The sequence below is a fragment of the Hyla sarda genome, chromosome 5 (assembly GCF_029499605.1).
Source record: "Hyla sarda isolate aHylSar1 chromosome 5, aHylSar1.hap1, whole genome shotgun sequence".
Taxonomy (NCBI): Eukaryota; Metazoa; Chordata; class Amphibia; order Anura; family Hylidae; genus Hyla; species Hyla sarda.
The window spans coordinates 224454035-224598213 of NC_079193.1; the positions used below are offsets into that span (position 1 = coordinate 224454035).

Here is a 144179-nt window from a genome sequence, read left to right on the forward strand (position 1 = left end):
AGATCAGGACCCAGTCAAGGCAGTTCCTTGACAAACGGGTTCTGTTGACCCACTTCCAGAAGCCTCTGGCGCTCAGGGACTGCCCAGGTCGGGATCTGAGGGTGGGGTTGTATCTTTTGAACATGAAAAGGATCCCCCAGAAGTTTTGGGACTTGGCCTGGCGCTGCTTTCAGGGGAAGCTATATGTAAGGGACAACCTGAAGTGTAGGAACTCTGATGACCGGGGATGTCCCCGAGAAGAGTGCGGGGACACGCTGGAAAGCATGGACCACTTCCTGCTTCATTGTCCCTTTAATATAGGGGTTTACAACCGGGTGGGCGCTTCCATCGGCTGGAGTCAACTTGCCGGCCTTACCTATCCGGAGTGGGCTTATGGGGCATTCAGGTCCCTGGGTGGCCGAGACCGGGGCACTTTATTCTTAGTTAGCTTAGTGGTTAGGTACTACACGTGGAGTGCACGGTGTTTAGTGTCGACCCAACAGAAAATCCTCTCCAAGGTGGAGGTCTGTAGGAATATCACCGGTGACCTTGGGAAGATCAGGTCTTTGGAATATGGCAGTCTTGGTACCAGTAGGGCTTCTCTCCTATGGAGAGGTTTTTCTTTTGATGTGCCCTAGGTACTAGGCCCTTAAGGTGAAGTATCTTATTTTGGCCAGGGATAGTGTATATATCTTAGGGTGAGTATAGGGTCAGTTTCATGAAGGGATAGTGATAGGGTTAGAGGTTGATAGGGAGAGGAATTAATTTTATCAGGATTGCCATCCTTCTTCCTGGTGGGGGGCTATGCATGTCACCGTAGCCTTTTGTTTTGTTTTCTATGGATGGATTGTAAAGGGCTTGCAGGCAACCAAACTTGAGCCTTGTGGTTTTGGTGTATTGTACTGTTAATATTGCTTGTTGTAGAGTATGTAAATATTGTTTTGTATATATATTGTTCTGTTTACATTAGGTGGGTAGGGGTGTATTTTAGGTTGGGTGGGGGGTTTTCGGGGGGTGGTGGTGGTCTGTACCCAGGACTGGACTGTTGCAGTGGGTACTATTTTGGGGGTCTGGTATGGGTCAGGACAAAAACTGTGACCTATGGACTCTGACCCATGTCCAGAGGGGGTGGTGGGTGATGGGATAGTTTAGTATAGGTAGTTTTTCTGTGTTATTGAGTTGTTTGTTATGTATATTCTGTATAGTTTTATGTATACACCTTTTTTTTTGTATTATTTTTTAATATTTTATTACATTTTTTTTATTTTTTGTAATATTTTGTAATTTATTTATTTATTTATTTTTTTATTTAATTTTTATTTTTTTTATTTTTTTATTTATTTATTTATTTTTTTATTTTTTTATTTGTATAATGTCATAATTATTTGGGAGAGAAAGGCAGTCGGACCAGTTTTCAGTTATTATAGTATAGTGTTAAGAGTACACTATATTTATGTTTGTGTTTATGTTTGTGTCCCAGGGTGGATTAGTTTTTGTTTGTGGGTATATGTATGTGTGTGTGTGGTGGGGGTAGGGGAGGTTAAAAAAAAACATAAAAAAAAAAGGGTGTGTGTATATATATATATATACGTCCAAGGAGGAAGACAGCACTAGTCCCTGCTCTTATGCCCGTGACCATCCGGATAACCAGTCCAGATATAGAACATCCAATTGGTATAGGTTACAGCAAAAAGTATGCAGACTCCCAATTTCAAAAAGGCTGTGGTCTTTATTTAGGTCATCAGCAATGCAACGTTTCGGCTATAGGGTAGCCTTTGTCAAGCATGAATACAAAGTGAATAAAGTGCATATATATAGATCTCTAAAACAATCTGATTGGCACAACATCAGGTGCAAATGTTCACAATTAAACATAGTTACCACCCATAGAGTTTTTCATTGGTTAATAAAAACATGTGACCATGTTGTCATGGTAATCAACAAGTAAACAAATGTGAAAAGTGTTATAAGCATATATAAAGTGTATATTCTCATATTCCCTTAAAAGTGTTGGGCTCAGATGAAACTAACCAAAGTACGGATGCTGACCTATATCCCCGATCCTGCCAAACAGCGTCTTATTATATACCAGCCTCTCGAGCATGTAAATTCCATTTGTACACAGACCTATTGCACCTGCGTGTATCCCTGTACACCACTCCTCCTTTGTTTAATTGGCTACATGCTGCCCTTACCCTTTTCGATCTAGTTTTCACTATTGCGCATGCGTCGGATCGCCGCGCAAGTGCATTGCTATCTAGTTCTCTGTCCGTGCGTGTCAATCATAGACCTCCGCTACAGACAACGGAGAAGTTGTGCGCAGGCGTGGGAGCCGACAGACGAGGGCTGGAAAAATCCATCACCCGTCCGCGATCCCCGCGGCCGCGCACTAAATCTAAGATATGAATGCTAATAAAAAATGGGGGAAGGTGCATGTGCATAAAATATAATTTAATGTCATAACTGTGCTTACATGAGGCTGGTGGACCAACAAACCACTGTTTGTATACCAATATTTACTACAAGTATAATTTATTGACATAGGAGTTTATTAATATTAATCCATATATAAAGCAGTAATTTAACATAGGGATTAGGTCAATGCATCCAGGAATCCATCATCTGAGCCATAAAGTGAAATAGTGACGAGTATCTAAAAACAAATAGAAAAACAGAGTACCATTATAAAATTGTAATAATCCCACTGAGCAGGTGTAGAATAGAAGAGAAAGAAGTAGAAGACTAAGGAAAAGAAGGAAAAGAAAAGGAGGGTAAAGAGGGAAAAGAAAAAGGGGGAAAAAAAGAGGGGGGGGGGAGAAAAAACAGGGGACAAAGAAAAAAAGGGGGACAAAAAGGAAAGAAAGAAAAAGGGGGGGGGGGAAAGAAGGGGAGGGAAAGGTGGGAGGAAAATGAAAAAAAGGGGGGGGGGGAGGAAATGGGGAGAGAGAAAAAGGAACGAAAAAAAAAGAAAAAATGAGAGAAAATACATAAAAAAGGGGGGGGGGGAAGGGGAGGAAAGGGGAAGGGGGGAAAAAGGGGGAAAAAGGAAGGTGGGGGGGAGGGGGGAGGGGAGGGGGGGGGAAGAAGGGGAGGGGGGGAAGGGGAAGGGAAGAAGGAGGGAGGGGAGAGGAAATCTAGAGTGTGGAAAATTAAAACTAAACTCAAAAAACAAAAAGAAAGGAAAAAGAAAACAATAAAGAAAAAATTATATAATGATGAATACAGTAAAGTCCACGAAAAAGAAGGGGATAAGCAGTCCAAAATATATAATTACATGCACGGTTTCAGATTAAAATCTACATTCAATCCTCTTGGATACAATGTTCCCAACCTGTGAATCCATCTGAGTTCTTTTTGTCTTAATACTTTTTCTCTATCACCTCCCAACCTCATCGGGGGCACATGATCTATTACCCTGAATCTAAGTTGGCTTATGTTGTGCCCAGCTTCAAGAAAGTGTTTGGGTAATGGTAAGTCAGTTTTATGGGTCCTAATGGATGATTTATGTCCATTCAGCCTAATTCTTATTTCATTAGTAGTCTCACCTACATAATACAGGCCGCAAGGGCACTGTATCATGTAGATGACAAAACTGGAACGGCAAGTATATCTTCCGTTGATCTTAATTGGCTGACCTGTATGTGGGTGGCTAAAGGTATCGCCCTTTAAAAGGCTGTTACAATGACTACACCCCAAACATGGGAAATTACCTGGTCTAAGGGGTGCCAATACTGTTTGACCCTGTTTGCTTTTCATGCTCCCCACATCTGACCTAGTAAGTCTATCTTTGAAGCTCCTTCCCTTTCTGTAGGCCATAACTGGAAAATCTTGTATATCGGTGGTCTTCCTTATTAGATCCCAGTTTTTTCGTATAATTTTCGCAATCCCTTGACTATTGGTGCTGTATGTACTCACAAAAGGTATCCTATTAGAGGATCTCTTAAGTTTAGTGGTGAGTAAGGAGGCCCTATCCACAGTATCCAATCTCGCTCTATGATGTTTAAGTAGAGACTGTGGATATCCCCTTCTTTTAAATTTCTCATCCATCTCTCCAAGACGTTTGTCCAACTGTTCTGGACTCGAGACTATCCGTTTCACTCTTAGCATCTGACTCCATGGTAAGGATTTTAACATTGGTTTGGGATGGAAGCTATCGTATGTCAATATGCTATTCCGATCTGTCTGTTTGGAATATAAATCCACGGATAGTCTCGAGTCCGTCAGCTGTACCTGTGTGTCAAGAAATTGTATACACCTATCCGAGTATACCATGGTGAACTGCAACTCTGGATAAATCCCATTGAGTTCATCCAGGAACTGTTGTAACTGTACAGAGTCCCCACTCCAAACCACAAAGGTATCATCAATATATCTAAACCAACAGTGGACAAATCGAAACCACTGCGAGGCATAGATATATTGATCTTCGAATTGTGTCATAAAGACGTTCGCGTAGGTGGGCGCTACATTGGAACCCAGGGCAGCATGTAGCAAATTAAACAAAGGAGGAGTGGTGTACAGGGATACACGCAGGCGCAATAGGTCTGTGTACAAACGGAATTTACATGCTCGAGAGGCTGGTATATAATAAGACGCTGTTTGGCAGGATCGGGGATATAGGTCAGCATCCGTACTTTGGTTAGTTTCATCTGAGCCCAACACTTTTAAGGGAATATGAGAATATGCACTTTATATATGCTTATAACACTTTTCACATTTGTTTACTTGTTGATTACCATGACAACATGGTCACATGTTTTTATTAACCAATGAAAAACTCTATGGGTGGTAACTATGTTTAATTGTGAACATTTGCACCTGATGTTGTGCCAATCAGATTGTTTTAGAGATCTATATATATGCACTTTATTCACTTTGTATTCATGCTTGACAAAGGCTACCCTATAGCCGAAACGTTGCATTGCTGATGACCTAAATAAAGACCACAGCCTTTTTGAAATTGGGAGTCTGCATACTTTTTGCTGTGACCTATACCAATTGGATGATATATATATATATATATATATATATGTGTGTGTGTATGTGTGTATGTATATATGTATGTATGTATGTGTATGTGTGTGTGTATGTGTATGCATATATATATATATATATGTATGTGTGTATGTGTATATGTGTATATATGTATATATATATATGTATATATGTATATATATATATATATGTATAAAAAAAAAAAATATATATATATATATATATATATATTTTGTTATCCAAGTTGGATTATTTTTGTTACGGCAGCTAGCCATATTTTTGTTTTGTTATTGGGGGGGGGGGGAGCAGTGTGGTTATGTTTCCTAGTTTGGATATTTTTAGTTTTTGATCCCAGCGTGGAAAGCTTTATTTATGTTCATTATGTGTGTGTGTGTGTGTGTGTTGGACTATAGTAGGTAATGATTTATTTATTCATTTATTTTTGGTTTATCTGGGCTGGCCGGTTAGGAAGGTTTAAGTTGTTATTTTGAGACGGATAGTTTGTTTTTATGTTCAGTTTTGTTAATTTTGTTACAGTGAAATGAACTTGTTTTATGTTTTGTAAAGTTTTGTACTTTTATAATAAAAAAGAGTGTCAGCACAGAGCACATCCTGTAGTCCAGAGGAGTTCAGTGTGAACAGTGTGTGGGTGTGTCCCTGTTTGAGCTCCACAGACTTGCAGCAGAGAAGAGGAGAGCAGGTGTTTCATCAAGCCTTTCCCAGGAGTGTTGCAGGTTCCTTGGGAAGGCTTTCCTGCATGGACCGCCTGGCTTCTACCTCTCGTTCCCTGCTGGCTGGTGGGGGAAGAAAGTGTCTACAGCTGGTTCCAAGGTCGGGTGAGACGTTCCAGCAGGGCCCGCAGAAATGTGGAGCCCGCTCCCCTGTCCAAAGCGGAAGGATGCAAGGCTATTGGCAACAGCAGTGGACCTTCTGCTACTCCAGAACCACAGCAGGGTCCAAGAGAGTCCCTGGAAACCTATGGGTCACGGATCCAGGTCAAGATGGTGGAATACAAGGAGCTGGGCAGAAGACTTCAGAGCCTGAGGGAAGAACTGAAGTTCACACGTTACCAGGCTGAACGTGCCTCAGGAGGAAAGAGGCAGAAGTTTTCTGCTCAGGCACAGGCACTGAAAATATAGGTGGCTGAGGTGGAGGAGGCCAGAAAGAACATTGCTGGGGGTGCAGGGTTCTTTAAAGAAAAGTTGTATAATGAAGACAGGTTTAAAGTGGGGCAAGCAGGTGCAGAAAGCCATGAAGACAGCAGTGAGTAGGATGATGGAGGGGAGGAAGGTGATGGAGAGTCAGGTAAAGGTGAAGTTGTGGAAAGTGAGGGGGATGTCATCCCTAGTGCAAGTAACCCCCAGCCCTCACAAGATAGCTACCCTGAGCCATATCAGGTGGCGCTACCTTCTAGTGATGGTAAGGATAGCAGTGAAGAGGACCTGGCCAGTGGGGGTTTGCTGAGAGCCATCGTACAGCAGGAGTCACCTACCCACTTGGATTATTTCACCTTCGGTGAGGATATGGGCAAAGATGATTTGGTGAAGAAAAGGAAGAAAAAGAAACAAAGTTTAAGAAACAGTGTCCTTTGTGTTTCATCCTTTCCAGCAGTCTGGGCCAGCTGCAAAGCTGGTACAGGCTGCTGGGTCCCCCAGACTGCCAGACCCTGTTTCTATAGTGGAACGGGGCCAGCATGGGGGGTACAACAGATGGCTGCGGACGCAATAGATGGGAAGCCCACCCATCCTGTCAGTAGGGAAGGGCAGGATGGGCTCATGGTGGGCAGCTCTGGCGCTGCAGGACCGCCCCAGGGTGGCGGGGGACGTGTCCGAGCACTAGAGGCAAGTTATGCTGCCGTGTGCTCAGGGGGCGGTTCCCGGCATTGCAGGACACTCCACTGTGAGTGGGGGGGGGGAGTGTCCGGGCACCGGTGGTAGAGAGTGGTGGGTCCAAGTGCTCGGGGGGAGGTCCTCCAAGTACTATATGTTCTGTGGAGCCCGTGCGGATGGGGAAAACTGGCTCTGCATGTCAGAGAGTGTGGGTGGAGCTGGGGTGCGCCCGATGGGGCAGCTCCAGACTCCAGAAGGGACATCGCCCATGGAGGAGGAGCCGTTAGCGTCAATCCCAGCTGCAGCTAAGCCAGCAAAGAACATTTTAAAACCATCTATACTACAAGTCCCCGTCAGCCCAGAATCTATTAGGCAGGAAAAGAGTGTAGTAGTGTTGTGGATGAGAGGAATGCATTTGGGAGTGTAAGTGGAGTGAATGATAGTGGGAGTAGTAGTGGTAATAGTGGAAGGTCTGGTAAGGATGGGAATAAAGATGGGAGTAGTGGTGTGAGTGGTGGTGCTGATGGTTCTGGGTCTGGTCCGGCTGTCCCCTGGTAGTGACTGCTCCTAGGAGCTATGCTAATGTCACTGCTGGGGGTTTGGGGGGTCCCCGTCTCCATCCGGCTCTGGAGGCCACTTGCAACAGCGCCTCCTGGAGGCTCTGCGTAGGGGCGACAGGTCGATCCAAGTAGAGGGGAGGGGTGAGGTCGACCTATCTTTCTGGATAGAGAGGCACGGTTTGGGGGCTTACCGAGAGCGGAATGGGGAGGTGGTCTGGTCCCTCCAGACACCTGGGCAGGACAATAACCGTAGGAATGTGGTCTGTCTGATTTGGAGGGGCGACGATGCGTGTCCACCTCGTGCAAAAGTGGTTGAGCTCCTCCTTCAGATGGAATTTAGGGCAAGTGACATCTTTGCCCTGATTCACCCCTACGGTTTGTCTGGGTTTGATGTCAGTTTCGTTCGGCCAGAGGGTCTCTAACTCTTCTGGTGAACCTACGAAGTGGCAAAGAACGAGCCCGGCTGGCGGGATTTCCCCGTAAAGGCAATTTTCCGTCAGAACTCGGCCAAGAAAGTGACCGTTTTGACCCGTAACGAGTCACTTTCTTGTTATGACATCATGACCTGGCTCGGACGGTATGGGGATGTGACGGACATGCCCAAGAAAAACTTGGATGAGCACGGATCTGGTCCGGGGCCTGGACGTTTTCCGTCAAACTCAAGCGTTCAGGGAGTACGGTTGCCCACATTCCGTCAGCCGCCTTCCTTGGATGTGATAGGATCCAGGTCTTCTACCAGGGGCAACCTAAGGTCTGTCACAGGTGTGGCAGCCCCACCCACTTTAGCACAGCCTGTACTGTGCAGGTCTGCACTTTGTGTGGTGGGGTGGGTCATCTGGCCACATCCTGTCGGCAGATCCGGTGCCACCTATGTGGTGTCCTCGGACACCCTTTCAGCAGTTGTCCTACGGCCTTCGCCCATGCAGCGACCACTCCAGCTGAGGAGAGCTGTGAAGTTGCCTCGGCTGGGGAGGCTACGGGCAGGGATGGGGCGCAACAGGGCTAGTGAGGAGGAAAAAGGGCCCTGCCAAACTGAGGCGGGAGGAAAATCGTAGAAGGAGTAGGGAGCTGGAGAGTGCCCAGGTGGCGGGGGTAGCGTCAGTCCCTGCTCCTGAAGCTGGCCCTGTGACTGCTGAAGCCCTGGAGGAGAATGTGCTGGATGAGGAGATCAGGAGACTTCACAGAGAGGATGGCAATATGGCCAACCCTTCCGATTCCTCCCACTATGAAAGTCTGGATGAGGAGAGTGGGGTGAGGCCCAAAAAGAAAGTTAAGGGCAAAAGGAAAGGGAGAAAGAAGAGGTCAGAGCCCTCTGAAGCTCCTGGTACTATGGGCCAGGTCCAAAGCGGAAGCCTGGCTGCCCCCCTCTGATTGACCTGTCAAACCGGTACCTCGTCCTCGATACCATCTCCTCCCCCTCCTTGGATGGGGAAGGTGAGGGCGAGGTGCCTAGGGAGAAAGAGCCTCTTGGGGGAACTGGGCCCTGTCCTGTCGAGGCACCTTCCTCGGAGGGCAGGGCTAGACCGGGGCCGGACGGAGACAGGGACCTTATGGACCAATTGCAGTCTAAAAAAAGGTCCAAGAGTGGTCCTGCCCTCTCATTGTCTTCGGGGATGAGGGGGTTAAAAAGAAGGGTAAATAAAAGTAAAGGGTGTGGCCGTCTAATTTAATCACCCTGTATGGCAGCACTCACTCCATTGACGCTGGCATCTATTAATTGTGCCAGCATAAAGTCTGATACGGCTAGATTTGCAGCCTTTGATTTTCTCGACCACGTTGAAGCCGACATTTTCTTTTTACAGGAGACCAGGTTGTCAGATCTAGCCTCTCTGGTAAAAGGCAGAAGGGAGTAGAGGCGCAGTCCCTCCCTGTTACGCCGAGCGCTCCGGGTCCCCGCTCCTCCCCGGAGCGCTCGCTACTCTCCTCTCACTGCAGCGCTCCGGTCGGTTCCACGGACCCGGGGCGCTGCGATACCGCCTCTGGCCGGGATGCGATTCGCGATGCGGGTAGCGCCCGCTCGCGATGCGCACCCCGGCTCCCGTACCTGACTCGCTCTCCGTCAGTTCTGTCCCGGCGCGCGCGGCCCCGCTCCCTAGGGCGCGCGCGCGCCGGGTCTTTGCGATTTAAAGGGCCACTGCGCCGCTGATTGGCGCAGTGGTTCCAATTAGTGTTTACACCTGTGCACTTCCCTATATCACCTCACTTCCCCTTCACTCCCTCGCCGGATCTTGTTGCCTTAGTGCCAGTGAAAGCGTTTCCTTGTGTGTTCCTAGCCTGTGTTCCAGACCTCCTGCCGTTGCCCCTGACTACGATCCTTGCTGCCTGCCCCGACCTTCTGCTACGTCCGACCTTGCTTCTGTCTACTCCCTTGTACCGCGCCTATCTTCAGCAGCCAGAGAGGTTGAGCCGTTGCTAGGGGATACGACCTGGTCACTACCGCCGCAGCAAGACCATCCCGCTTTGCGGCGGGCTCTGGTGAAAACCAGTAGTGACTTAGAACCGATCCTCTAGCACGGTCCACGCCAATCCCTCTCTGGCACAGAGGATCCACTACCTGCCAGCCGGCATCGTGACAGTAGATCCGGCCATGGATCCCGCTGAAGTTCCTCTGCCAGTTGTCGCTGACCTCACCACGGTGGTCGCCCAGCAGTCACAACAGATTGCGCAACAAGGCCAACAGCTGTCTCAACTGACTGTTATGCTACAACAGTTACTACCACAGCTCCAGCAACCATCTCCTCCGCCAGCTCCTGTACCTCCTCCGCAGCGAGTGGCCGCTTCCGGACTACGACTATCCTTGCCGGATAAATTTGATGGGGACTCTAAGCTTTGCCGTGGCTTCCTTTCCCAATGTTCATTACACTTGGAGATGATGTCGGACCAGTTCCCCACTGAAAGGTCTAAGGTGGCTTTCGTAGTCAGCCTGCTGTCTGGAAAAGCCCTAGCTTGGGCCACACCGCTCTGGGACCGCAATGACCCCGTCACTGCCTCTGTACACTCCTTCTTCTCGGAAATTCGAAGTGTCTTTGAGGAACCTGCCCGAGCCTCTTCTGCTGAGACTGCCCTGTTGAACCTGGTCCAGGGTAATTCTTCCGTTGGCGAGTATGCCGTACAATTCCGTACTCTTGCTTCTGAATTATCCTGGAACAATGAGGCCCTCTGCGCGACCTTTAAAAAAGGCCTATCCAGCAACATTAAAGATGTTCTGGCCGCACGAGAAATGCCTGCTAATCTTCATGAACTTATTCACCTAGCCACTCGCATTGACATGCGTTTTTCCGAAAGGCGTCAGGAGCTCCGCCAAGATATGGACTCTGTTCGCACGAGGCGTTTCTTCTCCTCGGCTCCTCTCTCCTCTGGTTCCCTGCAATCTGTTCCTGTGCCTCCCGCCGTGGAGGCTATGCAGGTCGACCGGTCTCGCCTGACATCTCAAGAGAGGACACGACGCCGCATGGAGAACCTCTGCCTGTACTGTGCTAGTACCGAACACTTCCTGAGGGATTGTCCTATCCGCCCTCCCCGCCTGGAAAGACGTACCCTGACTCCGCACAAAGGTGAGACAATCCTTGATGTCCACTCTGCTTCTCCACGTCTTACTGTGCCTGTGCGGATGTCTGCCTCTGCCTTCTCCTTCTCTTCTGTGGCCTTCTTAGACTCTGGATCTGCAGGAAATTTTATTTTGGCCTCTCTCGTCAACAGGTTCAACATCCCAGTGACCAGTCTCACCAGACCCCTTTACATCAATTGTATAAACAATGAAAGATTGGACTGTTCCATACGTTTCCGCACGGAGCCCCTTCTAATGAGCATCGGATCTCATCACGAGAGGATTGAACTTTTGGTCCTCCCCAATTGCACCTCGGAAATTCTCCTTGGACTTCCCTGGCTTCAACTTCATTCCCCAACCCTGGATTGGTCCACTGGGGAGATCAAGAGTTGGGGGCCCTCTTGTTCCAAGGACTGTCTAAAACCAGTTCCCAGTAACCCTTGCCGTAACTCTGTGCTTCCTCCAGTAACCGGTCTCCCTAAGGCCTATATGGACTTCGCGGATGTTTTCTGCAAAAAACAAGCGGAGACTCTACCTCCTCACAGGCCTTATGATTGTCCTATCGACCTCCTCCCGGGCACTACTCCACCCCGGGGCAGAATTTATCCTCTTTCTGCCCCAGAGACTCTTGCCATGTCTGAATACGTCCAGGAGAATCTAAAAAAGGGCTTTATCCGTAAATCCTCCTCTCCTGCCGGAGCCGGATTTTTCTTTGTGTCCAAAAAAGATGGCTCTCTACGTCCTTGCATTGACTACCGCGGACTTAATAAAATCACGGTTAAGAACCGCTACCCCCTACCCCTCATCTCTGAACTCTTTGATCGCCTCCAAGGTGCCCACATCTTTACTAAATTGGACTTAAGAGGCGCCTATAACCTCATCCGCATCAGAGAGGGGGATGAGTGGAAAACAGCATTTAACACCAGAGATGGACACTTTGAGTATCTGGTCATGCCCTTTGGCCTGTGCAACGCCCCTGCTGTCTTCCAAGACTTTGTTAATGAAATTTTTCGTGATCTGTTATACTCCTGTGTTGTTGTATATCTTGATGATATCCTAATTTTTTCGGCCAATCTAGAAGAACACCGCCAGCATGTCCGTATGGTTCTTCAGAGACTTCGTGACAATCAACTCTATGCTAAAATTGAGAAATGTCTGTTTGAATGCCAATCTCTTCCTTTTCTAGGATACTTGGTCTCTGGCCAGGGACTACAAATGGATCCAGATAAACTCTCTGCCGTCTTAGATTGGCCACGCCCCTCCGGACTCCGTGCCATCCAACGTTTTTTGGGGTTCGCCAATTATTACAGGCAATTTATTCCACATTTTTCTACCATTGTGGCTCCTATTGTGGCTTTAACCAAAAAAAATGCCGATCCCAAGTCTTGGCCTCCTCAAGCGGAAGACGCCTTTAAACGACTCAAGTCCGCCTTCTCTTCGGCTCCCGTGCTCTCCAGACCTGACCCATCTAAACCCTTCCTATTGGAGGTTGATGCCTCCTCAGTGGGAGCTGGAGCTGTCCTTCTACAAAAAAACTCTTCCGGGCATGCTGTTACTTGTGGGTTTTTTTCTAGGACCTTCTCTCCGGCGGAGAGGAACTACTCCATCGGGGATCGAGAGCTTCTAGCCATTAAATTAGCACTTGAGGAATGGAGGCATCTGCTGGAGGGATCAAGATTTCCAGTTATTATTTACACCGATCACAAGAACCTCTCATACCTCGAGTCTGCCCAACGGCTGAATCCTCGTCAGGCCAGGTGGTCTCTGTTCTTTGCCCGATTTAATTTTGAAATTCACTTTCGGCCTGCTGATAAGAACATTAGGGCCGATGCTCTCTCTCGTTCCTCAGATGCTTCTGAAATTGAACTCTCTCCTCAACACATCATTCCTCCTGACTGCCTGATTTCCACTTCTCCAGCCTCCATCAGGCAAACTCCACCAGGAAAGACCTTTGTTTCTCCACGCCAACGCCTCGGAATCCTCAAATGGGGTCACTCCTCCCATCTCGCAGGTCATGCGGGCATCAAGAAATCTGTGCAACTCATCTCTCGCTTCTATTGGTGGCCGACTCTAGAGACTGATGTGGTGGACTTTGTGCGAGCCTGCACTATCTGTGCCCGGGATAAGACTCCTCGCCAGAAGCCCGCTGGTTTTCTTCTTCCTCTGCCTGTTCCCGAACAACCTTGGTCTCTGATTGGTATGGATTTTATTACTGACTTACCCCCATCCCATGGCAACACTGTTATTTGGGTGGTCGTTGATCGATTCTCCAAAATGGCACATTTCATCCCTCTTCCTGGTCTTCCTTCAGCGCCTCAGTTGGCTAAACAATTTTTTGTACACATTTTTCGTCTTCACGGGTTGCCTACGCAGATCGTCTCGGATAGAGGCGTCCAATTTGTGTCTAAATTCTGGAGGGCTCTCTGTAAACAACTCAAGATTAAATTAAATTTTTCTTCTGCATACCATCCTCAATCCAATGGACAAGTAGAAAGAATTAACCAGATCTTGGGTGACTATTTACGACATTTTGTTTCCTCCCGCCAGGATGACTGGGCAGATCTTCTACCTTGGGCCGAATTCTCGTATAATTTCAGAATCTCTGAATCTTCCTCCAAATCCCCGTTTTTCGTGGTGTACGGCCGTCACCCTCTTCCCCCCCTCCCTACCCCCTTGCCCTCTGGTCTGCCCGCTGTGGATGAAATTTCTCGTGATCTCTCCATCATATGGAGAGAGACCCAAAATTCTCTCTTACAGGCTTCTTCACGCATGAAGAGATTCGCGGATAAGAAAAGAAGAGCTCCTCCCATTTTTTCCCCTGGAGACAAGGTATGGCTCTCCGCCAAATATGTCCGCTTCCGTGTCCCTAGCTATAAGTTGGGACCACGCTATCTTGGTCCTTTCAAGATTTTGCGCCAGATTAATCCTGTCTCTTACAAACTTCTTCTTCCTCCTTCTCTTCGTATTCCTAATGCCTTTCATGTTTCTCTTCTTAAACCACTTATCATTAACCGTTTCTCTCCCAAATCTGTTCCCCCCACTCCTGTCTCCGGCTCCTCGGACATCTTCTCCGTCAAAGAAATTTTAGCATCTAAAAAGGTCAGAGGGAAAACCTTCTTTTTAGTGGATTGGGAGGGTTGTGGTCCAGAAGAGAGGTCCTGGGAACCTGAGGACAATATCCTGGACAAAAGTCTGGTCCTCAGGTTCTCAGGCTCCAAGAAGAGGGGGAGACCCAAGGGGGGGGGTACTGTTACGCCGAGCGCTCCGGGTCCCCGCTCCTCCCCGGAGCGCTCGCTACTCTCCTCTCACTGCAGCGCTCCGGTCGGTTCCACGGACCCGGGGCGCTGCGATACCGCCTCTGGCCGGGATGCGATTCGCGATGCGGGTAGCGCCCGCTCGCGATGCGCACCCCGGCTCCCGTACCTGACTCGCTCTCCGTCAGTTCTGTCCCGGCGCGCGCGGCCCCGCTCCCTAGGGCGCGCGCGCGCCGGGTCTTTGCGATTTAAAGGGCCACTGCGCCGCTGATTGGCGCAGTGGTTCCAATTAGTGTTTACACCTGTGCACTTCCCTATATCACCTCACTTCCCCTTCACTCCCTCGCCGGATCTTGTTGCCTTAGTGCCAGTGAAAGCGTTTCCTTGTGTGTTCCTAGCCTGTGTTCCAGACCTCCTGCCGTTGCCCCTGACTACGATCCTTGCTGCCTGCCCCGACCTTCTGCTACGTCCGACCTTGCTTCTGTCTACTCCCTTGTACCGCGCCTATCTTCAGCAGCCAGAGAGGTTGAGCCGTTGCTAGGGGATACGACCTGGTCACTACCGCCGCAGCAAGACCATCCCGCTTTGCGGCGGGCTCTGGTGAAAACCAGTAGTGACTTAGAACCGATCCTCTAGCACGGTCCACGCCAATCCCTCTCTGGCACAGAGGATCCACTACCTGCCAGCCGGCATCGTGACACTCCCACTGGACTCTTGTGGCTGAGCCGTATAGTGGGATACGAGAAGAGAGGAGGTTGATGTGGTGATGTCGGAGGTAGACCGCTACTCGGAGGCATCCGGGTCTAAGATCAACCGGGATAAGTGTGAGAGTCTCTGGCTGGGTTTGATCTCCTGGACACCCTTCCAGGGCCCCAAGAATCAGGAAAAATGTTTTAGGCATCACATTCGGCCAGGATGATTATCCCACCAAAAACTGGTGTGGTAAGCTCCAGGATGCCACTCAGAGGGTGGACCAGTGGAAGGGTTGGTCTATGACCCTCAGAAAAAGGGTACACCTGATCAAATCGTACCTGCTCCCCTTGTTTATGTATCTGGGCGGTGTATGTATCTTGCCAGAGGCTTACTATACTAGGATCTACAGCCTGTTTTTCCAACTGTTATGGGGGAACAGGATGAACCTAGTCAAGAGGGAGGTTACGTACCACACAAGGAGACTAGGGGGTTTATCTATGGTAAACCCGGTGGTGTTCTTTACGAACACCTTCTTGAAGTCAACATCGCAAACCTCTGGAATGAGAGGTACTCCCCTGCAGGGAATGGTTTCGGCCTTTCTTCCAGGAATGGGAGAGAGGAGGGCGAGTGAAGGACCTCCGTACGCCCCATGGATATCTTCCGGCTTACCCTACCCCGACACTGAAGGCGATACGTCGGAGGGGTCAGGGAGTGTGGGAGATCAGGACCCAGTCAAGGCAGTTCCTTGACAAACGGGTTCTGTTGACCCACTTCCAGAAGCCTCTGGCGCTCAGGGACTGCCCAGGCCGGGATCTGAGGGTAGGGTTGTACCTTTTAAACATGAAAAGGATCCCCCAGAAGTTTTGCGACTTGGCCTGGCACTGCTTTCAGGGGAAGCTATATGTAAGGGACAACCTGAAGTGCAGGAACTCTGATGACCGGGGATGTCCCCGAGAAGAGTGTGGGGACACGCTGGAAAGCATGGACCACTTCCTGCTTCATTGTCCCTTTAATATAGGGGTCTACAACCGGGTGGGTGCTTCCATCGGCTTGAGTAAGCTTGCCGGCCTTACCTATCAGGAGTAGGCTTATGGGGCATTCAGGACCCTGGGTGGCCAAGATCGGGCACTTTATTCGGAGTTAGCTTAGTGGTTAGGTACTACACGTGGAATGCACAGTGTTTAGTATCGACCCAACAGAAAGTCCTCTTCGAAGTGGAAGTCTGCAGGAATATCACCGGTGACCTCGGGAAGATCAGGTCTTTGGAGTATGGCAGTCTTGGTACCAGTAGGGCTTCTCTCCTATGGAGAGGTTTGATGTGCCCTAGGTACTAGGCCCTTAAGGTAAAGTACCTTAATTTTGGCCAGGCATAATGTATGTATGTTAGGGTGAGTTTAGGGTCAGCGATAGGGTTAAAGGGATAGCGATAGGGTTAGAGGTTGATAGGGAAAGGTATTTAAATTTAATGTTATCAGGATTGCCATCCTTCTTCCTGGTGGGGGGCTATGCATGTCACCTTAGCCTTTTGTTTTGTTTTCTGTGGCTAGATTGTGAAGGGCTTGCAGGCAACCAAACTTGGGCCTTGTGGGGTTTTTGGTGTATTGTATTGCTGATATTGTTTTGTTGTATGTATTGTTCTGTATATATTGTTTTGTTTATAATTAGGTGGGTAGGGGTGTATTTTAGGTTGGCTGGGGGTTTTGGGGGGTGGCGGTGGTCTGGAATGGGTCAGTTATGGACAAAATGTGGACAAACTGTGTTTTATGGACTTTGACCCATGACCAGAGGGTGTGGTGGGTGATGGGATAGTTTAGTGTAGGATGTTATTTTTGTTATATAGTTATATTGTTATATAGGTCGTTATGCATAAGTTGTGTGTTTTTTTTAAACTTTTAAATTTATTTTTTTAGCAATGTTATGGTTTTAAATGGGCAGTCGGACCAGTTTTCTGTTGTTTTCCAGTTTACCAAGTTGGAGGGAGTCATTTTTAGTTACATTTCTCTGTAGTATATCTGTAGTATACAGCAGATGATAAGTTCTGTAAGGGTTAATATTTTTAAATAGAAGTGATTTACAAATCTGTTTAACTTTCTGGCACCAGTTGGTTTGAAAACATTTATTTCCACCGGAGTTCCCCTTTAAGGCTCAACTATTTGTCCTAAAATCTATTTCTTTCATGAAAATGACTGAAGCTTTCACACTCTTCATATTTCGTTTTTTTGTATAAATTAACAATAATAATGTTTCAGCTCTTGCAGAGATTATGTCATCCAGTAGATGGCAGTGAATGATTTATAGTTTACAGAAACAAATAGCTAAACTAAATTGTTAACAGCATAAAAAAAATCTGATTCAGCGTACATTCACATGTACAGAATCTGCTGCATATTTTCTGCTGCTGATTTTGCCACCTACTGACTTCAGTGAGTAGCAAAATCAGTTGGAGAAAATATGCAGCAAAATATGCAGCAAATCCTGCACATGTAGAAGAGTCACTAGGATCTGTACTCCACAGGAGAAGGAATATGGTGGCAGGAAGCTAGGCTAGCTCCGCCCCCTTCCCTCCACCTCGTGCACCACGCCATGTTGCTGTACTGCGGGACCCGGTGAGAGCTGAGCCCCGAGAACAAGATATCCCCTCCTGGTTTAACCTCAGGTCTGGACCCCTGGAAGAGCGCCCCGGAGAGATGGGAAGCCGGATGTTTACAGCGTAAGAGGTCTTACTGGCAGATGGATATAGACGGAATGGAAGACCATAGCAATGACAATGTAATATATATTATATACAGGGGGGTACCCTTGGCGGTAGTGACCATAACTGTATAAGGCACCGGGACAATTTAAATAGAAGGTAAAGCAGAGGCCTGTTGATGAGCATTACGCAATATGAATAGAGGATATACGCTGTAAACATCCGGTGCTGTGCCTTTTCATTCATAAAATTCCCCTGCCGTGGCCGTTTACACACTGACGCCGTAAGCCCTTCATTCACAAATTTTTGGTACCACGATATCATCAATGCAAACTCAACACAACGCAATTTACATATTTCTAGTAATTCTATTACACTTGCAGGTGTCCTTCTATATAATTTTTAGTATATCTTTTATTGAACAGATATGTGAATCCGAGTAAAGCCTGAAAGTTCTACATACTGTCCGGGAGAATTTCACTCAATTACATCAGGGTCAAATAACGTAATTAGTCACTTTACTATATAGTGTTTTTAAAAATTAAGGAATGTTTAAACATTCGTTTTTATGTATTCTTAGTATTTTATGTATGACATTTTTTCCATGATACTCTCTCTTTATATTGTCTATTAATGTGTACATTTATTGTGCCGAAAAATCACGCCCCCTTTTTATTGGCGCTTCTTTTTGTATAAATATATATATATATATATATAAATATATATATATATAAGCTATGAACCTATTATGATACACATCTGCAACTGAAAAAGGGTAGGAATATAATCGAAATGTGTCTTGCTTATGGATGTACATGTAGACTGTCTTTTATAATAAAGCACAGTTTGCTAACCAAGATACTCATCCTTGCTCTTCATGGGATAGTGCCATTTTGGAGTTTTTTTTCCTGCTTTCTTTATTTTCTATAAACGCGGGGCCACGGCGGGTCTAACAACGTCCGGGACCCGTGGCCCGTGGTGCCACGTGCTATTAACCCTTTAGATGCAGTGTTCAAAGTTGATCGCTGCGTCTAAAGTGAAAGTAAACTACCCTCGGCTAGCTCAGTGGGCTGTTCGGGACCACTGCGGCATCCCGAACAGCTGGAGGACATGTGGAGGGTCCCCTACCTTCCACCTGTGTGTCTGATCGCCGAATGACTGCTCTGTGCCTGAGTTCCAGGCATGAGCAGTCAAGAGGCAGAATCATTGATCAATGTTATCCTGTGGGATAACAATGATCAATGTAAAAGATCAGTGTGTGCAGAGTTATAGCCCCCAATGTGGTCTATAACATTGCAAAAAAAAAGTGAAAAAAAAAAAAAGTTAAGAAAGGTCATTTAACCCCTTCCCTAATAAAAGTAAGAATCACCCCCATTTTCCCATTAAAAAAAAAAAAACTGTGTAGATAAAAATAAACATATGTGGTATTGCCGTGTGTGTAAATGTCCGAATTATAAAAATATATCATTAATTAAACTGCCCGGTCAATGGTGTACGCGCAAAAAAATTCAAAAGTCCAAAATTGTGTATTTTTGGTCCCTTTTTTTATCATGAAGAAGTGAATAAAAAGCGATCAAAAAGTTCAATCAATAAAAAAAATAAAACTTCAGATTATGGCACAAAAAATGAGCCCTCATACTGTCTCGTATGCAGAAAAAAAAAAAAGTTATAGGGGTCAGAAGATGACAATTTTAAACGTATACATTTTCCTGCATGTAGTTATGATTTTTTCCAGAAGTACGACAAAATCCAACCTATATAAGTAGGGCATCATTTTAATCGTATGGACCTACAGAATAAAGATAAGGTGTCATTTTTACCGAAAAATGTACTGCGTAGAAACGGAAGCCCCCAAAAGTTACAAAATGGTGTTTTTTCTTAAATTTTATTGCACAATGATTTTTTTTTTCTGTTTCGCCGTAGATTTTTGGGTAAAAGTATTGATGACATTGCAAAGTAGAATTGGTGGCGCAAAAAATAAGCCATCATATGGATTTTTAGGTGCAAAACTGAAAGACTTATGATTTTTTAAAGGTAAGGAGGAAAAAACGAAAGTGCAAAACGGAAAAACCCTGGGTCGTTAAAGGGTTAAGATCTGATCACTGATATCTTCAATCTATTGATTACCCCATCTGACCTCTACACTATCCTACACCCATATATGCTCAAGTAAGAATCTTATCTAAGGAGATCACTCTCACCTCCCATGTGGCAGGTTATCTGGTCCCAGGCAGCCAAACATTTGTTTTATAAAGAGAACCAGTATAAATTGTAGTTACATTGGTACGACACTCTTAAGATACTATATCAGTAGCTCCCACACTGGAGATGGGGAGAGGAAGTCGGCATATTTCCAATATTTTCTGGAACTGTTGGGCACTAGCTCTTTACTGAAGGGGGGTCCTCTTGCTTATCTTAGAGGTCCTTGGGATTGTGCCACCTCTTGATGCCATGGTTTAGATTTTAAAAGATTTTTCCATCAACTCTGGGTAAAAGACCGTCAGACTCCTACGTCATATTCTAATGGCTGTGAATTGCTTGTTTGCCTCTTGGTGGAAGAGGTGGGATATCCCTATGCCATTAAATGTCACTGATTTTGTGGGCGGCATTAGTATTCCTCGGCCTGTATGGACAACCTACTGGACCCCTTTTTAGCTATTTGGTCTCCCTGGGATGAGTACCTTAGTAGGGCCAGTTCAGTTTTCAGTTGGTCTGGGGCGGTATGGTTCAGACTGGTATCTATTTAGTTTTTCTTAATGGATTTTTCTGTTCTGTTCTTCTTCTTAGTATTTCTCCTTAAATGTTTTCCACTTTCCATGCTGCTTCTCTCTTTTTTCTTCTTGTTTCTTTAGTCAATTAAATACCTCTTTTCCTACTTGCGTTAGTGCCCCCCCGAGCTACATTGCCTTAATTGGTTACAATAAGCAGTGCTAGAATTGGTCTTCCAGTGATGACCTGTGTATTACTGAAGACTTTACTTTCCTTCCCTGCACATCTTGAATACCAGTGGATTTCATTCTTTTATTTCCTATGGACTGGAAAACTGTTCTAGTTCTTCCATGTTACTGGACAATATTAGTGATGTTACATATCCTCCAAATATCATATATGCAAGATGCAACTCTGTATTCTATATCTGTTTGTAATTTTGGTGTTCTGAGTTTTCGGCCTATATCTGTTTTTTTTTTGTTTGTGTATAAAAAATGTTTTGAAAATGACTGTTTATTAAAAAAAATTAAGCTCAGAACAAGTGTCATAAAAACTAAGGAAGCGGCTTATGATTGGCCTGAGCCAAATTTGTTAATATATTTCCATAAAAAAACTTGTTCAAATAAATGGATAATTTTGCCCCTTTAACTGTGAGTTATATATCAGACAGGAGGCTCATATCTTGCATTAAACCTTTCTTTTTAATGCCCATAGCAGAAAAATTACAGAGAATTTATTTCATTAACATTAGAAAAAATTTCATTAAAACTACAACTCCCAGCAGCCCTTGGAATCCCCTCCCCTGGGACGGAGACCCTATATAAGGGGCTGGCTGGACCTCCTCTTCCTCTTTCTTTCTGCTCATGGCAGATAAGTATTGTCTTCTATATTTCTTATTCATGTTTTTACATATTGTGTGAATTTTTATTCTTAGGTGTGGCAGTTTTTACAACTGTTCACCCGTCTCTTTGAGAGAACTTCTTGTTTCACATATCTTTTCTTATTATTTCTATTTTATTTCTATTATTATTTCTATTATTTTTTCTTACCATTTCTTACTATTCCTTATTTTCTTGCTATTACATCTATCCTCCGTTATCCGTTTCAAACGGGTTCGGATTTCCTCCCTTTTCCCTATCTCGGGCTGTATTTATACTCACTGTTTAGTTCTTGCAGGCGCCATTTTAGTTTACCACAGAAGCGCCTTCTTCTATCTTCTTCCCGCGCGCGCCGCGCTTTGCGGGCTTGCTGACGTCGGAGGGGCGCGGCCTAGTGACGCGCTCCCTGCGACACGCCTTTGAGACCCAGCGCGTCCTATCACAGCGCTTTCGGCCGTAGTCTCGCGATACTACGGCTGAGGGTTCTGCTTGCTGTTCCCTCCTCCTTTCACCATCGCCAGTGTTGCAGCGAGCGGTGAGAGGAGCAACAGCTTGGTCTAGTGTGGTCTCCATAGCGGGTATTCTAGTTTGTCCTTAATTAGGGTGTGAATCTTGTGCTTTCAGCCCCTTAGTACAGTGGTCATTTTCTTGATTTTTTCCATAGACTAGCTTACTTGTCTTATCAGATTATATTATGGCTAATGATAATAACGCCATGCCATTGTCTGGCCTCACTGGTCTGACTAGTGAGGCTGTGGAACTGGGTGCCTCCCACCTCATGTCCACAGTCCAGATCCAGGACATGATTAACAAGTCCATACAAGCGGCTTTAGCTGCTAATGCATGCACTGATATACTCCTACCATCCACTTCTGCAGACGCCCCCGCTAGGGGTAAGGTGTCTCACAAACGTAAGCACTTGAATGTCCAATCCGACTCCCCGGCAGGGGAAGTTTATAATGTGCCCCAGGCAGGACCTGACCCGGCCTGCCGCACCCCGCACCTCCCTGACCTCTCTCGACCCTTGGGCCACAAGGAGAACAAAAAAAGGGCAGAAGTCCGCCAGGCGGGCTAAGCCGGACTCATTTGAGACATCTGACGAGTCTTCCGGCGAGTCTGACAAAGCCGAGGTCACAGACTCCGATTTTGATGATGATGAGGATGCGGGGTTCACGGCGGACCAGCATGTCGCCAGCACTGAGGTGCCAAATGAAGCCATATTAGACTCTCAGGGCCAACCATTGTTCAACCCTAATGAAATTACGCACCCACGCTCAGGTGATTGGGCGCCATTACCTCATGTAGCTCAATACATTGAATATTGGATTAGAGGGTCTTTGGACCGAGTGAATCGCAATAAATTTCGTGCTGAATGTCCCAGGCCATATATAGCCAAGAAAATTGCGGTCACCCCAGAAATAGACCCGGTGCTCCTCAAATATTTAACGCGGTCTGGTAAATATTCTAAGAAATGAATTGAGCGTCGTTTAAGGCGATCCAAGACCGCATCTTAGATGTCCTGGGTCCGCTCACAAAGATTTTAAATCTGTCGGAGCAGGCGGCCTCATCGGCCCAACCGGTTGACCTATCGCAACTCAGGGGATGGGCCCAACGTGCTGTTTGTATGCTGGGCAACGCGAACACGACCTGTTCAGTGGAGCGCCGTCGCTCAATCCTCATGAAGCTGGAACCCCAGCTGAGCCATTTAGCGGAGAATGAACCAGGCCCTTCCGCTGAAGGTCTCCTTTTTGGGGAAGACCTTATTAAAAATATCAATAAATTTGTGAGCCTTTTCTCCAGCCTGGATAAGGCGCAAACCTCATTGAAAAAGACCGGTCAACCGACCAAGGTTTTTGGCAAGGCCGGTAGAGGCAGAGGGCGATCTGCCGGCCGCACTAACCAATATAGGCCCTATACAAGACCACCAAACCAGCAGTTCACTCCTGCTCAGCAACAATATGCCCTACCCGTGGCTCAACCGGCACCATTTTTCCCTCCTCGAGGACGACCCTGGAGGGGACGCGGAGGTCGCGGATTCCCTAGATCTCGGCCACCGACCGGTGAGTACATTCCCACTTTCGATTCCACACACATTAGTGGGGGGCAGACTGACGTATTTTTCCCACGTCTGGTCCACGATTACGGCAGACGTGTGGATCCTCAATAAGGTAACCGGATACCGGATAGAGTTCCAATCTCTTCCCGATCTGAATGTTGTACCTCAACCCATTCGGTTCTCTACTCAGAACATGGCGCTCATAGACAACGAGCTCCAAGAGCTTTTGTCCAAAGGAGCGGTGCTGGAGGTAGACCCTTTATCACCCGGGTTTGTCAGCAACATCTTCTTAGTGAAGAAGAAAGATGGCGGCTATCGCCCAGTGATCAACCTGAGGGACCTCAACCAACATGTGGTTTACCGCCATTTCAAAATGGAGGGAATCCATCTATTACGCGATCTTCTCTGGCCAGGGGACTGGCTAGTGAAAATCGACCTGAAGGACGCGTATCTGACCGTTCCCATACACCATACCTCCCAACCTTTCCTAAGGTTTCTGTGGAGGGACCGAATGTGGCAGTTCACCTGCCTTCCGTACGGATTGTCCTCTGCCCCTTGCTGTTTCACCAAACTGCTCAAACCAGTGATGGCTGTTCTTCGGAGCAGAGGCATTCGCCTTATCATATATCTGGACGACCTACTCATTATGGCACGTTCCAGAACGCAGGCCTGGCTACACAGCCAGTGGGCAATTTCGTTGATAGAGGAACTTGGTTTCCTCATCAATCACAAAATCGGTGCTGATACCCTCGCAAGAGATGGAATTCCTGGGCTTCCTAGTGGATACCAAGAGAGCCATCCTGCTGTTACCAAAATCGAAATTAGCCCTGATCCGCAAAGAAATCAGGGCAACGTTACGCAAGGGTCAGGTATCCTTGCGTATGATTGCTCGCATAGTCGGCCTGTTGTCGGCCTCTATTCAGGCAATTTTTCCGGCTCCACTCCACTATCGAGCCCTGCAAAGACTCAAGACCCTCCATCTTCGCCAGGGTCTCAAATATGTGGACGAGGTTCCCCTCTGTCCGGAGTCTGTAGAGGAACTGTTGTGGTGGCTTCGCCACGCCGTCGAATGGAACAGCAGAACAATTTTCAACTCCTACCCGGACGTTATTCTAGAATCCGATGCGAGTCGCCAAGGTTGGGGTGCTCGTTGCGGGCAAGACACTACCGGAGGGAGATGGTCCGTAGAGGAATCTCTCCTCCATATCAATGCTTTAGAACTCCTGGCGGCATTCTCTGCTATCAGGAGTTTTCTCTCTCACACTTCCAACAAGTGTGTGCTTTTGCGTATGGACAACGTGGCAGCAGTTCAGTATGTCAACCGCCTTGGGGGCACGACGTCCAAAGTGCTGGCGGACATCGCGTCCGAATTTTGGCACTTTTGTCTGTCCCGGAATATCTTTCCAGTGGCGGAATATCTCCCCGGGATATCCAATACTGTGGCGGATTGGAATTTGCGCTACCTGACAGATTCCAGCGACTGATCGCTGGACCGTCCGATTTTTCTGGCATTACAAGACCTTTGGGGTCCATTACATACGGACCTTTTTGCCTCTCGTCTCAACCGGCAATTACCCCGTTTTTACAGCTGGAGGCCGGATCCGGAAGCGTCAGCATTGGACGCGTTCAGTCAGATTTGGTCACGGGGGATGCATTATGCGTTTCCTCCGTTCAATTTGATTACCATAACCCTTCTCCAAGTAGCGAGTCAGAGGGCGACGGTCGTGCTGATCACCCCTTGGTGGCCAACGCAACCGTGGTTTCCCCTACTGCTGGGGATGGCGATCGATTATCCACGATTGATTCCCCACTCACCTCAACTTCTCTCGAACCCGATCAAGGGTTGTCACCCTCTCATGTTGGACGGCAATCTTCCACTCCTAGCGTGGTTGGTTTCGGGATCGCTGACGCCGGTGGCGATCTTTCACAATCGGCTAGAGACCTTCTCGCCTTGGCCTGGGCGCCAGGGACTAGATCGACATATCGATCTGCCTGGGCCCTGTGGGTTCATTGGTGTGATCAACGGCAAATTGATGCCGTTCAAGCACCTGTTTCAGTCGTAGTGAAATATTTAGCGGACTCTTTTGAGTCTGGCAAATCTTATAGTTCGCTGAATGTCTATCGTTCTGCCATATCGGCATATCATTGTCCAGTACACGCGTTACCTGTAGGTAAACATCCTCTGGTATGTAGGCTTTTACGGGGAGTAAAATTTAAACATCCCCCTCGTCCTAGATACCAGTCGACTTGGGATGTCTCCCGTGTACTAGAACTTTTTTCCGCTTGGGAGGACAATGATGTCCTTTCCTTGAAACACTTATCTTTTAAACTTACAAGCCTTTTATGCTTAGTATCCATAAAAAGGGTATCGGATGTAAAAGCGTTGGATGTTACCAGGCGACAATTTTCGCCTGATGGGGTACGGTTTTCTGTGGTTCGCAGAACTAAGACGAGACTTCAAACAGTCTTCTATCCCTTCTTTCCTGACCATCCGCGCCTTTGTGTGGTGCAATGTCTGCAACGGTATGAGGAGCGGACGGCACAATTGCGGTCTGTTGCTCATAATCAATTATTAGTTTCCTATGTCAAGCCTCATCTTCCGGTAACCTCGGCTACCTTAGCCAGGTGGGTAAAGGCAGCCATGGATTTGGCTGGAATTGACGTTTCTCTTTTTGGTGCCCACTCTTCTAGAGGGGCGATGGCCACTAAGGTGGTCACGTCAGGGGGTTCACTCTCGGACCTTTTATTAGCTGCTGATTGGTCGTCTGAGTCGACCTTTAGGCAGTTTTATTTTCGGCCGCAGGAACATGTTTCTGTGTCTGTCCTCTGAACGTGTAGGTTCGCATATTTCCTGATTAAACTTGTTTAGCTTTAAACTTGCAAGATATGAGCCTCCTGTCTGATATATAAATCGGGATTTTCCTAGCTACCGTGACGGAAAATCTAAGTTATATGAAGACAGGAGGCGAGTATCTTCCCTCCCTTCCCACCCTGTTACGGTGTGTTTTCTCGTTTCAGGATATTGAAGAGCGGATCCTGTATCTACGCAGCAGAGTATGAGAAGTCCCTGAGTGACAGCTGTTTTGTTCCAGTTGAAACACAGTTGCTGGGGGCCCAGTTGGCCCTGACGTCTAGTTCCGGAGATGGAATTCATTTGCCGTCGGAGTGTATCCGGGGTATCAAGATGCCGTGCGCTGTTCCGAAGTTCGCACGAAAGAAAGAGGAAGAGGAGGTCCAGCCAACCCCTTATATAGGGTCTCCGTCCCAGGGGAGGAGATTCCAAGGGCTGCTGGGAGTTGTAGTTTTAATGAAATTTTTTCTAATGTTAATGAAATAAATTCTCTGTAATTTTTCTGCTATGGGCATTAAAAAGAAAGGTTTAATGCAAGATACTCGCCTCCTGTCTTCATATAACTTAGATTTTCCGTCACGGTAGCTAGGAAAATCCCGATTTATGCATTAATATTGTACAGCTATTGATACATTAACAGCAGAAATGCAGGCAGCTACACCGCTACACCGTATTTATTTTATTTGTTAATGCTTATTGGTAACATTATCCATTTCATATAAAACACATTTCTGATAATGATATTTATGTTGTTCTTTTAATTTTACTTATAATAAAAAAACTAAAATTCCAAATGCTTAATGACATTCTTATTTATAACTGTAGGTACACTTTACACGAACTAGACACAAACAGTGTCCAATTGTTTTCCTTAGTGTTGTTTAAACAGTTTACCAGGCACAATAGTTGCTTTTTTCTTGTTCGGGAAAGCATCCAAGAGAACTCTCTATAGATCAATTAAGACATTTAGAGCAAGTACTTGCTAAATATATTTTTAATTTATTGTCAACATAAGTATTATGAGTTTTAACTAAGGTGAAAGAGATTATTGCACAAATATTTAACATCATCGATCGGGGTACAGGGGTCCCTCAAGATAAAATAGTCTCATGTTACATGATTTTCAACATACAATGGTCTTTTATAGACCATTGTTACATGAAACTATACTTTTTACAAAGCATTATGAGCCGGACCCTCTCACTTGGTCTCCTAGATAACCATACCATCACCAGATCCAGTGCCATAAAAATGTTATTACTCAAGTTACCGTATTTATCGACATTTATACCACTATGATCCCCTACTTGCATTTTGTTTTTCCCCCTTACCTGGCCTGCGTGCTCCAGTCACTGCAGCCGCCGCTGTTTTAAAGTGGCCATGCAGATCCTGACCAAACAGCCGGCACCTAATTCACTTACCGACGACGGCTGCCAGGACATCTACCCCCACTGATCCCCTGCTTGTATTTAGGTTTTTTACCCCTTACCTGGCCTGTGCGCTCAGGGCCGGTACAAGGATTTTTGCCTATACATTCCCTCCCCACCTCCCCCCGACAACAGCATCCGCTTTACAGTGCCCCCATATAGTGCCTGTGCCCCTTATAGTGCTCAACATATACAGTGCCCCTAGATAATGCCCATGGCCCTATATATACAGTGCCCCCAGCCCCCATATAGCACCCAATATATTCAGTGCCACCATATATTCAGTGCCCCTGCCGGGCTGCCCCCATATGTACAGTGCCCCCGTATATCTTGTGAAACTCACACTCTTCTCTGGTCTCTCTAGTCTACTCTGTTGCTACTGACTTCACTTCCACTAGCACCAGCAGAATGATCCTCTGCTCCCCTCCCACCATTCTCTGCTTCTGTGTGATGGCACAGTCATGCAAAGCCTTAGGACACAGTGGCGTTGCTAGGGTTGGTGTCACCCGATGCGGTAGAAAATGGTGTCAACCCATACACCCCTCCCCAAAGTAATCTCATAGCCTGTTTTGAAGGACGCCAGAAGCAAAATGTGTTGTGGAAAATGTTTTCCAGTATAATATTCAAATATACCAATTGGCACGTAATGGAAACGTGCTAAAGATGTTTTACCATGTAAAACTACAGCTCCCATTATGACCTTAGCAGTGGTATGGGGATGCTGGGAGTTGTTGTTCACCCATTATTACTGCAGAACTTAGAAACCATTTGGCCCATCTAGTCTGCCCAATAATCTGAATCCTATCAATGGTCCCTGGCCCTATCTTATATGGAGGATAGCCTTATGCTTATCCCATGCATGCTTAAACTCCTTCACTGTATTTGCAGCAGCCATTTCTGCAGGAAGGCTATTCCATGCATCCACTACTCTCTCAGTAAAGTAATACTTCCTGATATTACTGCATAAACCTTTGCCCCTCTAATTTAAAGCTATGTCCTCTTGTGGTAGGTTTTCTTCTTTTAAATATGCTCTCCTCCTTTACCGTGTTGATTCCCTTTACGTATTTAAAAGTCTCTATCATATCCCCTCTGTCTCTTCTTTCTGTCTCAAACAAACAAACAAAAAAGGAGCCGCCCCAAACCAGCAAGGCATGAGGCATGCTGGGATTTCTAGTTTTCAGCACAGCAAGAAACAGGAAATAGAAGCAAATATAGGAAAACAAAGTGGGGGATAAAAAGACAACAAAGAACGGAAATAGAGTAGGCTAAACAACAAGAATAGAAATGAAACAAAACAAATAGGGTAAGTTAAAAACGGAAAAACACGTTGACCACCGGAGTACCCCTTTAAGGCAGTCGGCTAGCCCTTTACTCTCTTGTACGTGCCTTCCTTCCTTTGTTTGTAATTTAGTTATTCCTTGTTTTAATTTCCTTTTTCCATTTATATATCTGAAGAATGTCTTATCCCCTTTTTTCACAGACTGAGCTAGTTTTTCTTCTGCCTGCGCTTTGGAAGTTCTTATAACTTGCTTGGCCTCTTTCTGCCTAGTCTTGTAGATTTCCCTATCTTCATTGCTCTGGGTTGTTTTATAATTACTAAATGCTAGCTTTTTGTTTTTTATGATTTTGGCCACTTCTGCTGAGTACCACAGTGGTCTCTTCCTTTTCCTGCTTTTACTGACAAGTCTAATGCAATTTTCTGTTGCCTTCAATAATGCATCTTTTAAGTAGTCCCATTTCTGCTGGACTCCATGTAATCCGTTCCAGTCTGACAGGGACTCATTTATGACTAATCTTATGTTTGTAAAGTCTGTTTTTCTAAAATCTAAAACTTTTGTTTTTGTGTGGTGTGACCCCTTCACTGTTCTTATATTAAACCACACTAACTGGAGATCACAAGATCCCAAGCTTTTGCCTACATTAACATCATATACCAAATCCCCATTTGTGAATACCAAATCTAAAATGGCCTCCCTCCAGGTTGGCTCCTCAACCAATTGTTGCAGAGATAATCCCAGTAGGGAATTTAGAATATCTGTACTCCTGGCAGAACTAGCTATTTTGGTTTTCAAGTTTATTTCCGGAAGATTGAAGTCTCCCATATTGATAACTTCTCCTTTCATTGTCATTTTAGCTATTTCTTCAATTAGTAGATCATCTAATTCTTTAACTTGGCCAGGTGGTCTATATTTCACACCTACATGAGTTACTGTCTGATTAACAAACTGCAACGTAACCCAAACTTACTCTATGTCTGCCTCACTAACTTGTATTAGGTTAGATTTTATGCTATCTTTCACATATAGGACCACTCCTCTTCCTTTCTTGCCATCTCTGTCTCTTTTGTATAAAGAGTGTCCTGGTATGGATATGTCCCAGTCATTACTTTCATTATACCATGTCTCAGTAACAGCCACTAAATCTACATTCTGAGATGCCATTATTGACCCAAGTACATTGATTTTATTACCTAAACTGCGGGCATTTGTAGACAGGACTCTGAGCTTATCATTTCTTAACCTCTCTGCTACTGACATGTTCTGGCATTGTTTCAGGGGGCAATTGGACTCATGGATTTTCACTCTTTTGCCCCCTCTTCTTAGTTTAAATACTCCTTATCAAATTCTTGGAATTGTTCACTGAGTACATTCGTTCCTTTGAGAGAAAGATGCAAACCATCTTTGTTGTACAGTTCCTTTCTATTCCAAGTAGAGCTGTGTTGTCCCTGTACTGGACTTGGTCCCATACCTTTGTCGTAAGTCCCCACAGTCAGAGTTCCTCCATGCTTTCGGGGCTCTCCTGGTGGGTTAACCCCTAGTCGCCTCATAATGCTATTCAAAAATGTATATATTTAATATAATTAGTCATAGTGTAATAAATGTACAGGACCTTAGGTCATGTGATCACTAGTGAATTGTGTTATGCAAGGTTCAAGGACCTTTGGGTCATGTGATGGGGTCATGTGATGTGACCATAATGCTTTGGGTCAGGACAGACAGGTCTGGGAACCAATAAGCTTTGATCCTGCCCCTTCAGTACATAAGGGCGCTGTATCCAATTATCACTCTCTTCTCTCTCTCCCTCGGGATATGAAAGCAAGCACAACTCCATACACTTCTTCAAGTCAAGTTAGGCCTGAAGCCTTCAACTTCAGCAGCTTTCTAAACCGTGAGTTAATCCAACTCCAATATTACCAATCCTATGTGACTACTGAACCTAAATATACCCCTAAATTCAGTGGAACAGCGTACAGCAAAATCAAAGCTTATTTGACTACAAAGTCCCAGCTAACCTGTGAGGAGCCTGTATCCCAGTCCTCTTGTAAAAGACTTTGTTATCTGCATTTGTATGAAATCTGCAGTAAAGTTATTTCTAGTTTACTACAACTTCTACTGTGGACAATCCTTTATTCCTCCCTATCGTTCCTTGGACGGTGGCGGTAGGACATATACATAGAGGAAGCCCGCACCCTGGCGTCACGACAATCAAGGGTAATGCTACACCCTGCATCACTACTCTGCAACACCCCTGTTCACCATTACCCCTCAAGCTCACCACAGAGCTATCATGAGACACAAAGGCAAATCCTTGCTCTTGACACCATTTACTAAGCCATAAGTGTAACTCCTTAATGCGCCACTGCCTATCATTCTGAATGTTATGCACAGGCAGAACTTCAGAAAATGAAACAGTAGATGCAAAATCCTGTACATCATTACCAAGTGTGATAAAAGATTCCTTCACCTCTGAAACTTCATTGCAAGCCAGGTCATTTGTCCCTAGATGGACATTTGTCTCTAGATGGACAAGAACATCCACGTCCCCTAGAACTACAGTGACTACAACTCTGATGGGACATAGTGAGGAGAATACACAATAATATCAGTGACTACAGGAGACGTCTTCTCTATAGTCTTCCCTTATCTAATTCAGATGTACATACCACCAGGTCCAGCTAAATCTTCTCTCTGCAGAACTTGACTCCCAGATGGCTCCTCACTTTGTCAACAGCATCTGATTCTCTATATGAAAATGATAATTAATATAATGCTGCCAGGCACTGTATGCTCTGAATATAATACTACCACACACTGCACTCTCTGAATATAACCCTGCCAGACACTATATTCTGTAAATATGATACTGCCACACACTGCGCTCTGATTATAAATCTGCCACACACTTTATCCTCTGAATAGAATACTATCACACACTGTACCCTCAAAATATATAATACTTCTACACACTGTGCTCTCTGAATATAAACCTGGCACACACTGTACTCTCTGAATAGAATACTACGGTGTGCATTTTAGGACATCGTCAGTCATCAGCCGTAACTCCGTCCTCCATCAGGTGAAATGGCGTCCCACCTCCTCCCTCGGGCCAATCTCCATCAGGCATCAACCGCAACTCCCTCCTCCCTCCTTTGTCATCCTAAAGTCTCTCATCTGAAACTCTGTCATCCCTCAGACAAAAAAAACTTTCCTGCCGTGTAGCAGAGCCGAGTCAGTGTCGGCTCTCTGTTATATGGGTTCTGCTGTACACGCTATTCAATGTCGGCTCTGCTATACAGACTCTGTAGCACATGTATTGTCTGTAGTATACACGTGCAAGTTTCAACTCTCCTATACATGCTGTGCAGCGTCGGCTCTACTATGCGGCAGGAAGTTGCGCCTGAGGGAGAATCGTTTGAGGCATGACGGTGTTTTGGATGAGGGAGGATGGAGTTGTGGCTGAAGGATGACGATTGGTCCGAAGGAGGAGGCGGGACGCCGTTTCACCTGATGGAGGATGGAGTTACGGCTGACGACTGACGATGTCCTAAAATGGACACCGTAAAATACTACTGTACACTGCACTCTCTGAATATGATACTACTGCAATTTGAACCCTCTGAATATGATACTACTGCACACTTTACCTTCAGAATATAATAATACCACACACTATACCCTCTGCCACACATTGTATCCTCTGTATATAACAATACCACACTTCACTCTTTGAATATAATATTATTCCACACTGATCCTCTAAATATAAACTTGACATACAGTAAACCGTCTGAGTACTATACTGCAACATATTGTGGCACATAAAAACTGTATCTCCCCAGAAATTCCTTATATGATACAGCATACCTCTGAGATGCAAAACACTGTGTGCCCCTCACATATAGTAATAATGCCTCCTGCCCTGTGCCCCCTACATATTAAATATAACAATGCCCAGTGATGTCACAGTACAGCAATAAAACACCCAATGTCACAATACAGGAATAATAGACCCTGAGATGTCACAACACAGGCATAATACACCCAATGATGTCATAGTACAAGGATTATCCACCGAATGACGTAACAGTACAGGGATAATACACAATGATGTCACAATACAGGGGTAATACACACAGTGAATGTTACAGTACAGGAATAATACACATAGTGTATCTCACTGTGTGTATTATACCTCTACTATGACATCATTGTGTGTATTCTCCCTGTACTGTGATGTCATAGTAGAGGTATAATACACAGTGATGTCATTGTACAGGAATAATACACACAGTGATGTTACAGTACAGAGATAATACACAGAGTGATGTCACAGTACAGGGATAATACACACAGCGATGTCATAGTAGAGGGATAATACACAGTCATGTCACAGTACAGGGATAATACACAGTGATGTCACAGTACAGGGATAATACACAGTGATGTCACAGTACAGGGATAATGCACACAGTGATGTTACAGTACAGGGATAATACACAGAGTGATGTCACAGTACAGGGATAATACACACAGTGATGTCATAGTAGAGGGATAATACACAGTGATGTCACAGTACAGGGATAACACACAGTGATGTCACAGTACAGGGATAATACACAGTGATGTCACAGTACAGGGATAATGCACACAGTGATGTTACAGTACAGGGATAATACACAGAGTGATGTCACAGTACAGGGATAATGCACACAGTGATGTCATAGTAGAGGGATAATACACAGTGATGTCACCGTACAGGGATAATACACACAGTGATGTCACAGTAGAGGGATAATAAACACAGTGAAGTCATAGTACAGAGATAATACACACAGCGATGTCATAGTAAAGTGATAATACACAGTACAGGGTTAATATGCAATTATAGAAAAAGACGGTGTTAGAAACTCACAATGGGGGTGGGGTAAGGATTGGCAGGGGTCAGGGCACAGTATTTATAGAGTTACCTATGTAACCTGCCATCCATGCCATAACCATCGGTTCTGTTGCTCTCTGGTCAATCCTCTGCCCCCCAGCAGGCCTCTGTCTGCGATCAAATGACCAGCAGGGGGAGGAGCTGAGCTGGAGGCAGAGATCGCTGTGTGCATGGCAGTGTTTCCCAAGCACCATACAGATATAGCAAAACTACAAATCCCAGCATGTCCAGACAGCTTTTGGCTATCTGGCCATGCTGGGAGCTGTGGTTTTCAATAGCTGGATGCACACTGCTTGGTAAACACTGCTATATGGAGGCAGTGAAGGGGTCCATATACAGTGGTCCCTCAAAATACAATGGTAATCCATTCCAAATGAACCATCGTTTGTTGAAACCATTGTATGTTGAGGGATCTGTGCAATGGAGAGAATAGGAAGTTGTACTCACCTGTCAACGCCCCCCCCCCCCCCCCGGACTGTCACCGCTGCCTTGGATGTCGTCGTCCATCGCTGTCGCCGCGTCCCCGCCGCTCCGGAACGTCTCTGCGGCCCGGGATCATCGCTCTCACGTCGCCGTCATCACGTCACACCGCACGCCGCTCCTATTGGATGACGGGACAGCGTGCGCAGTGGTGTGATGACAACGATGGAGAGCGACGGCTATGATGGGGATCCCGAAGAGGAGCTTTGGAGCCCCAAGGACAGGTAAGAGACCATCACCGCAGCACATGGTGCACCGTAAATGGCTATCCGGCGGCAGCTGAAGCAGTCAGCGCTGCCGGATAGCCGTTTTTGCGATGGCCCCAATATACAAAAGCATCGTATGTTGATGGTGCCTTCAACATGTGATTGCCTCGGAGAGGCCATCGCATGTTGAAATGATCGTATGTCTGGGCCATCGTAGGTTGGGGGTCACTGTATATACACACAGGACAAGCTTTGTATGTCACAACAGAGCAGGTATATTTACCCTCCCCTGGCTCCCCACTCATGGTAGGAGCCGCTTGCAGTCCAGGCCCGGCTGTTTGAGTCCTCTGTGACTGTGGTGACTCATAATGATGCGCACAGTCCTGAAGACGCCGCAGTGACAGTCACAGCCCCACACACTGCTGTGCTGTGCCTCAGAGAAGTGATCGCCCAAGGGGTGGCACGGCTGTAAAATGTTTAGTAAGAAAAAAAAACTGTTACATTTTTCCACCATCTTTAAAAAACCTGTTTAATTCCATGTTTGTTCAGGATCTGCAGTCTGGCTGCGGCCACTTTAAAACAGTGACCAGCGGCAGCTGCAATGACCAGAGTAGGATTTATCGGCGTATAACACGCAGGTAGGGTTTTAGCTTAATATTTTAGTTTAAAAGTGTGTGTTATACACCGATAAATACGGTAACTTGGAGAAAATACACATAATATATTAATAATAAGCAAAAATTATAAAGTAAATAGCTAACTGAAGCAGTGAGTAAATTAGAGGTATTCCAGGATTTTTTTCATTTGACGATGCTACGGGGGCTGTAAAGTTAGTGTCTGTACCTGTGTATGATGGTGGTGTCGCAATTCTTATATGATCTTTGACACAATTTTTAACAGCATCCAAAATGCAGTGAGGATCGAGACATTGCATCACTAGTCAGGCGATGACAGGGAGCCTGTCTGCCTCAATGGGTGGAGCAACTGCTGGGTGGGAAGGAGATCATTCTGCAGTGAATTGTAGTTTTGCAACAGCTGTAGGCACCCTGGTTAGAAAACACTGGTCTATTAATTACAGCAGATCATGGAAGGCAGCACCCCTGTGCCTCAATGGGTTGGGTGGCTGATGTGTGGGAGGGAGAAAAATTATCTCACACTACAAACCAGGTGTTATGGGACTTGTAGTGTGACAGAGGGATTTCCAACAGGAAATAGCGATTTCACAAAAAAGATAGCCGCAGTGTTATAGTGGACTCACAACATAGCATTTTAGCCCCAAGACCAGAACAGATCCTTCCTAAGCATATCCACTACTGTCTGGCAGGTAAGTACTAAAATCACCTTCTGGTGGATAACCCCTTTAAACGTGATATGAACTGGAGCCTCCTGCTCGGTCTCCTAGGTAACCATACCAACAGATTGCTCTGAAACTTAGACTAGGCCAAAAGCCTAGACAACACAGAATTGTGATAACTCTGTGAATGCCTTGAACCCAATTAAATATCTCTGTAGATACTTAAAAATTAAGTCCACTGATAGTCCCTATCCGACCTCACAAAGCTTGAGAGGACCGGCTAAGAAGAATGAAAAAAATCCCTAAATATAGGGCTGTACATTTTGGGACATCATACTCAAGAAGACTGGAAAATGTAATCACTGCCAATGAGGATTTAACATAGTCCTAAGTAAAGGTTTCTGAAGACTTTCTGGTGTCTAGTCTTCATCTGTCTACCAGCTGTTGATAAAAGAGACTACTACGAGGGTAGCGGACATCCTGTGGAAAAGTTCAAATCTTTTTTTGCAGGGTTCAAGGGTTGAAGAATGCACAATTCTTTAGACTTTGCTCCCTGGTTTAACATTTACCTTAATCTGTTAGTAACCCAATGAGTTCTCTACCGCTTTTTTTTCTTGTTAGAGTGCGTTCACACGTCCGTCTGTCCCCCGTTTAGGTCCCGTTGTTGCTGCTTGCTAACGGATTACATACGGTTGTAAAATAATCCCATTGATGTCAATGGGATTTTTTTTACAATCCTTTCAAATCCGTTTGCACCTGTCTGCGCTCATTTCCGTTTTTAACGGGAGAAAAGACGGTGCATGCAGTATTATTTTTCTCCCGTCAAAAAAAAAAAGGAAGAGAAAATGGATACAGTAAATTTAACATTGAAGTCTATGGAAAATGGATGAGCCTTTAATGTTATCCGTTTGCATCCTTTTTTCAATCTGTTTTTTGATCCGTTTTTACTTCTGAGCATGCTCAGAACACAAAAAAATATATATATTTTTTGGTTTATTACCTGAACAATAACGGATACAAATGGATACAAACAGATAACATCCGTTTGTATCCGTTATTGGCCGTTTTTTTTAAAAGTCCGTTTTTATTTTTGATGGGAGAAGAACGGGACGGGTCTAGATGGCCGTGTGAACGCAGCCTTAGTTGTGTTCTGTGCCGCCTATCTAACTACTACATATTCACTATTGTGACCCACTATTCAATTGTAATACTTTTTCTGTCCAAATCTTTATCTTTGGAGTCATGAACAGATATTTTTTCTAGAACATTAGAAAAGTCTAGTTCTTCATCTTAGTGAATAGAGATGATTAGTGCTTTAGTATATAAAAGCTCTCCATATCAATGTATTGTTCTCATGAAAAGGCCTCTTTTGACATGCAATTTAGTCTCTTTGTGCTAAATTCACCTGTAACTTCCATGCAAGAATACAGCTGGCAGAAACCAATGTGAATCCTATACCTCCATACTTTACACATAAAGTAACCATAAAATTATCACAAGCATGAATATTATCTATTAGCTCACATAAATGCCTTCCAAAGGCATAGGTCTATCTTTGGGGACATTGGGGGACATGTATCATTGTTTGTGTATGGTAGAAGCATTTTACCCCTTTTCCCGATTTCTAAATTATGTGCAGAAGCGCTAAATTTATCAATTAAGTGCAATGAGCTTCATAAATTGCGGGTAAATATAGTAATCTCCTCAATCCACTGTTTGGAAAATAGAATCGATGATTTAGAGCATCTCTCTACGTTAAGTTCCAGATGGTTTATATTTGCGCAAAAAAAGCAGCTCTTGCGGCAAAATTTTTGGTGTAAAGGAAAAGTACGCAGTTAATAAATCCATGTGTACTATAGATGTCACTCCAAGGTACCCCGATTAGGCCACATCTGGAGGAAATGCTCTACCAAAACGTGCGCAAAAAAATGTGCAAAAAAAGGGCTTGCGCAAAATTTTGCGCAAAAAAATACACACAAAACAGGGGAAAAATCTTTGATACATGTCCCCCATTGAGAGGTATGTATGAAGGCTATTACACCATTTTTTTAGTGTGTTTTGTTGCTATTTCCTTTACATGTTACTTTTAGCGACAAACAGTCGCGCCAAATGGTTTAGAACATTATAACTGATTTGACGGTGTTAGTCGTGATTTCAGTTAATATCATACATTGGTTTGGAATTCGTTATTTGCGACTTTTCGATTTGGCGCAAATTTCCACACCAAAAATAAAATGACAGAGAAAATAACTACGACAATAGAATGTAGAACATTTAAACAGTGCCCAACCAAAAAATTGAAAAAGGACCCTGAACAATAAAAGAAGCAACCTGATTGGTTGCTAGGGGAAAATGCAACACTTTTCCAAGGCAGAGGTCTGGATGAATATCCCCCCTAATGCACAAATTAAAAGCAGCAAAAAAGGCCCTGGCTGTGCGAGCTTTACCTCTGTAAACCAGCCCAAGTCACAAGGTCAGATTTAACTCCTTAAGGACTCAGGGTTTTTCCGTTTTTGCACTTTCGTTTTTTCCTCCTTACCTTTTAAAAATGATAACCCTTTCAATTTTCCACCTAAAAATGCATATTATGGCTTATTTTTTGCGTCACCAATTCTACTTTGCAGTGACATTAGTCATTTTACCCAAAAATGCACGGAGAAACGGAAAAAAAAATCATTGTGCGACAAAATCGAAAAAAAAACGCCATTTTGTAACTTTTGGGGGCTTCCGTTTCTACGCAGTGCATATTTCGGTAAAAATTATACCTTATCATTATTCTGTAGGTCCATACGGTTAAAATGATACCCATCTTATATAGGTTTGATTTTGTTGCACTTCTGGAAAAAATCATAACTACATGCAGGAAAATTTATACGTTTAAAAATGTCATCTTCTGACCCCTATAACTTTTTTATTTTTCCACGTACAGGGCGGTATGTGGACTCATTTTTTGTGCCGTGATCTGAAGTTTTTATCGGTATGATTTTTGTTTTGATCGGAATTTTTGATCACTTTTTATTCACTTTTTTAATGGTATAAAAAGTGACCAAAATACGCTTTTTTGGACTTTGGAATATTTTTGCGCGTACGCCATTGACCGTGCGATTTAATTAATGATATATTTTTATAATTCGGACATTTACACACGCGGCGATACCACATATGTTTTGTTTTTTTTTTTACACTGTTTTATTTTTTTTATGGGAAAAGGGGGGTGATTCAAACTTTTATTAGGGAAGGGGTTAAATGACCTTTATTAACACTTTTTTTTAACATTTTTTTTGCAGTGTTATAGGTCCCATAAGGACCTATAACACTGCACACACTGATCTCCTATGCTGATCACTGGCATGTATTAACACGCCTGTGATCAGCATTATCGGCGCTTGACTGCTCCTGCCTGGATCTCAGGCACGGAGCAGTCATTCATCGATCGGACACCGAGGAGGCAGGTAAGGGCCCTCCCGGTGTCCGGTCAGCTGTTCGGGACGCCGCGATTTCACCGCGGCGGTCCCGAACAGCCCGACTGAGCAGCCGGGTCACTTTCAGTTTCACTTTAGAAGCGGCGGTCAGCTTTGACCGCCGCTTCTAAAGGGTTAATACCGCACATCGCCGCGATCGGCGATGTGTGGTATTAGCCGCGGGTCCCGGCCGTTGATGAGCGCCGGGACCGACGCGATATGATGCAGGATCACAGCGCGATCCCGCTTCATATCGCGGGAGGCGGCGCAGGACGTAAATATACGTCCTGCGTCGTTAAGGGTTTAAAGGGGTACTCCGGTGAAAACCTTTTTTCTTTTAAATCAACTGGTGGTAGAAAGTTAAACATATTTGTAAATTACTTCTATTAAAAAATCTTAATCCTTCCAGTACTTATTAGCTGCTGAATGCTACAGAGGAAATTCCTTTCTTTTTGGAACACTGATGACTCACGAGCACAGTGCTCTCTGCTGACATCTCTGTCATTTTAGCAACCGTGCATAGCAGATGTATGCTAAGGGTAGCATGGTGGCTCAGTGGTTAGCACTGCTGCCTTGCAGTGCTGGGGACCTGGGTTCAAATCCCACTAAGGACAACAATAAATAAAGTGTTATTATTATTATATTAACATCAGCAGAGAGAACTGTGCTCGTGATGTCATCAGAGAGCATTCCAAAAAGAAAAGAATTTCCTCTGTAGTATTCAGAAGCTAATAAGTACAGGAAGGATTAAGTTTTTTTAATAGAAGTAATTTACAAATATGTTTAACTTTCTGCCACCAGTTGATTTAAAAGAAAAAAGGTTTTCACCGGAGTACCCCTTTAACTGCCTCACAGTCAGAAAGTTCCGCCGGGAATTCTGGGGCAGGAGTCTGCGACTTTTGTAGGGCTGCATTTGTAGCAAAATTGCAAACTTGCATGCGAAAATTGAAAAGCTCAATTGATAAATTCCATTTGATGCAAAAAAACACATAAAATCACACATTGCAACACCATTATTGATACATACCCCCCCAGTGTCTTAAAGGGAACGTATTATGAGTGAGAGCTCTGTTACATCAATAGGATCTAAGTTAAGGGCTGGACTTTAGTATATTTTTGCATGTATATAATCCTTATGACCACATGTTATATAAAATATATTACCCTCCCTCCCCCCCCCAAAAAAAAATAAAATTAAAGAGTACCTGTCATCAACAAAAACTTTTAATATGTTGCTCATAATCATTAATGAAGAGATATTGTAATATATCTTCATTAAAAAATATTAATATTTATACCAGTTTTTTCATTTTATACTTTTGGCCACTAGGGGTCACTCTTCTATGCCTGGTCTGCAAGCAGCATCCTATGCTTTTCATAGTAAGTGTACAGCTTTTAGGACTAATGCTGAAGGGCTCTGGTCCTTCCATCGGAAGTTCAGTACTCTCAGCTCAGAACTCCCAGCCTGTGAGCTACAAGCCTGCACATGCCTCTCATATGACAGCCAGTCACCTCCCCCTCCCCCCTGCTCTGTGTTCTCCCTGCCCCTCACCACACATTATCTTATACATTGTATTATCTCACTGTACTCCCTGCTCTGTGCCCCCCCCCCCCCCCTGACATTCATCTTAATTACTGCCTCTGTAATTGTTCCCTCAGCCCCTGGTTCTCAGCATTGACTTTTTAGTGCAGAGATACACAGGAGAGAGAGAGAGAGAGAGACAGGCTGCCGTCCCTTCCCTGTACTTAGTCTGTATGCACACTGCAGAGCAGTGTTTCCCAACCAGGGTGCCACCAGCTGTTGCAAAACTACAACTCCCAGGGAGAGCAGCATACAGGAAGACTGGCAGAAGCAGAGTCCCAGCCAAGCTTCATGTGACATCATGCCTGCTGGGACCCGCCTCCTTCCACCCCTCAGAAAGACAGTGCTCCTGAGCTAATGAAGAGGGATAAAAAAAGGGATTTCCACAGCGTTTTAAACCTCAATAAACACAGGGATAGGCATAGTTAGAGAAGGGGACAGATGGGCGATGTGTGGTATTAGCCGCGGGTCCCGGCCGTTGATGAGCGCCGGGACCGACGCGATATGATGCAGGATCACAGCGCGATCCCGCTTCATATCGCGGGAGGCGGCGCAGGACGTAAATATACGTCCTGCGTCGTTAAGGGTTTAAAGGGGTACTCCGGTGAAAACCTTTTTTCTTTTAAATCAACTGGTGGTAGAAAGTTAAACATATTTGTAAATTACTTCTATTAAAAAATCTTAATCCTTCCAGTACTTATTAGCTGCTGAATGCTACAGAGGAAATTCCTTTCTTTTTGGAACACTGATGACTCACGAGCACAGTGCTCTCTGCTGACATCTCTGTCATTTTAGCAACCGTGCATAGCAGATGTATGCTAAGGGTAGCATGGTGGCTCAGTGGTTAGCACTGCTGCCTTGCAGTGCTGGGGACCTGGGTTCAAATCCCACTAAGGACAACAATAAATAAAGTGTTATTATTATTATATTAACGTCAGCAGAGAGAACTGTGCTCGTGATGTCATCAGAGAGCATTCCAAAAAGAAAAGAATTTCCTCTGTAGTATTCAGAAGCTAATAAGTACAGGAAGGATTAAGATTTTTTAATAGAAGTAATTTACAAATATGGGGGACAGATGGGAAGGGGGATCAGGGAAAGTTTAGATGATGACAGGTACTCTTTAAGAAGTTATCCTCTGTTCATGGTAGAATCATAGTGTGCCATTTTTCCGGTTAACATAACCTTCAGAGTCTCATAGTGCTCACGGTTTACTGTACATAGTAGTTGTGAACAGAGCCTTAAAGGGGTACTCCGGTGGAAAACTTTTTTTTTTTAAATGAACTGGTGCCAGAAAGTTAAACAGATTTGTAAATGACTTCTATTAAAAAATCTTAATCCTTTTAGTACTTTTTAGCAGCTGAGGAAATTCCTATAGAGGAAATTCTTTACGTTTAGAATTTCTTTTTTGTGTTGTCCACAGTTCTCTCTGCTGACACCTCTGTCCGTGTCAGGAACTGTCCAGAGCAGCATAGGTTTGCTATGGGGATTTTCTCCTGGTAATTTACCAATGTGTTTAAGTTTCTGGCATCAGTTCATTTAAAAAAAAAGTTTTCCACCGGAGTACCCCTTTAAGTTTTAGGTTTTTATATTTTGAACTTTAAAAATACAATCTGTCCTTTCCCCTAAAAATCCCATATGCCTTAAATGTATTATGTCAAGAAAAAAATTTGTCACATTTTAAAAATAAAATACCACTAGGACAGTGCTGTCTGTACTGTTAGGGTCTATTTACACGGCAGAATTTCCACACGCGGAATTCCGCACAGCTTCTGCATGTAGATTTCACCTGAAATTAAAGCCCATTTATGGGATTCCGCCCTCCCATTCACACTTCAGAATTTCTGCACAATTCTGCACAAAATCTGGACAAGCCAGAAACCACCCAAATGAATGTGGAAGCGGAATTGGTGCGGATGTGGAAATTCTGCTGTGTGAATAGACAGACCCTCACTCAGTCTTTCTGATATCAATTTCTCTATACAAGTCTTCTATCTCTAAAAACACTCTATCGAAAAGCCTCTTAACTCAGATATTCTTCTATTGTGAGTATGAGGAACACTGCTACCAATCTTTGCCTAATAACAATGTACCATTTATGTACTTGATACTTGATAATATTTAACAGATACTTTCATGTAATCTTTCTCCCAAGCACACCAGTTTGTGTGCCCTTCAAAAAAGACACCAGTAGATGCTACTGCACCTGCTTAAAGGGGTACTCCGCTGCCCTGCTTTCGGAGCTCCGCTCCCTAGCGTCCAGAAGTTTATTGTTCCGAACGGCTGTGTGCGGGCTTCCGTGTTCAGGGCCTCCCCTCGTGATGTCATGCCTGCCCCCTCCTGACATCCCGCCCACCCCCTCAATGAAAGTCTATGGGAAGTCTATGCCGTCGCGCCCCCTTCCCATAGACTTTTGTTGAGGGGGCGGACGTGATGTCACAAGGGGCGGCCCGCACACAGCCGTTCGGAACAATAAACTTCTGGATGCTGGGGAGTGGAGCTCCGAAAGCAGAGCAGCGGAGTACCCCTTTAATGGGTCCCCAAACTTCTATTCAAGCCACCACTAAAAAGCTCACGCTGTATGAAAATGTAGTAGTCTGAGGATGGCCAAAAATGGCCATACACATAAGACAGCAAGAGATTGGAGAAATCCGCTGCCAGACATCACTGAGAACAAAGTTCAATATACTCGATCCTTTTCTCATCATCGGGGGAGTCAGGATTCAGGAAGCCACCAAACACATAGAATTTTTTTTATGCAGGTTATAGCTGTATAATATCTAAAATGTTGCTTAAACTGCTGTGATTCGCCAGGCAGAATTTACTAGGGTATGGGGATATATGACTTTAAAACACCTATGACAGTGGGTGAATCACCATTCCGATTATACGCTCATTTTCATATATTGTTATTCCTTTCCCCTACTTAACCTTTATCACATATTTCACATGTATTAATTCTAACTTCAATTACGCATTATTTATTTATTTATGTATTTATTTTTATATATTTGGGCTTTATTTTACTCCCAGATATAAATACTGAAATATGACTAGTCTGAAAATGTAAAAATCTGCATAATCCATTTAATGCATTCTCCCAGTGTGCCCATACCTATAGGCAAACATCAATCACAGCAGCTAAATAAGTTCTTTTTGTGAGTAATGCCGACTACTATCTACAGAATCTAATTATTTTATCCGTCCTGACAAATTTGTCATTTTTCGAATAGCAGCAATAACTCTACCTTGCAAATGATGCCACCCCTGCTCCTGAACTCATTACCTGCAGTGAATGACAGAGATGGACACTTCCAATAACTTCTGGAGGTAATAATTCATAAATCAAAATGACATCCTGGAGATCAGGTTCTTTATGCTCCTTTGCACATTTGTATTAGTCACCTTCAGCAATTGTTAAAGCTGTCATTGTAACAACAGTTTCATACAGGAATTGATCTTCTGCAAAAGTTATAATGTGTCATCTCCTCTTGGGCCTTATATTTGGCTTGTTTCTGCAAAAAATGATGTTAGTTCAGGCTTATAAATTTTTTTGACAAAGCTTCAATGTGTTACACCTTTTCAACCATTTTGAGTGCTACTAAAGGTGATCTTAAAGGGGTACTCCGCCCCTAGACATCTTATCTCCTATCCAAAGGATAGGGGATAAGATGTCTGATTGTCGCTGGGGACCCCAACGATCTCGGCTACGGCACACCAGATATCCGTTGCACGGAGCGAACTTCGCTCTGTGCCGGATGACTGGCGATGCGGGGGGGAGGCTCGTGACGACATGGTCACTCCTCGCTTGTGACGTCACGGCCGTGCCCCCTCAATGCAAGTCTATGGGAGGGGGTGTGACGACCATCACGCCCCCTCCCATAGACTTACATTGAGGGGGCATGGCCGTGACGTCACCAGCGGGGCATGGCTGTGATGTCACGAACCTCCGGCACTGCACCCGACGCTCCAAGCGAATGTTAGGTGCAGCAGGGAGATCACGGGGGTCCCCAGTGGTGGGACCCCCGTGATCAGACATTTTATCCCCTATCCTTTGGATAGTGGATAAGATGTCTAGGGGCGGGGTACCCCTTTAAATTGAGAAAATTGAAAAAAAAAACTTTTTTTTAACCACTGCTTGTTCCTGCTTAACAAAAAGACAAAAAAAAACTGTACTGTATGAACCTGTTTAAATGGACACTAACATTTCACACAACTTGTGCTCATGTGATAGCAGGAGTGCTCACAAGAAAATCTCTGTTTTAGTGTTTTAACTATTTTGCTTTCTTATTCCCTAAATATGTGTCTACACGTTCAGGCAATAGGTTTTTTCACCTCTGCTGAATTTGCAGTTCCTTGCCTGTTGTTAGGCTCAGTCTGTCTGTAGTAACAGACGCCAAGATGGAATACAGGAAGTGGAGACATGGCTTTGCTAGTGTTATGCACAGGAATGTACACAGTGTCAGCTCCACACTGCCATGACCTTTAGGCTAGGTTCACACTACGGAATTTCCGCCAGCAATTCTGCTCTGAAATTGCAGGCAGAAATTCTGCTTACTAAAATATATAGTATAATGAATGGGTTTCTGTTCACAAATTCATATTTCGGAATTTGTGAAGCGGAATTTGTGAACGGAAAATCCGCTTGAAAATTTCCGCCTGAAGAATGGTGTTGCTCATTTTTCACGCGGAAATAATTCCGGAACACATTGCAGTCTATTGAAGACTGCAGTGCCCTCGTGGTCCTAGCGCAGACAGATTCAGTCGGCACTGGCCGCACTCGGAATCTCCGGGCAGAAATTTTCTACCCGGAGATTCCGCAGTGTAAACCTAGCCTTACACTACAAATCATTTTCAGGTCCTGGCAGTGTAGAGCCCAGTGTACATTACAATGCACTGCTCCTGCCCCTGCTTTGTGCAACGTGTATAATGTTTAGTGTTAGGTATTTAGGTATATGTTTTTTTATTAGGTAGTGGCTAAACTAAAAGTGGCTGCCTCCATCTTGGTTCGTACACTCCACCCATTCCACTAGGTGTTGGATAGGGAATAGCTGGATCTTACATGCCCAGAAACTGTAGGCTTAGTGCTAGCCCAAGAGAGGCATATCTATAAGGTAGGGTCCATTCCAAATTAGGTCACTTTATTATGGTGGGATGGTACACAGTATTTGGCCAAATGGTAAGCTAAGAACCTCTATCTTTCTCTCTAGCAGCATTGCAATGAAAAATGTGTTATATAATGCATATATCTTAGTGCTAGCATTGTGCTGCTGTAATTTTTTTGTTTGTACCTGTAGGTCATCTGCAGCAGCGTGAACCTGTGTACTTGTTATATATAATAGTTGTAATGGAGCATGCCACATTGTTTTCTGAGATTCCATAAAAATAAACCTCTGTGTTCCCGCTAAAACTCAGAGGATGTATGGGCCTATAGCGAAATGTAATAGGTGTGTGTACATACCTTCAAAGAGACAATATGCAGCATAGCTACGAGGGGCGTTCATTAAAGATTTCTCTTGACCCCCTTCCTGTGGACTGAGAGCAATGAAACTTCGCGCATTTATTAGTCCTTCTCTACACAGGTAACACCTAGGGACACACACTTCTCCTATCCCTTTAAGCAACTGTAAACACCTCGCTTGTAGAAGTCGACAGGTTGCTCTAAAAGCCACATTGTGACTTTAGAAATCCGAGTCTCATCATCTGGAAAATGTTTTCCCTTCAAAAATAACTTCATTCTAAGAAAGAGGTGGAAGTTCAATGGTGTGAGGTTGGGTGAATAAGGGGGAGCGGTAGAATTTCAAAGCCACAAGAGCATGCTTCCATTAGGGCAACATGTGAGTAGTGAACTGGTACATTGTCTTACAGAAGGCGGACACCTTTGGAGAGCATGCCATGTTTCTTCGTTTTTATGGCCTCTCGCAAATTCCACAGCAGTGAAGCATTGTATACCCTAGTTATCATGGCACCCTTTGCTAGGAAATCCATCAATATTACTCCGTTCTGGTCCCAAAATACTGTGAGCATGACCTTGCCTGCCGAGAGTTGGGCACGTGCCTTCTTTGGAGGTGGTGAGTCATGATGCTTCCATTGCATCGACTGGACTTTGGTCTCAGAATCATAGTGATGGACCCTGCTTTCATCCTGTGTGATCAGTCTGTTGAAAAAGTCCTCCTGGTTTCCATGGCACATAGTCAATAGAGCCTGAGAGCATTCGACTCGTTCCTGCTTTTAGAAAGGTGTGAGCAGCTGGGGACCCAACACTAATCTTTACATTTTGGGCCAGGTGGCGAATGGTTACATGGCGATTTTCCAAAATGGCAACCTCCACTTGCCAGATGGTGTGCATTCATCAAAAGCAGAGTGGGGTCACCCTGGAATTGGAGCTGTTTGCACCGAAGTCCAATTACATTTGAATTGATCTTAACTACATCATATGATGGGGAATCATCACCATAAACCTCTTTCATCTCATCGAACATCTCCTTTGGTGTGCGGCCTTTCTAGTAAAGGAACTTGATGACTGCTCTCTATTCCACTGGGTCCATTAGCAAACCTCACACCACTTTAGCACTTGTAAAATCAAGACCGTTATCCGTTCTGAGTTGCAAATTGGCATGTAACCTATAGAGACTTATATCATTACACATGTGCAGTTTTAGCGTCCTGTGATAAATAGAAGTGGGTCAGGGGAAATCTTTATCAAATGCCCCTCATATGAAAGGATAACTGGCAGGAGTGCTTTGGGATGGAAGTAGGCAGGGTGGGAGGACTGTGATATCGGCTGAAAAAAGGTGCATGGACCTGTAACAAATACATTCTGGGTGTTTGTTGACACTGGAATACTCCTCTAGGGGGCATTCACATAATGTTTTGAACCTTCTGCAGCCGGATTTGGGGGAAGAATTTAAAAACTGCCTGCCGCTGTAACTCTACTGTACCCATGTTGTACCCAATTCAATTCAATGAGCCGGACGGAGTCAGCTAGTAACTTCGGTCTGGTCATTTTCTGACCACACCGAACTGAAACCGGTGGTCTGCTGTGGTTATCAGTCTGGGCAAAAAGCTGAATAAGGTGGGAAAATTACCTGACCAGAGTCACTAGCAATCTCCTCCCAACTCATTCAATTGAATTGAATGGGTTACAGCATGGTCCGGCAGAGATACAGTAGCAGCCAGGTTTGAAATTCTCCTGACCCAGCTAGTGCTGGCTCAAATCGTGATGTGAATGCTTCACGCCGCTGAGTGATAAGGAATATTTAGCTTTTTATTGCTACAGTAAAGGATTATCATCACATCTGATCTATTATGTACTTACTGCTCAAGGCAAAATCTAACAGAATACTTATGATAGACACACATGCCCGGACTTACACATGCTCAACATACAAAGCTTACCTTATGCACAGGAACATGCAATAATCACAAAATAGTCCATTAATGAATAAATAAATGTTTTATACACATATTCACATTTAGCTTCTAAATTGGTTTTATACACGTTTTTTTTTTTTTTTACAAACCACAAAATAGATAAAAGCAGGTAGACCATACTACAATTGTTGTGACAACTGGCAGACTATAAGACTTAACATACAAAACTTTTATTACCACTGGACCTGTCACATACAGCAAATCGGATTCAATGTTAGCCCCAAATACTTCAATACAAGAACTAGTCTGTACTATAAAACTAGTGAGTACCATTACATACCGTAAACTCTGTAATTGAATGTGGTATAGATTAAAACTATGGCAATCGCAAAGGAAAGCTATACAATGCTTATTTCGGGGGAGGTTTTTAAAGGTGCAACTAACCTGGCACACATTTTATTAGCTACCCTATCCACATAACTATATCTAAGATTTTGCACCGTATTAAATATATATGCTTTAAAAGGGATTGCTCACGTTATCTGCAGGCATTATAGGTATTTCACATATGATGTGTTTGTAAGGCTGACATCAGATGTCTAGTATATAGGACAGCTTAAAGGGGTACTCCGCCCCTAGACATCTTATCCCCTATCCAAAGGATGTCTGATCGCGGGGTACCGTTGCTGGGGACCCACGGCATCTCGGCTGTGGCACCCCAGACATCTGGTGCACGGAGCGAACTTCGTTCTGCTGTGGATGACTGGCTTTGCGGGGCGGAGGCTCGTGAGGTCACGGTCACGTCCCGCTCGGGATTTCATGGTTATGCCCCCTCAATGCAAGTGTATGGGAGGGGGCGTGAATGCATAGACTTGCATTGAGGGGGCATGCCTATGACATCGCGAGCCTCCATCGCTGCACCTGATGCTCTAAACGAATGCCGGGTGCAGCAGGGCGATCAGACATCTTATCCCCTATCCTTTGGATGGAGGATAAGATGTCTAGGGACGGAGTACCCCTTTTAAAGAACCTCTTCTCTATTTGTTAATGGTTGGGATTCATTAGTCAACCATACGGTTAGCACAGAGTTCCCATGCTCACAAGTTCATTATACAGTAGAAACATTTTAATTGTGTATATGAGCGGAATAATAAGCTAATAAGTGCATTCTCCATTTGCGTAGGTGGAGAGCTGCCTCAGTCACATCAGAACATGTTCAGCATCAGGATAATTAATACCAGCTTTACCTTTGCAACTTTATCTAAGCAAGTTTCATACATTTTTATTGTACTATTGGAATAAACCAACTTTATGTTCTTCCAGATTTGTAATGGATGTATACTTTTGATATAAGCTTTAGTGCACTGACTACACAAACATATTTCAATTCAAAACACTGCTCGGATCCCATAGCATTTTATTTTAAAGGGACTAGTATACTGCTTTATAAAAAAATGATGTTGCAAGATGCTATTATGTACTCTATATATCTCAAACCATATGTACTCTCTATCCTTTCCAAGGTCACTGCACTTCCAGAAGTTGATGCTGTGGCTCACAGCAAAATATTAATATTTTAAATGGATTGGGATAATTTATCTATATATTTCTGAACATATTACATGTAATCTGCACCATTAATTTTACATACACATATAAGACACTATCCATTTTATATTAATGACATTTTTCATTATATTGTTTCAGTGGATGCCGGTTACAGTGAAGACAGTTTCACAGCAGAACAAGCTCTAAAACACATCTATGGAATTAAGAATAGCCCCCTCCAGCAGCAGAATTTATTGAACTTGAATGGAGTAATAAGCTAGGTTCACACAGTGTAAAATGAAAACAAAAAACAGCTGAAAAAAAATGTATAAAAAATCACGTCAGTCATTCCAAAAATTTGAATTGCTGCCATTTTGTTATCATATATCTAGGTGTTTTTCCATCGATTTTATTAGAATATATCATTAGATAAATAAAATCTGCAGCTATGTAAACCTGTTCTACTGTCACTTGTTTTCTTACACTGTGTGAACCCAGCCTTACATGCTACTTATAGTCATGTAAACAGGAAAAGATATTGTCATGCAGCTTTCATTGAAAACATCACTCACATTCAAAATCAAAGTTAGGCTAGGTTCACATCACGATTTAAACATCCGATTATCGGACCATAAAATCGGACGAAATCGGATTGCAAAAAATCGTATACAATCGTATGTAAAAATTTCTTTGCTATCAGATTTTAAAATCGTATCCAAAAATCGTACAGATGAAAATTCCATCCAATTTTCAATAAAAATCTGAACCTGTTTTTAAAATTAATATGTATGCCAATGGCAATAAAGTTTTATATATTTGAAGTGTATGTGTTTTGAAGTCTACTGCGCATGTGTACAAAAAAATCGTGTGCGATTAATCTGATAGAATCGCACAGTCACACGATTCCATGCTATTTACATAGACTTCAATAATAAAAAAATCGGACACAATTTCGATCAGATTTTGAATCTGGATGAAAAATCGTGGTCAACCCCGATTTTATCTCCGATCTTAAATTGTGCAAAATCGGATGCGGATCAAAACTGATGCATTTGTTGTCCATCATTAAGGAATGGAGGTCAATGGATACGACTTGGCATGCAGATTTGTATGATTTCAAAGTTAAAAATCGTGAGAAGAAGTAGGATGGTAAAATCGTGATGTGAATGCACCCTTAGTGATAAGTGTCAGCACAGCGCAGGGGTCTGCAGCCGGCTTATTTGGTGGTCATTGCTAGTGTAGAAAAAATAATTTGAGTGTTTCCATTTGTGTCGTACACAGGTTGTCTAGGAATGGAGGAATGGCCTTCTTTTTCTTTTTTCCAGAACCAGAAGCTCTCCACTCATCGTTATTTAAAGGGGATGCCCTGTTTTTAAAAATGATCTCCATAACGGGTACTGTTTCTCAACTCTGAGCATTCCAGCCCCCACCTTCTGAGACAAACTGGTCTTGGCTGTGATGGCCCACTCCACCAATCACTGGTTGCAGCTATATTCCACCTTAACTGGAGATTGGCTGAGTGGGCCGTCACTCCCAAGACCACTACATCATGGAAGGTGGGGGCCTGAGCGCTTAAAGGACAGACAGTCCTTGTTCTGGAGATCGCAAGGGATCCCAGTGGTTAGACCACCGTGATCACACACTTATCCTCTATTCTGTGGATAGTGAATACGTTTTTATTAACTGGGCAAACTCTTTAAGTGTTAGCTAAGCTGCTTTACCAGTCACAACCCATAGGAAAGAATACAACACAAAAGACTCCAATACCTAATGAATCCCAATCTCAGATCCCGGGATGTTATCATTTCAGTTAGTACAGATGTTTTTTTCTCTCTCTATCTTTGTAGTAGATAACGTTGCATTTTATTAAAGGGGGGGGGGGGGGGTGTTATGAAGAATACATTCTTAATACCACCGCATTCTATATAAATTTACAATCATCACTGTTTATAACAATTTTTTTTACAAGTTATCTAAGGCCAAGGTCCGCTCAGCTCTATTAAATTAGAGCAAATAATATCACATTTCCCAGGTTAGGAATAGACATTATTTTCCCTGAGTTATCATCAAGTAAAAATCACATGTGTCTAGAGTATTACTGTATTTTTGACAGATACCCTGATATGACTGCAAATTCAGTGTGACAATGCAGAATTAAAAATAATAGTAAAAAGACATGAGAATTAGCCAGAAATCATCATTTAGCCTGAAATCATTACAGCAATCATTAGCAAAAACTACTGCACAATACAGGGGTTCGATAAAAACTCAACTCATTTACAATGAAAATACAAAATGTAATTCAAGTGTTAAGTAGCAAAAGAACAAATATATTATAATAAAAAGGTTTGTTTGACTAACCAACATATTTTAGTAAAAGACATACAGTATTTATACAGTAAGTGCCCATTTGTTTCTGCTATATAAGAATGATCTTTTCCCATAATTTTATTTGAGTAGTAACAGTAGTTAGAAGGAACACATTTGATGATGTTTCGTGGTAGTTACTGTGCTTGTTCAGAGGTGAAGATGAAGTAAAAAGATTTGATACTTCATAATGCACTTCATTTATCTCTGTTGCAATAAATATATTATTTATTAGGAATATTTCTCTGCTGCTTTATTACTTATGAGGTGGACATACAATCCAAAAATTCATGGCAGATACACTGACAAAAGCCATATACCATTAGTATAACAAGACTGGAAGGGACAAGGCTGACAAAGACTACTCCAAGTGTTACCTTTTTTGAAACCAGCAGATAAATCCCTAGAGGCAAGGAACTAAAGTAGAGAAGACCTAGCAACCAAACAAAGACACGTACAGAGGTTTGGCAGATCAGGGATGTACAGTTCCACACTGTCCAGGTATGAGGCACCGAAACTGGGTCATATGTGGAAGGCCTGTAGAACTCTACCACAGGAGTAGCATTGAGAACTGGAGAGCTCTCTCTCTGGACCTCCATGATAGTGATCACAAGGCAGTTGGTGGAGCTGTGAGAAGGTGTCACCAGAGTTGAAAGACGCTTTGGGGTAAGCAGTAACTCCGTCGGATTGTCTCCAGTGCACTTCCCTCTCCCACCGCATGCCAAGTTAAGTAAAATATTGTTGTCATCTGGGAGGCTACTGACTTCATCCTCAGGCAAACGTGTCTCAAACCTACAAAATGGGCATACTATGACACACTGTGGAGACTCCACGCAGTCCACAAGTTTGTAAAGGCATTTGGCACATACTCTGTGACAACAGCCCAAAACCTTTGGTTTTCTTTGTCTTAAATTGTAACGGTTATAGCATATCTTGCACTCCAACTCGTCTGAGTTAAGGTTTGGAGACTCTGAAGTATCTTCACTAAGTTGTCCAGTCATTGTGCCTTTGTACAAGCCCTTCAGCAAACTGAAAAACGTTAATAAATCCCATATGATGACTGTTCTAGTTTAGAGCCTTCAAGCAGCCACAGACTGCACACATAGCAGGTAGAGACACATTCGATACAGGACAGATGCAGTCTTCTCTTCATCACTTAGCAGTGCCTTTCTCCGTAATCTTTTCTTCACTCTGTCCCATCTTTAGCTGCAGTTACATTGCTGGAATCTGCAACACAGGATTTTACATTGTTATATTCAAGTCTAAAGCCAGGAAATTGAACTAGATGGAGTTGCTGGACCTTTCCAGGCAGTACAATGACAGTATCACAATTGTTTGCTATTCAAAAAGGACTGAATGACATTTGTACCTCTGCCAGACAGTTCTGTAACATATGGAATGCAACAGAATGAATCAATTTTCAGCTCAACCGAGACAGGAATTTACATTTTTATTGAAAAAACTTAACTAATACTGATTTACTTTGACTGACATACTAGGTAAATAGCAAGGGCTAATCCAGTTGGTCCATTGTTGTGCAACTTTTTTTTTTGTTATATCTTTTGTGCAGATACTCATGATTGTAATGGTACATATGCTACTGTTATATACTCATATACTGAAAACTCATTGTACCGTAATCCTTGTTATTATGTGAATTTAAGTGTTTTTCTTTAGAGGGGTTTAGAATTGATGCACACCTTTTATGAAATGGCTTATACAGCAATTCCATAACGTGTAGGGATTTGTAATATGTATTTCTGAATCAGAGCTTTACAAAGCCAATAATATCTGCACAATCTCCTGCTTCAGCCTTTCCTCTCAAATGCAGATACTGCAGTAGCATACACATTGGTCATCTCATAGGTCTGGATCCTGCAAAACCTATGGACCAAGACAACTGCATAAATTTATATAAGTAATCTAATGATTCTTTCTAAAAGTCCCCTAAGGGCACCAATAAAGTGTAAAAAAAAAATGAATAAATGTTTAACATGCATACATTAACCACTTCCTTATTAAAGGATTAAATCACCCTCCTTTTCCCATTCTCTAAAAATAAATAAAGTATTTGGTATCACCATGTGCAGAATTATTTCTTAAAATATAACATTATTTATCCTGTATGGTGAATGATGTGTGGTGTAAATGTAAAAAAATATCAAACCCCAGAATAGCGTTTTTTTGATTACTTCATAGTAATTACGTAAAAAGTGATCAATACCAATATGGTACCGATAAAAACTACAGATCATGGAGAAAACAATAAGCCCTAAAACAGCCCTGTATATAGAGAAAAAAAGTTTTAGGGATCAGAAAATGGCAATAAAAAACAAAAATAGATTTTAAAAAGTTTTCAATATTTTAAAAATTGTAAACTATGTCAAAACTATACAAATTAAGGAAGTAATCACAAAGTGCAATTGATCCTGCAAAGAACATTAAAAAGCAATTAAAAAGTCCCATCAAAACAAAAATGGTACCTATAAAAAATATGAAAGAAAAGAACCACCAAATGTGTGCCACTGTGTTTGCCTGCTCCCTATTTCTTTAAAAAGTGTTGAAGAATTATAATGGTTTAGTTATTGGGAAGTGGTACCATATAGCGATCATTTTAAGTGAGTTTTCCCTTAATGGGGTATTCTGTTATAACAATATTTTTTATATGTTGCTGAGGCTGGTGTGAAAATAAAAAAGAAAATGATATTTACCTACCGTGGGCCCTTGCAGCTCCCATTCCATTGCCTACTAGTCCCCCACTGCTCACTGCTTCCTCCTCCTTTTCCCTGCTTCCATGTAGAGATGCCAGAGCAGGACCTGCTTGCTCAGTCAATCATTTGCCACTGCAGTACTTCCCTTGGCCAGTGATTGGTTGAGTGGGCAGGTCCTGCTTAGACATCTTGTCTCAGAAGTAGGGAGAAGAGATGAGCAGCAGGGGACTGGAAGACACCTGTGGAGGACACGGTAAGTAAGTATCTTTTTCTCTTTTTTTCTCTTTTTTTACACTAGCCTTAGCAACACATAAAACATTTTGTAATTCTGGAATACTCCTTTAACCCCTAATTGGGAAACTGACATCAATGTCACCTTCACTAACCTGATGGTGTAGGCAGGTAGTGCGGGTGAAACTAATTCTAACAATACTTACCTATCCCTGATCTGTGGTCCCGTTTATCCAGCAGCAGCATGCTGACACCACTGCTGCTGCTTCTCCAGGCCTGAGGTCAGTGTGCTCCTTCTGTGCAGCAAGCCTGTCACTGGATTAAAGAAGGTAACGGACGAAAGGTACCACGGATCGGAGGTAGGTTAGTATTGTTCAGCAAAAACAAAAAGAAAAATAGCCAGCACAACTACCTAATACACGGGTGCACGTTGCTGTGGCAAATACAAAGTATACAAAATAGAAGGTACAGCAGCACTCTTGCTCAAAAAATAGAGGCTCTTAGCGCACTTTTTGATCAAAACGTGTCGCCCATGCACCACGGGGAGGTAGCCTCATTTTGTATGGGACACTAACACTCAGTTAGAAGCTATATGCCCAAAAGAGGTGACTGAAATGAATGTTAGGGTCCCATCTGAAATGAGGGCACCTCCGCATGGTGGATGGGGGACACGTTTTGATCAAAAAGTGTGCTAAAACCCTCCATTTTTTGAACAAGAGTGCTGCTGCAACCTTACTTTTTCTATAGGTTAGTATTGTTATGATCACAAACTGCCTGTAACTGCCTGTACCAACAGGTGAACACGTGACACTGATGACAGTTTCCTTTTAAAGACACAGCCCATTTGGGCCTTAAAGGAGTACTCCACTGGAAAACATTTTCTTTTAAATCAACTGGTCCCACAAAGTTAAACAGATTTGGAAATTACTTTTATAAAAATGTTTTAATCCTTCTAGTACTTATTCACTGCTGTATGTTCCAGGGGAAGTTCTTTCCTTTTTGAATTTCCTTTCTGTCTGACCACAGTGCTCTTTACTGACACCTCTGTCCATTTTAGGAACTGTCCAGAGTAGGAGCAAATCCCCATAGAAAACCTATCCTGCTATGGACAGTTTCTAACATGGACAGAGGTGTCAGCAGAGAGCACTGTGGTCAGACAGGAAATTAAAAATGAAAAAAACTTCCTCTGGATCATACGGCAGCTGATAAGTACTGGAAGGATTCATATTTTTTAAATAGAAGTAATTTACAAATCTGCAAAAGTATCCAGAGGTATAGATGATTTATTTATTCGGATCCCATAAACCCGCATACAAGCGGGATATCAGCCTTCAAACAACTCACAGTAGGCGTAGACGCGTTTCGGGTATGCACCCATCGTCTTAGCACATTACATACAGGTAGTAGCCAGGTATATATGGGAGTTTAAATACGAAGGGGTGGAGTTAGGATTTAGTCCAAAAATATAACTCCTTCAACTCCCAAAAAAAACTACACCTTAACAAACATATAAGATTGAACCTGGTAAACAGCTGCATATACATAACAATATGTATAGTACAACAAGAATAAACTTCGGTACCAAAACACTATAGAAAAATGAATTTAATTTTATTAAAAAAAAACTAAAAACAATTTTTTTGGGGGGGAAAAATCGCAGGAAAACCGCACTATGTAAATTATGTAAGAAAAAATGTAATTGCAAAATAAAAGGAAGAAAAATTATTAATAATGCAAAATAAGATAATTTCTCAAATTTAAGCCATAGGGTTGAATTGTTTGGAGATTATGTATCCAAAATACTTCTCTGTTGCGCAAAAGTCTCATACGATCACCACCTCTCGGAGGTCTCCGAACACATTCCATACCGCAAAAAACTAATTCCGAGACATCACCATCATGAACATCCCGTAAGTGTCTAGAGACACCAGAGGTGTTCACATGGTTCAGATTAATTGCGGCTCGAATGTGTTCTTGGATGAGTTTCTTCAACGGACGTATAGTGCTGCTTACATACATGACTTTGCATGCTATGCAACAAATAACATACACCGTGAATGTAGTTTGGCAGTTAAAAGAACGAATTGGAAAAGTATATTTAGTGTTGTAACTTTTGATTTCTTTCGTGACCTGTGCATGTTTACAAACCACACAGCGGGACATTCCACATTTGAAAAAACCTTTGACTTGTAACCAGGTGGAACTTGTTCCGCTGTTAGTGGAAAACATACTGGGAGACAACGTGTTTCCCAGTGTAGGGGCACGTCTAGAGGAGAATCTACAACCACCTCGTGTGAACTTAGCCTGGATGGAATCTTGTGACAAAATAGGTAAGTACTTTCTCACAATTTTAGTTATTTAATGATATTCTGCTCTAAATGTGGTAGAAAAGTTATTTTGTTGTCCTCAAGCCATTGTTGTCCTATTTTTGTCTTATTTTTGTTTATTTTTATTAGATGAAACTTAGAGTTTTTTTCTATCCTTATGCTGAACCTAACTTAGAGCTTTGTTGATTAAATGTGAATGATACCCCCTGTGTAAAAGACGCTCCTCAACCGCAGTCGATTCAATGCCAAAAAGTTCCTTAGAGGAACAATTTCGTTTTGCACGAATAAATTCACCCACTGGCACAGCAGAAATTGTATATTTAGGATGGCAGGATTCTGCTCTTAAAAGAGAGTTACCTGCACTGGGCTTGCGGTAAGTGGACGTTTAAACACAAGGGGTTTTTGCTGTCAACAAAATATCAAGAAAGGGGGTTTGTACTTTATTCCAAGAAAAAGTGAACCATAGATTGAAAGGATAATTGTTGATATAAGCAACAAATATGGTGACTCTAGATTGATCTGAAGTCCAAATTATGACCACGTCATCCACAAATCTGCCAAAATAGGTTATATCCTCTTGAAAGGGATTATTTTCACAAAAAATATAGTGCAGCTCCCACCAAAAAACAAAAATGTTAGCAATTGAAGGCGAGGCTTTAGCGCCCATTGAAGCGCCCGTTTTTTTTAATGAAAAAAATCCCCATCAAAGGAAAAAAATTGTGAGATAATAGATACTGTAAGGCTTTTATAACAAAATCCTGTAATTGAGAGCTGAAAGTGGAAAATGTGGACATAATAGAATTGACTGCCATAATGGACAGATGATGTGGTAAAGATGACTATAACGACTCAATGTCCAGTGTGAGCCAGGAATAGGAAGATTTCCATGTAACCTGACTCACAATGGACAACAAATGTTGAGAGTCCTTAATATAACTGGGAAAGAGAGGAACCAAAGGTTTTAAAACTGAGTCCACCCACTGGCTAAGGCGTTCATTCAAGGACCCGATACCCGCCACGATAGGTCTCATGGGAGGGGGGAACCGGTCCTTGTGTACCTTAGGCAGTGAGTGGAAAATGGGGTAGTTGGGTTGGAAACAAAAATCATATTGTTTTTGAGAAATTACACCACATTGCATACCAGAATTCAATACTGCCCTCAAATCCTCCCTAAAAAGGGATGTCAGATCGGATTGTAGTATACCATAAGTACTCTGATCTTCCAGGATTTTTTTGTTTAACAAACTATACAAACCTGCATCCAAACACACTATTGCCCTACCCTTATCAGCTACTCTGACTATCAATTGTGTATTGTCTTTGATCTGTTTGATCGCCAATCTCTCCTGCTTGCACAAGTTTTCACGACCCTTGCATGTTCGGGAGTTCTTAAGATTCATTAAGTCATGCATGATTAGGTCCTGAAAATTATCCATAGCATGCAGCTGTTTACCAGGTTCAATCTTATATGTTTGTTAAGGTGTAGTTTTTTTGGGGGGAGTTGAAGGAGTTACATTTTGGACTAAGTCCTGACTCCACTCCTTCTCATTTAAACTCCCATATATACCTGGCTACTACCTGTATGTAATGTGCTAAGATGACGGGTGCGTCCACGCCTACTGAAAGTTGTTTGATGGCTGATGTCCCGCTTGTATGCGGTTTTATGGGATCCGAATAAAGAAATCATCTATACCACTGGCTACTTTTGCTGATTTGTTGCTATTCCTTGAAGTGTATAGCTGTGTTGGGGATCCTGAGAGCTGACCATTCTTTCCCTTTATTGTTGGTGTCTCTCCACGCTGGTTGAGCCCCGGATCCAAGATGTCTGTTACGGAACCCACAGCCATGGAAGCCTCTGCCATTCAAGGACCAGAACTTCTGGTGCTAAAGGACATAGAGGACTATACTACCCGCCTGCCACTGCAACCAACATCTTTGATACAGAGCAAGATATCAAACTACAATCAAAGATATCAAACTACAATCAAAGATATCAAACTACAACTCAATATGAACACCTTGGAAAAACTCCTTGTTCGGGAAACCAAACTTTGGTGGGATATGACCACCATGGAAAAGTATATGGAAGAAAGACTCCTTAAGGATGCAGGGTTTTTCCGTTTTGCATTTTCATTTTTTCCTCATCTCCTTCTAAAAATCATAACGCTTTCAATTTTGCACATAAAATTCCATATGATGGCTTATTTCTTGCGCCACCAATTCTACTTTGCAGTGACATTAGTCATTTCACCCAAAAATCCAGGGCGAAACGGAAAAAAAATTCATTGTGCGACAAAATTGAAGTAAAGATTTCATTTTGTAACTTTTGGGGGCTTCCGTTTCTACACAGTTAATTTTTCGGTAAAAATAACACCTTATCTTTATTCTGTAGGTCCATACGGTTAAAATTATACCCTACTTATATAGGTTGGATATTGCCGTACTTTGGAAAAAAATCATAACCACATGCAGGAAAATTTATAATTTAAAAATTCTCATCTTCTAACCCCTATAACTTTTTTATTTTTTTGCGCCGTGTTCTGAAGTTTTTATCGGTACCATTTTTGTATTAATTGGACTTTTTGATCACTTTTTATTCATTTTTTCATGATATAAAAAGTGACCAAAAAGACACTATTTTGGACTTTGGAATTTTTTTGCGTCACGCCATTGACCGTGCGATTTCATTAATGATATATTTTTATAGTTCGGACATTTCCGCACAAGGCGATACCACATATGTTTATTTTTATTTACACAGTTTTTTTTTTATGGGAAAAGGGGGGTGATTCAAACTTTTATTAGGGAAGGGGTTAAATGACCTTTGTTAACTTTTTTTTCACTTTTCTTTTGCAGTGCTATAGCTCCCATAGGGAACTATAACACTGCACACACTGATCTCCTATGCTGATCCCTGCAAAGCCATAGCTTTGCACGGATCAGTGAGATAGGGGCTTGATTGCTCAAGCCTGTAGCTCAGGCTTGGAGCAATCAATCGACGATGGGACGCCGCGGAGACAGGTAAGGAGACCTCCGCCTGCGTCCCAGCTGATCGGAACATCATGATTTTATCGCGATGTCCCGATCAGCCCGACTGAGCTGCCGGGAAGCATTTACTTTAGATTTCAGACGTGGCGGTCAACATTGATCGCCGCATCTGAAGGGTTAACAGCACGCGACACAACGATCGATGCCGCGCGCTGTTAGCCCAGGGTCCCGACTATGATTAGCAGCCGGGACCGACCCGGTGTGATGCGGGGTCACGGCCTATGTCCTTAAGGAGTAAAAAAATCCCCAATATGATGTTACCGGTTGCATTACAAAATGTTTGGGATTAAGCTTTAACTACCTGTTCGTTAAAGTTGATGGACGTACTCCTTATCTGTGAACGGACTTAATTATCTACAGTCAAAGCTCAGATCAAAACCATACAAGAGGATCTCACCCCTCTTTCCACCTTGCATGTTGTTTGGGAATTTGATACCAGATTGAAGGTTAATATTGCACGTTTGGAAACTAATTTGATCGGGACTAAAAAAATTTAAGTTTCAACGAGATTTCCATTACCTAAAATCCAACAAGGTCTATGCCTGGGGAGAATGGGATAAAGTGGTCCCTACTAAATCCATCCTTCACAAGAACAAAAACGCCAAGTCTGCACAAAGAGTTACCTTTTCTTCACCGGAATTGTAAAAAAAACATCCGATTCCATGTCGGATTTTTCGGACGCATCTGAATCTAACACCGGTTCACAAACCCGCAATCCATCTCTCAATTTACACCAACTCAATCCTCATGTCAGGAAGTCAAAAAACGGGGTAGCAGAGCAGGGAGGAAACATAGGAGCCAGACGCTCCCCTCGGGAAAACAAGCCGAGAAACAAATAGAAGAATCCGGTGAGGTCTTAAATTTGTCTTCTGTCATTCTTTCAGTACCCCAGATCAAAGTATTATCTAAAGGTTTGGGTTTTTCGCCTACACATCATTTTGATGTATTTGTTACCATATTAGATGTTAAAAGGGTTATCCAGGAAAAAACTTTTTTTTATATATCAACTGGCTCCAGAAAATTAAACAGATTTGTAAATTACTTCTATTAAAAAATCTTAATTCTTTCAGTAATTATGAGCTTCTGAAGTTATGGTTGTTCTGTTCTGTCTAAGTGCTCTATGATGACACCTGTCTCGGGAAACGCCCAGTTTAGATGCAAATCCCCATAGCAAACCGAGACAGGTGTCATCAGAGAGGACTTAGGCTGGGTTCACACCACGTTTTCTTAAATACGGTTCCCGTATACGGTTTGGAGGAGGGGGGCGGGGCTTAATCGCGGCGCCCGCACTCAGCCGTATTCGGGAACCATATTTAATGCAAGTCTATGAGCCGACCGGAGTGAACCGCAGCCTCCGGTCAGCTCATAGACTTGCATTAAATACGGTTCCCGAATACGGCTGAGTGCGGGCGCCGCGATTAAGCCCCGCACCCTCCTCCAAACCGTATACGGGAACCGTATTTAAGAAAACGTGGTGTGAACCCAGCCTTAGACAGAAAAAACAACCTTAACTTCAGAAGCTCATAAGTGCTGAAAGGATTAAGATTTTTTAATAGATGTAATTTACAAATCTGTTTAACTTTCTGGAGCCAGTTGATATATATAAAAAAGTTTTTTCCTGGAATACCCCTTTAATCATTTTGTGAGTTCTTTAACGTTGAAAAAACATTTTGCCCTTATGCCTCCTGAACTTTTACGAGATCGAATTGAACCACCAATGACTGTCAATGAGCCTGTTGATATGTTTATTGAGGGGACGATACAATCTACTTTGAGTTCTTCTTCTGATGTATCTATTGATACCGTACCTGAATTGAACTGTGTTACTTTTCATGAGCAAATGTCCTTGTGTAACCTTAGATCCCAGTGTTGTTGAATGTTCTAATGAATTTCACATGAGTAACTCTGATTTTTATCCAATCCATTCTAGATCTCCTGCTATGGATAATTTTCAGGACCTAATCATGCATGACTTGCGTGAATCTTAAGAACTCCCGAACATGCAAGGGTCGTGAAAACTTGTCCAAGCAGGAGAGATTGGCGATCAAACAGATCAAAGACAATACACAATTGATAGTCAGAGTAGCTGATAAGGGTAGGGCAATAGTGTGTTTGGATGCAGGTTTGTATAGTTTGTTAAACAAAAAATCCTGGAAGATCAGAGTACTTATGGTATACTACAATCCGATCCGACATCCCTTTTTAGGGAGGATTTGAGGGCAGTATTGAATTCTGTTTTGGAATTAGGTGAAATTTCTCAAAAACAATGACAGACATTTATCAAGCAATTTAGTTAAATTTTTTTTTACTAAAAATGTCGCACAAATGTCGCACCTGCGACTACGCGATTTTTCGTGGGACATGTTTTCCAAAACTTAACTACATAGTAATAATTTTAGAATGGACTACGGGTAGTCTGGTATTCATTGACTGCGACAGTCGCAACTGCGCATAAAAAAAGTCGCAACAAGGTTAAAAATTGACTAAATTTACTCCAGCTCAAACATGGAGCAGAAAAAGCTACTACCAAAGTAAAATAGAAAAAATTGCTTACGTGAAAGAAATTTTGCAACAGGCTGAAACCAGTTGATAAATAAGTCTACATAAGCAAAGAAAAAAAAAAAAAAAAAAATTACTAAAAAAAGGAATACATAAGCAAACATTGATAAATGTCCCCCAATTTGATTACATTTTTGTTTCCAACCCAACGACCCCCATTTTCCATTCACTGCCTAAGGTACACAAGGACCGGTTCCCCCCTCCCATGAGACCTATCGTGGCGGGGATCGGGTCCTTGAATGAACGCCAGTGGGTGGACTCAGTTCTAAAATCTTTGGTTCCTCTCTGTCCCAGTTATATTAAGGACTCTCAACATTTGTTGTCCATTGTGAGTCAGGTTACAATTCCTGGCTCACATTGGACATTGAGTCGTTATAGTCATCTTTACCACATCATCTGTCCATTATGGCCGTCAATTCTATTATGTCCACATTTTCCACTTACAGCTATCAATTACAGGATTTTGTTATAGAAGCCTTACAGTATCTATTATCTCACAATTTTTTTCCTTTGATGGGGATTTTTTCATTCAAAAAATGGACGCTTCAATGGGCGCTAAAGCCTCGCCTTCAATTGCTAAAATTTTTGTTTTTTGGTGGGAGCTGCACTATATTTTTTGTGAAAATAATCCCTTTCAAGAGGATATAGCCTATTTTGGCAGATTTGTGGATGATGTGGTCATAATTTGGACTTCAGATCAATCTATGGTTCACTTTTTCTTGGAATAAAGTACAAACCCCCTTTCTTGATATTTTGTTGACAGCAAAAACCCCTTGTGTTCAAACGTCCACTTACCGCAAGCCCAGTGCAGGTAACTCTCATTTAAGAGCAGAATCCTGCCATCCTAAACATACAATTTCTGCTGTGCCAGTGGGTGAATTTATTCGTGCAAAACGAAATTGTTCCTCTGAGGAACTTTTTGGCATTGAATTGACTGCGGTTGAGGAGCGTCTTTTACACAGGGGGTATCTGTCACATTTAATCAACAAAGCTCTAAGTAAGGTTCAGGATAAGGATAGAAAAAAACTCTAAGTTTCATCTAATAAAAATAAACATAAAAATAAGAAAAAAATAGGACAACAATGGCTTGAGGACGACAAAATAACTTTTGTAACCACATTTAGTGCAGAATGTCATGAAATAACTAAAATGGCGAGAAAGTGCTTACCTATTTTGTCACTTATGGATATGGTGCAGATAATGGGCTAGACGCGTTTCAAGGCCGCGGGCCTTTTCTTCAGTAGCTATAGGTGGAAGTATAGTGCAGAATGTCATGAAATAACTAAAATGGCGAGAAAGTACTTACCTATTTTGTCACAAGATTCCTTCCTGGCTAAGTTCACACGAGGTGGTTGTAGATTCTCATCTAGACGTGCCCCTACACTGGGAAACACGTTGACTCCCAGTATGTTTTCCACTAACAGTGGAACAAGTTCCACCTGGTTGCAAGTCAAAGGCTTTTTCAAATGTGGAATGTCCCGCTGTGTGGTTTGTAAACATGCACAGGTCACGAAAGAAATCAAAAGTTACAACACTAAATATACTTTTCCAATTCGTTCTTTTAACTGCCAAACTACATTCACGGTGTATGTTATTTGTTGCATAGCATGCAAAGTCATGTATATAGGCAGCACTATACGTCCGTTGAAGAAACGCATGCAAGAACACATTCAAGCCTTTACTGTTTTCTTTCCATCCACAGACCTTTATGAGGGCTTGTTTTTTGTACTTTGTAATGACACCTTTTATTTTACCATAAAATGTATGGTACAGCCAAAAAAAAATGTATTTCCTTGGGAAATTAAAGAGAAATCCACAATTTTGCAACTTTTGGAGATTGTTGTTTTAACACAGTATTTCTATTATTGTATGGCTTTTAAAATAAATAAATAATTTCTGACCCATATAACTTTCTTAATTTTACTTACATGGAATGAGGGCTCAGAGGGCTGAGGCTCAGTGTTGATTACAGCATCTGAAGGGTTAATGGTGGCATAAACATGATAGCTGGTAGCACCTGGGACCCGCCATGCATTTTATTTCTATTTTGCACCACTTGCACCACTTAGAAATGAGCTTAATGGGTGGAGGCTTGGCCTTTAGCAGTCTGGCATATTAGCTATAATTCACACCGGATATTTGATGTAAATTATAGCACAAATATAAATATTTTGCCTTAAAAAGGTTATCCAGTGAAACCTTTTTTTTTTAAAGTTTTGTGCTCAGACTTAGTAATAAAAAATAAAAAATAAAAACCTTATACTTATGAGGTCATTCTGTCTGTGGCAGCTGACCTTTTGCTTCTCGGAGCTGCAGAGTGTAGTGTCTGCAACTGGTATGTCTCACTTGAGCTCCGCAGCTCCAAGAAGCGGAGTGTCAGTGGCCGCAGACAGGTCCCCTGATACCAGAGCCCATTGGAGAGAAGGAGGTATGTATAATTTATTTATTTTTTAATGTTTTTTTTTTTTTTTTTTTTTTACCAAACTTGGGCACATAGCTATGAAAAAAAAAAGGAAAGAAAAGAAAAAAACAAACAAACAAACAACAGAATAACTTGTTGTAGACTGGTGTATAAAACACTGATCAGTAATAAATAGCTCTAAATTCTTGAAAGAAATGCAGAGAAATGGTTATGATCTCATTGGAATGCACATCACATGCAACATATGCTTTTTAACATTATGGAAATAATTGCACAAAAATGGTAAGTAGCCAGTCTCACACTGTGCACATGATTCAGCCGCAGGTTGTACAATCCACAAGGGGAGATACGACAGTCATGAGTAATTACATTAACCTTAACAATGACCTTTTGATTAACAATCTGAAACCAGAACATATTATTTAATTTTATAAATAGTGAAGTACTGTGGTTGAGTCTGAATTGTCAGTAGTATAGATCGGTTTAGATTATCAGTAGTTTAAATTATCAGCTAAGAAAAAATGTCTCCAGGTGAAATACATGAAAGAGGATTATGGCTTATGTGTAAGGTAATAAACATATATTCCTCTTTTCAGGTAAATAACTACTTGTTTTATTTAGTTACTTGCGAGGCTGCTCAACTACTGTTTATTGTGTATGTCTGTATGTCTGATATTGCATTATTTGATGACTGTACACCTTTGGATCATGGTCACTGGGCTGGTGGGTTACAGGGTACAGCACCACCACCGTACCCTTTTACTGGCTGACAGCTACAGCATAGGCCCAGGAAGAGTCTAAACCTGCAAAAATGCTATTCAGTGGGTTGCCTGTTGTACTCAGTAGGGTTTAGGTCAGTTGAAGAAGGGGGCCATGTCATACTATGTTCATCTTTAAGGCCTTTAGTGGCTAGCCGTACAGTAGAACACTTCGATGCTTGGGAAAGAACATTTCCTGTATAAATATAATGGTCTTCCAAAAATTGTCAGGAGTTGATTTTTAGTCCATCTTCAACCTGAAAAGGTCCAACTGGCTCATCTCTTATAATACCACCCATGCCAGTACTTCTTCTCCACCTTGCTGGCATCTAAATGGAAGTGGAGCTCAGTGCCCGTTTCTGATCCAGCCAAAGGCCCATCCATTAAAGTCTCATCAGTTCATCAAAATGAAATCTGTCTTCAGACATTTCTTGGCCCAGTCATGATGTTTTCACTTATGTGTCTTGTTCAAAGAAGCTGCCTAATAGTTATGCACACCTTGAAATAGGGGTTTCCTCTCCTTGGGCCACACCTTCCCTCATTACACAAGTACACATCAACAGATATGCTTACATCTAAGAAGCATTAATAAAAATGATGATATGACAAAAATACTCACTTTTCCAAAAATTGTACACACAGTTTACATTTAGATCTGAACCAAGAACCCCAGCACTGCAAGGAAACATTGACGATCACTGCAACACCATGCAGTCCTGCAGACATACACTTGTAGTTACAAAAAGTCCTCTATTTCCCTGCCTGGAGTAGAGTAGGTGGAGATAAATAAGAAGAGAAGAGTGTTGAACAGAGTAAGGGTATGTTCACACTGAATAATTTGAGTGGAATTTCTTCAGCAAAAATTGCGTGTCGGAAATTCGTGCTGTGAACATTACCATTGGTGTGAATGGGTGTTCCGTGGACCGATTCAAACTGCGGAGCTTTGATCCACACAAAGAATGAACATGTTCATTCTTTGGGCAGAATTCTGCAAGCACTGCATTGCCTTCAATGGTGATGACACAGGGCTGTGTGGTCCTTCTGTCAAAGGATTTCGGCGGCAGCCGCCAGATGGAATATCCACTCGTAGAATTTTTCGAGCGGAGATTCTGATCACTTTACTCAATGTTAACGTACCCTAATTCCAGCAAAGCCAACACCTGTGACCTGAATTTGAGGTCAACAGAAAGTTCTTAATGTAAGTAAACAAGCACAAAACAAAAAACAGCAACAGAGGATAACCAGGAGCACAGAGGCAAAAATATGGAATGTTGGAGGAAACAACTAATGGAAAGGGTTTACAATTTATGGTCTATTGCAATAAAAAAAATGGGTTGGACAACCCCTTTAAGTTCACCATTGTGGTGCTTTTTTGTTTTTTTTTCCTGCTAATTTCTCCAATGGTGATTACTGAAAGCAATATTTTGAAAAAGAAATTGGATTCTATGGTGTAAGATGATTTATGGTGCTAGTTCCATGTTACATACTGGAGAATATTTTTACTTGCTACAAAGATATTGCAACTGCTGTTTACTTGAATAATGTTATTCCTTATAACACAATAAAAAGAACTGACACTAGAAATAGCAACAGATTAAACAAACATTTAAAAACTTCTACATGCATCTTACTTTGTTGACTAAAATATTTAAATGCCTAGAACCGCCATTTCAATTGTCTTAGCAAATCATAACAGCTGGTGTTTTGCAGTCTGGACTTGCAAGTAAATAATTGCACTAAAAAATAATAGAAACATTATAGATTTCTTTTTCAATTTAGGATTATAAGCAATTGGCATTGTAAATTAAAATACTTTACCTTTAAGAATATACAGCTCCTAAAGTAGACCCATAGATGAAATGATGAGCCGGCTAGAAAAAAAAAAAAAAAGATTTGAATAAAAATTTGGAATTGTTTTCACTTTCAGCAGAGGCATATGATGTCTTATAATAAATTGTTTGCGATAGTTTCGCAATATTGAATATATGTGAATCAAAAGTTCAACTCTGTTCAAACTTTCACAAATGATTAATAAGATGTAATAATATTTTCCCTCAAATACAAGCCAGGTTACACAATTATTTACTTTATACTTAATATGTAAACCAAAGAAACATTTTTTTATTATTAGAACCACAAGTTACACTACTCAACATAGAGCTGATTCACACTAATGTGATTAGAGTACAAAGTATTAGCAGATAAAATATGAAAAAGAAAACCTTGGGCAGTTGAAAAAACTTGATAAGGCTGCCAATAAGAGAAGCTACAAAATGCATGAGGATAGCAAGAAGATGCAAAATATGCTCACATAAGTACTGCATGCAAGCAGTGTCATCATGGTACCCTCTAAGAGTGAACCTGTTGGCTCATTTACATCCCTTTGTTACCTTGCTACTGTAATCATTTCCATAAATTATTAACATGATGATGTATAATATATTGTCCAAGTATATTATGTCCTCACACTTCATTTCCTAAACTCAGAATATTGTTAAATCCTTTTAGGTTCAAAATAAGCCTGTATGTTTTTTTTTTGTGTACATTTTTACATATAGACAGGGTTGGGATTCAAACAGCTTCTCCACTCGGCGTGATGGATGCCGGCTGTTTAGTGCCCTGCAGAAAACGATTTAGTCTATAATAATCAAATTGAAAAGCACCATACAGTTTTAACCATGTGAAATTTCACCTCCCAGTATGATCTAAGCAGTGCTTGTTTCACTTATCACTGCAAAACTTACAGGTGACTACAGCACTGATGGGACATAGGCAGACAGAACATACAATGATATCAGTGACTTACAAGTGACGTCTTCCCTGTAGTCTTTATTTTTCTTCTCCCTCCAGTCCAGGCTACCATGACTTCTTCCTGCTTCATCTTCCCTCTGCAGAGTTTGATGGCCAGAAATCATTATCTCCTCACTTTGTCAGCAGATCTTCATCCTCTATATGAAGACTATCATTTTTATAACCCTGCCATACACTGTGCCTGCTGAATAACACTCTGCAACACCGTGTGTCCTCTGGATATAATCCTGCCACACACTGTACCCCATTACCCTTATAGCAACAACAAAAGGGCCCCAAGGTAGGGATGGGGGTAAACAATACTTCTACACCAAATCAAGGTGTATAAACCCCTTTATATTTTTTAGATCCCCCTTCCTTTATCTTTGTATTCTGTATTATTAAAACCTCATATTAAATTGATATACATTAAAATTGTATGATATCCAAAAAAGTGAAATACAAGTGTAGATCACAGTCCACTTGATAGAATGTGGACTGAACGTTTTTTTTTTTATAACCTCTATTAATTTGGGTTTGGTGTAGTACTAGTACCCTAAATATAACCCTGCCACATACTGTGCCCTCTGAATATAATACTACTGTGCCCTCTGAATAAAATACTGCCACACACACACTATACTCTCTGAATATAATACTTTCGTAGACTCTACCCTCTGAATATACTTTTGCCACACACCATGCCTCATAAATACAGTACATCACTGCCACACACTGCTCACTCTGAATATAATACTGCCAAATACTGTAGCCCTGAAACTGTGCAAGCCCAGAAAGTTATTACCCTTTACACCATACTTCAAAAATTTTGTACAAACTGTGCCCCAATAAATAAATTTTACACTCTGCCCCCCATAGGTAAACCAATATGGTTACCTGATGAAGCTGCGCATGCGCAGCAAAACGCGTTGCATCCAATAAACCTACCTTGATTTTATGCTGCTACTCCTCCTGGCTCCTTCATCCAGCGCCGATATCTCCTACCCTTACGGTCACTCTGCCCCCATAGGTAAAGTCATTTATAAACCGTGCTTCATAGATGAATAAAGCATACATAAAGCAAGCTATACACTGTTCCCTTTATATGAATTAATTTACATACTGTGCCCTCATATATAAAGTCATTTATACACTGTGCCCCATATATGAAGTAATTTACTTATGTGCTACTAGTTGTATGTGCCATATTCTGTGTGTTTATCCTTGTTACTTATTGTTGTGCAGTGCACACTATTAAGTCTTCTTTTCTCATATGATAGTCTCTTTTCTTTGATTTCTTATGCATGTTTATATACTTGCAGTATGGCCACTATTTATTTTTCATTTATTGCAGTGGTAGAGACATGCAAGTATATTAGAGATTTATTACCCACTTCAGCACTTCAGTGTTCTTTTTTTTAGACTGATCGCTATTGCTCTTTTTACGTGTTTCTATTGAGTAATTACTAAATAACGATTGAGAACTATTTAATGTTTTATGTGTCCGGTGCATTTTGGTTTTTATTCTTGATAATAGTACATTGGACTGTGATTTATTTGAAGTAATTTATATACTGTGACACAATAACAAAAATCATTTATATACTGTGCCCACATTATAAAAGTAATTTATATACTGTGCCCCCATTGAACATAACATACTTACTTACATACATAACATACATACATTCTTACATTCTGTGTTTGCTCTTTTGCTAGGTGGCCTCTAGTGAGGCCTGGCACCTATATTCGAATGCAGGCAGCGTGATCATTCTGCCTACTTCCTGGAGAGAGTTTAGGCATTGGTGTTGGTGTAAGTTTGCCCTAAGAATGCACATTTAAAATTGAATACAACCAGGGAACTGGTGCAGGGATCCTAGGTTCACCAAACTGTACAAATTGGCTGTTATTTTAACAACTGGTTTACACAAACATGAAGAATCAGCTGAATCCTATCCCTGCATATAGAGACATGTCAGCAGTTTTTAGCAGTGGTAAGGTTTACAAAATTGTATGCTCGTTGATTGCTGAAAAAAAGGGTCCAAGTGATCAGCAAGTACCCTTTACCTTCAGTTTTAGCGCATAGTGTTCAGGCCCTTAAAATGGATTCTCTCCCAAAATGCCACAGTATATGTCAGCATACTTTTTGACAGGATGCCAACATATACTTATGATGTACTGGGTAAATACAGTGTGAACCCAACCTTAAATAGCACTTAGTGCCAGGGCATTCTGATGAGACTCTACCACCTCTGACAAGACAGAGACATAATGGGAAATCTACATTGATAGAACCATACAAGAGAGGAAGAAGGAATCAAGATAGAAGGCAACCCAAAAATGGCACATCAGCTAAAATTAACATAGAGGCAGAAGGAGGTGTTGCTCCAGGCCCCTACCTAAAAATATGCCCCAGTGTCGACCTGGGGAGTGGAGAAAGAAAGAAGGTGCTACGCTCATGGATGTATCACACCTGTAAAATCCCTTACAGTAGGTATGATACATTGTTGATAATTTAATGATTATTAAAAAGAACATACCACATCAAATAAGAATAACAAGACATATAATTCTGCACTTTTTCCCCAGACAGAAAACATTGAAAGCCTATCAATACGTAAGTGGTGGAGATCCAACCTATAGAACCTTCACTGATCAGATTTTTAAGGGCTTCTGGAAAGCATGATGCTTCCAGGCAATTGGGCACTTACTATTAATGTCTTCAGCCTCAGTGTTCAGTTGGAACGTACTATACACAATCCCAGGGCACATAACGATTCTGCTATAGCAGGGTTAAGTTTTGCAAACACTTAAAAAGGAACTCACATTTACATGAAGTTCACGACCATCGGTTCTTTGGTTGTAAAGTTTCAAGTTCAGTAATCCAGAATTCTTCCCTTTGTAGGAGCAGCTTCTTTTTATTCTCCCCATTCCCACCTTGTGTTACTTGTTCGATCACCTGCCATTAGCTCATTCACACGATGGCCTTTTTCTAAGAAATGCCTCGCTACAGATGTTTTCCCGTTTTCTCGCACTGTACAGCATTTTGTTTCTAGGGCTTTAAGTATGACACTTTTATGTTCTGAAATTCTATTTTTCACCATTCTACTTGTCTGCCCTACATTACCCATCCCGCAGGGACACTTCAGTAGGTATATCCCATTTTCACTTGTACATTTAACATAGCCTTTTACTGGAATTATGTGACCTTTTTTGGGGTGATGGATATTTTCCCCTTTTATTACCCCGTTCCATTGCATCCATGAAAGGCATGCAAACGTTCTTTTTTTGACACTAGCTAAGAACCTCTGTTCATTCTTCTTTTTGATAGCTATGTCTCCTCTAACAAGTCTATCACCAATAGTCTTCCCTTTAGTGTGAACAAAGAGGGAGAGTTCCCGAAACCCTTCCTGAAATCTTCCACTTCTGATTCTACAGATACTGCACCTTCTGAACAAGGATCGACACCTGGAAAAAGATCAAGGATCAAGCAAGGAAAACAGATACTACAACAGACGTGAACAGTTCAGAAGAACAGAATCAAGAACAAAAGGATAAAGGAAGATCTGGTGATTAACATCTTGAGCCACAGCCTAACACCTGATGAACATTCGGTTCTCAATAAGATACTTGGATACGTTCCAACTAATGACAAATCCATATTTGATTTCAAGGTGGACATGTTCAGATTTTGCAGGAACATTATGATGAAAATGTATCTTCAGGTTAAGAAGAAAATACCTCACACTTCTTCACTTTGATGGAAGTGCCATAAAATTTGAGATGTCTGTTCAGGTCCGGATTTGAACCAGAGATACATTCCAGCTATTTGGACACATTTGAAATAATGGTTAAAGGAGTTATCTGCCATATGGGGATATTTTAGTACGTACCTGGCAGACAGTAATGGACATGCTTAGGAAGGATCTGCGCTTGTCTTGGGGCTAAATGCCTATGTTGTGAGACATAATGTTGTGTGTACCATAATACTGTGGATAGCTTTTTGTGAACTGGTATTTCCTGTTTGAGTTTTCTTCTTTTGCCTACAAATCCCATAATTCCATTTTCCACCCACTCCACCCATTGAAACATAAACGAGCTGCATTCATTCAAAAGACCTGTGGCTTTCAATCAGGGTGCCTACAGCTGTTGCATTAGTTGCAGATTGATCTCTCTCCCACCAAGCGATTGCTCCACCCATTGAAGCAGACAGGCTCCCTGTCATCAGCTGACTAGTGAGTCAGGTCTCGGCCGCATTGCAGGAAAAATCAACAGTCATTTTGTATGCTGTTAAAAATAAATATTGGGGTGAAAATCACATAAGAATTGTGAGAATACCATCACACACAGGTACAGACACTATATTATGAACTACACTAACTTTACAGCCCCCGTAGCATAGTCAAATAAAAAAAAATCCTGGAATACCCTTTTAAAAAAGAAGTTGAGGAGAGGGGCAATAAAGTGAAAAAGTGTCCTCCCATTATCACAAGGGTAGGAAGGAGGGCCCTTGACAGTCTGCACATCTGTACAATAACCCCTCCCTTGTCATAAAGAAAGCTGACAAGGGTGGGGGGCATTATGCTTATGTATAGAGTCATGTATTGGAAGAGGCTCACAAACAGTTAAAGGATGATAGAGTTTATAGAAAGCTAAAATAAGATCCCACTGTGGTATTAAAAAAGGAAATTGATTTATTTCTGTTGCAGAGTGTACAGACTGGCATTGTTTCCAAATGGATGTTGAGCAATTTGAGAGTTGATTCCCCAGGGTACTCATATTGTACCTACTTCCCAAGGTCCATAAGGATCACGACCGCCCACCATGTCGCCTGATTGTTTCTGGCAATCCTTGTGGACAGTTTCTGACAACCAGAGGTGAAGAAGTTACCTAGATGTCTCCGGGACACTAGCCAGTTCTTGTGTGAATTGAATCAAGTTGATTTGGTTGGTGTGCGGTATCTGTGCACCCTTGATGTACAGAGTCTATACACCAATATTCCCCAAGCAGAAAGAGTCAGGAGTTACTGTGTAGAAATAACAGGCTTACAAATGCTATGATTGTGTTTTTGATAGCATTACTGGATTTTGTCATAACAAAAAATTATTTCCGTTTTGATCAAGATTATTATTTACAAATAAATGGGACTTCGATGGGGTCCCCAGTTACACCAAGTTTGGCAAATGACTTAATTGCAGCATTTGAGGATGATGTCATCTTCTCCCCAGGGAGCATGAACATGTCGCCCACTTGGCTACGCTATGTGGATGACGTGTTCATGCTCTGGATGGGAGAGGAGGCAGAACTATTGTCTTTTGTTGAGAGGTTGAATTCTGTGCATCCTTCTATTAAATGTACTCTCCCATATGACACATGATAAGACTAGGATACAGTTTCTTGATGTCGAAGTTATTAAACATGGGGACACATTTCAAACTGTGATGTACAAGAAAAGAACAGATAAAAATAATATGCTCCACCAACTAGGCTCCTGAAAAGTCAGTTGATCCGGGCAAAAAGATTATCTAGTACAGACAGTGAATATGAAAAATCAGAAAAACAGATTGTAAAGAAATTTATTGATAGAGGTTATGATAAGAAACAGCTACTGGAGGCAGGAAAGGAAGTTAGGATAATGGACAGAAAAGATTGATTGAATTGATGAAAATTTTACCTAAAGAGAAGAAGGTATGTAATCATGTATACAGGCACATATGACAGACATATCTCTATGATTCGACACGTAGTACAGAAATATTGGGGTTTATTGAGGGCCGACCCTAAATATGACCCCTTGTTTCGATAGCTATCAAAAAGAAGAATGAACAGAGGTTCTTAGCTAGTGTCAAAAAAGCAAAGTTTGCATGTCTTTCATGCATGTAATGCAACGAGATAATAAAAGGGGAAAATATCCATCACACCAAAAAAGGTCACATAGTTCCAGTGAAAGGCTATTTTAGGTGCAAATGTGGTATACCTACTGAAGTGTTCCTGCAGGATGAGTTACGTAGGGCAGACAAGTAGAATGGTGAAAATTAGAATTTCAGAACATAAAAGTGCCATACGTAAGGCCCTAGAAACAAAATGCTGTCCAGTGCAAGAAAACAGGGAAACATCTGTAGCTAAGCATTTCTTAGAAAAAGACCATCGTGTGAAGGAGCTAAGATGGCAGGTGAAGTAACGCAAGGTGTGAACAGGAAGAGTAATAAGAAGCTGCTCCTACAAAGGAAAGTATTCTGGATATCTAAACTTGAAACTTTACAACCATCAGAATTAAATAAATTGTGTAGTTTTAGAGCATTTTTGTAATACAAGTGAAATCTGTGACTTTTTATATGGTTTTAAAATCTGAAAACTTGCATTTGGAATGTATCTAATTTAGTTAATTCAATGATGGAGTGTCAGGACATAGAAAGGAAGATCGGTGTGAGGGATCTAGTACACATGAGTAAGGGGGTGGACCTGAAATTTTGCGTGTCAGATCCTGACTCTTTCTGATGCTTGAGGTGCTTCGGCTTGGTGAAAATTTTTTTAAAGGGGATTTCCATGAAAAAACATTTTTCTTTATCAACTGGCTCCAGAAAGTTAAACAGATTTGTAAATTATAGATGAGTAGTTCAGCACTGCTAATTTCTGAACCTGAAAGCGGGTGGACACTAAGTCGCTGTAGCGGAGTGGGGATACGGTGGTGCTCGGACTCATGTAGAATATACCATCAGTGCATGAGAAGACAAAGAAAAGTCGGCACTCACCGGGTTTCCAATTCAGCAGATTTTATTGCACGTTGCTCACAGCCGTAGTACAATTCTCGGGGAGACGACGGATGGTACAAGGGGGGTACCACAGAGAGGCGACACTTGTGTTTCGCACTTAGTAGTGCTTCAACGGGCACAAGTGTCGCCTCTCTGTGGTACCCCCCTTGTACCATCCGTCGTCTCCCCTAGAATTGTACTACGGCTGTGAGCAACGTGCAATAAAATCTGCTGAATTGGAAACCCGGTGAGTGCCGACTTTTCTTTGTCTTCTCATGCACAGATTTGTAAATTACTTCAATTAAAAAATCATAATCCTTTCAGTACTTATGAGCTGCTGAAGTTGAGTTGTTCTTTTCTGTCTAAGTGCTCTCTGATGACACCTGTCTCAGGAACTGTCCAGAGTAGAAGCAGTTCCCAAGACAAGCAGAGATGTCAGTAGAGAGCACTGTTGCCAGACAGAAAATAACTATTCAACTTCAGCAGCTGATAATTTTTGGAAGAATTAAGATTTTTTAATAGAAGTAATTTACAAATCTGTTTAACTTTCTTTCCTGGAATACCCCTTTAAGTCATTTTGTATCCTCTGCATTTTTTGTAAATCTGCAGCAAAACTAAAGAAGAAGACGAGATGGTCATGAATTTCAGATAAATGTGAGATCCTTTTTAACGTGTTTGCAAAGCTTACCCCTGCTATAGCAGAATCGTTATGTGCCCTGGGATTGTGTATTTGGTGGATTAAAACTGTGCACTACAAGACTGAGAAACATATCTAAATGTTCGTTTGCCATGACACCTTGATGCAAACCAATTCTAGGGGCCTATTTAAACAGTAGTGTCAGTAGTCATCCTTAGATTCTGAGTATAGCCCGCAAAATGTTCACTTCAGTCTGCATGTATGTGACCCTTGGTCTCTTGCCTCTCTTCTTGGATATTTCCCCTCCTCTTCCTGGTTGACCTCTTGCTTGGACTTCTGACTCTGCCCTCACTGCTTCTTCTTCTGTATTTGTCACCTGGTTTTGACCCATAAATTCTATCTGACTACCTTAATTTGCTTACTTGTTAAAATGTTTTTGCCAATAGGTGACTATTTTGAGGACCCTGACTAGTTTGGACTTAACCCTGATGATCCAATTGGTTAAGTCCAAACTTTCTTGTGGGGGTCCCTGGTATACAGCAGAATTATCCCTCAGACCACCACATCTTTCATTGTATATCAGCGCACAGTGGCATGTTTTCATACTTGTGGCTGTTAGTGTTGAGCACGAATATCTGAAATGCAAATTTTTACCGTGAATATCGGCACTTCGTGATTTTGCGAATATTTAGAACATAGTGATATATATTCATAATGAGGAATATTCTTTTTTATTCCGATTTTTTATGTGAATTTATGCGAATATCGGCACTTCCAGACTGGACACTGATTCCTCCCTTCTTTTAGGTGAAAGGTATAATTGCGCATGCGCACTATGCAAATTTCATTATGAATTTTTGCATGGAAAAAAAGAGAAAGAACATAGTAAATATGCAAATTTCACGAACATAGGATGAATATTCGTCCATATTTTCGCAAAATATTGCAAATTCAAATATGGCCCCTGCCGCTCATCACTAGTGGCTGTGACATATACTGCCGTGTTTTTCCCGTCATATTTCATCCTGTGGGTCAGACCCCATTGAGCATCCTAGGGATAGGTGATCAATTTTTTTGTTTAATTTTTTAGTTCAACTTCAGGTGCTGCAATATGGTCACATATTTGGTTTAATCCACAGCACCTGAACTCCCTATGGTTCTATTGAGCTAGAGGGCTCTACCTTCAATAGTCATTATAAGTCCAACAGGGGTGAAGGTGTAGCATCTGCAATGTGGACCCCAACATATTGACCATCTGAAACTTGCCTATACCAGATGTAGAATAAACTATTTTCTGTTGAGGAAGGCTTAAAGGAGTACTCCGGAGCGCTGCTACTTAAAAAAAAAGTTTACCTCATCTGATAGCTCTTTCAAAGACCTTTCCAACGATACCTCATTTGTCAAATTTGGCCCAGCCATTCTCTTGTAATTGCCACCTGTAGCAGTAAGCAGCCATGTCATAAAGACTACATTTCCCATGACCCCCTCCGCCAGCTTCCTGTTAGCTGCTGCTCTCCCCCCCCCAGGAAATTATAATAAATTATAATAAAGTGACGCCCACAGCTCCTTCCCTTGTGGTTATCTCCTCCCATCCTCCCCTCCCAGCTCATAAGCCCTCTCCATGTGCCCACTAGCCCACTGATCCACCCATCCATGTGCCCACTAATCCATGTGCTCACTAGCCCACTGATCCACCCATCCATGTGCCCACTAGCCCACTGATCCATGTGCCCACTAGCGCAGTGTTTCCCAACCAGGGTGCCTCCAGCTGTTGCAAAACTACAACTCCCAGCATGCCCGGACAGCCGAGGCTGTCCAGGCATGCTGGGAGTTGTAGTTTTGCAACAGCTGGAGGCACCCTGGTTGGGAAACACTGCACTAGTAGTGTCACAAGAATGCCGCAGCACTACGCAAATAGCGTAGGGCTAATGCTAGGCTCCTATCGCTGCCTACGTTAGCCCTACGCTATTTGCGTAGTACTGCGCATGCGCAGAATAAATTAACTTTGGGGGAGTAGCCGACTCCGGGTGGGGAGGCCGGCATAGCCCGCAGTGACTCATGGGAGCGATGAGTCACCGGGCGAAGATGGCGGCGGATCAAGAAGAAATACAGGTCGAGTGTCATCAAAAGACCCAGCTGCCGGCCGGAGAGAAAAGCGAGGAGAAGACCGGGAAGAAGACCATATGGAAAACGTGAGTATATTAGAATGTTATATAACTTTGCCTCATGCTCCAATTCCCCCATAAAAGGTTAGCTCCGGAGTACTCTGAATGGTCACAAATAAATAGAGAATAACCTGGACAACATTGACTTGGCCTTCATTGAATTGCTCCCTGTTATGACATATTGACGCCTAATGTTGTAAACACTGTTAATGTCAAAACCTGAAGGAAAATCCAAGGAGCTTCAATCTAAAACATCATCCTGCGTTCATTGAGTGACATTGACATTTAGACTGGTATTCCTTATGGCTTTTGTTGCAGTGAAATATGTGGCTTGTCCGAGACATTGGCAATGGTTAATGAAGATCTGCACCAAGGACAAATTAGAGAAAACACTGAGAATGATGCTGAGTTTTCCTTAAGACATACATGGCGTCTGTTCTTCTATAATTAATACAAATTATTAATTCTATAATTAATACAAACTTCCTCATCACAATCTAAATATAAAGGGAATCCTGGAGAACCCATAAAACATGTATGACACTTTGGTAATATTTCAATTTATAACATTTCTTCTAAATGTAAATGAGGCAGATTTATGTCAGTAAAACCAGAAGCTTCATAGCTTGCAGGTTGGTCTTATCTGGCAATGCATCAAATGCCCTGGTGCAGCTATTTTCGTTTAACTATTATTATAAATGTCCTCTGATCCAAGATGACCTTTAGCTCTAAATATAGTACATGGCTGGTTATGTGAATGAAAACTGCACATCCCATGCTAAAGACGCTGTAATGACGTAATGGAGACAGTTCATACCTGCCCAGTCATTTGATGTGCCAATAGTGTTCACATTTTGTGGCTCAGGATTTTATCTTGGAATAAAATTCCATGCAATAAGACTAAAAAAAACTCTAGAAAATTGATTGTCCCCTTCGAACAACCACATCTACAGTATATACTCTAACAAGGCCTAAAGGAGTCACTAACACCCCCCAATTTGTTTTTGGTCAGTGTTAATTTTTCAAAAACACAGAATTCTATAGGTATGGTACTTTTTAGCCAGTTTATGACATGTTTATACCATAGATCTCCATACGTTTTTTTTTAGCCTGCTTAAGAAAACCATGTGAATAAGTGTTTTTTCTTTGTGGCATTTTTTCTCAGTCTACTATAGAAATGCTTACCGTATATACTCGAGTATAAGCCGACCCGAGTATAAGCCGAGACCCCTAATTTCAACCCAAAATCCCAGGAAAAGTTATTGACTCGAGTATAAGCCTAGGGTGGGAAATACATCATCCCCCCCTGTCATCATCCAGACCCGTCATTAACATCCTCATCATCATCACCGCCTGTCATCATCCAGACCCTCATCATCATCACCTGTCATCATCCCCTTGTCATCATCCCACACATCCCCCCTTCATCATCCCCTTGTCATCATCCCCACCCCCTTCATCATCCCCTTGTCATCATCCCCACCCCCCTTCATCATCCCCTTGTAATCATCCCACACCCCCCCCTTCATCATCCCCTTGTCATCATCCCCACCCCCCTTCATCATCCCACACCCCCCCCTTCATCATCCTCTTGTCATCATCCCACACCCCCCCTTCATCATCCTCTTGTCATCATCTGCCCTCAGTGGTCTTCAACCTGCGGACCTCCAGAGGTTTCAAAACTACAACTCCCAGCAAGCCCGGGCAGCCATCGGCTGTCCGGGCTTGCTGGGAGTTGTAGTTTTGAAACCTCCGGAGGTCCGCAGGTTGAAGACCACTGCGGCCTTCGACATCATCCAGCCCCCTGCTATCTTCACCGGGGGCGCCTCTTCTCCGCGCTTCGGGCCCAGAATAGAGGCGTTGCCTTGACAATGACGCAGAAGTACGTTGGCAATGAACGTACCTCTGCGTCATTGTCAAGGCAACGTGACTATTCTGGGGCCGGGCCCGAAGCGCTTAGAAGAGGCCTCCCCGGTGAAGATAGCAGCCCGGAACCACTATCCCACCGGACCACCTCCTCTCCGGACAGTCCTGCAGCACCGGACCAGCACCGAGCGGAAGTGAGTATTGTACAGAACTAAAGGGGGGTGAGAGGGGGCTGGATGATGTCGAAGGCCGCAGTGGTCTTCAACCTGCGGACCTCCGGAGGTTTCAAAACTACAACTCCCAGCAAGCCCGGACAGCTGATGGCTGCCCGGGCTTGCTGGGAGTTGTAGTTTTGAAACCTCTGGAAGTCCGCAGGTTGAAGACCACTGGGGGTGTAGAGTTCACTCGAGTATAAGCCGAGGGGGGTGTTTTCAGCACGAAAAATCGTGCTGAAAAACTCGGCTTATACTCGAGTATATACGGTAAATCAAATATTCAAAGAATCACATAACTTGTAAGGAGAAAAAAAACTCAACTGAAAAAAAGGTAACAACAATACCTTTACTAAAAAAAAAAGAAAAAGGTAACAACAATACCTTTACTTAAACACATTATTGTAGGCAAAAGACTGTGAAGTCTGCATCATGAAGCTACCCAAAAAAATTTAATTTTTGGTGTTTTTTCAAACAAAAAATGTGTCACAGCAACAAAAATCTAAATCAAAATAAAACAATTATAGTATACCTTGTTTCACGTTAAAAAACTCCTAGTAAGGCACCCAAAGCAATATGTATAATTATTGAGTATTAATTCTCTATACCTAATCCAAATACAGACATCTTAACAGGCTGGGTATGGTTTCCTTTAATGGAAACAAATCAGGGAGGCAACTTACCAAACAAGACAGATTTGGGACAGCCACATGCAAAACCAAAGAGACCAATCACTACACACTTTGAACCAAACCCAATCTCCTAAAACTGGTTCTAGATGCACATATTAGTATACGGAAATGATTAAATTCATCTTACAGCTCACGACTTCTTATATTTTTCTCTCTTATTGATTTGGCCCACTTTGTATATGGTTAGATAGTAACACATAAAAAGTTAATGGCACTTGATATACAGAATGCAGTTTATTCATAACGTTGTCGCTGCCTGCCATATACTGACCCTAAAAAAGTATGAACACAAAGACAAAAATATGCCCTCAAAGCTAAAATCTGGAAAAGGTACCACGATCTTAATATACTGGCAGTGTACTACTGGCAAACAGCCCAGCTCTGGTCCCAACCACTGAAATGGAGAAAATAAGAAATAGCTGTTCACAATAAAGAGGATTTCTCGAGGCTCAACACTTAGTGTTTAGCACTGTTGCCGTGCAGCGCTGGCGTCCTGGGTTTAAATCCCAACAAGGAAAACATCTGCATAGAGTTTGTATGTTCTCTCCATGTTTGCATGTGTTTCCTCCTAGTACTATCCTACACTATCCTACACTTCAGAACTGTTACGCCGAGCGCTCCGGGTCCCCGCTCCTCCCCGGAGCGCTCGCTACACTCCTCTCACTGCAGCGCTCCGGTCGGTTCCACGGACCCGGGGCGCTGCGATACCGCCTCTGGCCGGGATGCGATTCGCGATGCGGGTAGCGCCCGCTCGCGATGCGCACCCCGGCTCCCGTACCTGACTCGCTCTCCGTCAGTTTTGTCCCGGCGCGCGCGGCCCCGCTCCCTAGGGCGCGCGCGCGCCGGGTCTTTGCGATTTAAAGGGCCACTGCGCCGCTGATTGGCGCAGTGGTTCCAATTAGTGTTTACACCTGTGCACTTCCCTATATCACCTCACTTCCCCTTCACTCCCTCGCCGGATCTTGTTGCCTTAGTGCCAGTGAAAGCGTTTCCTTGTGTGTTCCTAGCCTGTGTTCCAGACCTCCTGCCGTTGCCCCTGACTACGATCCTTGCTGCCTGCCCCGACCTTCTGCTACGTCCGACCTTGCTTCTGTCTACTCCCTTGTACCGCGCCTATCTTCAGCAGCCAGAGAGGTTGAGCCGTTGCTAGGGGATACGACCTGGTCACTACCGCCGCAGCAAGACCATCCCGCTTTGCGGCGGGCTCTGGTGAAAACCAGTAGTGACTTAGAACCGATCCTCTAGCACGGTCCACGCCAATCCCTCTCTGGCACAGAGGATCCACTACCTGCCAGCCGGCATCGTGACAGTAGATCCGGCCATGGATCCCGCTGAAGTTCCTCTGCCAGTTGTCGCTGACCTCACCACGGTGGTCGCCCAGCAGTCACAACAGATTGCGCAACAAGGCCAACAGCTGTCTCAACTGACTGTTATGCTACAACAGTTACTACCACAGCTCCAGCAACCATCTCCTCCGCCAGCTCCTGTACCTCCTCCGCAGCGAGTGGCCGCTTCTGGACTACGACTATCCTTGCCGGATAAATTTGATGGGGACTCTAAGCTTTGCCGTGGCTTCCTTTCCCAATGTTCATTACACTTGGAGATGATGTCGGACCAGTTCCCCACTGAAAGGTCTAAGGTGGCTTTCGTAGTCAGCCTGCTGTCTGGAAAAGCCCTGGCTTGGGCCACACCGCTCTGGGACCGCAATGACCCCGTCACTGCCTCTGTACACTCCTTCTTCTCGGAAATTCGAAGTGTCTTTGAGGAACCTGCCCGAGCCTCTTCTGCTGAGACTGCCCTGTTGAACCTGGTCCAGGGTAATTCTTCCGTTGGCGAGTATGCCGTACAATTCCGTACTCTTGCTTCTGAATTATCCTGGAACAATGAGGCCCTCTGCGCGACCTTTAAAAAAGGCCTATCCAGCAACATTAAAGATGTTCTGGCCGCACGAGAAATGCCTGCTAATCTTCATGAACTTATTCACCTAGCCACTCGCATTGACATGCGTTTTTCCGAAAGGCGCCAGGAGCTCCGCCAAGATATGGACTCTGTTCGCACGAGGCGTTTCTTCTCCTCGGCTCCTCTCTCCTCTGGTTCCCTGCAATCTGTTCCTGTGCCTCCCGCCGTGGAGGCTATGCAGGTCGACCGGTCTCGCCTGACATCTCAAGAGAGGACACGACGCCGCATGGAGAACCTCTGCCTGTACTGTGCTAGTACCGAACACTTCCTGAGGGATTGTCCTATCCGCCCTCCCCGCCTGGAAAGACGTACCCTGACTCCGCACAAAGGTGAGACAATCCTTGATGTCCACTCTGCTTCTCCACGTCTTACTGTGCCTGTGCGGATGTCTGCCTCTGCCTTCTCCTTCTCTTCTGTGGCCTTCTTGGACTCTGGATCTGCAGGAAATTTTATTTTGGCCTCTCTCGTCAACAGGTTCAACATCCCAGTGACCAGTCTCACCAGACCCCTTTACATCAATTGTATAAACAATGAAAGATTGGACTGTTCCATACGTTTCCGCACGGAGCCCCTTCTAATGAGCATCGGATCTCATCACGAGAGGATTGAACTTTTGGTCCTCCCCAATTGCACCTCGGAAATTCTCCTTGGACTTCCCTGGCTTCAACTTCATTCCCCAACCCTGGATTGGTCCACTGGGGAGATCAAGAGTTGGGGGCCCTCTTGTTCCAAGGACTGTCTAAAACCGGTTCCCAGTAACCCTTGCCGTAACTCTGTGCTTCCTCCAGTAACCGGTCTCCCTAAGGCCTATATGGACTTCGCGGATGTTTTCTGCAAAAAACAAGCGGAGACTCTACCTCCTCACAGGCCTTATGATTGTCCTATCGACCTCCTCCCGGGCACTACTCCACCCCGGGGCAGAATTTATCCTCTCTCTGCCCCAGAGACTCTTGCCATGTCTGAATACGTCCAGGAGAATCTAAAAAAGGGCTTTATCCGTAAATCCTCCTCTCCTGCCGGAGCCGGATTTTTCTTTGTGTCCAAAAAAGATGGCTCTCTACGTCCTTGCATTGACTACCGCGGACTTAATAAAATCACGGTTAAGAACCGCTACCCCTTACCCCTCATCTCTGAACTCTTTGATCGCCTCCAAGGTGCCCACATCTTTACTAAATTGGACTTAAGAGGCGCCTATAACCTCATCCGCATCAGAGAGGGGGATGAGTGGAAAACAGCATTTAACACCAGAGATGGACACTTTGAGTATCTGGTCATGCCCTTTGGCCTGTGCAACGCCCCTGCTGTCTTCCAAGACTTTGTTAATGAAATTTTTCGTGATCTGTTATACTCCTGTGTTGTTGTATATCTTGATGATATCCTAATTTTTTCGGCCAATCTAGAAGAACACCGCCAGCATGTCCGTATGGTTCTTCAGAGACTTCGTGACAATCAACTCTATGCTAAAATTGAGAAATGTCTGTTTGAATGCCAATCTCTTCCTTTTCTAGGATACTTGGTCTCTGGCCAGGGACTACAAATGGATCCAGATAAACTCTCTGCCGTCTTAGATTGGCCACGCCCCTCCGGACTCCGTGCCATCCAACGTTTTTTGGGGTTCGCCAATTATTACAGGCAATTTATTCCACATTTTTCTACCATTGTGGCTCCTATTGTGGCTTTAACCAAAAAAAATGCCGATCCCAAGTCTTGGCCTCCTCAAGCGGAAGACGCCTTTAAACGACTCAAGTCTGCCTTCTCTTCGGCTCCCGTGCTCTCCAGACCTGACCCATCTAAACCCTTCCTATTGGAGGTTGATGCCTCCTCAGTGGGAGCTGGAGCTGTCCTTCTACAAAAAAACTCTTCCGGGCATGCTGTTACTTGTGGGTTTTTTTCTAGGACCTTCTCTCCGGCGGAGAGGAACTACTCCATCGGGGATCGAGAGCTTCTAGCCATTAAATTAGCACTTGAGGAATGGAGGCATCTGCTGGAGGGATCAAGATTTCCAGTTATTATTTACACCGATCACAAGAACCTCTCATACCTCGAGTCTGCCCAACGGCTGAATCCTCGTCAGGCCAGGTGGTCTCTGTTCTTTGCCCGATTTAATTTTGAAATTCACTTTCGGCCTGCTGATAAGAACATTAGGGCCGATGCTCTCTCTCGTTCCTCAGATGCTTCTGAAATTGAACTCTCTCCTCAACACATCATTCCTCCTGACTGCCTGATTTCCACTTCTCCAGCCTCCATCAGGCAAACTCCTCCAGGAAAGACCTTTGTTTCTCCACGCCAACGCCTCGGAATCCTCAAATGGGGTCACTCCTCCCATCTCGCAGGTCATGCGGGCATCAAGAAATCTGTGCAACTCATCTCTCGCTTCTATTGGTGGCCGACTCTAGAGACTGATGTGGTGGACTTTGTGCGAGCCTGCACTATCTGTGCCCGGGATAAGACTCCTCGCCAGAAGCCCGCTGGTTTTCTTCTTCCTCTTCCTGTTCCCGAACAACCTTGGTCTCTGATTGGTATGGATTTTATTACTGACTTACCCCCATCCCATGGCAACACTGTTATTTGGGTGGTCGTTGATCGATTCTCCAAAATGGCACATTTCATCCCTCTTCCTGGTCTTCCTTCAGCGCCTCAGTTGGCTAAACAATTTTTTGTACACATTTTTCGTCTTCACGGGTTGCCTACGCAGATCGTCTCGGATAGAGGCGTCCAATTTGTGTCTAAATTCTGGAGGGCTCTCTGTAAACAACTCAAGATTAAATTAAATTTTTCTTCTGCATACCATCCTCAATCCAATGGACAAGTAGAAAGAATTAACCAGATCTTGGGTGACTATTTACGACATTTTGTTTCCTCCCGCCAGGATGACTGGGCAGATCTTCTACCTTGGGCCGAATTCTCGTATAATTTCAGAATCTCTGAATCTTCCTCCAAATCCCCGTTTTTCGTGGTGTACGGCCGTCACCCTCTTCCCCCCCTCCCTACCCCCTTGCCCTCTGGTCTGCCCGCTGTGGATGAAATTTCTCGTGATCTTTCCATCATATGGAGAGAGACCCAAAATTCTCTCTTACAGGCTTCTTCACGCATGAAGAGATTCGCGGATAAGAAAAGAAGAGCTCCTCCCATTTTTTCCCCTGGAGACAAGGTATGGCTCTCCGCCAAATATGTCCGCTTCCGTGTCCCTAGCTATAAGTTGGGACCACGCTATCTTGGTCCTTTCAAGATTTTGCGCCAGATTAATCCTGTCTCTTACAAACTTCTTCTTCCTCCTTCTCTTCGTATTCCTAATGCCTTTCATGTTTCTCTTCTTAAACCACTTATCATTAACCGTTTCTCTCCCAAATCTGTTCCCCCCACTCCTGTCTCCGGCTCCTCGGACATCTTCTCCGTCAAAGAAATTTTAGCATCTAAAAAGGTCAGAGGGAAAACCTTCTTTTTAGTGGATTGGGAGGGTTGTGGTCCAGAAGAGAGGTCCTGGGAACCTGAGGACAATATCCTGGACAAAAGTCTGGTCCTCAGGTTCTCAGGCTCCAAGAAGAGGGGGAGACCCAAGGGGGGGGGTACTGTTACGCCGAGCGCTCCGGGTCCCCGCTCCTCCCCGGAGCGCTCGCTACACTCCTCTCACTGCAGCGCTCCGGTCGGTTCCACGGACCCGGGGCGCTGCGATACCGCCTCTGGCCGGGATGCGATTCGCGATGCGGGTAGCGCCCGCTCGCGATGCGCACCCCGGCTCCCGTACCTGACTCGCTCTCCGTCAGTTTTGTCCCGGCGCGCGCGGCCCCGCTCCCTAGGGCGCGCGCGCGCCGGGTCTTTGCGATTTAAAGGGCCACTGCGCCGCTGATTGGCGCAGTGGTTCCAATTAGTGTTTACACCTGTGCACTTCCCTATATCACCTCACTTCCCCTTCACTCCCTCGCCGGATCTTGTTGCCTTAGTGCCAGTGAAAGCGTTTCCTTGTGTGTTCCTAGCCTGTGTTCCAGACCTCCTGCCGTTGCCCCTGACTACGATCCTTGCTGCCTGCCCCGACCTTCTGCTACGTCCGACCTTGCTTCTGTCTACTCCCTTGTACCGCGCCTATCTTCAGCAGCCAGAGAGGTTGAGCCGTTGCTAGGGGATACGACCTGGTCACTACCGCCGCAGCAAGACCATCCCGCTTTGCGGCGGGCTCTGGTGAAAACCAGTAGTGACTTAGAACCGATCCTCTAGCACGGTCCACGCCAATCCCTCTCTGGCACAGAGGATCCACTACCTGCCAGCCGGCATCGTGACAAGAACATACTGATAGGTTTAGATTGTGAGCCCTAGAGACCAATCTGAATGTACAGTGCTGCAGAATCTGTGTGCGCTATATAAGTAAAGAATTATTATTATTATCATTAACATTGGTCAGAGCACTAAAATTACCTTGGCACTGTTCTATAGGTTGAATCTGACAAAACCATGCAGATTTTTAAAAATCTTTAAAAAAAATAAATAAAATAGGTACGCTTTAAATTTTTATTAATTGAAATTATGGTTAGATCTTATCTTTTATTTGTTTGCATATAGCTTGCAAATGAATATACTTGTCTGGTGAAGTGAGAAGCTTATCAAATTCTAACTTAAAATATTTTAAAATATTAAGATGATTGCAGTGCTGGACTATGCATTTATAATGAATGTACCGCATTAAAGGATTAGACAGATTATCCTGCTAACAATCTTGTTCCCCAGCATCATGTAGTAAACATTCCAAGTTGTCACTTAAGCTACAATTTGATAATAGCTGCACTGGGAACCATTTTATTTTTTTATTTTTATTTATTTATTACAAATAGGTCATGTACACACTTAATGCATAGTACAGTAAATACAGCATTGGCAGATCAGCCTTAAAAAGGGTGGATTCACTAGAGACTATCACTTTCAAAATTGTTTCTGTGCTGGATTGGTCAGTACCCATTAATATATACACAACAATATTCTGTGTAGGAGTGTTTACATATGCCTGTGCAGTATCATGCCAAAGCTTTACAATTGCTATGTATTCAATCAAGTTTTTGTCAACATTAGGGATCGTGTGCAATCTATATATATATATAAAACTCAACGTGTGTGTGTATGTATGTATGTATGTATGTATGTGTGTATGTTCCACAAAAACGTCCAAACGGCTAAAGATATTAACATGAAACTTGGCACACATGTTACTTATATGTCAACAACAAACATAGGATAGGTTATTTAACCCTTACTCACCCCCATTTGCCAGGGGCGGGGTTTATGTTTAAAGTCCCATACAAGTCAATGGGAAATATAAGTTACTGCATAACTTCCAAACGGCTGGAGATATTTAGATAAAACTTGGTCACGTTACTTATATGTCCACTTAAAATATAGTATAGTTCATTTAACCCTTAACTACCCCCATTTGCTAGGGTAGGGGTTTTTGTTTAAAGTCCCATGCAAATCAATGAGAAATGTATGTTCCCACATAACTTCCATATGGCTGGAGATATTTCAATACCTGATACACATATTACAGGTCGGGATGTGAGGACGGGATGGGAGGTCGAGATAGGAGGTCGGGATAGGAGGACAAGATAGGAGGTCGAGATAGAAGGACGGGATATGAGGTTGGGATAGGAGGAGGGGATTGGAGGTGGGGATAGGAGGACGGGATAGGAGGATGGGATAGGAGGACGGGACAGGAGGACGGGATAGGAGGTCAGGATAGGAGGTCGGGATAGGAGGACGGGAGAGGAGGTTGGGATAGGGGGACGAAATAGGAAGATGGGTTAGGAGGACGGGATAGGAGGTCGGAATAGGAGGTCGAGATAGGAGGTTGGGATAGATGGACTGGATAGGAAGACGAGATAGGAGGTTGGGATAGGAAGTCGAGATAGGCGGTCAAGATCAGAGGACGGGATAGGAGGTCAGGATAGGAGGTTGTGATAGGAGGTCGGGATAGGAGGTCGGGATAGGAGGTCAGGATAGGAGGTCGAGATAGGAGGTTGGGATAGGAGGACGGGATAGGAGAACGCGATATGAGGACAGGATAGGAGGTCGGGATAGGAGGTTGGGATAGGAGGTCTGGATAGGAGGTCGGGATATGAGGATGGGATATGAGGACGGGATATGGGGTTGGGATATGACAACAATATATAAGGACGGGTTATGAAGTCAAATGCTTCCTCCTTTGTTTATGTTCCTCCCCAACAAGGATTAGGAAGGAAAAAACCAGGCAACGCTGAGTACTACACTAGTCTATTTTATAATAATCGTGAAATATTGCAATTTCAATTCTGGCCACTAGGGCTAAAACTAAGTTAAGAGTTGTTGTTCTGTACAGATCATTTCCCAATAATGCAAAGTGAAAGGTGACACCAGTAGAAGGATAACACTGGATCCCCACCAATCACAGCACAGATCAGCATCCAGAATTAACCTATGTAAAGGTCTCCAATTTATCTGAATTGGACAGGTCCTGCCTATTGCTGTCTGTGTTCCATGTGCAGTGCTGTAAACCATATTACTAAATAAAGTTATAAACAGCTCATGATACACAGTGCTGTACTGCTGTTTCTTCTAGTAGATTTATAGCTACACTGCTCATTACTGCTCTATAATGTCCTCAATGCTACTTCTGTTACTAGGGGTATACTAAAGAGCTACATGAGAGCAGACTGTCTTCTTCTGTATATGTGCTGTTTATGGGAGCTATTCATAGCATGGGAATGTATATAAACAGTAGGTCATTATAATAAATCTTTCACAGCAGAAAAAATGACCTCCTTCTAAAATTAAACCTTTCCTTAAATGCTATTGAAATTTACACTTAAAATATTCCCAATGTTTAAAAACATAATAATATCACCATCTCCAAACACAAACTATTAGTGGCCTCAAATCTATCATAATGTTTAGGAAAATAATCATCAGCTAAATATTGATTCAACGTGCCCAGATAGTAACTGTATGGTACTCACGTTTAGTTGGTTCACTTGGCCCTGCAAGGAAAAATGCAGACTGCAACTACACTGCTCAAAAAAAAAAAAAAAAAAAAAGGGGATATGCTCCTAAAATCCTGTCTGGTTCAGACCCTGTACGTCCTCAGGGCTCCCCTGCAGTGTTCCCCTATAATGTCTATAAGTTATATATTAAGGGTAAAGGACCTTTGATATGGTCACATGGTTGCTAGCCTATGGGCTCCTTGCTCAGCCCCCCCCCCCCCCCATTATAAGAGGGGGAGGTACTACAATCACTCTTAGATCCTGAGGTCAAGTCCAGTCCAGACGTCTCAGAGCCAATGTCCAGTACATCTGGAGGCCTCAAGCTAAATTGCAGCCACAAGTCAGTAAGTCAAGTCATCTTTGTCTGCTGTTACTTTCTTCAGTCAACTCAAGTCAGTTATAGTCAGCGTGGCATGCACCTATAGTCTCTCCAGTCACTGCAAGTCCCAGCAAGCTGCAAGGTCTCTCATGTTACTGGTCATCTCTCTGGGAACCTTAGTACCCTGTAAAGACTGTTAGACCTGTTCAACTTCAGTAAAGCTACTGTTAACCTTAACCTGGCCTTGGACTATTATTTACCCCTGCCTAACCTAGGTAAACCACACCCTGGGGTTAACACCATCTACCCCCTGGGCACCACCATCTGCCCCCACACCTCACATCGCACCCCGTGGCTCACCACAAGCTTTGGTGTCACGAACAGGATACAGGCGTGTGCCATAGCCATAAAGCCACAAATCCTCCCCCCTAGTCTGAGTCTGAACTGTGTCAAAGAAAAATCGCATGCCGATGCGAAAAAGTTTGCCCCAGAAAAGTGTATGGGACTTTGTTACTGTACTGTAACGTGTTTTTACTGTGGCACTGATAAAGTAGAGGTGGAGGTGAAGAAAGTTTTGCTGCCTGCCGTTGGGAGGTCTGTAAAAGTTATACTGACAATGTGCAAAATCAGAACTGAAGCCATGTTATGCGGCAAAATGTCTGCCGTTGCACCTGAAAGGGTTAACCAGTTGGTCGAGAAGTGCGCGAAAGGTCTCCGCTAAAGTCAACGTCCCACCGCTGGGCATGGAAGTAATGTCGCTGTGTCCATGCCGAAGTGGAACGTGAAGATCCGCCTCCGGGGAACATGAAGTCAGTGCTGCGCTGATGGCTTATTTCCAGCCAGCGGCCATTTTACTGGAGCCCGTTGGCGAGGAGACGAAAACCGGAAGTTCTCTCGGCGCAGCCGTATTGCGAATCCTGGTGGCTGTGTCTGGCTCCGCTAATTCTGCAGACACCAATGATCACAGGCTCTGCAGACACCAATGATCACAAGTGAGACGCAGATCGCAAGTAAGCCACAGTTACCAATGCTCAAGTCAGTCTCCGGTACTGGTGGTGAGTCACATTAACCCCTTAGTGCTCAGCAGCAGTGTTCCTGGGTACTTGCCATCATGTGGGGAATCGCCACCCAGGGTATCCCAGCCCAGACAGACTAAGCTTCTGCAGCATCTCCCCAAGCATCTTAAAGGGCCAGTACTCCCAGGGTGCAGTGGGTCCCAGTTGTAAAAAAAAGAGAGGACCCGAATTAAAGCACAGGTGGATGGGAAGACTACAGACGGCTACCTTCTCCATCTCTTCTGTGTTGACTCCATCAAGGCACACAACAATCAGATCAGAAAGGCATCCTATGCCCAGCATCAACAAGTCCATCAGATTCACACCAAGATGATGGAAATTTAGACCCAAAAGGTGCAAACAAATGACTTGAAGGAAGCTATTAACAAACTGATCCCAGGAAGCAAAGGCCAAGACATTGAAAAGGCCTGTGATTCTACCTATCCTCTCCATGACATGTCCGATATGATATGTCCGAAAGGTCAAGATCCTGGAAGAATCAAAGTTAAATTTGTCTGAAAAAAGGACCCGGCCCACTTTTGCAGCCACAGAGGTTTGGCCGGGTCCGCAGGCGTCTACAGATGTGCCCAGGCCTACTCCTGTTGTCCATCGGGCACCAACGGAAGTGCCCAGGCAAACTCTCGTTGCCCCAGAGGTTTAGCCTGACCAGCGAGCACCAACAAAAGGGCCTTGGCCTACTCCAGCTGTTCAGGAGGTGTGGCCGGCCAACAGGCACCAACTGTCATTCCACCAGTGGCACAAGCTGCTTCTGTACAAGTGGTGGTCACTGTGAGTCCGACCATCACTGAATCCCGTTTGTCCCATGTCTCATTGTATTGCTTAAAAAAAACCTCAAACCATTTTAACAAAATTAATATGTTTGAAATTGCCCTATTTGGACCACCTATAACTTTATCATTTTTCCCTATATGGGGCGATATTAGGGCTCATTTTTTGCGCCATGATCTGTAGTTTTTATCAATACCACTTCTGCTTAGGTTTAAATTTTTATAAATTCTGTATTCATATTTTTGGGAATAAAATGTGACAAAAAAGCAGCAATTTTGGACTTATTTTTTTTTTTTTTTTACGTTTACGCCGTTCACCTTACAGGATAATTAACAATATATTTTAATAGTTCAGACTTGTAGGCATGCAGTGATACCAAATATGTGTATAAATTTTTTTTTTTAACGCTTTTTGGGGGGTAAAATGGGAAAAACTGACGTTTTACTTTTTTATTGGGGAGGGGATTTTCCCAATTTGTTTACTTTTTTATTTTACATTTTTTTTTACTTTTTTTTTTTTTTTTTTTACACTTTTTATGTCCCCATAGGGGACTATTCATAGCAATTAGTTGATTGCCAATACTGTTCAGTGTTAAGTATAGGGCATAGCACTGATCAGTATTATCGGTGATCTTCTTCTCTGGTCTGCTCGATCTCAGACCAGAGCAGAAGACCCCGGGAGACAGCCGGAGACAGGTGAGGGGACCTCCGGCTGCCATGCTGGATGATCGGATCCCCACGGCAGCGCTGCGGGCGATCCGATCATCTATTCAAAGTACCGCACTGCCACAGATGCCGTGATCTGTATTGATCACGGCATCTGAGGGGTTAATGGCGGACATCCACGCGATCGCGGATGTCTGCCATTACCGGCGGGTCCCTGGCTGCTGATAGCAGCCGGGACCTGCCGCGCATGACGCGAGCACTGCTCCGGTGCTTGCGATCATGACGGCGTGTAAATGTACGTCATGGTGCGTTGAGTACCACGTCACCATGACGTACATTTACGTCCATTGTTGTTAAGAGGTTAAAGGGGTTATCAAGGAAAAAAACTTTTTTTTTAAACGTATATATCAACTGGCTCCAGAAAGTTAAACAGATTTGTGAATTACTTCTATTAATAAATCTAAATCCTTTCAGTACTTATGACCTGCCGAAGTTGAGTTGTTCTTTTCTGTCTAAGTGCTCTCTGATGACATCTGTCTCGGGGACTGTCCAGAGTAGCAGAGAGCACTGTTGTCAGACAGAAAAGAACAACTCAACTTCAGCAGCTTGGAAGGATTAAAGAGGTTATCCACCATAAGGTGATTTTAGTACGTACCTGCCAGACAGTAATGGACATGCTAAGAAAAGATCTGCGCTTGTCTTGGGACTAAATGGCTATGTCATGAGATTACCATAATACTGTGGCTAGCTTTTTGTGAACTGGTATTTCCTGTTTGCCTTTTCATTTTTTGACTACAAATCCAACAATTCCATTTTCCTCCCTCCCACGCATCAGTCACCCCACCCATTCAAACAAAAGACCTGTGGTTTTCAATGAGGGTGCCTACAGCTGTTGCATTAGTTGCAGATTGATCTCTCTCCCACCAAGCGATCCCTCCACCCATTGAAGCAGACAGGCTCCCTGTCATCAGCTGACTAGTGAGTCAGGTCTCGGCCGCATTGCAACCTGGGAAAAATCTGAGACAACAGTCATTTTGTATGCTGATAAAAATAAATATTGGGGTGAAAATCACATAAGAATTGTGAGAAAACCGTCACACACAGGTACAGACACTATATTATGAACTACACTAACTTTACAGCCTCTGTAGCATAGTCAAATAAAAAAAAATCCTGGAATACTCCTTTAAGATTTTTTTAATAGAAGTAATTTACAAATCTGTTTAACTTTCTGGAGCCAGTTGATATTAAAAAAACAGTTTGTTTTCCTGGAATACCCCTTTAAGTTCACCAAAGCAGAGTGATACACTGGCCAACCATTAGTAGCATACCTGCACCCCTGTTCATGCTTTAGCCTTTCTCTTTTAATATTTAGTACTATCCCTCACTTATTGAGGCAAGGGAACGTCACAGTTGGTTAAGGTCACCCTGTTAAGAAGGTGGGCGCCTCAAAGGGCAGAGGGGGAGGCAAACTAAGGTAGGGGGCACTTCCTTTTCTTTTCTTTCCCTCCCTTTATACAATTCCTGAATAACCATTTACTTTGATTGTATCATCATCTCTTCTGAAAGCTGCTATAGGGGGATTGTAAGGTACAGATATATCTCATATATTTTAGATTTATTTTTATTTTCTGTTGAGTTTATATCTGCATACATATTTCTATTAGGGCATATTTTTATCATCCAAGTATGTGTTCATTATTCATTAACTAGCTGAATACCCGGCATTGCCCGGTTTTTCCTTCCTCATCCTTGTTGGGGAGGAAAATCAACAGAGGAGGAAGCTTTTGACTTCAAATCCCATCCCCATATATTGTTGTCATATCCCAACCCCAAATCCTGTCCTCATATCCCGTCCTCATACCCTGACCTCCTATCCCGACCTCCTATCTCAACCTCCTATCCCATCCTCCTATCCCGTCCTCCTATCCCATCCTCCTATCCCGACCTCCTGTCTTGACCACCTATCAGGTCCTCCTATCCTGACCTCCTGTCTCGACCTCCTGTCCCAACCTCCTGTCTCGACCTCCTATCCCATCCTCCTATCCCATCCTCCTATTCCGTCCTCCTATCCCGACCTCCTATCCCGTCCTCCTATCCCGTCCTCCTATCCCGTCCTCCTATCCCGACCTCCTATCCCGACCTCCTATCTCGTCCTCCTATCCCGTCCTGCTATCTCGACCTTCTATCCTGACCTCCTATCTTGACCTCCTATCCCGTCCTTCTATCCCGTCCTCCTATCTCGACCTCCTATCCCGTCCTCCTATCCCAACTTCCTATCTCGACCGCCTATTCTGTCCTCCTATCTCAATCCCCTATCCCGTCCTCCTATCTCTACCTCTTATCCCGACCTTCTATCCCAACCTCCTATCTCAACCTCCTATCCCATCCTCCTATCTTGACCTCCTATCCCGACCTCCTATTCCATCCTCCTATCTCTACCTCCTTTCCCGTCCTTATATCTCAATCTCCTATCCCATCCTCCTATCTCGACCTCCTATGTCGACCTCCCATCCCGTCCTCATATCTCGAGCTGTAACATGTGTACCAGGTATTGAAATATCTCCAGCCATACAGAAGTTATGTGGGAACATATATTTCCCATTGATTTGCATGTGACTTTAAACAAAAACCCTGACCTTCACAAATAGGGGTAGTTAAGGGTTAAATTAACTATCCTATATTTTAAGTGGACATATAAGTAACATGTGACCAAGTATTATCGAAATATCTCCAGCCGTTTGGAAGTTATGCAGTAACATATATTTCCCATAGAGTTGTATGGGACTTTAAACATAAACCCCGCCCCTGGCAAATGGGGGTGAGTAAGGGTTAAATCACCTATCCTATGTTTGTTGTTGACATATAAGTAACATGTGTGCCAAGTTTCATGTTAATATCTTTAGCCGTTTGGAAGTTTTTGTGGAACATACATACACACACGTTGAGTTTTATATATATAGACTAGCTGAGTACCCGGTGTTGCCCAGTTTTTCCTTCCAAATCCTTTTTGGGGAGGAAAATAAACAAAGGAGGAAGCTTTTGACTTCATATGCAGTCCTCATATATTGTTGTCATATCCCAACCCCACATCCCGACCTCCTATCCTGTCCTCCTATCTCGATCTCCTGTCCCGACCTCCTATACCGTCCTCCTATCCGACCTCCTATCCCGACCTCCTATCCCGACCTCCTATCCCGACCTCCTATCCTGACCTCCTATCCTGACCTCCTATCCCGACCTCCTATCCCGATCTCCTATCCCATCCTCCTATCCCAACCTCATATCTCAACCTCCTATCCCGTCCTCCTATCCTGTCCTCCTATCCCGTCCTCCTATCTCGACCTCCTATCCCGTCCTCCTATCCCGTCCTCCTATCCAGTCCTCCTATCCCGACCTCCTATCCCGACCTCCTATCCCATCCTCCAATCCCTAGCTCCTATCCAGACCTCCTATCCCGTCCTCCTATCCCAACCTCCTTTCCCGTCCTCATATCTCGACCTCCTATCTTGACCTCCTATCCTGTCCTCCTATCTCGACCTCCTATCCCAACCTCCTATCCAGACCTCCTATCCCGTCCTCACATCCCGTCCTGCTATCCCATCCTCCTATCCTGACCTCCCATCCCAACCTCCTATCCCGACCTCCTACCTGACCTCCTATCCCCACCTCCTATCTCGTCCTCATATCCTGTCCTCCTATCTCGACCTCCTATCCCGACCTCCTATCCCGACCTCCTATCCCCTCCTCATATCCTGACCTCCTATCCCGTCCTCATATCCCGACCCGTAATATGTGTACCAGGTATTAAAATATCTCCAGCCATACAGAAATTATATGGGAACATACATTTCCCATTGATTTGCATAGGACTTTAAACAAAAACCCTGACCTTCACAAATGGGGGTAGTTAAGGGTTAAATTAACTATCCTATATTTTAAGTGGACATATAAGTAACATGTGACCAAGCATTATCGAAATATCTCCAGCCGTTTGGAAGTTATGCAGTAACATATATTTCCCATTGACTTGCATGGGACTTTAAACATAAGCCCCGCCCCTGGCAAATGGGGGTGAGTAAGGGTTAAATTACCTATCCTATGTTTGTTGCTGACATATAAGTAACATGTGTGCCAAGTTTCATGTTAATATCTTTAGCCGTTTGAAAGTTTTTGTGGAACATAAACACATACATACATACATACATACATACATGCACACGTTGAGTTTTATATATATAGATTAATGGTTGGTCCCTACTATCTAATTATCAATATGTATCCCATTGCAATGGTTGGATGGTCGTGGAATCAGTCAATACCTTTATTATAATGGGGATCCTACATTACAGATATTTTCCTGACTTAATATATGTTTTTCACATAGGAGATCAACGTCATGAGCATTTCATGGTTCAGCACATCACGTAATGTGTTGAGGATGACGTAGAGAATGTGTTGAGGATCACTGAGAGAAGGTGCCAATTGGTTAAGCAAGATGTGTCAGAATCTGTGGCCAGCAGCCATGCGATAACCTTTGGATGCTAATTGTGATGGCTTTTAGCATCATAGTTTACGTCTGGGATTGGAGTCAGCAGTACACATGGGACGCCATCCCTATTATGTATTTACATCATGAAATTTGACAGGTACAGTAGAAGGAAGGTATAAGGGGCATTATGGGAGATTTATCAAAACCTGTGCAGAGGAAAAGTTGCTGAGTTGCCCATAGCAACCAATCAGATCGCTTCTTTCATTATTGAAAAGACCTCAGCAAAATGAAAGAAGCAACTTTTCTCTGGACATGTTTTGATAAATCTCCCCCCATTGTTTGTGATTTAGAATTGACCAATACAATAGCTGCTAAAGTTAAGTGGGATACTATATCAGGACACCTAACCCGACCAGGGATTCTTTCCCAGGCATTAGGAACAGGATTAGGCCAGTGGGGCTAGGGTTTGTTGTCCCTTGAGGAACCCGGGGGGAAACATGTCAGGACTAGGGACTAAGATGAGTCGGAAGTAGTATGTTGTAAATATTTGTAATGCAAGAAATGATTTTCTGTTAGTGGCTCATGTCTATTGGAATACCTATGGAAGGTCAGACATTGTACAGTTGTACTTTTCTTTGTTGCTATTTACTATTGCCACTGCCAGCTCACTGCCAAATCAACTAGTGCCAGAAAGTTAAACAGATTTGTAAATTACTTCTATTAAAAAATCTTCATCTTTCCAGTACTTTTAGTTATTAGCTGCTGAAGACTAGAGAGGAAATGGTTTTCTTTTTGGAACACAGAGCTCTCTGCTGACATCATGACCACAGTGCTCTCTGCTGACATCTCTGTCCATTTTAAGAACTGTCCAGAGTAGGAGAAAATCCCCATAGAAAACATATGCTGCTCTGGTCAGTTCCTAAAATGGACAGAGATGTTAGCAGAGAGCACTGTGGTCATGATGTCAGCAGAGAGCTCTGTGTTCCAAAAAGAAAACCATTTCCTCTGTAGTATACAGCCCCTAAAAAGTACTGGAAAGATGAAGGTTTTTTAATAAAAGTAATTTACAAATCTGTTTAACTTTCTGGCACTAGTTGATAAAAAAAAAAGTTCTCCACGGGAGTACCCCTTTAAGCCTATGTTAGGAAGATGCAGCTTAGACTAACATGTGAATGAATATATATATATATATATATATATATATATATATATATATATATATACTGTATACAGTTGTAGTCAGCCTTTTTTCTTGCAGGGCCAAGTGAACCAACTTAACGTGAGTAAAATACGGAGTTACTATCTTCGGGCCACGTTGCATTAATATTGCATGATTATTTTTCTAAACATCGTGATAGATTTGAGGCCACTAATAGCTTGTGTTTGGAGATGTGTTAATTGCAAATTTTAATAACATTTAATAAAGGTTTAATTTTAGAAAGGATTGTTATTTCTACCATAATTTATCATACTGACCTACTGTTAGTAAAAAATGTACATGCTGTAAATATTGTGAAATTCCGCCTCATTAAAGGGGTTGTCCCATATCATTACTTGGGACTTAGAATGAGGTGGAAGTAGTTTGCTGTAAATATATGTAAAGCACTGTCACAATTTATCACAAGGTATCATTATTTTGTGTTAGTGACTCATGTCTATTTAAATACCTATGAAAGGTCAGACATTGTTCAGTATTTGTGTCTGTTCCTGTGCATTTATTGGCTATTTATTATTGCCAGCGATTTTAGAGCATAGTAACGTGCTCAATTCACCCCAGTGCAAGACAAAGTGAAAACGTGTCACATACAAAAAAAACATGTACTAGGAGTGGACCATCGCAAGCCCTTCTCTAAAAAGGGAGGGGCCCCACAACAAAGCTACCCATCCCCTCTGGGCCAAAGAGAACCAGAAACAGTCCAGGTTCAATGTCCTTTTTCGACAAAGCTTATAAGGGACCACAAGTTCACCCAGCTTCCGTCAAGACGTTAGCCTAAGTGTCAGTCTACGGAGCCAGGGTTGCAGGAGAGTGTGGAACCAGAAGGCCACATACCTCTCCCCTAGACCATCAGGAGGCACTAAGAAGGGCTACTCTACCCTGACAAAGACATTAACACAAAGGACACAAACCTGGCACAGTGAAAAAGACATACAAATAAATAAGTGGAAGAACACATTGGATTACTGTCCGGACATCCGGCTGGATCTATAAAAAATTCCCTAATCCTAGCCAAGCAGTACTCACTTGTAAAATAGACTTTGTGTTTTTTTTTTGTGTAAGATTTTTTATTATTTTTTTATACAAATGGGGTACATGACAATCAAATGCAGAGCAGGAACAGGGTTACGGTCGTTTCGCAAATAATGCTTCTACAGGTTTGTAGGGTTACAATTGTTTTGCACACAATGCTTCTAGGGGTCCACAGAAACATTGTATGCAGAACGATCCTCTGTTTTTCCTTTGGAGCTCATACATTTTTTTACTTCTGTGTAAGATTTCAAAAGGCAGAAATATATTAAAAAATAAAATTAGTGAAAATAAAATCTTGAAGAATACTTATGAGTGCAGTCTGTTTATTCCCACACTCACAGTGCATTGCTCAGAAGCTGTGTTTTATTCCATCCCTTCTCTTTGCAGATGCACCCTAGCAGGCACAGTCAGTCCTACCACAAGACCATACTTTACAATCACTCCATTAGGACAGCTGGACCCTGGATTGTGCGCTGAAGGAGAACTACAAATTTCAGCCAGGCAACCCCTCAGCGACTTCCCAGCAAGTCAGGCAGGCACACTTTACGAGAACTACAAATTTCAGCCAGGCAACCCCTCAGCGACTTCCCAGCAAGTCAGGCAGGCACACTTTACTATTCTAAGTCTCATTACTTAGTGATGTCTCTAATGATGGGGTCTCCAAAATTCATCTTTACAGAGGGGGCATGGCCATAATGGGCTGTAGGGGTGAGCTTTGTTTGAAAAGTGAAGAACCTGGGAAGTGGGAACCAGGTGCTGGTGAGTGTACAGAACACAGCTGCAATTGTGGTGAGGGTGTGATGAGGGCAGATGTAATTACCCTAGGGGCAGATGACATTAACCCGTTGTGTTCGTGATGCCAGGGTGTGGTTTATCCTCTACACCACCCAAAGGAATACCGCTGGATCCTGGGCTAGGCAAATAATGACTCTGACGCCAAGTTACAGAACAACGGCAGCTTTACTGAGTCAGACAGATGTAACATTTTATACAGCTTTGCTAGGCCCACAGAGGTGACTAGTGACTTAGGGGACCTTAGGGCTTTCTGGGACATGCAGTGGACTTGGACAAATTGGATTCAGACAGGATGACTTGGACTGACTTGACTATGACAGACTATGACTGACTTCACCCCTTCTGTAGCTTACAAGGCTTTGACTTGACCTGTGGGGCAATGGACTTGAGAATCCGTGGCTGCTTGACTGACTTTAGGCCTCCTCTGGACTCCAGACACACACAGCGGGTACTTGGTAGATGACAACCGGAGACAAGCGTAGCAAACTGAGCCTTCAATATGGCTGCGCCCAGGGAACTTCAAGTTTTGGTCCGGTCGGCAAAATCTTCTCCTATGCAACACAGGACGGCTCTTTGGTTCCTCCTCGCTGTACTGAAGAGGTGTAACCGCAGGGGACTGATGGGGTGGAGCTACGGACCAACTTAACTCTTCCAGGTACAGACCAATTTAACTCTTCCAGGCACAGACTCTATACAGTTCACAATGGCAGATAACAGTCTTTTCTTTACCTCCCCCTCTATTTCACAAGCGCCTCGGATGAAAAACTTTTCACTGAAAAAGTCCTGTACATTTTCTGGTGCAAACTTTGTTCGCATCGGCATGCAATTTTTTCTCTGCAATACTGGACACAGTTCAGACTGGTGGGGTACTTTAAGCATAAGGTGCACACCCATATTCTGTTCGTGATGCCAAAAGTTGTGGTGAGGGCAGATGGAATTACCCTAGGGGCAGATGGCATTAACCCCTTGTTTATCCCCTACACCACCCAAAGGAATACCGCTGGATCCTGGCTAGGCACGGGGGCAAATAATGACTCCGACGCCAAATTACGGAACAACGGCAGCTTTACTGAGTCAGACAGATTTAACAGTCTTTACAGCTTGGCTAGGCCCACGGAAGTGACCAGTGACTTCAGGGACCTTAGGGCTTGCTGGGACGTATAGTGGACTTGGACAATTTGGATTCAGGCCACACTGACTTGAGACAGGATGACTTGGACTGACTTTACTATGATAGACTATGGCTGACTTCACCCCTTCTGTAGCTTACCAGGCTTTGACTTGACCTGTATGGCAATGGACTTGAGAATCCGTGGCTGCTTGACTGACTTTAGGCCTCCTCTGGACTTCAGACACACACCTAGGACTTGACCTTGCTGCACTGAGCTAAGCAGGTGCTAAGAGTGTGAGCTAGCTCCACCCAGGGCTTGTATGGGGGAGACTAGGAGGGGTCCCATAGGTCACTCTTAGGTCACGTGGTCACTGATACCTCACTGGGTTACAATCATATGACAACTGGTTAATCACATGACAACTGGTCTTAAAGGCATAACACATTTCAGGTATAATACATTATATAACAGACATATAAATGAATAGACAAGGGAACAGGTGCAGGGGGTCCCAGGACAGCAAGGGCACAGGGGTGCAACTCCTGTACTGGGCTACCACACAATCTCATGAGAAATGGCTAACTGGTGCTCAGTCATGGAGTGGCTGCAGCTGTGCTCTGTACACAGCAGGTTCCCTCTACTACTTCTCAGACAAAATCCCACCCATCCAGCCTGCTGTGGTCTCTGCCCCTCTGTCGGAATTAATTTTGGTCGTCTCTAGGTAGTGAGACTAGCTCACAGGAGGCCATAGCATGTCATTCACTTCATAGCAAGGCGGTTCTTAGAAAAAAACATCTTTAGCAGCAACGTACTGCCCCTGTTAAAGTGCCACCTGGGTCCAATGGTCCTGCTGGAGAGTCCTTACCATAACAGTCCACTAGACTCTAGTAAGATTTTTTAGCACTGCTACTGAAAAAAAAACCATTATAAATTCTTCATAAAGCTTTTTGAATAAAAATGTATTCTAAATGTGGCTGTTGATGTGATGGGTGGGAAAGATGAATTCCTGCAGTGCATCTTACCAAGTTTATTTGTAAAATTCTAAGGCTAGGTTCACACTGCAGAAGCTCTGGGCGGAAAAATTCCGTACGGAGCTTCTAAGATGAATCAGTCGACATTGCCGTCCCCATAGATTCGGCCTGAAGAATAAACATATTCATTCTTTAAGCGGCAGAATTTCAGCCGGCGGAACGTCTGCCACTGAAATTCCAATGTGTGCACTGTGCAGTGATGGGTTTCTGCTGCACTGGAAATTCCAACCAAAATTCCCAAGCGGAATTCCGGTTGGAAATTCTGTAATGTGAACCCGGCCTAATACTAATGAAAGTCTAAATACTAATTGATCACTGCCGCTAGAAAGCTCATGGATAAGAAAGTGTCCCACAAATGTCTGGTATGAAAGTTTAGGAGGACCACATTGCTCTGCTGATACAACATGTTAATATTTAAAGGGGCACTCTGGTTTAACAAAAATGTTTTCAAATCAACTGGGGCCAGAAATGTATAGCCCTTCAGTACTGAAGGGCTAACAGAGTAAGTTGTAGAGGAAGTTGTGTAGTTCTTTCCAGTCTAACCACAGTGTCCTTTGCTGACACCTCTGTCCATCGAGTGGATGGCTGGATGATGCCATTCCCTTACTTCATGCATGTAATTGACAATCAAAGAGAGGAAACTGCTCTATATAGCTAATGAATGATATTTATACAATTAAATAGGTTGATGAAAGGGAAAGGATGGGCTATGAGTTATGTTTCTTGGTGTACCCCTTTAAAGGAAATGCAGTATCTGTATAATTTAGTTTGATTAGTTACATACATGTGGTGTCCCAGCACCAATGGCTGTCCTATGGCTTCAGACTACTTTGGGAAGCTTTGCAGCACAAGTTGTTGGGCCCACTAAAGGACTTATTGTTCCGCAAATTATGTTTGCACTTTATTGAGAAGAAATATATTTTTCTAATTAATTCTATTGTTGATATCTTTATATATGTTATTCATGTGCTACTGCACCTTTAATAGATAGCAGTGTAAACCTCATGGGATCCTGCCTGCCAATGAGAACCCCTTAAAGGGGTTATCCACCATAAGGTGATTTTTAGTACATACCTGCCAGACAGTAATGGACATGCTTAGGAAGGATCTGCGCTTGTCTTGGGGCTAAATGGCTATGTTGTGAGATTACCATAACACTGTGGCTAGCTTTTTGTGAACTGGTGTTTCCTTTTTCAGTTTTCTTTTTTTGACTACAAATCCCATAATTCCCTTTCCCTCCCTCACACACATCAGCCACCACACCCATTGAAACATAAATGAGCTGCATCCATTCAAAAGACCTGTGGTTTTCAATCAGGGTGCCTACAGCTGTTGCATTAGTTGCAGATTGATCTCTCTCCCACCAGGCGATCCCTCCACCCATTGAAGCAGACAGGCTCCCTGTCATCAGCTGACTAGTGAGGTTAGGTCTTGGCCGCATTGTAAGCTGGGAAAAGTCTGAGACAACAGTAATTTTGTATGCCTTGGACTCTTTATTGCTCCTGCCTAACCTAGGATTAGCAGTACTACCTTATAAGGCCAAACCACGCCCTGGCGTCACGATAAGAAGGGGTTAATACCATCTACCCCTGGGGCCATAACATCTGCCCCTTACAACTCACATCACACCCCCTGGCGCACTACACACCACAAGTCACAGCAAGGCAAAAGGGCTCCCAAGGGGTTACTCTGCATCCTCTCACCCAAAACCAACTGTCTGTGTAATATCATCTGCTCCCAGCTCAGTAAAGACAGTTATCCGTAACCTGACGTTGATGTGTTCATTTACTTTTTTCCCCCGTGTCTGGCCCAGGAGAAGCTGTCTCCAACCTTGGGCCCTGGCGTCACGAAGTGATTAGGTATTTCTCCTAACACTCCTGTGGCACCATATATAATTATTTAGAATATAAGAAAAGCATTTATTATGTGTTTTAAATATGGTATGTGAATATATGAATGCGTTTTAAATTTTTAACAGAAGACTGGCCCATACTACATTATAATGGGAAATTTGGGATACCAATTGGTGAATGTGGCTACGTGAACATAATAAGCAATATAATATTATGCTTGTAGATCAGTGTTTTCCAACCAGAGTGCCTCCAACTGTTGCAAATCTACAACTCCCAGCATGCCCGGACAGTCTTAAGCTCTCTGGGCATGCTGGGTGTTGTAGTTTTGCCACAGCTGGAGGTGCCTTGGTTGGAAAACACTGTTGTAGATTGTCCAAAGTGTTTGAGGGAAGCATGCTAAACTTGTTAGATGTTAGATCTGATTACATCATACACACTGGTGTAACCTTGCCGCATTCCCCTAGAGACTAAGCTCATTATGAAGAGTTCACTAATAGGTGTTTGTGTCCCAATGGATAGAGCTGGTGAAGCAAAAAGAAAGGATGATGTGGAGAATGAGGCAGATGGGGAAATTAGAGTAAGATTGCATGCAATCCCCATTTATTACAAGGCGTTTCGTGCTCCCATCTGCTTTTCTATGTCTGTCTGTGTTGTGTGATTACTTTCTGCATACTTATTGAGATGAAATGTTTGCTCTGTTTACACAATAAACCATGTAGAATAGTATAAAACATTTCTACCAAGCTAAGAAAATACCAATCGAACCATGAAATGTATCTCCAAGGATCCGAAATCCTCTAGAGATGGCAAACTGCTATATAATAGGAGATGACCTTCATCATTAGGGCTCATTCCAATTTTTTTTAAATCAACTGGTGCCAGAAAGTTAAAAAGATTTGTAAATTACTTCTATTAAAAAATCATAATCCTTCCAGTACTTATCAGCTGCTGTATGCTCCACAGGAAGTTCTTTTCTTTTTGAAGTTCTTTTCTGTCTGACCACAGTGCTCTCTGCTTACACCTCTGTCTGTATCAGGAACTGTCCAAAGTAGGAGAAAATCCCTATAGCAAACCTATCCTGTTCTGGACAGTTCCTGACATGGAGTACCCCTTTAAAGACTTTAATATATTGTACATTGCTGTGTAAATATGTTGTTATACGTGCTGTGAACAATGTTACTTGTTTTGTTTATTCAGTTTTTTTTGCCATGATTTTTCAAAATTGCGGCAAAAAAGTGCTTTTTTTTTAAAACATTTTACCACCACTGTAGAAAGTATCATTTTGGAAAATGATGGCAGAAACAGCCAAGATGCAAAAAAAATAAAAATTTAATTAAAATTAAAAAAAGTGTAAAAAATCCTCACAGCCTAAAGATTAAAAATTTTCATAAAACAGTTCAATTGGGGTTATAAGTCAAATCACTTTCGCCTCATGGCAATGTTTCTTTAAAAAAGAGCACTTTAAGTAAGAAAACACATAAAAACTGCATGTAGTGTGAACTGACACCAACCCATTTATGAGTCTTAGCTATTTAGGCTTCTAGTTGCTGGAGTCTAGTCAGATGATCAGGTTGATCTCATTAGGTGAAAGCCAAAGGATTCATGGGAAATGTAGGCAGAATTAACATTTTGATTTCTGCTCTAAATAAGACACAAAGCTCAAGACCCATGCCTGCCGCATTAAGTAAAACAGGTAAACACAAGGCATATACAAAAACCTCAACATTATTCTCTAATAATAGTATAAGCTGCTCTGTATAAGCAAAAAAATTAAAATAAAATAACTTTTTAAGTTACATAATACAGTGACACCTCTCTAAAAGACAGTCACTATGGGGAGATTTATCAAAACCTGTCCAGAGGAAAAGTTGCTGAGTTGCCCATAGCAACCAATCAGATCGCTTATTTTATTTTTAAAAAAGGCCTCTGAAAAATGAAAGAAGCGATCTGATTGGTTGCTATGGGCAACTCAGCTACTTTTCTTCTGGACAGGTTTTGATAAATCTCCCCCATTCGGTAGATAAACGCCTTAGGGCTCGTTCACATGGGCGGATCCACAGCGTATTTTACGCTGTGTATATGCCGATGATGGACCCCTACAGTGTGTCTCAGATGTGCCTGCTCGGAGCAGCAATCCGCGCTACGAGCAGACACACTGCTGCCATGTGCGAGTCACAGCACACATGCGTGGTGTACTATCACACATCGCAGCCGCTCCCCCTGCTAGGCCCGAGAGCAGCCACGATGTGTGCGTGTATACTGCGCATGTGCGCATTGACTTGCACATCGCAGAGTGTCTGCTCATAGCTGTGGATTGCCGATCCGAGCAGGCACGTCTGAGACACACTGTAGGGGTCCATCGTTGGCGGATCCGCAGCGTAAAATACGCTGTGGATCCACCCGTGTGAACGAGCCTTCATTCAGACTAGATATTGTGTCATTGATATTTAGTCCACCTGTCAGCCATACATTATTCATAGTAGCTGACAGCCTCCGCAAAATACCAGTTTTAATTGCAAATTTTGATGGTCTTCTCAAAGGTATTTCACTTTATGTACAATGTACAGTATATATCATATTTTTTCATCTGCAGTGGAAAGAATACAGAAGGCGGCACTCACCATCCGGGAACTTCTTTATTCAAACAGGCATAGGTTCTTGTACACAGAACGGATATCCGGTTTGAGAAAGTGCGCGCAGCGCACAAAACAATTGTCCCGGCGTCTCCCCCTCCTCCCGCCTCCCCCGCCTGTGTACAACATCCTATGCCTGTTTGAATAAAGAAGTTCCCGGATGGTGAGTGCCGCCTTCTATATTCTTTCTGTAGCACCACCGCTACAGGCACACATCAGGACATTGTTCAGTTGCTCACATGTCCATACAGACACTCACAGCTTAGTCCCGCAGTGCCGGAGGCCTAATCCCTTTTGCTTTACCTGATAATATTTTTTCATGTATTGTTAAAACTATTTTATTTTATTTCCTTGGGTGATTACTAAAACTGGCTACAGGCACGCATGTAAGAAGTCTAATATGATAGTTACCAAGAATCGATATCCCATGGCTACAAAATAGTCATCTGCAGACTTGTGTTTTAGCCAAGATGTAGTGAGATTACCCTTTTAATGGTACCTATAAAAACTACAAACTGGGGCCCGAAAAATGACCCACCAAAATGCCCTGTAGATGGATGAAGCCCTGTAGCGCAATTTTAAGCATACCTAATTTGTAAAAAAAAAAAAAAACAACTCATGGGTATCATTGTATTGACCCACAAATAAAATTAACATGTCAGTTTCATCTTGACGTGGACTGCGTAAAAATGAAACTGCCTTTAAATTTGCTAGATTGCTTTTTTTTTTTTATACCCTCACCATTTTGTTTTTGTTTTGGTTTATATTTTATGGTGAATTGAAAGGCTGTCTGCACAAAGTACAATTGGTCCATCAAAACACATGCCCTCATATGGCTCTATGGATGGAGAAATAAAAGAGATAATGCTAGGAGGAAAAAAAATGAAAATTTGCCCGATCCTTAATAATAACATTGGCCTGGTCTTGAAAGGGTTAAATATAGAGTGAGCTTCTCCCCAGTGACAATATTACCATCACGCATACAAACATGGTGACATCAACAGATGTTTGAACAGCATTTTATTTGAGGCTGAGATGGGCATATTGGACATCAACAGTACCAATAGCAATAATTCACAGGAAGCCATTGGCTAATGCATACTTTTTTAAACAAATACAAACATTTTTAGTATTTTAATGTAAATGACATGGTTGAAATTAGAATAATAATTTATAACAGAAGTACAGAGAGAGACATTGATATAAATGTTTTAAAATTTTACGTCCATTTAGCGCTCACATAATTCTTCCTGCATTAGTCTGCTCTGATTAGTTCTCAATATTTTAACTTTTCTTAGGGGTCCTTATGTCCTCATAAAAGCCTCACAAATGGGAATGATTGGCAGAAATCTAGGTGATGGTACGTTTACACTAGCGGACCCACAGTGTATTTTACGCTGCAGATCCGCCGCTGAAGGACCGCTGGATGGTGGCTTTACATGTGCCTGTTCGGAGCGGCAGTATGCCGCTATGAGCAGACACACTGAAGCGATGTGCGAGTCGCTGCGCATGCGCGTTGTACTCGCACACATCATGGCCGCTCCCCCTGCTCTTTGAGCTAGGCAGAGAGCAGCTGCAATGTGCAAGTATACTGCGCATGCGCACTGCGACTCACACATCCGCTATGAGCAGGCACATGTAAAGCCACCATGCAAGGGTCCTTCAGCGGTGGATCCGCAGCGTAAAATACACTGTGGGTCCGCTGGTGTGAACGTACCCTAATAGTGAGCCCTCAGGGCAAAAATCTGCTAATTAGCCCACCTCCAGAAAAAAAATGCTGTCTCTTATGTGCCCTGTTAATTGAGTCAATGTCTAATTCTTTAAATAGCCCTTAAATATGAATTGCTAAAGCATTGAAAATGATCATCAATAGAGAATAGGCTCTGAATGTCTGGGTATAATGCCATGTGCAATGCTTTACAAAAGGTACTAATTTATCTTGCAGGGATCCAGTTACTGTAGTAATTGGGTCAATGTCTGTCAACAGCTCTTTGCAAAACAGCACTCTGAAAATGCTTATGTGGGAGACTCTCTGTAGAATCAGTCAAATAATGGCAAAATAGCAGTCGGGAACAATAAATTTACGTTTTCCTGTCTTTATTGTTGAGAAACAAAAGAAATACAGCCTTCATATATAGGCATAAACAAAAAAATAAATCCTGCCTGTCCAGCGCTAACTATTCAGATCTCTTTCCTGGCTATACAGGTGGCTTACTACCAGCCACCCAACAAAGTAGACAACAAAGGTCACATAGTCTCCTTTTTTTGAAGCTGCAAACCTCTGGATTTCACCTGTCATCAGCGGTGATGGTTCCTCACAGCCTTACTTACAAACTTACTCTCAACTTGTTTTTAAGCCCAGCGGCGAGCTGTCTCTCTCCTGTGCTGATCTAGGCTACTCTGAGAATCTGAAGTGGCCCAGGAAGAGGATGAAAGTCTAGCTTTCAAACTTGCCTTTCATCCTATACTAATGCAGGCCTATCATAGGACTTACTAAAGTCCAGGGGCGGCCCTATCATAGGACCCAGTGGGACCATTGGTCCCGGGCGGCACTTTTTAGGGGTGGAACTTTGCTGCCCCCTTTTTTTGTGTGCCACCTAGGTCCCGGGCTGGCCGCTGCTGCACACTGTTCTAAAGTTCTTAATAGTGCAGCTGCCACTCTAAGACAGTGAGCCTGCGGCCGGCCAGCCCAGGTCTGACGAGGGACGTCGCACAAGTGACTTTCCACCACAGACCCGCGCAGAACAACGTCAGTGACGTCAGTCGTCAGGCCACCGCCGAAGAGAAGAAGCGCTGCGCAGGCCAGGTCAGTGTGCCTGTGTGTGTATGTCTGTGTGTGTGTGTCTTTGTCGGGGTGGGGTACTATGCTGCCTAATGTGGGGAAGTATTTATTGGATTTCCCATACCATATAATTTACCTTGGAGAAATAAAGCAATCTCTGACACCCATTGCTGTCACAGTCTCACAACTATAAACTACTTACAAGACTTATGTAATACTATGTCACCCTAGAGCGTGGCTATGGTTGAACGACTAATAATTCAATACTTTATGGACATCTTAGAGCGCAATGCTTATTAAGTATTGTGTATGTATTTTGTGGGTGTCTAGCTGTCTCTAGGGCAAGGCCTATGAAAGGAAAATATCAATAATAAGTGAGAGGTTAATTATATTTTCCTTAGAGGGGCTGTAGTAACAAAGTGATACCACAGTAGTGAAAATGACACATTTTTTGAAAGCTGTAAATGTAAAAAATAGAAGATTGATTATGCACAGCAGCAGGTTTAACACCTCAAACTTGAAAGTGTTACGGTGTTTGCTGCATCTGTATCCAAGGAAGATTTACAAGTGATCTATAGAGACTTTACTTACATCGCAGGGGTTATGGGACCTGCTGTATATAGGGACATACGCAGATGTGATTGTTTTTTTTACTTGCCAATTCCCATTGCTCTAAACCTGACTAACTGTAAGACACAGCAGTAAATGTTACTGAAATGATAGATAGATAATTATGATATAATCTTTTTGTAAAGTCTATTTGTTATGCAGCAGGATGACTTTTCTTCAGCACCAGAACACACAAAAAGCAACCGTTTTCAAGCTAATTTTAGTATCCATATGGAGAAAATGTATCAAAACATGTACAGAGGAAAAGCTGACCAATTGCTAATAGCAACCAATCAGATTGCTTCTTTTATTTTTGCAAAGGCCACTGCAAAAAGAAAAAAGCAAATTGATTGGTTGCTATGGGCAACTGGTCAACTTTTCCTCTGCGCAAGTTTTGATTAATCTCCCCCATAATTACTGGACCTCTCATGGTTCCACTGATTCTATGTTCATCCAAATTTTATGTTTAAGTTTTGTAGCCATAATATGGATTCTATTTTAACTGCCTTTAAATGGTCCTGCCCATACCATAATTTGATGCCTGCTACAACTGTAGATGTATGGTTGATAATATATGGCTCTTCTCACATTTTTATCGAAGTTTTGTCACATAATACATAAGATGCAATGGGAAGAATGAGGCTGGAGCTACACTGCACTCTTGCAATTGCGCTGCGCCCTACCTATGTTAAGTATATGAGGTTGCACTGCGACCTAAAAGTGGCAGCGAGCTAAATTTTCATTCAATCCAAGATGGATTTTTGCATCTGATAGGTTGCATTGCGACCCCATTTACTTGGGTACAAACTAGTATGATCCACACAGTGCCAAGCAAAAACTTTTGGTCATGTGACCCTGTCGCATCATAAATAACCGTGTACCCCAGCCTCAATTTTCTTTTCAAAACAACAGTCAACATGCTGGCACTTCTTACTGACCCCACTATAAGTCAATAAGGTCTGTCAGATGCTATTTGCATCCATCATATCTCCGAGAACATTGTGGCTTCCATTATGAATGGAAGCTGTAATGCAGATGTAAGCAAATCCTTAAAGTGTCCCTTTCATTTAAAAAAAAATAAAAAATGGACATGTCACGGGCCAAAAGTCAAAAGTTTTGATTGGTCGGAGTCTCGGGGCTGAGCCCCCACCCGATCAAGAGAACATGTAAGGAGAAGTGCCCGGTAGACTTATATTGGGGTCACAGATCAATGAGAACCAGGGAGTTAAGCACACTACTGTGCACTTCCTCCCACTCGTTCTCTTGATTGTTGGGGGTCTCAGTACTGAGACCCCCACCGATCAAAACTAAAGATATGACTGTGACATGCCAAATTTTTGACAGGGACACTTTAAAAATCTGTGTCTAAAACATAGATTGTTCAGTTAATGCATTGACTAAAAATAACTTCCAAGATATTTCGCCATGTTTTTGATTCAACTATGAATTCAATTTGACTTTCATTTTTTTTTTACATATTGGGAAAATGTAGAATAAAAAGATTCCAAAAAGGATCTTACATCTTACATTATGTGTAATCTAAACAAGACACCAGCACTTCATTGTATTAAAACTTGTTGCATATGCAGATACAATACATTTTTTAGACCAGCATAAACTCTAGACTCCTGCGACCATAGTGATATAATAAAAGTAAATAATACTGGCGATAATACTACAGTGACTTAAAGATGCTTAGTATTATTAATAAACTAATAATATTAGTAGTATATGATTAGTATGAATACTATTATTAATACCAATGTGTACATGATTTTTATACTCTCCCCATATTTGGTGGGTTTCTTTGGATTTCCGCTCCTTCCAAAAACATACACATGGCTATGTGTGTGTAAGAAATTAGACAGCGAGCCCAATTGGGCAAAAGGGCCAGTACATTTGGGGCTGAAGTCTAGAGACCAGTCCATACACAAAGTGAAGTGGTTGCCCATAGCAACAAATGCAATGGCTTCATAATCTAAACCAGTCATCTCCAAACTGTTTCAATACTAGAACTTCTAGCATGCCCGGACAGCCAACGGCTGTCCGGGCATGCTAGGAGTTGTAGTTTTGCAACATATGGAGGGCCACAATTTAGAGACTCCTGATCTAAATTAATATGCCTTGCAACAATGAAAGGTGGTCTTTGGTTCCAAAGGGCAACCGGTCCACTTGTTCCTCTGTACTATTTTTTATACGTTCATCTTATTGTACAGCAAAAACAAAAAGAAAAGTCTTAGTGTCTATGATATATTCCAGCACTACACAAGCAACAGGTGAGAATATAATAAAAACAACATAACACAAAACACGTCACGTTTTCGTAACACTTTATATCAATTCTCTTTCTATTGACCAATAAACAACGATAACAAGAACCTTGAGGTTTTCTATGCTTATCACACCGGCCAGGAAAATCCTTTTAAATGACAGAACACTTACATGACACAAGACCCAAGCACGGGCCGATGTAAATGTATGCCTGGTGTTGTATAGGCATAGTAAAAAATCGTAAATCAGATAAAGCCTCCTTTGTGTGGAGTAGAATGCACACAGGGACCTTGTCAGGGAGTGTGGCAGCACAGAGCACACAACATCCTTTGTTTAAGGTAAGCTAGTCTTCAGTATGAATCCTGCCTAATAGTCAAGGTGTAATGACAGGCAACATACAACACTAATACCTCGAATAACTCCAGGGCTATACTTCACGGTATAGCCTATTCCCTCAATGACATTCAATGACGACTTTATACAACTAGTAATTACATTTCTACTTATAGGAAAATAGGAAATTCTGGAGAAATACTATTAACGTAGTAGTTGAATTGAAAACACGTTAACATATAATAGTCATAATAATACTCGATTGCTTTCTCATTCATGCACAAGCCTTCCTGTCTCTATTGCTGCAGTATTGGCTGTCTGCACTGACAAAGGCTGGATACATAAGGAGCCACTTTGTGCACAGTAGGCAGAGGTAATGGGGCACCGGCATACTGTGCCTCGTAATAAAGCCACAGGTATTAAAATAAAGGACGGTGTCTTTGTATTACCTGGGGCTATAGCTGGATAAATGTACGTTGCTGCCTCTGCTCCTCCTCCTCCTCTCCCTGTGTTGTCCCCATCAGCATCTGAGAAGTGAAGCTTTGTTACTACTAACCGTAGACTAGGCAGCTCCTGGAAGAAGTCACTATAGCAACAGACCGCCTAAAGATTCAGGCACTGTGCAGCAGCATTACCCCCTCTTGAGTTCATTCAAGAAATCCCATTGAGTAAGGAATGGAAGCGGCAGGAGGAGCCATCATCCTGGGCACAACACCGATTGGTTTCAGGCTACAGAGCTGCTGTGTGATGATGCTAGAAATAGGACTTGGGCACTGTACTGCAGCCAATAAATGGGAATTGCAGTGTACAGGCTCGATGATGGTCATGTGACCCTGCACCGTCATCCCAAACTTCCGATCAATCTCGTCATTAACAAGAGGCATTTCGAATGATAAATAACCAATAGCGAAGTTCAATGTAAAATAAGGCACCAGAGGATGCTACTTATGTAATCCAATAAATGTATATATCAATGCCATGGTATTGTAGTAGTCTGCTAGATTTGTGTCCATAAGTAAAAATGTTTAGAGATTTATAGCATGTACCAGTCAAATAGGACTCACTCTGTATGGTACACATATTTGGATAATAAATAAGTCATTAGTTATCAGTGTTAAAAGAAAAACAACACCTAACATTACCCAGATTAAGGGGGTGACCCACTAACAACACTCATCCTCTATCTATAGTGTGTGATCGTAGGGGGTCTGACTGCAAGGACCCCCTGAGATCTTAAGAATAGGTGTCCTGACTGTCTTATCACAATGGAGCAATAGTCATGTGTATGGCTTATCCAACAATGTCCTAAGTATTCTTTGTAATATCCTGCAAAATGCAGCAGGTCAGTGCAATGACATGAAAGCCAGTCACCTTAAGGTGTGTTCAAATAGCTCAGTAATTCTTAGTTTGCAGTGACATTAAAGGGGTAGTGCCATCTCGGTTCAAGGTCCCCCTCTGACTTTGGCTGCTGGAGGTGGTCGGGAAGCTACAAATGGCTGAGCTGGCTGTCTTATGTATTTTGTGTAATTCACTTTGACTTTAAAGGGGTTCTCCGGTGCTTAGACATCTTATCCCCTATCCAAAGGATAGGGGATAAGATGGCTGATCGCGGGAGTCCCGCCGCTGGGGACCCCTGTGATCTTGCTTGCGGCACCCCATTTGTAATCAGTCCCCGGAGCGTGTTCGCTCCGGGTCTGATTACCAGCGACTACAGGGCCGGAGGCATGTCGGGGTGCCGCGTACAAACGGGGTGCCGCGTGCAAGATCACAGGGGTCCCCAGTGGCGTGACTCCTGCGATCAGGGATAAGATATCTAAGCACCGGAGAACCCCTTTAATGAGAGTTGCATAAAAATCATAACACTGTTTATATAATTCCCAAAATTACATGAGCTGCATTACTCCTGAACTCCTCTTATTGAGTTGGGAATACCCTTTTAGGCTGAGGTCACACAGCAGAATTTCTGCACTGAATTCTGCATGAATTTATAGCTAATTCGCTTCAATGGAAATCCTGCAACATAAATTCTGCTGTGTGAATGGGACAGCAGAATCCCATTGAAGTGTACTGGCTATAAATTCATAAGAATTTTCATGCAGAATTCAGTGCAGAAATTTTGCTGTGTGTAACCGGCCTGAGGGTACGTTCACATGTGCATATTTCTGCTGCAGATTCTGCTGCCTTAACTATAATGGGCAGCAAAATATGCTCAAGCAGATCTGCAGCAGAAAATACACATGTGTGAACATACCCTTAATGGGAACTCTGGATCTGCCCCTGATCGGATGGCAAGACCGGAACCACATCTGTCTGTTTTCCTGGTATGCTGTAATGACGTCTTTGCACAGTTATAGGAGGGGTGTCAGAAGCCCAGCAATCGATGGATGAGGAGCAGTAGCTGTGTTCAAGCTGCTTTCAATCTTCTGCCACAAGGTTAACGCCAACTCCTGCTTGGTGACCATGACGAAGAAGCTCAAGCGCAGCTCCTGCTCCACGTCCGGCAGTTGCTGGATCTTCTTACAGGAAACCAGGAATACAGACAGATGTGGCTTCTGTCTTGCCATCTGTTCAGGGGCAGATCCAGAGTCCCCCAAACTCTGGTGGAAAACTTTATTTTTTATCAACAGGTAGTAGAAAGTTAAACAGATTTGTAAATTACTTCTATTAAAAAATCTTAATCCTTCCAGTACTTATTAGCTGCTGAATACTAAAGAGGAAATGTTTTTCTTTTTGGAACACAGTGCTCTCTGCTGACCTCACGAGCACAGTGCTCTCTGCTGACATCTCTGTCCATTTTAAGAGAAAATCCCCATAGCAAACATATGCTCCTCTGGACAGTTCCTAAAAGGGAGATGTCAGCAAAGAGCATTGTGCTTGTGATGTCAGCAGAGAGCACTGTGTTCCAAAAATAAAATAATTTCCTCTGTAGTATTCAGCAGCTTATAAGTACTGGAAGGATTAAGATTTTTTTAATAAAAGTAATTTACAAATCTTTCTGGCACCAGTTGATAAAAAAAAAATAATAATAATTTACGCCGGAGTACCCTTTTAAAGGAAACCTGTTGTGCACCCTTGTCTGCCTCCTCTGCTAGGTAGATGTTATTTTAGGTGCCTGCTACCGCCGCCCCCACTCTGTGTCCTCCGTGTGTTTGATGCTGAAAAAGCTTTAATGAGGTTCACTTTTTGACGCTCTTGTACCTTTAAAGACATGTGAAGAGTTAACTATTCTGTATTTCTTTGTAAGGATGAGTAAAGAAACCACATGAGCAATCCAGCCAAACAGGGCCCTCCAGCCCTTCCTCCACCCTGGTCTGACCAGACAGGGAGGAGTTTAGTCCAATCAGTACAGAGTAGTCTGGTGTTAGTCAAGGTAAAGACAAGACCTCTCCTGTGTTACCTGTCCTAATCCTCATGGGAACAGGCCTAAAGCCCAATTGCTAATCATCGGTTCCAGAGTGACTACACACTCCTCACACAGATTCCACTGACTAGTTGTCAGTCCAGTCTAAGTCAAGCTTTGAGGACAATGGAAGTTTCTGATGTGCCCTATAGTGATAAAGGTGTAAAGATCCTCAGACCACATCTGTTCATTATAGTTCACCCTGGCAGTAAGTACCCAAATTGGAATTCCTGTTGTGAAGAAGCCCAAGCCCAACTCCTATAAAGTCAAGCCTAAGTCAAGTCCTATTCAAGTCAGAGTTGGTCAAGATTACAAGTCTTAGGCTGCATTCACATCTCGTTTTGTACATAAGGGCGCCGGATCCGGCTGAGGGAGGGGAAAACCGGAGTCAAACGGTGACTCCGTTCGGCTCAGTTTTGACCCGTATGCGGTTTTGGACCGGACCTAAAACCGTAGTATACTACGGTTTGAGGTCCGGTCAGGAAACCGCATACGGGTCAAAACTGAGCCTACCGGAGTCACCATTTGACTCCGGTCGGCTACGAGCGGCTCATTAAAGTAAATGGACTTACGGGCTGATCTGGCTGGGGTACGGGAGTGCCAGGTTTTCTCCTCCCCCAGCCGGATCCGGCACCCATATGTACAAAATGAGATGTGAATGCAGCCTAAGGAAGCTCATAAGAGCCACTGTGGTTTCTTCCTCATCCACTGCTACAAAAGAGAGTCTGTCTTCAGTCTGTGGATTGTACTGTCTACATTGTCATCCTGCAGTTATAGCAAGTAAATTTTCAAGTGGTTACCAATAATCTGGTATTTTAGGAATTATTTTCTCAGCACTTGGCGACCGGCAACCGCTTTCCGTGGAGTGTGGTAGGGTTACACTCCTGATGTCAAGGACATCCACATATCCTGGTAATCTGCACTAGACGCCATTCATTCACATATACAACTTACCACACTGTTATCACTTTACCACAACGTTATCAAGTTGCCTGATGGCCCCTAGTGTTGGCCTTGATTGATAGATCTACTGCATATACCTTAACAGAGAGATCTATAAATCAAGGCAGGTGAAGCGGGGAGAAACTGCTATGATGTTAGCTCTAGATCTTGCTGGACAAATACTTTGGGTTTTATGCTTGTTTGTTTTGTACTTTATAAATTCCCTTGTATCTACTCTTTATCGTTGTATAGCATATATTTTCACCATGACTATCACCGTTATCTTGTTTCTGCTGTATATTTGGTCTCTGCTGTATGTTTTTTAACCCTTAAAGACCCTCCTATTTTTGGCATTGAGGATCTGGAGGAGTCCATGAATGTTAGCTATGTAAAACGCACATAAAAATACATTAGATGACACATGTAATGCACTGGAGAATTTATAATTTGCATATGCTCACAGTATGTCCCCCCTTATCCTTAAAGGAGATCTGTAGTGCTCTGAACTTTATACCCTATCCGAAGGATAGGGGATAAGTTATAGATCGCGGGGTCCGAGCGCTGGGTCCACCCCGCGATCTCCTGTACGGGGCTGCGGCAATGTACAGGAAAGGGGGTGTTCCGTCCCCGCATGACGTGGCACCCGGCACGCCCCTCCATGTATCTCTATGGGATTTATGGAGGGGCGTGCCGGCTGCCAGGTCATGCAGGGACGGAACGCCCCCTTTCCTGTACATTTCTGCGGCCCCGTACAGGAGATGGCGGGGGGGCCCCAGCGCTCGGACCCCCCGCATTCTATAACTTATCCACTATCCTTCGGATAGGGGATAAAGTTCAGAGCACTACAGATCTCCTTTAATTGTGAGAGATAACAAAAGACAATCATTATTAAATGGATGAAAACTCAAGTCTTTATAAAGAGTGTTTGTTTTTATTATAACTGGCGGGTAGATCAATGTGAGAAAAAAACACCTTTAATAAATAAATTAGAATGCATTATGTGAATTTAATGCAGTTGTTTTTGCAGAATTCCTTTAGTATCATATAGACAGGTAAATAGGAATATACTGCCACCTCATGGATTGTTTTATAAAATGTAACATGAAAAATAACCCATCTATGTTGGCATATCAACAACTAAAGAAAACATTCCTAAATATGCAGTGTAGCTGCTATATGCTGTGTGAAACAGAACCATGTACAACAAGAAATACCTGCTTACCTCTCTTACCTTTTTTTTGTTGTTGTTGAAAAACCCAAATGATACAGAGGAGAAAGAGTATTACAGAATCAGGGCTAGTGTTGGCTGGTGTGTATGTGTGTGTGTGTGTGTGTGTGGGGGGGGGGGGGGGGGGGGGGGTCGGACAAACTGCATACACAGGGCCCCTGGAGATGCTCCAGTTTCAACTATTATTTTGTATCTGAGGATGAGATACATTTGAAATCTGTAACAGAACAGGGAAACCATAGACTTCCTAACCTTCCATTTGCTATGGCCAAAATTATCAGCGTCAGCACAAAGCAGGGACTCCAATGTAGAAACTGCACCAATAATTCCAGCCTCACATTAACAGTACAGTATGTGAGGTTGTAAAGGGTACATTGTGATAATCCTAATCATATAATATAACATATAATAATCACATAATCCTAAGTCCACAGGTCCTCTTTATTGGGAGTTTTCAGTGTTTTATTTGACACTGATGGAGTGGTATGTTGTGCAGCACTGTAGTGTTTGTTGGCATTACTGGAGAGGTATATTGTTGTACACTGTGTATTTTTTGTGCTCCTGAAAAGGTGCTGCTTTGTGGTAATTTGCACTTCTGAAGCTTTTGTGCTAGAGAGGTGTTTGTGCTGTACTGTGAAAATAGTTTTGCACTGCTGGAGATGTACAGTCATGGCCGTAAATTTTGGCACCCCTGAAATTTTTCTAGAAAATGAAGTATTTCTCACAGAAGAGGATTGCAGTAACACATGTTTTGCTATACACATGTTTATTCCCTTTGTGTGTATTGGAACTAAACCAAAAAGGGAGGAAAAAAAGCTAATTGGACATAATGTCACACCAAACTCCAAAAATGGGCTGGACAAAATTATTGGCACACTTTCAAAATTGTGGAAAAATAAGATTGTTTCAAGCATGTGATGCTCCAATAAACTCACCTGGGGCAAGTAACAGGTGTGGGCACTATAAAAATCACACCTGAATGCAGATAAAAAGGAGAGAAGTTCACTTAGTTTTTGTATTGTGTGTCTGTGTGTGCCACACTAAGCATGGACAACAGAAAGAGGAGAGGAGAACTGTTTGAGGACTTGAGAACCAGAATTGTGGAAAAATATCAACAATCTCAAGGTTACAAGTCCATCTCCAGAGATGTAGATTTGCCTTTGTCCATAATGCACTACATTATCAAGAATGGCACATGTGTTACGCCGAGCGCTCCGGGTCCCCGCTCCTCCCCGGAGCGCTCGCTACACTTCCCTCACTGCAGCGCCCCGGTCGGTTCCACGGACCCGGGGCGCTGCGTTACTACCTCCGGCCGGGATGCGATTCGCGATGCGGGTAGCGCCCGCTCGCGATGCGCACCCCGGCTCCCGTACCTTACTCGCTCCCCGTCAGTTCTGTCCCGGCGCGCGCGGCCCCGCTCCCTAGGGCGCGCGCGCGCCGGGTCTTTGCGATTTAAAGGGCCACTGCACCGCTGATTGGTGCAGTGGTTCCAATTAGTGTTTACACCTGTGCACTTCCCTATATCACCTCGCTTCCCCTTCACTCCCTCGCCGGATCTTGTTGCCCTAGTGCCAGTGAAAGCGTTCCTTGTGTGTTCCTTGCCTGTGATTCCAGACCTTCTGCCGTTGCCCCTGACTACGATCCTTGCTGCCTGCCCCGACCTTCTGCTACGTCCGACCTTGCTTCTGTCTACTCCCTTGTACCGCGCCTATCTTCAGCAGCCAGAGAGGTTGAGCCGTTGCTAGGGGATACGACCTGGTCACTACCGCCGCAGCAAGACCATCCCGCTTTGCGGCGGGCTCTGGTGAAAACCAGTAGTGACTTAGAACCGATCCTCTAGCACGGTCCACGCCAATCCCTCTCTGGCACAGAGGATCCACTACCTGCCAGCCGGCATCGTGACAGTAGATCCGGCCATGGATCCCGCTGAAGTTCCTCTGCCAGTTGTCGCTGACCTCACCACGGTGGTCGCCCAGCAGTCACAACAGATTGCGCAACAAGGCCAACAGCTGTCTCAACTGACTGTTATGCTACAACAGTTACTACCACAGCTCCAGCAATCATCTCCTCCGCCAGCTCCTGTACCTCCTCCGCAGCGAGTGGCCGCTTCTGGAATACGACTATCCTTGCCGGATAAATTTGATGGGGACTCTAAGTTTTGCCGTGGCTTTCTTTCCCAATGTTCATTACACTTGGAGATGATGTCGGACCAGTTCCCCACTGAAAGGTCTAAGGTGGCTTTCGTAGTCAGCCTGCTGTCTGGAAAAGCCCTGGCTTGGGCCACACCGCTCTGGGACCGCAATGACCCCGTCACTGCCTCTGTACACTCCTTCTTCTCGGAAATTCGAAGTGTCTTTGAGGAACCTGCCCGAGCCTCTTCTGCTGAGACTGCCCTGTTGAACCTGGTCCAGGGTAATTCTTCCGTTGGCGAGTATGCCGTACAGTTCCGTACCCTTGCTTCAGAATTATCCTGGAATAATGAGGCACTCTGCGCGACCTTTAAAAAAGGCCTATCCAGCAACATTAAAGATGTTCTGGCCGCACGAGAAATCCCTGCTAACCTACATGAACTCATCCATCTTGCCACTCGCATTGACATGCGTTTTTCCGAACGGCGTCAGGAGCTCCGCCAGGATATGGACTCTGTTCGCACGAGGCGTTTCTTCTCCCCGGCTCCTCTCTCCTCTGGTCCCCTGCAATCCGTTCCTGTGCCTCCCGCCGTGGAGGCTATGCAGGTCGACCGGTCTCGCCTGACACCCCAAGAGAGGACACGACGCCGCATGGAGAATCTCTGCCTGTACTGTGCTAGTACCGAACACTTCCTGAAGGATTGTCCTATCCGTCCTCCCCGCCTGGAAAGACGTCCGCTGACTCCGCACAAAGGTGAGACAGTCCTTGATGTCTACTCTGCTTCTCCACGTCTTACTGTGCCTGTGCGGATGTCTGCCTCTGCCTTCTCCTTCTCTGCTGTGGCCTTCTTGGACTCTGGATCTGCAGGAAATTTCATCTTAGCCTCCCTCGTCAACAGGTTCAACATCCCGGTGACCAGTCTCGCCAGACCCCTCTACATCAATTGTGTAAACAATGAAAGATTGGACTGTACTATACGTTTCCGCACGGAGCCCCTTCTAATGTGCATCGGATCTCATCACGAGAGGATTGAACTGTTGGTTCTCCCCAATTGCACTTCTGAAATCCTTCTTGGACTTCCCTGGCTTCAACTCCATTCCCCAATCCTGGATTGGTCCACTGGGGAGATCAAGAGTTGGGGGCCCTCTTGTTCCAAGGACTGCTTAAAACCGGTTCCCAGTAAACCTTGCCGTGTCCCTGTGCTTCCTCATGTAACCGGTCTCCCTAAGGCCTATATGGACTTTGCGGACGTTTTTTGCAAAAAACAAGCTGAGACTCTACCTCCTCACAGGCCTTATGATTGTCCCATTGACCTCCTCCCGGGCACTACTCCACCCCGGGGCAGAATCTATCCTCTGTCCGTCCCAGAGACTCTTGCCATGTCTGAATACGTCCAAGAAAATTTAAAAAAGGGCTTTATCCGTAAATCCTCCTCTCCTGCCGGAGCCGGATTTTTCTTTGTGTCCAAAAAAGATGGCTCTCTACGTCCTTGCATTGACTACCGCGGTCTTAATAAAATCACGGTTAAGAACCGCTACCCCCTACCCCTCATCTCTGAACTCTTTGATCGTCTCCAAGGTGCCCATATTTTTACCAAACTGGACTTAAGAGGTGCTTATAATCTCATCCGCATCAGAGAGGGGGATGAATGGAAAACGGCATTTAACACCAGAGATGGACACTTTGAGTATCTGGTCATGCCCTTTGGTCTATGCAACGCCCCTGCCGTCTTCCAAGACTTTGTTAATGAAATTTTTCGTGATCTACTATACTCCTGTGTTGTTGTATATCTGGACGATATCCTGATTTTTTCTGCCAATCTTGAAGAACACCGCCAGCATGTCCGTATGGTTCTTCAGAGACTTCGTGATAATCAACTCTATGCCAAAATAGAGAAATGTCTGTTTGAATGCCAATCTCTTCCTTTTCTAGGATACTTGGTCTCTGGCCAGGGACTACAAATGGACCCAGATAAACTCTCTGCCGTCTTAGATTGGCCACGCCCCTCCGGACTCCGTGCCATCCAACGTTTTTTGGGGTTCGCCAATTATTACAGGCAATTTATTCCACATTTTTCTACCATTGTGGCTCCTATTGTGGCTTTAACAAAAAAAAATGCCGATCCCAAGTCTTGGCCTCCTCAAGCGGAAGACGCCTTTAAACGACTCAAGTCTGCCTTTTCTTCGGCTCCCGTGCTCTCCAGACCTGACCCATCTAAACCCTTCCTATTGGAGGTTGATGCCTCCTCAGTGGGAGCTGGAGCTGTCCTTCTACAAAAAAACTCTTCCGGGCATGCTGTTACTTGTGGTTTTTTTTCCAGGACTTTCTCTCCGGCGGAGAGGAACTACTCCATCGGGGATCGAGAGCTTCTAGCCATTAAATTAGCACTTGAGGAATGGAGGCATCTGCTGGAGGGATCAAGATTTCCAGTTATTATTTACACCGATCACAAGAACCTCTCCTACCTCCAGTCTGCCCAACGGCTGAATCCTCGTCAGGCCAGGTGGTCTCTGTTCTTTGCCCGATTTAATTTTGAAATTCACTTTCGGCCTGCTGATAAAAACATTAGGGCCGATGCTCTCTCTCGTTCCTCAGATGCCTCTGAAATTGAACTCTCTCCTCAACACATCATTCCTCCTGACTGCCTGATTTCCACTTCTCCAGCCTCCATCAGGCAAACTCCTCCAGGAAAGACCTTTGTTTCTCCACGCCAACGCCTTGGGATCCTCAAATGGGGTCACTCCTCCCATCTCGCAGGTCATGCGGGCATCAAGAAATCTGTGCAACTCATCTCTCGCTTCTATTGGTGGCCGACTCTAGAGACTGATGTGGTGGACTTTGTGCGAGCCTGCACTATCTGTGCCCGGGATAAGACTCCTCGCCAGAAGCCCGCTGGTTTTCTTCATCCTCTACCTGTCCCCAAACAACCTTGGTCTCTGATTGGTATGGATTTTATTACTGACTTACCCCCATCCCATGGCAACACTGTTATTTGGGTGGTCGTTGATCGATTCTCCAAAATGGCACATTTCATCCCTCTTCCTGGTCTTCCTTCAGCGCCTCAGTTGGCTAAACAATTTTTTGTACACATTTTTCGTCTTCACGGGTTGCCTACACAGATCGTCTCGGATAGAGGCGTCCAATTTGTGTCTAAATTCTGGAGGGCTCTCTGTAAACAACTCAAGATTAAATTAAATTTTTCTTCTGCATACCATCCTCAATCCAATGGACAAGTAGAGAGAATTAACCAGATCTTGGGTGACTATTTACGACATTTTGTTTCCTCCCGCCAGGATGACTGGGCAGATCTTCTACCTTGGGCCGAATTCTCGTATAATTTCAGAATCTCTGAATCTTCCTCCAAATCTCCGTTTTTCGTGGTGTACGGCCGTCACCCTCTTCCCCCCCTCCCTACCCCCTTGCCCTCTGGTCTGCCCGCTGTGGATGAAATTTCTCGTGATCTTTCCACCATATGGAAAGAGACCCAAAATTCTCTCTTACAGGCTTCTTCTCGCATGAAGAGATTCGCAGATAAGAAAAGAAGAGCTCCTCCCATTTTTTCCCCTGGAGACAAGGTATGGCTCTCCGCTAAATATGTCCGTTTCCGTGTCCCGAGCTATAAGTTGGGACCACGCTATCTTGGTCCTTTTAAAGTTTTGTGTCAAATTAATCCTGTCTCTTACAAACTTCTTCTTCCTCCTTCTCTTCGTATCCCTAATGCCTTTCACGTCTCTCTTCTTAAACCTCTCATCCTCAACCGTTTTTCTCCTAAATCTGTTCCTCCCACTCCTGTTTCCGGCTCCTCGGACATCTTCTCTGTCAAAGAGATTTTGGCCTCTAAAAAGGTCAGGGGAAGAACTTTTTTTTTAGTGGATTGGGAGGGTTGTGGTCCAGAAGAGAGGTCCTGGGAACCTGAGGACAATATCCTGGACAAAAGTCTGATCCTCAGGTTCTCAGGCCCCAAGAAGAGGGGGAGACCCAAGGGGGGGGGTACTGTTACGCCGAGCGCTCCGGGTCCCCGCTCCTCCCCGGAGCGCTCGCTACACTTCCCTCACTGCAGCGCCCCGGTCGGTTCCACGGACCCGGGGCGCTGCGTTACTACCTCCGGCCGGGATGCGATTCGCGATGCGGGTAGCGCCCGCTCGCGATGCGCACCCCGGCTCCCGTACCTTACTCGCTCCCCGTCAGTTCTGTCCCGGCGCGCGCGGCCCCGCTCCCTAGGGCGCGCGCGCGCCGGGTCTTTGCGATTTAAAGGGCCACTGCACCGCTGATTGGTGCAGTGGTTCCAATTAGTGTTTACACCTGTGCACTTCCCTATATCACCTCGCTTCCCCTTCACTCCCTCGCCGGATCTTGTTGCCCTAGTGCCAGTGAAAGCGTTCCTTGTGTGTTCCTTGCCTGTGATTCCAGACCTTCTGCCGTTGCCCCTGACTACGATCCTTGCTGCCTGCCCCGACCTTCTGCTACGTCCGACCTTGCTTCTGTCTACTCCCTTGTACCGCGCCTATCTTCAGCAGCCAGAGAGGTTGAGCCGTTGCTAGGGGATACGACCTGGTCACTACCGCCGCAGCAAGACCATCCCGCTTTGCGGCGGGCTCTGGTGAAAACCAGTAGTGACTTAGAACCGATCCTCTAGCACGGTCCACGCCAATCCCTCTCTGGCACAGAGGATCCACTACCTGCCAGCCGGCATCGTGACAACATGGCACTGTAGCTAATCTCCCTGGACGTGGACGGAAGAGAAAAATTGATGAAAGGTGTCAACGCAGGTTAGTCCGGATGGTGGATAAGCAGCCCCAAACAAGTTCCAAAGATATTCAAGCTGTCCTGCAGGTTCAGGGAGCATCAGTGTCAGCACGAACTATCCGTCGACATTTAAATTAAATTAAACGCTATGGCAGGAGACCCCACTGCTGACACAGAGAAATAAAAAAGCAAGACTACATTTTGCCAAAATGAACTTGAGTAAGCCAAAATCCTTCTGGGAAAACGTCTTGTGGACAGATGAGACCAAGATAAAGATTTTTGGTAAAGCACATCATTCTACTGATAACCAAAAATGGAATGAGGCCTACAAAGAAAAGAACACAGTACCTACAGTGAAATATGGTGGAGGTTCAATGGTGTTTTGGGGTTGTTTTGCTACCTCTGGCATTGAGTGCCTTGAATGTGTGCAATGCATCATGAAATCTGAGGATTACCAATGGATTTTGGGTCGCACTGTACAGCCCAGTCAGAAAGCTGGGTTTGTGTCCGAGATCTTCAGTCTTCCAGCAGGACAAAGACCCCAAACATATGTCAAAAAGCACCCAGAAATGGATGGCAATAAATCGCTGTAGAGTTCTGAAGTGGCCAGCAATTAGTCCAGATCTAAATCCCATTGAATACCTGTGGAGAGATCTTAAAATTGCTGTTTGGAAATGGCACCCTTTCAATAAGAGAGACCTGGAGCAGTTTGCAAAGGAAGAGTGGTCTAACATGCCGGCTGAGAGGTGTAAGAAGCTTATTAATGGTTACAGGAAGCAACTGATTTCAGTTCTTTTTTCCAAAGGGTGTGACACCAAATATTAAGTTAAGGGTGCCAATAATTTTGTCCAGCCCATTTTTGCTTTGTGGTATGGGGTGTGAGATGCATTGCAGATGGATTTACCATAAGGGCAGATAGCATTAACTCCTTGTATTCGTGATGCCAGGGCATGGTTTATCCTCAATACTACGCCCTGGTATACTGCTGGATCCTGGGCTAGGCACGGGGGCAATAAGGACTCCGATATAAAGTTATGGACAACGGTAACTTTACTGAGTGACAGATGGTACAGTCTATACAGTGTAGCCAGGCCCATGGAGGTGACCAGTGACTTCAGAGACCTTAAGGGCTTGCTGGGACTTGCAGGAGTTTTGGACAATTTAGTGCAGACCACGTTGACTTGACAATAGATGACGGTGACAGACTTGACTTGACTGGAGACAGACTAAGCTGTGACTTTAGCTTACTTGTAGACTTGTAGCTTGTGTCTGCAGACTTCACTTGAGGCCTTCTATAACTCCCAAAACACTCTTAGGCTCTACTGCACCTCAGCAAAGACTCAGAAACTAAGAGAGAGAAGAGACTCCTCCCAGGACTTTTATGGGGGAGCCTCTGGTGTGGTCCCATTGGTCACCCTTAAGTCACCTAGTCACTGATAGCTCTTGGGTAACAATCACATGACAACTCACATGGCAATTGGTTATCACATGTTAACCTTTCTTAAAGATACAACATTCTTATACACATAACATAGGGGATAATATACAATTACAGTAGAACAGATGCAGCGAGGTTGTCTGACAGGGCAGCAAGGGTACGGGGTAACAACTACCATACTGGGCCACCGCAAACTCCCCCTCTTAAACCACAGCCGTCCTCAGCACCCAGTCCTGGAGGACGGACAACTGGAAGTGGCCCTTTGGCCATGACTGACAGTTCCTGGGGCATTATTGTCAAATGTCCTTCACAGGTCTGAATAAAAAGAACGAGTCCATGTAGCATTTTTGTGAAAACGTCCATACATGTTCCTTTCAATAACAGGACATAAACATGTGGGATTCATTAACTTATAACTAGATTTTCATCACATTTAATATACTAGAGTTGGATCAGGTAGCCTGAGGCTCGCTACCTGATGCCTTAGCTACTGGGGCCCCTCAGCACTAACCACTTCTCCCCAGAACTCTATGCATGTTTTTATATAACATATCAGTGTTACCTTTATATGCAGCAACTCTGTCACTTTACATGCTTTATTTATATTTTCAGGGGAACCCTCTGGTCAGGAGAGTATCCTGTACATGTGGACAGGAAAAATGTTAGACAGGTGAATTATGTACATGTTAGATACAGTCCTAACTAGGCATTTGACTTGCTTATATAATACATTATGTAAGCTGACTGAATTAGACTATGTGTTATGCTGACAACTTTGTACACAGCACCACCATTATTCCTTATACCTAGCTGGTAGTTGTCCTTGCGTTGACCTTTGGGATCTGGAGAATCTAATTGTCACGGTGCCGGCTGGCAGGTAGTGGATCCTCTGTGCCAGAGAGGGATGGAGAGGACCGCGCTAGTGGACCGGTTCTAAGCCACTACAGGTTTTCACCAGAGCCCGCCGCAAAGCGGGATGGTCTTGCTGCGGCGGTAGTGACCAGGTCGTATCCACTAGCAACGGCTTACCTCTCTGGCTGCTGAAGATGCTGAAGATAGGCGCGGTACAAGGGAGTAGGCAGAAGCAAGGTCGGACGTAGCAGAAGGTCGGGGGCAGGCGGCAAGGATCGTAGTCAGGGGCAACGGCAGGAGGTCAGGAACACGGACTAGGAACAGATAAGGGAACGCTTTCACTAGGCACAAGTGCAACAAGATCCGGCAAGGGAGTGCAGGGGAAGTGAGGTGATATAGGGAAGTGCACAGGTGAACACACTGATTGGAACCACTGCGCCAATCAGCGGCGCAGTGGCCCTTTAAATCGCAGAGACCCGGCGCGCGCGCGCCCTAGGGAGCGGGGCCGCGCGCGCCGGGACAGAACAGACGGAGAGCGAGTCAGGTAGGGGAGCCGGGGTGCGCATCGCGAGCGGGCGCTACCCGCATCGCGAATCGCATCCCGGCTGGCAGCGGAATCGCAGCGCCCCGGGTCAGAGGACGTGACCGGAGCGCTGCCGCGGGGAGAGTGAAGCGAGCGCTCCGGGGAGGAGCGGGGACCCGGAGCGCTCGGCGTAACAGTACCCCCCCCCTTGGGTCTCCCCCTCTTCTTGGGGCCAAAGAACCTGAGGAAAAAAAAACTCAATTTTTTTCCGTGATGAGGTCCGATGCAAATTAGGAGGGGTTCTGTGTGGAAACGTACGAGACAGTCCAATCTTTTATTGTAAAAACAATAGATGTAGAGGGGTCTGGCGAGACTGGTCACAGGAACGTAGAACCTGTTGATGAGAGAGGCCAAAAAAATTTTTCCTGCAGATACGGAATCCAAGAAGAGCATAGTAGAGAAGGAGAAGGTAGAGGCAGATATCCGCACAGGCACAGTAAGGCGTGGAGAAGCAGAGTTGACATCAAGAACTGTGTCACCTTTGTGCGGAGTCAGCGTACGTCTTTCCAGGCGGGGAGGACGGATAGGACAATCCTTCAGGAAGTGTTCGGTACCGGCATAGTACAGGCAAAGATTCTCCATGCGGCGTCGTGTCCTCTCTTGAGGTGTCAAGCAAGACCGGTCAACTTGCATAGCCTCCGCGGCGGGAAGCACAGGAACAGATTGCAGAGGACCAGAGGAGAGAGGAGCCGGAGAGAAAAAACGCTTTGTGCGAACAAAGTCCATATCCAGGCGGAGCTCCAGACGCCATCCGGAAGAACGCATGTCAATGCGAGTGGCTAGATGAATGAGTTCATGTAGGTCAGCAGGAGTCTCTCGTGCGGCCAGAACATCTTTAATGTTGCTGGATAGGCCTTTTTTAAAGGTCGCGCAGAGAACCTCACTATTCCAGGACAACTCGTAAGCAAGAGCACGGAACTGAATGGCGTACTCGCCAACGGAAGAAACACCCTGGGCCAGGTTCTGCAGGGCAATCTCGGCTGAAGAAGCTCGGGCAGGTTCCTCAAAGACACTTCGAATTTCCGAGAAGAAGGAGTGTACAGAGGCAGTGACGGGGTCATTGCGGTCCCAGAGCGGTGCGGCCCATGACAGGGCTTTTCCAGACAGAAGGCAGAACACGAAAGCCACCTTAGACCTTTCAGTAGGAAACTGGTCCGACATCATCTCCAAGTGCTGGGAACATTGCGAAAGAAAGCCACGGGAATACTTAGAGTCCCCATTAAATTTGTCCGGCAAGGACAGGCGGAGGCTAGGAGTGGCCACTCGCTGCGGAGGAGGTGCAGGAGCTGGCGGAGGAGAAGATTGCTGGAGAAGTTGCGACTGAAGTTGGTGCGAAATGGTGGACATTTCCGACAGCTGACGGGTTAGAAGGGCGATCTGTCGGGCTTGCTGGGCGGCCACCGTGGTGAGGTCAGCGACAACTGACAGAGGAACTTCAGCGGGATCCATGGCCGGATCTACTGTCACGGTGCCGGCTGGCAGGTAGTGGATCCTCTGTGCCAGAGAGGGATGGAGAGGACCGCGCTAGTGGACCGGTTCTAAGCCACTACAGGTTTTCACCAGAGCCCGCCGCAAAGCGGGATGGTCTTGCTGCGGCGGTAGTGACCAGGTCGTATCCACTAGCAACGGCTTACCTCTCTGGCTGCTGAAGATGCTGAAGATAGGCGCGGTACAAGGGAGTAGGCAGAAGCAAGGTCGGACGTAGCAGAAGGTCGGGGGCAGGCGGCAAGGATCGTAGTCAGGGGCAACGGCAGGAGGTCAGGAACACGGACTAGGAACAGACAAGGGAACGCTTTCACTAGGCACAAGTGCAACAAGATCCGGCAAGGGAGTGCAGGGGAAGTGAGGTGATATAGGGAAGTGCACAGGTGAACACACTGATTGGAACCACTGCGCCAATCAGCGGCGCAGTGGCCCTTTAAATCGCAGAGACCCGGCGCGCGCGCGCCCTAGGGAGCGGGGCCGCGCGCGCCGGGACAGAACAGACGGAGAGCGAGTCAGGTAGGGGAGCCGGGGTGCGCATCGCGAGCGGGCGCTACCCGCATCGCGAATCGCATCCCGGCTGGCAGCGGAATCGCAGCGCCCCGGGTCAGAGGACGTGACCGGAGCGCTGCCGCGGGGAGAGTGAAGCGAGCGCTCCGGGGAGGAGCGGGGACCCGGAGCGCTCGGCGTAACACTAATACTCTTGAGATTTCTGGAGCTCTTGGGACTTCTGGAGCGGCGTCCGGCTCTCCATCAGCGAACTCAGGAGCTTGTATTAGTTCAGGACTGGCTGGCTGGCAGCTGTGATGGAGAGGCTGATGACAGGGTTGGCACTCTGGGGACTGGTGTATAGGCTGGAGCAAATGGTGACAAGATTGAGACTGGTGTGGAGACTAATGTGGGTTGAACCAGCCCCAAGGTTGGTGAGACACAGAAGATTGCAGGCTGATTTGGAGAAAATATGGGAAAATCCATGGGTGGATCCCCTCGCCCGTGACATACTCTCTCGCAGGCCTGACAGCTGGAGGAGGTGGTGCTGGGAGCATTGGTAGATCTTCTTTGAGACATAACTTGATTCGATTCCGGTGAACGACTTGTGGCTCATACCCAGGTTTTTGCACTTCGTAGATATCAGATTCAGGATAGGGTATGGATGTCACCGTGTACGGTTCTGTCTACCAGATAGAATCTAGCTTGTTGGTCCTTGGAAGCTTCCGTAGCCAGACGTTATCACCCAATTGAAGTGGTTTAGCAGAGGCATGACGGTTAGGCTGGAATTCCACAGAGGTTTTTTTTTTTTTCAAAAACGGCGTAAAAAACGCCAATTTTCCAGCACTGCGTTTTTTTCAGTGAAAAAACGCTGCGTCCAGATGTTAGCTGCATATCAATAGTAAACTGCAAAATGCCAGATCCACTTGGCGTTTTTCAGTTTGGCATTTTTTTTAATCCTTTTGGCATTTTTCAGCAATTTTGTGCTCAGAGGTTGGTTTTTCAAAACGCCCGACAAAACCTAGTTTGGCGTTTTTTCAGGCGTTTTTTATTCTTTTTTGGACTTTAGCGATCCAAAAAAGTGATGGAGATACCTTATTTTTTATTAAAACTTTGTAGGGTACCATTAAAAAATATTAATAAAAAGGATACAGTAGTGATGGAAAAAATTGTATTTCATGAAATTTATCTTTTTTATTACGACATTTTTAAACAGGGATCAATTTATGTGGGCGGGAAAAGCACTAAAAATGTAGCCAACAATAATAAAAATGTAGTGTGTGTTTTTCACTTTTTTTTCCAACATTTTTTTTAGGTAGTACTACTACTCCATACACCATAGAACTCACTGTGCCATGATGGGAGTAGTAGTAACTGTACTAATTAACAGATCGCCCGTTGCGATCCTCCTGTATAAGTTATAGATGTGGCCAGCCGCTCTTCTATGGTCCCCTGCACTGACGTATATATACACCTATTCATATTTCCCGCAGAGAGCTGTGATTGTCCAGATGGTTCCAGCCAATCACAGCTCTCTGTTGGAAATAGAAATATGTGAATATATGCATCAGTGTAGGGGACCATAGAAGAGCGGCCACCGCATCTATACATTATACAGGAGGATCGCATCGGATATCAGTAGTGATATCCGCTGTGATCTGTTCTTAACTACAAGTACTACTACTCCTAACATGGAACACACTCTGCTCCATGCTGGGAGCTGTAGTACCTGCATTAATAGATAGATCACATCATGTGTCAGAAATTACACTCGCTGTGATCTGTCTATTAATGCAGGTACTACAGCTCCCAGCATGGAGCAGAGTGTGCTCCATGCTAGGAGTAGTAGTACTTGTAGTTAAGAACAGATCACAGCGGGTATCACTACTGACATCCGCTGTGATCCTCCTGTCTATAGCAGAGATAGAGCGGCTGTATATAGCACTCCCATCTCTGCTCTGCACTATACTCTGACCAGCCACTCACTCATTCATATTTCCCTCCGAGAGCTGTCATTGGCTGCAACCATCCGGCCAATCACCAATCTGGGCGGGAAATATGAATGAATGATGTTCTATTCACATCACTGGCCGGAGTATAGTGCAGACATGTGAGCGCTGTATAGAGCCGCATCTCTGCTATATTATGGAAGATCGCATCTGGTGTCAGGACTGATACCCAGAGCGATATGTCTAGTAGTACAGGTACTACTACTCCCATCATGGAAAGAGAAAAAAAGTTAAACACACACACACACACTTTATAAAAATTTTTATTAAAATTTGTTATAAAAAACGCCAGAAAAAATACCAAAACGCAGGGAAAAACAGTGGCAGTTTTTCTGGCGCTTTTTCTGGCATTTTTCAGCCAACCCCCCCCCCCCCCCCCCCAAAAAAAAAAAAAAAAAGCAGGACAAAAACCTCAATGGAATTCTAGCCTTATAGTCCTCTTGTTGTCTCTGTTGACCCATCTTTTTGCTGACAATTTCTTTGGCTTCTTGGATCCTTCTCTGGTGGTCAGAGACCCATTCTAGGGAGGCTTGCAGAGAGCTGTTGAACAGGGCCTGGAGCCAAAATGTCCGGTCGTTAGGCAGCTGCCCATGTCGCCCCATCATCAAGTAGAAAGGGGTATACCCCATAGAACAATGGACTGTGTTGTTATATATCTCCAGTAATTCGGGCAGCAGTTGGGGCCACTCTTCGTGTCTTGACGCAGAGGCTGCTCGCAATATGTGGATAAAGACTTGATTAATGTGCTCACAGAGCCTGTTCCCCTGTGGATGGTAAGCAGTAGTCCAGAGTTTCTTACAGGCATGAAATTGACATAACTCTTGGAAGAGGTGGACCTCGAAGGCCATTCCTCGGTCCGTTAGGACAGACTCCGGGGCCGATGTCTTGGCTGTGAAAATCTTTGACGGGTAAAACAACAACCCATTTAGAGTAATGATCCACCATGGTGAGAGCATAGGTATACCTGGTAGGAGACAATCTGACATGGTCTAGCGCGACCAACTGGTTGGGCCTTTCACTCTGGATGGAATGGAGGGGTGCTCTTGCGTCCATTCTTGGTGACGTTACAGACTGCACATTCACTGCACCATTTCTCAATGTCTCTCCGCATTCTGATCCAATAGAATCTTTGCCCGACAGTAGCTTCGGTCTTATGGACTCCAAAGTGTCACAACTGGTAATGGTATGCGTTGAGGACCATCGCCGCTGGTTCTGGGGATTCTGGGTTCTGGGGAACCAGAATCTGATGAAGTCGATCATCAGAGACCGGATCCAAAGAATTTCGGTACAACAGTCCTTTGTGCCCAAACAGTCGTCCCCTCTTAAACTCGTAGTCACACTGGGCCCGGCGTAGACAGGTTGGCACCTTTTTCCCCAGAAGGTAGTCCAACAGATCCCCCATGACTCGACTTTCGTCTTGAAGAGTCCTCCAGGTGTATAGGTCTTCCTTAACCTTTTCGGACCTGGGTTCATGAGGGCGGTCACAACATTCTGGTTCATGAACCGCTGATAAAATGGGGGCATCTCCATGTTTTCCCACAAGTCTTTGACAGGTGGTTCTTCGCCGGGGGTCATCAGAGACAGTACATTGGCATTGACATTTGACTTGCCGCTTCTGTACTTGATGGTGAAACTGTAATTGGCTAGTCTTGAAGCCAATCGCTGTTCAATGGCACCCAACTTGGCATTGTTCAGGTGGGCAAACGGGTTATTGTCCGTGTAGACAGTAAATGGCATGGCAGCCAAATAGTCTTTGAAATTTTTGGTCATGGCCCACACCAGGGCGAGAAGTGCCAACTTGAATGAGCTGTAATTGGCATTGTTCCTCTCTGCTCCTTGCAGGTTGCGACTGGCATAGGCAATTACTTGCTCTTGTCCTTCCAGGACTTGGGACAGGACAGCTCCCAAATCCTCAAAACGGGCATCAGTATGTAGCCAGAACGGCTGACTGTAGCCTGGATACACCAAGATGGGTGGCTCCGTTAGCAGACATTTAAGAACTTGGAACGTTGTCTCTTGTTCTTGGGCCCATTCAATAGGTAGTCTTCCATTGTAGTTCTCCTTCGCCCTACACCGTAAGAGAGCTGTGAGGGGTTCTGCAATCTGGGCGAAGTGGGGAATGAAGCTGCGGTAGTAGCCAGCAAATCCCAGGAAGCTCCTGACATCTTTTACCGTGTGCGGGGTAGGCCAGTTCTTGACAGCTTCCACCTTTTCGGGATTGGGCTGGACCCCTTCTGCACTGACAACATGACCAAAGTAATGAAGCTGAGGCTTGAGCAGGTGACACTTGGACGGTTTAATCTTTAATCCATGCTTGATTAAGACTTGGAAGACGTCTGACAGAGGTGTTCCTGGCAGGACTTAGAATACACATTGACATTGTCCAGGTACAATAGGACACTTTTGAAAATTCAGATGACCCAGGCACCTTTCCATCAGATGCTGGAACATAGCAGGGGCATTGCACAGCCCAAACAGCACACTTTTAAACTCGAACAGTCCCATAGGTGTCACGAAGGCGGTCTTCTCCCCATCCTCCATGGCCTTGGGCACTTGCCAATATTCCCTGGTTAAGTCCAGGGTGGAGGAGTAAGCAGCCAACCCGAGGGCTGTGAGTGACTCCTCAATCCTTGGCAAAGGATAAGCATCTTTATGTGTGACAGTGTTCTGTTTCCTGTAATCAACACAGAAGCTTATGGTTCTGTCTTTCTTCTTGACCACGACAAGTGGCGCCGCCCGGGGGCTCTAACTTTCTTGAATCACGTCTGCCTCTTTCATGTTGGCCAACATCATCTAATATATGCCTGGCGTGACCGGACGGTGTCTTTGCTTGATAGGTGGGCTATCACCTGTGAGGTTTCGTTGCTGGATCATTGAAGTATGCCCAAAGTCTGTGGGGTGCTTGCTGAAAGTCTCATGGTTCCTCTTGGCGACATTGATGATTCCATTGATTTGGTCCCTTGGGGTAGTGTCGTCTCCAACCTGGAGTTGCGCCCACCAGGGCTCTGGGGGGCTCACATCAGATCCTTCGGCCACTTGAGCTGCACGCTGTCGAGTCACCAGACGTTCTGTCACAATGCCCTTTGACTCTAGGAGGTACAGCTGGGCAACAGGAGTGTATTTGGGCAAGACAGTAGCAAAATCAGACAGGTTTACCAACCACACCGGGACTCTCCCATTGGTGACAGTGACAAGGCTTCTCGCAGCTCGAACAAGAGGATGATCTTCCAATTGCATGGGTTCCAGCAGGGCTTGATAGTCCCTATTCTTGACTCCGGGACGTGCACAACACCAGATGATGGTCTCCGTGTTGGGTTGTATGGTCACCGACCTGATGTCTTGAACTCGTATTCTGCAGAAGGGAACAGATGGGGAAGAGAGGCATGCAAGGCATCTAATATTTCAGCAAATTTTTTTTCATAATTTTCATCCCCAATATTTCACCATAATTTCATCCAAACTCAGCAGACCCCTTATCTGTCACATTAGTTACAATCACTCCCTGCCCGGTAAGTACATGCTTTCCCAACTGAATAGTTGGCTCCCAGTATTCATGTCTGGGGACTGGTTGCCCATTACAGTCCACAATGGCAAATAACAGTCCTTTCTTCACCCTCCCCTTCATCTACCCTCTGGGTAAAACACTTTCCACTGACAGAATCCCGTACACTTTCTGGCGCAAATTTTATATGTGATTTTCTGACAATACTGGACACAGTTCAGACTGGGGGAGGACTTGTCGCATAAAGCGACACCTGTATCCTGTTTGTGACGCCAAAAGTTGTGGTATGGGGTGTGAGATGCAGGGCAGATGGAATTACCCTAGGGGCAGATGGCATTAACCCCTTGTATTCGTGATGCCAGGGCGTGGTTTATCCTCAATACCGAAGGTATACTGCTGGATCCTGGGCTAGGCACTGGGGCAATAATGACTCTGACACCAAGTTACAGACAATGGTAGCTTTGCTGAGTGACAGATGGTACAGTCTATACAGTGTAGCCAGGCCCACGGAGGTGACCAGTGACTTCAGAGACCTTAAGGTCTTGCTGGGACTTGCAGTGGTTTTGGACAATTTAGTGCAGGCCACGTTAACTTGACAATAGATGACAGTGACAGACTTGACTTGACTGGAGACAGACTAAGCTGTGACTTTAGCTTACTTGTAGACTTGTAACTTGTGGCTGCAGACTTGACTTGAGGCCTCCTATGACTCCAGACACACTCTTAAGCTCAACTGCACCTCAGCAAAGACTCAGGGGCTAAGAGATAGAGAAGAGACTCCTCCCAGGGCTTTTATGGGGGACCCTCTGGTGGGGTCCCATTGGCCACTCTTAACCCCTTAAGGACGCAGGACGTACTCAAACGTCCCCTTTTCCGAGTCCTTAAGGACTCAGGACGTTTGAGTACGTCCTGTCAAATCCCGGCCCCCCGCCGCTAGCCGGAGGGGAGCCGGTGCCCGATGCCTGCTGAAATCGTTCAGCAGGCATCGGGGCATATCGCCCAGGGGGGTCATTATGCCCCCCCATGTCGGCGATGGCCGCAGATCGCTGGACAATTCAGTCCAGCGATCTGCGGCAGATTCCGGGTCAATCGGGTCTCCAGTGACCCGGAATTACAGGCTGTTCGGGGCCGTCTCCGACGGCCCCGAACAGCCAGAGCCTGCAGGGGTGAGGTGGCACTGGTGCCACCTCACGATCGCCCTGATTCGTCGGCCGGATTACCGGCCGACCAATCAGGGCGCCTGCTGCGGGTGTCACTCCCGCAACCCGCTCCGCCCCTCTTCCGGAGGACGTGAGCGGGTGCGGGACGTGCACCCCGGGTGCTGGGGACCCCGATCCCCGGCGTCAATGTTGGGATCGGGGCCCCAGGAGCAGCGGCGGCGGAGACGACGAGGGACTGACCTGTGCGGCGAGGATCGTTGGAGGTGAGTGACAGCCTCCTGCTGTTGCTTAGCAACAGCTCCCAGCATGCAAAAAGGGCATGCTGGGAGCTGTAGTTATGCAACAGCAGGAGGCAGACCACCACAACTCCCAGCATGCCCTTATGGGCATGCTGGGACTTGTAGTTTTGCAACAGCTGGAGGCACATTTTTTCTATGGAAAAGTGTACCTTCAGCTGTTGTGTAACTACAACTCCCAGCTTGCACCAACAGCTAAAGTGCATGCTGGGAGTTGTAGTAGTGCATCTGCTGGTTGCATAACTACAACTCCCAGCATGCCCGTTGGCTGTCGGTGACTGCTGGGAGTTGTAGTTTTGCAACAGCTGAAGGCACACTGAGTTATGTAGCAAACCAGTGTGCCTCCAGCTGTTGCATAACTACAAGACCCAGCATGCCCTTCCGCTGTCCGTACATGCTGGGGGTTGTAGCTTTTGCAACAGCTGAAGGCACACTGGTTGCAAAACACTGAGTTTGTTACCAAACTCTGTGTTTCACAACCAGTGTGCCTCCAGCTGTTGCAAAACTACAACTCCCAGCATGCACTGATAGACCGTACATGCTGGGAGTTGTAGTTTTGCAACAGCTGGATGTCCCCCCCCCCAATGTGAACGTACAGGGTACACTCACATGGGCGGAGGATTACAGTAAGTATCCAGCTGCAAGTTTGAGGTGCGGCAAAATTTCTGCCGCAGCTCAAACTGCCAACGAGAAACTACTGTGAACCCCCGCCCGTGCGACTGTACCCTAAAAACACTACACTACACACAATAAAAAGTAAAAAACACTACGTATACACATACCCCTATACAACCCCCCCTCCCCTCCCCAATAAAAATGAAAAACATCTGGTACGCCACTGTTTCCAAAACGGAGCCTCCAGCGGTTGCAAAACAACTACTCCCAGTATTGCCAGATAGCCACTGACTGTCCAGGCATGCTGGGAGTTTTACAACAGCTGGAGGCACCCTGTTTGGGAATCACTGGCGTAGAATACCCCTATATCCTCCCCTATGCAAGTCCCTAATTTAGGCCTCAAATGCGCATGGCGCTCTCACTTTGGAGCCCTGTCGTATTTCAAGGCAACAGTTTAGGGCCACATATGGGGTATCGCCGTACTCGGGAGAAATTGTGTTACAAATTTTGGGGGGTATTTTCTGCTTTTACCCTTTTTAAAAATGTAAAATTTTTGGGAAAAGAGGCATTTTAGGTAAAAAAAAATTATTTTTTTTACATATGCAAAAGTCGTGAAACACCTGTGGGGTATTAAGGTTCACTTAACCCCTTGTTACGTTCCCCGAGGGCTCTAGTTTCCAAAATGGTATGCCATGTTTTTTTTTTTTTGCTGTCCTGGCACCATAGGGGCTTCCTAAATGCGGCATGCCCCCAGAGCAAAATTTGCTTTCAAAAAGCCAAATGTGACTCCTTCTCCTCTGAGACCTGTAGTGCGCCAGCAGAGCACTTTTCACCCCCATATGGGGCGTTTTCTGAATCGGGAGAAATTGGGCTTCAAATTTTGGGCGGTATTTTCTGCTTTAACCCTTTGTAAAAATGTAAATTTTTTGGGAAACCAAGCATTTTAGGTAAAATTTTTTTTTTTTTTTTACATATGCAAAAGTTGTGAAACCCCTGTGGGGTATTAAGGTTCACTTTACCCCTTGTTACGTTCCCCAAGGGGTCTCGTTTCCAAAATGGTATGCCATGTGGGGTTTTTTGCTGTCCTGGCACCATAGGGGCTTCCTAAATGCGGCATGCCCCCAGAGCAAAATTTCCTTCAAAAAAGCCAAATGTGACTCCTTCTCTTCTGAGACCTGTAGTGCGCCAGCAGAGCACTTTTCACCCCCATATGGGGTGTTTTCTGAATCGGGAGAAATTGGGCTTCAAATTTTGGGGGGTATTTTCTGCTTTAACCCTTTGTAAAAATGTAAATTTTTGGGGAAACCAAGCATTTTAGGGAATTTTTTTTTTTTTTTTTTTACGTATGCAAAAGTTGTGAATCACCTGTGGGGTATTAAGGTTTACTTTACCCCTTGTTATGTTCCCCGAGGGGTCTAGCTTCCAAAATGGTATGCCATGTGTTTTTTGTTGCTGTTCTGGCACCATAGGGGCTTCCTAAAGGTGACATGCCCCCCAAAAACCATTTGTCGCTCCTTCCCTTCTGAGCCCTCTACTGCGCCCGCCGAACAATTAACATAGACATATGAGGTATGTGCTTACTCGAGAGAAATTGGGTTTCAAATACAAGTAAAAAATTTCTCCTTTTTACCCCTTGCAAAAATTCAAAAATTGGGTCTACAAAAACATGCGAGTGTAAAAAATGAAGATTGTGAATTTTCTCCTTCACTTTGCTGCTATTCCTGTGAAACACCTAAAGGGTTAAAACGCTGACTGAATGTCATTTTGAATACTTTGGGGGGGTGCAGTTTTTATAATGGGGTCATTTATGGGGTATTTCTAATATGAAGGCCCTTCAAATCCACTTCAAACCTGAACTGGTCCCTGAAAAAAAGCGAGTTTCAAAATTTTGTGAAAAATTGGAAAATTGCTGCGGAACTTTTGAAGCCCTCTGGTGTCTTCCAAAAGTAAAAACTCATCAATTTTATGATGCAAATATAAAGTAGACATATTGTATATGTGAATAAAAAATTATTTTGAATATCCATTTTCCTTACAAGCAGAGAGCTTCAAAGTTAGAAAAATGCTAAATTTTCAAATTTTTCATCAAATTTTGGGATTTTTCACCAAGAAAGGATGCAAGTTACCACAAAATTTTACCACTAAGTTAAAGTAGAATATGTCACGAAAAAACAATCTCGGAATCAGATTGATAACTAAAAGCATTCCAGAGTTATTAATGTTTAAAGTGACAGTGGTCAGAATTGCAAAAAATGGCTGAGTCCTTAAGGTGAAAAAGGGCTCAGTCCTTAAGGGGTTAAGTCACCTGATCACTGATACCTCCTGGGTAACAATCACATGACAACTCACAGGACAACTGGTTATCACATGTACACCTTCTTAACCCCTTAAGACTCAGCCCATTTTGGCCTTAAGGACTCAGACAATTTAATTTTTACGTTTTGTTTTTTCCTCATCGCCTTCTAAAAATCATAACTCTTTTATATTTTCATCCACAGACTAGTATGAGGGCTTGTTTTTTGCATGACCAGTTGTCCTTTTGTAATGACATCACTCATTATATCATAAAATGTATGGCGCAACCAAAAAACACAATTTTTGTGGGGAAATTAAAAAGAAAAGCAATTTTGCTAATTTTGGAAGGTTTCGTTTCGCCATTAAATATGAAAAGGGTTACAAAGCAATTCAGAAGTTCTAAAGCTTCAACTACAGTACAAAACTATCTGGAACAATGGAGACTCTTCCAAGGAGAGTCCAGCCTGCCTACTCAGTGACAATCATTATCCAGGGACAGCAAAATGACAACAGCATCAATTTACATTGTTCGTATTCACTTGGATGGATGGAAATTCCATCTTTAGTGAATTAATTTCTTCCAGTTCACAAATAAGGCCCCCAACCGTTGTCCACTGCTTATGGTTCCAAGGCAACTAGGATGCCTTCTTCTATTGTTGCTTTTACACCTGTAATGATGCAGCGCCCACAACTTCCTGTCCAATGGTCATGTCTAGTTGCCATGACAACTGGAAGCCTATTTAAAGGTGAAGCTGCCACAGATCCCTTTCCTGCAAATTGAGATACACACTTGCTTAATTGGTACAATGTATTTGTTTATTGATCCTGACCTTGACTTCAGTCTTCCTGGATTACCATCCTGTCTCATCTTTTGGATTCTTTACCTAGTTCTTGTGTTTCTATTCCATGCATCGATTCCTGGCTTGACTCCTTACTATATTTCATTCAGATACTTCAGCTTTTTCGATTCTGACTACTATTTAATTGATGACTCTTAACTACATGACTCCTGACTTTACTACAGGGCACCCGCTGCCAACTGGTAACCTATCTGGGAACAATCCTAAAATCTAACTGCCACCTTTGGATTGGGGATTAAAGGGGCAATCCCAACTCACAAAGGTATCCCCTATGCAGAGGTTAGATGCCCACCAATTATGAGAAAAGCGGACAATCACTGTGTGTTTGTGCAACCAACACTCCGTTTAATCACTATGGGGCTTCTGAAAATTGCTGAGTGGTTGGCAAAGTGGGGGCATACTGTGTGTGGGGGCATTACAGACGCTCTTAGCATGTGTGAGAGCATTAAGAGAGCACTTTACTTGGGAAACTTTAGTGGAGCACTTTATGTGTAGTGCACTAAGGGGACACTTAATGTGCAAATGGACTAAGGGAGCAGTTTACGTGTAAGGGCAATAAGGAAACACTATGGGGGAGATTCATCAAAACCTGTGCAAAGGAGAAGTTGCTGAGTTGCCCATAGCAACCAATCAGATCACTTTTCAAAAATGAAAGAAGCAATCTGGTTGCTATGGGAAACTCAGCAACTTTTCCTCTGGACTGGTTTTGATAAATCTTCCCCATATGTGTGTGGGGCACTAAGGGGGCATTTTAACTTTGTTGGGAGCAGTATTACTGCATCTCAAAACAGGAGGGTGTTAAGGAGCACTGTTACTTTGTATTTTTTATAAAAATTTTTATTTAAAATATAGGTAAAGGGAAGTGTATTTAATTTTATCAGGAATAAGATTTTTTTTACAGGTTTAGGGTAGGGTCACTGTTACGCCTAGCGCTCCGGGTCCCCGCTCCTCCCCGGAGCACTCACGGCGTCTCTCTCCCTGCAGCGCCCCGGTCAGTTCCCCCGCTGACCGGGGAGCGCTGCACTGTCATGGCCGTCGGGGATGCGATTCGCACAGCGGGACGCGCCCGCTCGCGAATCGCATCCCAGGTCACTTACCCGTCCCGGTCCCCTGCTGTCATGTGCTGGCGCGCGCGGCTCCGCTCTCTAGGGCGCGCGCGCGCCAGCTCTCTGAGACTTAAAGGGCCAGTGCACCAATGATTGGTGCCTGGCCCAATTAGCTTAATTGGCTTCCACCTGCTCCCAGACTATATCTGCTCACTGCCCCTGCACTCCCTTGCCGGATCTTGTTGCCTTGTGCCAGTGAAAGCGTTTAGTGTTGTCCAAGCCTGTGTTACCTGAACCCTTGCTATCCATCTTGACTACGAACCTTGCCGCCTGCCCCCGACCTTCTGCTACGTCCGACCTTGCTCTTGTCTACTCCCTTGTACCGCGCCTATCTTCAGCAGTCAGAGAGGTTGAGCCGTTGCTAGTGGATACGACCTGGTTACTACCGCCGCTGCAAGACCATCCCGCTTTGCGGCGGGCTCTGGTGAATACCAGTAGTAACTTAGAACCGGTCCACTAGCACGGTCCACGCCAATCCCTCTCTGGCACAGAGGATCCACCTCCTGCCAGCCGAATCGTGACAGTCACGTAGCGGCTTCGATGTCTAAGTACATTACGCATGCGCGCGGCATCTCGCTCGTTCCTGTATGGCTGCTCATAGTGTCGGATTGCCGCTGCGAGCAGCACATAGGGGTTGGGAACAGCATGAGGCACACTATAGGGTCGGGTCACCAGCTGATCCGCAGCGTAAAATATGCTTGTGGATCCGTTACGTGTGATTCTACCCTAATGGTGTATTCACACGTACAGTATCCTGTGCAGATTTAATGTGCAGGATTTTATGCTACAGATTCCAATGATCTGTACAGCTTCCAATTTTGCACATCAAATCTGTGCAGAATATTGTACGTTCGAACAGATCCTAAATATATATATTTTTTTACCCTTTTTAAGTTTCCCAAGGGAATGTCTAGCAACAATAACTATGCTCAGTGGCGTTGCTAGGGTTGGTGTCACCCGGTGCGGTAGAAAATGGTGTCACCCCATACCTACCCCCCCCCGCCCACATAAAAGTTTTTAGCCTGTTGTGACGGATGCCACTGGTGTAGCGCATTGTGAAAAATTCCAGTATAATAATTAAATATACCAATTGCCACAGAATGGAAAAGCGCTAAAAAGGTTTTCACCATTTAAAACTACAACTCCCAGAATTACTTAAATGGGTACTCCGCAGGAAATTATTTTCTTTAGAATCAACTGGTGCCAGGAAGTTAAAATCTGAATCCTTCAAGTAAGTAATTTACAAACCTGTTTAACTTTCTGGCACCAGTTGATTTAAAAGAAAATGTTTTGCAGCAGAGTACCCCTTTAAGCAGTGGTGAGGTTATGCTGGGAGTTAAGTTTCACTCATCTAACTGCAGAACTTACAAGTGACTATAGCTCTGATAGGACATAATGAGGAGAATACACAATGATATCAGTGACTACAGGTGACGTCTTCTCTATAGTGAGGAGAATACACAATGATATCAGTGACTACAGGTGACGTCTTCTCTATAGTGAGGAGAATGTACAATGATATCAGTGACTACAGGTGACATCTCTATAGTGAGGAGAATACACAATGATATCAGTGACTACAGGTGACGTCTTCTCTATAGTGAGGAGAATACACAATGATATCAGTGACTACAGGTGACGTCTTCTCTATAGTGAGGAGAATACACAATGATGTCAGTGATTACAGGTGACGTCTTCTCTATAGTGAGGAGAATACACAATGATATCAGTGACTACAGGGGACGTCTTCTCTATAGTGAGGAGAATACACAATGATATCAGTGATTACAGGTGACGTCTTCTCTATAGTGAGGAGAATACACAATGATATCAGTGACTACAGGTGACGTCTTCTCTATAGTGAGGAGAATACACAATGATATCAGTGACTACAGGTGACGTCTTCTCTATAGTCTTTCCTTATCTAATTCAGATGG

At 44.0% G+C, this 144179-nt stretch overlaps 1 protein-coding gene across 5 annotated transcripts; it reads right to left on the minus strand.

Moving 5' to 3' along the window:
* Nucleotides 1-48182: 48182 nt before the first annotated feature.
* On the minus strand, nucleotides 48183-114067 carry RNF182 (ring finger protein 182). 5 transcript variants are annotated; one of them, XM_056521211.1, is made up of 4 exons: nucleotides 91725-91923; nucleotides 90099-90119; nucleotides 67870-67922; nucleotides 48183-53222 (listed from the first exon to the last, which is right to left on the minus strand). In XM_056521211.1, exon 4 carries the CDS (start codon nucleotides 52994-52996, stop codon nucleotides 52256-52258), a length of 741 nt encoding a protein of 246 aa, XP_056377186.1. In that variant the 5' UTR covers nucleotides 52997-53222; nucleotides 67870-67922; nucleotides 90099-90119; nucleotides 91725-91923; the 3' UTR covers nucleotides 48183-52255. The 5 variants fall into 5 exon arrangements, with proteins under 5 accessions (XP_056377186.1, XP_056377185.1, XP_056377183.1 ...); XM_056521210.1 differs by lacking the exons at nucleotides 90099-90119; nucleotides 91725-91923 and adding an exon at nucleotides 113666-114067; XM_056521208.1 differs by lacking the exons at nucleotides 90099-90119; nucleotides 91725-91923 and adding an exon at nucleotides 113559-114067.
* Between the last annotated feature and the right edge of the window lie 30112 nt (nucleotides 114068-144179).

Bases quoted from the DNA above. Each gene is read 5' to 3' on its own strand.
- RNF182 (XM_056521210.1), bottom strand. From the start codon at position 52,996: ATGACTGGACAACTTAGTGAAGATACTTCAGAGTCTCCAAACCTTAAC.